Below are 144179 nucleotides of genomic sequence, written 5' to 3' on the forward strand. Positions count from 1 at the left end.
TTTCTGAGGGAAAAAAAAAAGAAGAAGAAAATATTGAACAAGATTGGTAAAAAATAATTACATTAATGTCCAAAATAGATAATTACATCTGATCCCAATTTTATTTATCTTCTCTGTCTTTGTGTATTACTTCGCCCATGTCGCTATATCACTATAAAAAATATGAATATTTTCTATACTATAAATCACTACAGTTAGATCAATACTATCTACTTCACTTAGATAATATTGATGCGAAAGCATAAGTTTTGATCATGGTTAAGCAACATTTGCTATGGTTTTTCTATCACCAAAATATTTGCTGCGTACAGTTTTTAACTGTAATAAATCTTTCGACCTCGTTTACAGAAATAATGCCTCATAGCAGTTGCGTAATCGTGATTAGTTGGAATTTGCCACGAGTTTTTACTTTTAAGTATGATAATTAACTATAGTGATTTTTTATTTTTTCTAATGCAGATATCTAGTTGTTTTTTTGCCTCTTTGCCACTGACAATTTTCACTAGAAATTAGGGCAGCATTAGTGAACTGACCATGGATGTGTTACACGAAGTCTGATTTAGAAAGTATTTCAGTCTGAAAATGGTTAAATTACACTAAAAGATATGAAGGGTACTTTTGAAATGTCATATCTAAACTTCGTCGCGATCCTACCAAATAGAGCTGCATGTAAGACGAAACAGATTAAACTCAATTCAAATAATTACGATTTTCAATATGATCCGGGTCGAAATTAGCGATCTCACGAGACGATCTCACTGCAGATAGTCCAACTCTTCCTAGATCAGATTTTGGGTTCCCTGAGAATAAAACACGAACCGTGAGCTCGTCGGGCACGTTCCCGACAATGACCCTCCGACGCTCAAGTTAGGTTGATCGAGAGAAATGTATGCGATCTTGAAGTTCTATCTCAATAAATGCGCAACAGTTACCTTAATAACGGCGTTTCGGGGTCTATTTATAGGCACAGCTGGATACTGTTGACTGGGCCACGTGGCCTTATCCTGCTGGCTTGCGTTCTGATCGAACGACTGTCATTGTCTGCGTCTTCGGTCGGTTTGTGCGATCCGGGTCGTGTCCTCCGTGACCCGCCCGTTACAAAAAGGCGCGGATCCTGATCGCGAAATGACTTTAATGCCCTTAATGAAGGTTAGTTTGGTCTTTTCGCGGGGGTTGCATGTGTATACCCATCATTACAATATAACCAAGATGTATTTATAATTACAGCAAACTTTAAATACTATGGATGTAATTGACCCTATTTGTTAAGCCCATATATCTGCCAGAAAAGATGAAACTGTTGACGTTGCCAATTAATAGTTAGGAGCCACAAAAAAAATGAATTATTTCTTATATTGAAATTGAGTAAGATTTTAAAATCATAGCACTTCCGAGGGTGAGACTTTGAATTCTATTGGCTATAAACAAAAAAATTGGTAAATAATTATTATTAACAATAATTAAATAAAATTGATACAAAAATTTAAATTATCAAAATTATTTTTAACATGATTATGAGTCATAACATATATTTTTGCTATAATTTATAGCTATGACAAATATTATAACCATATCAACAAAAATTACGACAAAGAGATCATAATCAATTATTATTTATCATTTTTATTTATTTTCAATCATGATAATGTGATTATTAAATGTCAAATTTGTTATAGTGAATTTGGGCTGCTGTAGATGACAATTGACAGTGGAGGATTCTCTCTGTTTCTTCGTTTATACTCAATTGACTCAAATCGTTGGCACTTTTCGCTGTTGACAATGAAAATACATACGACATGTTACATATTACCACCCTTTTATCTATGTCAAATCTTTCGGCCAAAACTTTTCTTTCTAGAAGATAAAATAAATATTTTGGTCGCAGTTCATTTATAATTTGAAGAGAGAGCAATCTTAAGTTTCATATTTTATATATATATAATTATTAATCAGTAAAAAAATCATACAATTAATCATACATTTTTAATGATAATTTTTGTCCTAGATCGTTTAATGACAACCTTTCTTTGTAATAAAATATTACTAATAATCATTTTCGCAAATAAATAATAAAATCCATTATTATGAAAAAAATATCACTAAAAATAAATAATTAATTAGTGATAGTATTAAAATTATCTTTTTTTACGCTAATCTTTTCTTTTTTTATTTACTACACCGGTTCATATATAAACCGTATGCGACTCACTCTTAGTTAAATTACAACTGAATTTATTTTATAAATTTTAATTTAAAAAAATATATATTTTATCATTCATATATTTAATATATAAGATAAAAATATGATAAAAAGATCCGTATATATCCCTAGCCCACAACATACAAGAAAGTGAAATAAAATGTGGTTTGTGTGGAAACTAAAGGGCAAGCCAGCAGCAAATCCGGCCTCCTGCCTCCACTTTCCTCCATGCATGCCACTCTTCTCATCAGGGCCCCTACCAATTATTTATGCATGTTTTCCTACACATAATGAGATAATAACCACATCATGTTCTGATATTAAAATCAACCTATAAATGTATCTATATCACTCGCTCTCATCTTAGGTTGTATATTTCTCACACAAGAATGTGCTGAATATGTGTCTGTTTTCACTATAAAACCTCCTCGTAAATCGATATCTTGACTTCAATTCTCAGGCAGATCGAAACTCATGGGAAACCACAGGTTCAGACTCTCAGACATGATGCCCAACGCCTGGTTTTACAAGCTGAGAGACATGAGCAAGTCCAGAGCCCAAAACCCCACCAAGAAAAAGTTGCCATCTCAGCCTCAAAACCATCGAAAATCCTTGTACCAAGAATCCGTCAGAATCGAGAAATTCTATGGTAGTTCTCCTAAGAACCCCAAATTCTTTGACACTCAGTTTCCAGCTCAGGATCCTCCGCGGAGATCGTTGAAGAAACGGGCCAAGAGAAAGACCATTTACATGCCGTCTCCAGGGCAAGTCGCCCCTTCTGTCTGCATTTTCCAGGAGCCTGGAAAAGTCGATTTCTTCGACAGCCCTACTTCTCCTGACGGGGATTTTCTGGAATCGGAGTCCGACTACGATGGCCCACATCATGATCAGTCCGTAAATGAAGGGCTAAGGTCGTGGTCGTCGAGCTCCTGCAGCTGTAAGCTGAGTTCTTCAGCCACTGATATCATCATCAACGTCGACGACAGTTCCTGTGGCTCCATCCACATCGACAGGGTAACCGAATTCAACATGATATCAGAACCAGACCTGCCTCCCATTCTGACCAAGCCCGTAAGTCGAAATCCACCGGAAGGATCTCCCAAGTCCAAGAATTACTCACCGACTGAATTTTCCAGGTCGAAAAACACGAGAAGGGCAAGAACCCGGAAATCGGTTTCCAGGTCCGGGGGAGTGAAGATCCGGGGCAAGAAAATCGAAACCCGAGGAAGGAGAAGTGTGAAAAGTGAGAAGAAAGGGTTGTTCTACTCCGACAGCTTTGCTATTGTGAAGGCATCTTTTGATCCTGAGAGGGATTTCAGGGACTCGATGATGGAAATGATTCTGGAGAACAATATCAGGGCGTCCAAGGACCTGGAAGAGCTTCTTGCTTGTTACCTTTCCCTGAATTCGAATCAGTATCATGGTTTGATTATCAAGGCCTTTGAGCAAATCTGGTTTAACATGCCTGAACCCAATTTCTAGTTATAAATATTTATTATTATAATTTTTTTGTTTCTATTTTTGAGTTTATAGTTATATATAATAATTTATCTCTGTAATTTTATAAATGTAATTACTTGTAGAATGAGAAAAGTTTAACCCACACTTATATTTTTCTCTGTGATGTCTTTTTTCATTATTTTCTCTCTCTCTCTCTCTCTCTCTCTCTCTCTCTCTCTCTCTCTCTCTTATATATATATATCTATATATGCTTAAATATTTTTTTAATTCTGTAATTTTGACATTTTGACAGTTTTATCCTTTATCTTTATAAAATTATAAAAGAGTCCCCTAATTTTTTGATATTTTGCAATTTTGGTCCTTTCCGTACTGGATTTTGCAAAATTCATCGGAATAATTATGTGTGCTTCACGTGGTTCACTTAAATTGTGGTTGTTGTTCTAATAGGTTCACTTTTACCAACATGGATGAAAGTTTTTTAAAAGAAAATATATAACGTAGCACACGATTTATTCCAGCAATTTGTGCAAAATCCACCATCGAAAGGACCAAAATCGTGAAATGTCAAGAAGTTATAGAACTTTTGCAATCCTAAAAAGATAAAAGATAAAAATACCAAAATGCTAAAATTACAAGATCAAAAATATATTTAAACATGTATATCTATATATATATATATTGTCTGTCCAGTGGACGTCTTATATTGCTAGTAAAAAAAAGTTCTATTTCAGTTAAATCTAATTATTTCAAATCAATCACAAAAGAAGTATTATTGTAATTTCACCAATACATGACGGACTGATACTATCAAAATATATATAATTTGGGTAATGAGTAATAATTTTATAGAATGTAAGAATGTAGCTTTAATAATGATTTCAGTACATGCTGCCCTTTTAGGTCCAAGTAATTCAAACCTCTGAGCATAATGCAAAACCCAACAGGCTTTTCCACTTCATTTTCTCACGGATTACCTTTTCTTTTTCTTTTCTTCTCTTCTGTCTGCAGAAATGAATAATTCATTCCAAAGAAGGGAATTTTCAGACCACTTCAGTTATTACATTCTATATTCTTTCTGACAGATCCGAAGATCCTGCAGGGAAGCAAAAACTGTTGTTCTTCTCTGTTATATATTCTTGCCTTCCTTTTTCTCTTTGTTCCTTGTTTTTTACTGTAAATGTTCTCGTCCCACATTGAAGATGAAACTAATTTTACTCAGGCTGAAACCGAAATAGTTAAATCTCTCCCAATAAATCTAACTATACAGTTTCAAATACATACGCCAAGAATCCAACTTGGGGTCTGGCTAGCTCGTTTATTACTGAACCAACAACTTGTTATTCTTGCCCTCTTGAAATCATTAATTTTTCAGTTTATTTATTTATTTTAGTGGTTGATATCATTCAGAACAAAGAGAGGGCCAGGATTTCTTGATAGTGCAAACACAAGTACTTTGCGGATAAGGCATGTAGGGCTAAGTACAGTAGAAAAGCCACTTTGTGGTGTTGTCCAAAGTAAAAGTATAATGATTCAGTTGAAGGGGCTTTAGCTGTTGATGCACAAAAAAGAATGGACCCCTTTTCTCTTTATATATAATTAATTGAAGAAATTTCATTTCTTGTAATTTATTGCACATAAATCCATCATATTACGCATGCCCAAAAATCACTAGTTCTTGTCCGATTGGGGCATGCAAGACATAGGATTATGAGGACAATAATACATATACACCAAATTCTTGAATACATACAAGAAAGATAATTACAAGAATTAATGTTTGTGTGGTTGGGATAGTTCTCCTGTTGTTACTTAATATTAGTTTCGTCTAAAATTATTCTCAATGAATTATGATAAAATATTACCCATTAATTATTTATATATACTAAGCCAACTACAAAATATTATAAAATTACAGCGTCAAAATACAAAAATTAGTCTCAAATTACGTGAGTAATTAAAGTTGCATTCAAATCATTATTAAACATTTATTCAAACCCGACTAATTATTTTCTATTAAATTATAAGCTCTTTAAACAAAATATAATTTGTTTTCCCTAATTCTACTCGATTTACTTATATTCCTATTTCTTAAACTTGTCCAAGGAAAAGTGAAAAATACTCACGAAATATTGCACAAAATATTGTTGTACACATACATAACTAATTAGGAATGAAATAACATTAAATAAAGTTGATTTAGGGAAAGCACATATAAAGGATGCAAAAAATCTGGCAATCAGGTTTAATTTAGTTGGCGAATTTGAGGCCTCATACCTTAGAGGTCATGAGTTTGAACCCACCAATGTGTGGGATGTTGTTTCACTACATAGTATGTATTGTCTTTTTATTGTAATAGTAGGTGTTATTTACATGTAATTTATCTGATATTGTTAATCAGGTATGATTATTGTAGTTGTTTTTATCAGATATAGATATTCGATATGAATGATTCTAATCGATTTATTTTAAATAGTTATAATTCATCGCTTTCATATCAAACAAAAAATAAAAAATACAAAGAATCTATTGTAAAATATGTAAGAAAAAGTACTGGTCATATATAGTTATGTGTTGAGAGATTGTTTAATATATATAAACGATCTTCAATCACATATTTATGCTATACATCGATATTATCTCACTATAACTATATTTTTAAATTATAATTTAATATTAATATAATTTTAATTCAAAAAAATACAGATTAATTATATATTAATATAATACAAAAATGTGATAGAAAAAATGACGTTGGAATGATAGAGTCAAAATCTTACGTAGGAATCCTCAAATTCTGGGATTGATTGAAGACCGCATGGAAGTATGACATAATTATATGACGATCTGCGCTGTTGTTAGGAGACTTTTTACAAACTTCATCACCGATTGCCGTTCTCGCATTAATTTGTCTTTTCATTTTTTTTTTATTTTTTTCTGGTGAGTTCTTCCAGAAAACATGCAATATATTCTGATTAATTTAAATTCTGACTCAATAATACATTAACGAAAGATTGTATTTTTTCATCCCATAATTTAAAATTTAGAGGGTGTTTGGCTAAATTTTTTTAAAATATTTTATAAGTTCCTACATTTTATAAGATATTTTTGGAGTTTATAAGATGTTGGATCTTATTTTAAAAATAAACGTGTTTGAATAAAATAAAATGTTAAAACTTATAAGATGTGAAAATATCTTATAAGGTGTTAGGGTGTTTCGGCATAATAAGGTCTTTTATTGGTAAAACGACTAAACTGGGCATGATACTATTAGAATCAAATAAGTTGTTATTTTTTGACATATTTTATTTTAAACAAATTTAAAATGCTTTTATAAATAGTACATATTAGTTTAGTTCCAAATAAAAATTTAAGAGATAATCTTTTTACAATAAAAAAATAATGAATTATGACCTAAACTTTTGAATAAAAATAATATATATGTACGTTTATACTAGTTGAATATTAATTTAGATATATAGTTTATATATTCTTTGTTAATTGAATAACTATTTCTAGTTGTATAATTTATAATGTCTTGGATTTATATTTTTCAGTAAATATAATTTCATATCAATCTTATTTTTATTTAACTATAATAATTTATTATTAAATAGTTGAGTACTATATCTTTTTTGAATGTTAGAAAAATTAAATAGTAAAAAAAAAAATTAATCTTGGAGAGAAAAAGAGTGTGTGTGTGTGTGTGTGTGTGTGTGTGTGAGAGAGAGAGAGAGAGAGAGAGAGAGAGAGAGAGAGGAGTGTGTGAATGGTGATAGTTTTGTCTTATGAAATATTAATTTTGTATAGCTTATAAGATCTTACAAGAAAAGTTAGGAAAATTAATTTTTTTTAAAAAGCTTATAAGATCAAAAACATCTTATTTTGAAATCTTATAAACTATTTAAAAAAATATTGCCAAACACTTTATTGGAGCTTATAAGCTCTCTAGCATCTTATAATATATTTTTAGAAGCTTATAAGCTTAGCCAAACGCCCTCTTAGTATTTCAATTCAATTGTTGACAAAAATTTCAAAAATAGTTTAACTTATAAAAATGTCTCATTTTTAATTATTCTATCAATTTTCAGCAGTTAATTAACGAAAAAAAAAATCAATTATAAGTCAAGTAGCTGTTATTTTTTCATAATTAAGAAAAAATGACCACATGACTTGCACATGATAATTTCCATTAGTTTCATAAAGGAAGCTGATAGAATGACTAAATTAAGAATTTTTTCAAGTATTGAAACTATATTCGAAAATCTAATAAACAACTAATTAAAAGTGTACAATGTCTAAATTATTAAGGAAATTAATGCAATTTTTGCATACATCGAAACTCAAAAAATGAAACATATTATGTATGTTATATTAAATTAACTATGACATTAGATTATATGTAATCAGGTACGACGTGTTTTTAATTAATATTGTATTTGATGCCGCAAGTGACCTGTCTATAATAAAAGGACTCATGCATATTTTATTATGTCCGAACATATTTTCAAATTCAATAAACTACTTTTTATACGTAATTTTACATAGATAGATAATAAAAGTTAATAAAAATTAGAATTTTATTATAATAACAGTAGCTTTTAAATATGTACGTCGTCTCTTTTCTCTTTTAATTTTGTTATGATATTTCATATATATTGCTTTCTTATTTTTATTAGTACTACGATTATTAATACAATAGTACCTTTGGCTAAAAGTTAGAACCACTCTTAGAGGTGTTTTTAGCGATTTTGTCTTTTCTGTAAATAACTCCAATTTTATTTCCAACTACTTTATCTTCACTATAATTATGTTAATCTAGATTTATCCTTTCTCAATTTATTTTTCAAATATTTACATCTAAAGTTGATATGAGTTCGTCAAATAATTTTAAAGATTTAATACTAATGTGGGCAAAAGCTGCACGTTCATGAAGCTCGTGGACGTTATATCTTTTGGGCCAAATTCTTTTATAAGTCTGAAACGGGACCTACAAAAGAAATATTAGAACTTCGATGCCCAAGTCAATATACGACTTTAGAGCAATAGAATTTGAAAAGAAAAATATAATAATGAGATAATGAGCTATGATATAAAGATAATTGAAGTAAAAACTTGTGCTAGAATGAGTTCTTGTGTAGGTAGGATAATCGTTACCTTTGACCTGAGGGGTAAGGATCAAACCTACTCTTATAGCTGAAGTCCCCAGCAAATGAGGAGTCATGTCCCCTAGGGAGTTGGGAGAGGTGGTTGTTGTAGATAGATCTCCTCAGAATTAGGCATGGGAGTCCGACCTAATTGCTGGAGATCAAGGCGGGACAGGGCCTTGTTGATCATATCCCGATTTTGTAGGGGTGGTTGACCACATGTGGGGCCTCATCGGGTCCTTGTTGTGCTCCACGTGTGCATCCTTGTCCTCTTCAAAATTTACTGCCACCTGGGCGAGCGTCCTTCTAGCAGACGTTGCATTTGGGCTCATGCCTTCTTGGGTCAACAGACTCCGCCTTTAGGTTTCGTCCCCATTGGACCTAGCTGAGTGGGTGCCTTCCTGGTCCTTTTCAGGCTTCTTGCTTCATTAGTTTGTGTTAGGCTCTTGTATGGGGGATGTGAATTGGGGTAATTATTCACTTAGTCCTATTTAGAGTAAAGATTTTTGGTAGGGATGCCTTTGTCTCGTTTTCGGAAAGTCTTTTGCGAGAGCGTCCTTCCTAGCGAAGGAAAAGGGAGACAACCCCATCAATTTTGGTAACTGTTATGTCAGATTCGATTTGATGGCTGAAGCTTAGCCTGATTTGGGGTGTGTGCTTTATTGGGTGTTAAGTGGTAATTGCCTCTCAAGTAACACACTTTCTGGGTGACTGCCTAAAATGAGGCAGTTACTTGGCATGAATGTGGGTAACTGCTTCCTCTTCTAATCACCTTCTTACTTAGCAGCATCTCTTTCTTGTTGGAGGAGCTAAATGACCACCCCCATGACTGTCAGGGTCTATTAGATGAGAGACTTCCCTCTCATTTCGGGTTAAACCCCAAAGCAGCCCCTTTGGAAGACCTCTTGTGTATTTAACATTGGCAAACTGAACTTTACCTTTTATGTGTGTCAATCATGTTGATTGAATTTATTTATTTTTTATTTTGTAGAAAAAATCATGTACAATAAACTGTTGAGAAATTATGCTTTGGGCAACCCAGGAAAGCGATCAACAGCTACCCCTTCCTCCCAGGCTTCTAGGGGGACTCCTGCTTCTAGTAATTCCCAGGGGAAATGCCAACATCTGCAACCCTACGGGGATCTTCGAAGAGGGCTTAAGGGAGCTCCTCACCATCCTTATCCTAGGGCCCCCTTATAAGTGTCCATGCAGTCTGCAACCATGCCTCCCTTTCTTCCTTTGCCTCCTCGGGATGCGGGCCACCCTCTCCCTCGCGCCAATATCTTACAAGCAACTGGGGCATTTATACGCGCCAGCCTCTTGTGATTGAGAGGGAATGAGGGCCGGGTATCATTGCTGAAATCTTGAAGGGGTGCCTACCTTTGGAGATAAACGTTCCTTATCCTCCCTTACCAAAGAAAATCTAGATAGATGTTGTCTTGCCGTGTTGCTAAGGTAAGATGATTTGTATTTTTTCCCATATTTTGAGGTTGGCTAAGCTTGTTTCTAACTCTTTTATTTTGTTTTTATAGAAGGGGTGATGCTAGGGGAAATCTTGTCTTGTTTGCAGGCAACACCTCCCCTCTTAGCGATTAGTTAGAGGAGGAACCTGGAAAACAGGGTGGAACTTTTGTTAACTAAAAATATCGAACTAAGGGAGGCAAACAAAGAAGACATGGGGAAGTGTTAGTATGCTTTTAAGTTACAGGAGCTCCTAGCCCTCACTAAGACATAATTAGAGGTACTGTTGAAAGCAGCTGAGCGAGCCCGGCTGGACTTCCCCAATTTTGGTGAGGGTTAGAGGTATCTGGAGTCATACTAACAAAGCTACTTCCCTGAATATAACAAGTCTGAAATTTTTAGGGAGAGGGCGAAGATAGCTGGGTCATTTATGATGTACAACTTCTAGGATTGCTAGGAACAGTTTGTAGCGCACGGGTATCTCCGAAGGAAGAGGAGGTATCCTTTCTAAGCTTTGAGGTGACCTTGGATAGAGCCCTCATCCCTTTATAGCCCCTCCGACTATGGATGTTGAGTCCCCCCCCTCCCCCCCGGAAGGATTTAGGTAATAAGGTTTCTTGACTTTCAACCATCTTAATTAGATTTTCCACTTGTTGAATGATATAGCTGGATTTTTTTATTTCGAATGATAATTTGAACCACCTCTTAGGACAGTCATAGCATAGGCGTGGACCCCTCCTCCTACCAACCTACCTTGAGCCATGGAGGTGGACGCCTCAGAAGAGGAGCCCCCAATCCCTACCTTCGACACTGCTCCCGCCTCTTAGAGGAACCAACGACTCCCCCTCTATCGGGGCAAGAGCTAACCAAGAGTGAAGAGAAGACCCCGTCTATAGAGCAAGAGAAATAATATACCACACTCCCCCTGAGTTTTTAGACAATCTTCTATGCATTTCATTTGTAATTTTGTATATTTGACTTGAAGGCTAGTTGCCTTTACCCTATTTTGTTATGCGCTTTTTTTATTTTTTTCATCCTTACGCTTTTTTACTTATCCTGTTGTGGGATGAAATGTTGGACAAATATTTACAAGAAGTAAGGCAGAGTTACATGTTCCTGCGTATTTTTTTCAATTTGAAGCATAACTCCCCTTTAATTGACCATCTACTATGGTGAGTGAAGATATTTAAAAGAGAGAAAGAATGTGGGTGCCTATTACAAACAAGGATTTGGTATGATAATCATGTCTGTTTAGGGCTTTTTTAAAGATAATGTGCCTGTTGCCTAGCAGCGCTTATTTTTCAAGCAATGCCTGTCAAGCGACAGGGTCTTAATTTGCTAGTATAGAAATAAGAAATTTTTTGTTCTAAGTGAAGAATCTTATGGAAACTATCTGTCTTACTCATTAAAGCTTTCCGGGGGGATTACTTTTGTAGGGCAATGTTTGTTTAGAAGGGAGCCTTTCTGAGACAAGCTTGTTCTTGTTAAACATTTGTTCTGGAGAGGTCCCCGTCTGGGAGGCAGGTTATTTCTAACAAGGATGCCTAATTGGGGGCAGGACTTATTTTTTGAGGAGGATGTGTGCCTGGTTCAATCGTAAAATCACTTGAGGTTATGTACGTTCCATGATCTAGACAGGGGGCATTATTCCCCATGTTCTAACTCATAAGCCTCGTGTCCCTCTACTTCAGTGACTTTATGTGGTCCTTCCAAATTAGGGTGTAATATTCCAATTGGTATCTGAGCATCCACCTTTCGAAGTACCAAATCTCGTATTTGGAAATTTTGGGATTTTACCCATTTTTTTGTGAGCATTGATTATCATACTTTTGTATCGTCGCATTTGAGAAAAATCCTTTTCTCGAAAGTTTTCAATAAGGTCTAAATTTTCCCTGAAAAGGTTAGTGTTACTCTCTTCCGAGTAGTGTATGATTCCGTGAGAGCGCATCCCTATTACTACAGGGATGATAGCTTCTATCCCATATACTAAGGTAAATGGCTTTCTGCCATGGAGGCCCTTGGGGTGGTTCCGTAAGCTCAAAAGATACTGGTTAACTTTTTTGCCCAATTATTTCCATCCTCCTCTTGATCTCTTGTATTAATATGCGATTGGTGACTTCTATTGCCCATTGGCTTGCAATTTAGCTAGAGAGGTGAATCTTTGCCTGATGTGTAAACTTTGCACCAATCTTATATTTTATGCCCTTGAAATGATCAACTATGGACTAAAATTATTTCTCGAGAGAACCCATAGCAAAAAATGATATTCTTTCATATAAATTTCATAACCTCCCGCTCAGTGTTTCATGCAAGGGGCTCTACTTCCTACCATTTTGTAAAATAATTAATGGCCACCAACAAAAAATTTCTCTAGCCTAGGGCCAAGTGAAAAGGTCCCACTAAGGCAAAATTAATATTTTAAACTTTTTGGTCAAAATAACAAAATGCAATATCAATGATAAAAATATCAAATGATAATTTTAAAGTTGCCGCTAAAAAGTATTTATTAACTAAGTACAATAATTTTTATCTTTCAAAAATTGAAATGTGCTACTTGTTTCAAATTATTATCCTCAAACATAAAATTCAAATCGGAGTGAACCAAAATTACCACCTCAAAATTATATGACGAAAGATGCAATTTTCCCTATTACTATTTATATATGATCATTTATGCCCAAAAGTATTGAACTACAAATTCTAGGTTGGACAAGGAAACAAAACAAAGTAAGAAAAGTGGAGACTTTAGTAAAAGGTTGCAAGAACATGATAATTGAGGTACGTAGGATCCACCTCAAAGTTTTCCAAGGACACAAGTTAGTGGACATGCAAAATTAGAATTATAATATGTCCACATATTACAAATTGACAAGCCATGCTTTAAAACATCATGGCCATGCATTAGTAATACATATATATATATATATATATATATATATATGTTAGCACTAGGAACACACTTGATGCGCGTACATAGTTTTAAATTTTATTTCATTTATTTAAGAATTAAATTGATAGCTGATTAAAATCGATAAAATAAATTTGATTTGAAGACGAAAAAAAGATTATTGATAAATCTAATCTTTTAAAGTGATGAATATTTTATAAAAAAATAATATACATGAGGGTAGTTTAATCCATTCACATTATGCCGATGGACCAAATTAATTCTAAGTAATTATGGGGTCTCCTCTTAATAAATAGTATAGATTTGTGTGCTGTGTTTGCATTATTCTCAATAATTACAAGTTTTATGACTTTGCTTAGTTTACTTATATCAGGCTTTAACATGATTTATTAAATTATTAAGCTATCATAATGTTTGGAGACTGAGTCCACTCTTTAATAATGAAGTGGAAAAAAATTAAACTAAGCCAATAATGACTGATTTTTCATCATATATTTTTGTTTCCAGCCAAACATACGTAAATTTCGAGAGTATTTACATTTTTAATAAAATATGCTCAGAAATATCTGAATTCTGCTCGCATTCTATTCATATGTATGACACTTGTTTGAACTCGATTTGATTAACAATCAAACCAAACTCGAACGCCATTCTTAATATTCAATGATAATTTTTAGTTTGAACAAAATTTATGTCAAATTTACTACTAAAGATTTGCAGACAAGTTGAAATAATTGACGTAGCAATAATCCGACATGCATGGAGCAAAAAACCCTACATATTTCGATGGTGTGGGCAGCTATCACACCTCAATTTCAATTCCTAAAAATGGACAGGAAAGAGTGGAAAAGGATCTCAATTATTATCATCGATCAAATCTCCATTTCCCACCGTCTGTTAATTAATGGATGATTGCCCTATTCACTGACAAGACAAGAATATTTTGGAAAGCTTCTTTGCTTCATGATTCGTCACCTTTGCCCAACCAAAATGCAATAACAAAGATCAATCTACAAATATTTTCTATTATTTATAAAATTATAATTATACTATTCACTATAAAAAAGATGATCAATAATTACAAAAAACTCAATATTATTTAATATATCTTTTAAATAGTTCGTCGCTAAATTCCCCTTGCTAAATTCATTAGTAAGTAAATTTCTTGGATTAGATAATAGTGATTAGTAACGAAAATTTTACTTACTAATTATTTCGACGCTATATTTTTTTTTTTTTTTGTTGCTATTGAATAATTCTCTTGTAGTGAGTAAAGTTGTATTTGTAATTACAAATAAATATTTTATTCAATTGCAAAAGTTTATATAAATAAAACATCCTTAAAGTGTTGTACCCATAATTTTGTAAAGGATTCTGTATGGACCTAATTTCAAGTAGAATTGTGAACATAATCTATCCAAAAAAGAAAGAAGAAGAAGAAGAGGAGGAGGAGGAGGAGGAAACACTGTTAGAACAGAGGTTATTTCCTTGTTAACATATCTTAGATACTTTAATTAATAAAATTTCAAGCAAAATCAATAAAAAAAAAAATTCGATCAGCTAATTGTCAAGTAAATATACTTTACAAGGAATTCCGCGTTGTTGCTGATGACATTATTTTTTGTAGTGGCCTTTGTCGCGACTCTCACGCCAAAATATTTTAATTTCCTTATCAGCTGAAGTAATAATAGATAATTGTTGTGCAGTTTTTGATGTACTTATATGTAAAATTTTATTATTAAATAAGGCGTATATTTATATTACACCTAAATATTAATATACGTACTTATAATTTTACAAACACTATAAAGTGTTTCTGTATTCGATCTAATTTTGAAAATGCCAATATAATATACCTGAAGAGAATTATTGATGATGATGGGAGCAATAAGGCGTTTCCAAATCAGGAAAAGGAGGGCAGCCCAATCCCTACGTTATAGGGGCAAGATGTATAGATTGATAGCCTGTCAAGTGTGTATGCATTCACCAGCAAAAGGTTTGAAAAGGGAAGATTCGTAGAAGCTATAACACTAGATCTAGACAAGAAACAATGGAATAAATAGGAATGGAAGCACGTGAAGAAACAAGAGGGGAAAATCAAAATGTAACAACATAGAAATTTTTTTGTGATTTTGGTGATGTTTTCTTATTCAAAATGATTTTGGGAGAATTATTTGAGGAAGTCGTTAGAATTAGGTGTTGAATAAAGTAATTTACTTTCCAATGAATTTCCACCAAAGAATTTGTAAGTATTTAAAAGAAAGAATTTTAATCTTGGCCAAACGTGTTGCAGAACCGGTTAATTTTTGGACTATTTTATAAAGCTGTAAAATTCAGTCCAAAATTATTCTAATATTCTAGCAATAATCTAGTAACATATCATGTCCAAATGACATTAATCACAAAAGAAAATATGAAAATTAACTAAGAAACTCTTGAATAGTAACCAAAATGATAAAATTTTGCAAAGAATGGTGGCCCTAGAGGTGGTAAATGGGTGGATTGGATTGGTCCAAACTGGATTCAAATGTATGAGTCAGATATGGGTCGGGTTGGAAATTGATTGGTTTGAGTATCCTTAGTTTCAATACAATTTTAGATTTATTTTTTTGATAAAATTTTGAACTTCCATCAAATCTCGTCTACTAATTTTTAACAAGTTTTGTTTCATTATTGTGATATTAAATATAACTATGCATTATATCCTAAGTTAGTAAACAACTTACTAATTGGTCAATTCACAACCAATCATAAATACAATCACAAATTAATATTTAGTACCTTAATCCCATGTGGAGAAGTAAACAAGCCCTTATTGGTCTTCTGTATACTATGTCGATACATTTAATTAGTAATATCGTAGACTGTGTTTGTTATACTTGTTAATTTTAAATAGGTCTAGGCTTGGATTTGAGTTAAATAAAATATAATGGGTAGAAATAAAATTTACCCCTTGTATTAATTAAAGAAAGAGGAACACAATCGTCATGTGAAAGAAAAAGTAACAATTTTTTACCTCTTTGTGTTCTTGAAAATGGAGCAAAAAATTCCCCTCAAGCGAGTTCATGTGCTTCATGCGCATTTTCTTATTTTTTTGTTTTTGTTTATTTTTAAATATAAAATTATATTTATAACCTTGTCTAAAAATTGTTGGATTTAATTTAAATCTAAGATAAAAATTTAATTAGTCGATCAATGTGTGGACTTTATTTACTTTAAATCAACGGTTTAAAATTTTTAAATATATAAATTAAAGTTAAAATTATATATGTAATATATATGTATATAAATACAATCCAGATACATTATATATATACCTATATATACATAGAGATAAGACGGCGATGACAGAGGTTGTGGTGAGGGGAGAGGGTGAGGTGGCAATTGTTGGAGAATGACTAATGGGTTTTTAGACTCCTAATTCCTAAGACTCCTAAATCATTTTTTTGATTTTAAAATATCAAAATAAATTCATTGAAGTTTTGTGGATGGGATAGAGTCTCATTTTTTCCAACTACTTAGGTATGGCTCTATAAATAGGGGTAAGCTCATTTCATTTTACACACCAAAATTTGAGAGTCTCTTCTCTTCTAGCTCATTTCTCTTCTTTCACTTCTGAGTTTTATATTTTGTTCGTTGTTCCAAGCTTTCTTCCACGAGTGCATGTGTAAGAAAGTAATAGCTATGTTAACCTTGGGATGCAATCGGTTTATACTATCTGCACCACGGTAGTACCGAAATTTTACTTTCAAGGCAATGATTTTCTACGGTACAGTCTTTTATTTTCCAACAACAATGACTAACGGGGAAGGGGGAGAGAGATCGACAGGGGGGGTGAGGGGATAGGCAAGGGCAAAACTAGAAGGAGGGAGAAAGTGCGACAGATCTGAAAAGGGGGAGGAGAGGCAGATCAGTCATCAGTGAGGGGAGGGGGAGGCCAAGTGGATCCACAAAGGGGCGGAGGAGGTGGAGTGGCGAAGGGATGCAGAGCTACGGCGGGTTGAGGAAGAAAAAGGGAAAAAAATATTATTTTATATATATGTGTATATATTTTATATATAAATTAATATTCATATATAAATAAATATGACATTTTATATATATAAATAATATTTTAAATGCTCAAAATCAAGTGAAAATAGCACGACAAGAGCGTGTATAGTACCACAATTTTTATGGGTTTCTTTTCACTCTATTTCTAAAAGACAAAAGGATAAATTATTATTTCTCTTATAGGGTCTTTTTTTCCTTGCACAGGAGGTAAATTACACATTATCCAAAATATAACATGGTCTGGCTGTCAGTATTACTTTTAAAGTTTTTTCCCCCTTGAATAGGATAATCCCTATTAAGCCACACTTTACTCTTTGTAAAACTATTAACAAATAGACACACTTTACTTTTTTGTACTTTACTCTTTGTAAAATTTACCCCCAATACTTTAAAAATGGAATAATTCAATTTTACTATCCTAACCATAACCCCACTTTAGCGTTGGTACCCAAAGTTTTAAAATTTTGATTTTGGTACCCAAAATTTTAAAATTTTGATTCTGGTAACTAAGCTCATCAATTAGTGACGCCTCTTAAAAAACAATAATTAGTCCATCCCCATGATATCTATTTGGCCCAATAAACTTTCGTAATAAAATACTTGTATAAAGTGAGATAAATACTCATATATACGGTGAGACTCAAACTTATTTATGGAGTTTCAATTTTACTTTAAAAAGGACAAAAAAAATTCAAATCCCCAACAAGGGGGAAAAAGAAAAGAAGAAAGAGAACGTGGATGTGCTAACCTAGGAATTTATAATATAACAAAGACAAAGTCATTGATCCCCACCAGGGTTTAATAGTAACTAATAATATTAAAAGCATGTCTTGTATTTGTTAATTAACAACCTAATTATTCCACCTTCACATACTATTTATTTATTTATTTAGAATAATTATATTTCCTTTTCATGAGATTTAATGTAATTACACGTACATTCCATGTGGTCTTGAAAAATTATATTTACCACCCCTGATGTTTACTCCCGTCTAATAAATAAGTCCGTTCGTCAGTCACAATTTACTAAATTTGCAAATATTAACAAAAAAAAAATTGAATGAAAATTTATATTTAACATTGATTTGACTTTCTCATGGCTAGTATTCTACCATGGACCTCGGTGGCATGTAGGCATCTCACTGCATTCCCTGGTATATCTCTCGGAACTAGTAACTTCGCAAGCATTCCTCTCTTTATTCTTCTGGAAAATTCCTTCTCTATATTTCCAACATTTGGAAATATTCCCTATTGCCAATGTAACTTGAACTTTCGTTCGATTTCATACTTTAAAAAATCTCCTCAATTAGAGATTAAAATATCAATATATAATATAAACAAATATTTTTTTAATAAACTTAGTCTCTTATACCATTTTAGATGAACAAGGTGTGAGTTATACACATAAAGTAACAGAAGGACTAAAATGAACTTTTTAAAGTCTCAAAAGGGTAAAAATTATCATAAATCCCTCCAAACTCCAACAAAAGACTAAGACTGATCATTGTCCGAAACTTGAGGTAATAAAAGCAAATTTTTTAAAATTGTAGTATCAAAACTGAAAAAATAGTACAATTTAGGTACAAAAACTGATGTTATCCCTCACCACATACATCATAGTAATCATTCTTGTATTTCAATTTTAATCAATTAACTTTGAAGAACATTGAAAATAAGCAATACCAATTTGTTTTCCCAATAAGGTTTAAAGCAATGTTTTCAGACCCAGATTGGAGATCGGAATGGTCAAATTATTGGATTACTAGGTCACTAGTCTCATCGGTTGGACCGAATTCAAAAAATCGATTGATTCATATTATAATTTATATACACATATATAACCCAATAAATCTCCCACCAATAATTTAATCAGAAATACACAAACTCAATCTAATTCAAGACAATTATAATATTTTACGAATTCATATTTATATAATTTTTATATAGCAATAATTGACACAATTTAATTAATAATTATAATTAATTCAATTAACTTTTCTACAATGATAACATTCTCCCTCCATTTGAAGAAGGTTGCACTCCATTTTTCCCTTCTTCATCTCTACTCAACTTTCAGTTATTTTTTTAAGTGAAAACCGATTTGGTCGAATTTTTGCCAATTTTGACCAATTTTAGCGGGTATTGATCGATTCACACTGGGTTTGATCGAGACGGGTTTTATCATATAAATCGAACTGGACGGATTTTGACGGGTTCTAAAGGGGAAAGATTGATTAGATTCCAAACCTATCAGAAGTCATATTCCCAAACATATCAGATGATTTGGAGTCACTTCAAAGACGAGCTGAAAGCGACCCCGACTAGTGAAAATATTCCTAGTCCTCATGTTTTGATCGGAGAATGAGGATCAATGTCATAACCTATATCCTGATATTAGACGACGTTTCACAAGAGCAATCTATATACATAGCTGGGGTTGAATGTAAGGGAGGAAGCTGAGCCACGAGTAGCGAAACCTAAAGATTCTGTTCCTATGCCAGAGCTTAGAACTAGACTTCAACTCACCCCACCTCCTTACCACACGGGTGTACTTGTAAAGGGCGTAATTTACACAATTTTTTATTCAGGAATGGTACAATTGTTATGAGACTCATACTTACGGTCCCTGGAGAGGAGCATTGCACACAACACTTTGCTGCGCAACCCATTTACTCATATTTACATCTGGAACTTGGGAATGCACCAAAATTTTACATTGTATTTGGATTGATGGATCAAATCCCAAAGAGACGAAAACACTAACCCCTTCTTGCTCTCTGGTCTTGCCGTTTAGGATGACTTGTTGATCTCACATAACAAGCACCATTCTTTCCCCGTGTGGTCTTACTGGAGACTTCATAGGGAGATTGAAACCCAATATTTTCTACAGCACCAACTGTGTTGAATAGTCGTCTTCTATTAACCTCCTCAACTAGCGAACGATGCAGCAATTGGCTTCGTGTATCTACCAGAGAACGGTTCCTTGTCAATCTCGGGATTTCAATCTTGCTCCTGTTTCTAGAAGTGGAACCTTCTCTTGGTTCTATCATATCCTTGCTTTGATGGTGGCAAAGTTTAGCAAGATGTTGTGCTGTGACTGAATTTTCTCCAGGATAGAATCTTGACGGGCTTAGAATATCTTCGTTAGCAGCCTGTCCATGTCTTTTTGGGCTCAGAGGGTCATGTTCATCTGCAGAGTAGTAAGTCCAGTTGGAATACTTCTCAGAATACAATGAGCTCTGCGAGCTGGTGTCATCAAACAAGTCACCTGGGGGGGGGGGGGAGGGGCTGTTCTTGATTAATATCTTGACCACATGTTTTGGAAAAAGTGCTTCACCATCAGAAAATATTGGCAAAATTGCTAAATTTGCAAGAAAATTACCTTGTACCCAATGACTGGTGTGAGGTCTTGTGTTGATCCTATGAGATGTGATTGAACCCAAGACTGACACTTGGGACGAGGAAGACGGAGAGAAAAGATTATGGTGATCGTCATCTTCTTGATAATTTAGTACATGGAAGTGAGACGACTGAGGGTTATCCGGCTTCCAATCTGGAACAAGGCCAGATATCTCCCCGTCAATCATATTCGCAATTTCAGATGGTCGCCAGTCTGTTATCTCCAGCTCCTTCACCATTTCGTTTGCAACATCAATGGGGGTATCACTGACAATATCAAAGGGAAAGAAAACATTTCTGACAGCACCTGGAAACAGAGATAAAATCATTAGCTGCAAGAATCTCTGGTAGCAGTTTCTTGGTTTTCCGCTCATGACCAGCATTGAAAATGAATGACATGATGAGTAACTCGAGGACATGACGACTAAGAGCTACCTTGTTTATCTGCTATTTGCACTTTCAGGAAAATGGTACCATCCTCAGGGTTTAATGTCCCTGTAATAGTCATATTAGTCCGAGGAACATCGTCATTGAACTGCAGACGCTCAAGTTCAATACAATCATTGAGCAAAGGCTTTTGGTTCTCGATATACGAATCTGGATGGTCATCCGAATGATCAATAGCAAGGAACGGATCATGCATTAGTTCTTTCGCGGATAATCTCTTCGACGCAGACTCTAAGCATTTTCCAATGAACCGTTGTGCATCCAAGTCTTGAACTTTGTAAAATGCCCTTGGTTTTTTACCCTTAAACAGAACGTTACGTAGCATGAAAATTCAGTTCTGATCAGTTTTTACATTATTTCATGGAAACTGTAATATGCGATCTTACTGATGTCACTTTCTTGTATATCTGAGCGGGGTTGGTGCATTCGCTGTAGGGATATTCAGAAGTAATCATCTCCAGAACACACATCCCGAATGAGTACACATCAACAAGTTCATCGTAGTTTTCTTCATACAACTCTGGCGCCATGAACTCTGGTGTGCCTATAAAATTTAAAACCAAAATATAATAGTTTCTGAAGACGACCAGATAGCTTATTCATGAAAAGATCAGTAGAAACTGTAAACTAGTTACTAACGGGCATGCCAGTAACGATCAGATTGTTTATTTATATTCATGGAATATATTGAATGATGAGCAACCATATAAAATATACCTATAACACTATGTGCTCTGTGAGACCCTCGTAGAATTGCTGCCAGACCAAGGTCACCAATCTTCACTTGCCCGTGGTGGCCGTTAACAAATATGTTATCGCACTTAAGGTCTCTATGTATCACTGGAGGATCATGACCATGCAGATACACAAGACCTTCAAGTATTTGGCGAGCCCATATCTTTATAGCTCGAATATTCACTCGCTTATACTTAGCTCTGTATCTGCATTAAATCATATCAAGAAGTATAAAATTTTGGATTAGATGTAACGGAAGTATATTATTTGCTTTTCTATATGTAAAGGAACTGCAACCAGACAAGTTGGTTCAGTAAATTTTGCCTTTCCAAACATCATGGGGATCTAAAAACCAAACCGACGGTGATTTCAATTCCACTAATATCGATCAACAGGGTCCGACTATTGAACTCTTTTGGAGCATGTCTATCATCATAGCTCATCTTTATTTAGCTTTCCAGTAGCTGCCCACAAAATAGATTTTTTCATGTTGACCAGATAATGTATCAAGTTCAATGAATATACAGAAAAGTACTATTCTTATAATATTTTTACAAGCTTAGGTATACCTAACTCAAATATCCCCTCAAGAATGACTTCTTCAACATTTTAAATTATAGACATCTGTACTCGAGATGGATATCCTCGTTAAGTAAATTTTTTAAGTCAACCTCGAACGTAAGGCAATATAACTCTAAACTACTCATACAGAGAAGCATGTAGACCATAGTAAGGTCTTGTTATCGAGATAGCAGTTGGGAGGGAGAATTTACTCTCTGAGAGTGCCGGAAGAGAACATTTCAGTAATAAAATTGAAAGTTCTGTTTTCTACGTCGATCCAAGAAGTATAGAACCGGATGATTGAGTTGTGATTGAGGGTGCTGAGGAGGTGAACCTCTGAGTAGAGCCGTTGCAAGTCGTCTGGAGATTGAAGCAAGTCGACTAGCCTCACTTGGTTCCATGCTACTTCTAGCCCAAGCACCTCATCGATCGCCTTGTATACCGTTTTCATCGCGCCCTTCCCCAGAACTTCCTCAAACTGTCAATCATTAGTATTAACAGAAAAACAACAACAGTTCTTTCATTATGTAATCAGAGCAAACAACCACCAACTTACTACTCAATTAACCAACTCAAGAAAACATTCATTTCAACAATGGAACATCCCTCAGGCCTATTCAGGTTGGCCAAAATCTACACACACACACACAAAATTCACATAAAACGTCTCCACTCCACCCCACCCCAACCCCCAAAAAATGGAAAAATTGAGGATAGAAGGCAGAACCCATAATTTCTTTTAATCTTTTTTCCCATTTCAAGAATCAGTCAATTACAAACTTGATTCCAAAGTGTTTAAATACTCAATTATTGAAACCAAGAGCCAGAGATGCATGCCATCATTCCAGAGCTCGTAAGATCAAACTTGACTATACATACATATCCATGGTTGTATATATCAAGAACTCAAAATATGAAAAAATGAAATGGAAAAAGAAACCCAAAAAAGTCAAGCAACAATCAACTTACTCGGCCATATCGACCGGTTGGGTCAGTTTCAACGTATCCAGCCTCCTCAGTCGATTCATCAAACACCTCCTCTCCAAACCTCACCTTATACATGTTTGCTTAAAAATTCTGCAGAAATGAACAGTTCCTTAAATTTATGCAATCATAGGAGCAGAGTATATACTCTGCACAACTGCAAGAACTTGGTTGAATATTTATTATATATATATATATATATATATATATCAAAAGCAGATATATTTATTTCATCTTAAAAACGAAAAGAAGAGAGAGAGAGAGATAGAGAGAGAGAGAGAGAGAGAGAGAGAGAGAGGCATCTAAGAAGCTGGATTTTCTTCATAGTTTCCATGAAGAAATATGCAAGAAAAAGTGACAAAAGAAGGTGGAACTGTCAATCAAATCCATGCCGCCCACAAACTTCAAGACTAGCTCAAAATCACAAGTCTTTGCAGCCCATTTGATTGATGAAAAGGGGCAGCCAGGATTTGATATAACCTATATTTATACAGTGGTAATAAGTTGTATGAGGAAGCTTCATTATTCTTATTGCTGCAAAAGAAAAAAAGATTCACCTGATATGTTGAGATGTTTCATGAGTTCTAAGTTCACATGCATCACAAAAATTAAAAAATAATGATATTATTTTCATTAATGCTCATCATATACATTATAATTAGAACGGATAATGTATATAAGAAAAAAAAAACATACCATAATCAAGAAAATTCAACTTTTGCTGTCGTGATCAAACAAGAAACTCGCTATAAGACTTGATTTTCATTACAAGAATTGCTGAACCGATCGTCCTTCGTCTCCTTAAGACAAGAAAGTGTGACACAGAACGAAATTAAGGTTGCTACTTGTGACAATCTCAAGTTTATTAGGGACAAGAATGTAATTTAAAGTGATGAAGGGAAGCAAAATGTGTGTGGAGATCAAAGAGAGGAATTGGAAAAGTTTGTGTGGGCGCATGATGATTGAACTATTTGTACAGTTGTGGGTACGTAACGGAGTTGGCGGCTTGTTGTCACTTGTGGGCAGTGTGACGGTAGTGTTTGAACTTTGAACTTTCCACGGCGTTATGCGGACAAACGGAACTTGGGATGGGGATCATTTGGTGAAGGAAGATGCCAAGTTTGAATTCTCTTCTTCAATTAATCATATTGTGGTTGGATAATTTGTCTGATTATCATCACCTTCTATTTGGTTTTATTATTTCTTCAAGTATAATTTGCATTCATGTAACAAAATTGATGTGAGATCCACCCACTTATCTGTCGAAAAGATGTCAATGCACTTCAAGAATTACATAAAATATTTCGGTCGAACATACAATTAAACGCCCTTAAAAAATTATAAAAAATGTTCACGTCAATTTGAACGATTGAATCGGGTGTTTCAACTGTACAGTTTCAATGCCCTTCACGAATTACAAAAAAATATTCACGTCGAGTTTGCATGATTAGATCGGGTGTTTTGGGCATACAATTTCGAAGTTTTTTAAGAATTGCAAAAAATATTCGTGTCAATTTTGCACAATCAGGTCAGGTCTTGTCTTTCGAGCATCCAATTTCAACGCCCTTCAGAAATTGTGGAAAATATTCACGTCATTTTACACGATCAGGTCGGGTACTTTGGGCATACAATGCATCCTAGGTCAAAAACTTACATTCATGTCGTTCTGATGTGGCTAGTTGTGGCGATATGGGTTCAAATCAATGATTTCAGCACAATCAATCTAATTTTAGATTGGATTGAGTTGCGTTTAAGATGCTTTAATTTGTGGTCTAAAGTGGATTGTGTTCAGTTCAATTTAATTAGATTATGGATCTTATATGAGTTCTAGAGAATTTTAAACAGGTGATCATACATGTTTACTTTATTTTAGTTCGTTCAAAGGTTGTTTTTAATAATATCATGACATTGATGAAGGGAAAAATCGTGTTTTGGTACCATTAAAAAAGGCCAGTTTTATTTTTGGTACCGCAAATTTTGCAAGTTCCGATTTTGGTACCATTAAACCAAAAAATAAGCATTTTTTATACCAACTTAACGGCACATGGGCCTTAACGGCCGTCAACTCCATAATTTTGGCTAGAAAAGTCATGTGAGTCTGAGAAAAAGGAGGAAAAATTGGTCTTCCAACATTCCATTGTGTTTCGGTATTATTAAACCTAAAAATAAGCCTTTTTGATCCCATAAAGTTATGTGCGGCGCAAAATAAGTAATGCAACACATTCCAAAATAAACGATAAAATCCATAAACATGAAGCAAAATATATTGGTTATAAACACGCAATTTGAGCTAATTGAAATCTGATTTGACAAAAATTTGCCAAAATCCACTTGACATTGCAATGCATAATTTTTCGCTAATTGAAACCTACCAAAAGACTTCAACCTATATATTTAGTATATGGCTTTGAAAATTTTAAATAAAGTGATAAAGGTATTGACTAACATATATAAAAATATATCAAATAAAATTTAGTTGAACAAATAGGTGTAAGAATTTGCAAAAGCGAGTTGAAGAATAACTACAATACAGACTCACGGTTTACTTGGATGGATTTTTAAAATTTGGCCATCCATAGAAAATTCTTATAAATTTTATATGTTACTCAAGGCTCATATTAGTTAATACAGAAAATAATATATCGTTGTAGAACTATTTAAAATTATCATATAATTTCAGAAAGAGTACGGTTCTTCAGAGAAGGGCACTACCGTATAGCATAATTCAAGGAACTTTATAAATTTATCCACACTTTCCAAAAAATTTGAAAATTAACAAGTATTATATATATCATGTAATAAAATTTTATAGAAAGTTTCATAATGAAAAGACATCTACAAATAGGTTAAATACTTGTATAGGTTGAAGTCTTTTGGCAGGTGTCAATTAGCGAAAAATTGTGCATTGCAATGCATATATTTTGCCAAGTGGGTTTTGTCAAATCAGGTTTCAATTAGCTCAAATCGTGTATTTATAATCAATATATTTTGCTTCATGTTTAGGGATTCTATCTTTTATTTTGGAATGTGTTGTATTATTTATTTTGCACCGTACATGACTTTACGGGACCAAAAAGGCTTATTTTTAGGTTTAATGGTACCAAAATATTATGGAATGTTGGAAGACCAATTTTTCCCCCTTTTTCTCAGATTCACGTGACTTTCCCTCCAAAATTATGGGGTTGAAGGCTGTTAAGGCCCATGTGCACGGCACATGAGCTCTGCCGTTAAGTTGGTACCAAAAGTGCTTATTTTTTAGTTATGGTACCAAAATTTGTAATACCAAAAACAAAACTAACCTTTTTTAATGGTACCAAAATATAATTTTGCCCCATTGATGAAAGATGTTACAATAAATAATAAGTTCAATGTGGTTTCGATTGATTATATATGAGTTGCATCATATTTATTTTGGACAAAATGCATAAACTACCCCTGTATTTTAAAAAGTCTGCAAAAAAATCCTCCTATTAAGAAAATAGGCTAAAAGCTCCCATGTGTTTTGTAAAACTCAGCTCAATCGCACCCTCTCTGTTAAATCCAACTAACGGTGTTAATTGTTTAGAAAATGACCGTTATACCCTTACTTAATATATATTATTCCTTATTATAATGACCGCTAGATCTTTTTTGATCAAATATTGGTCGTTAGATCTAATCAATTAATCCCAACCGTTAGATTTTAAAAAAATAAAAGGTCTAGATTCAACAAATTATTTAACTTATATTATATATAAATAATTTAAAAATTTTAAAATGTATTATTATATATAAATAATTTAAAAAATTTTAAATGTATTATTATTATATATAAAAAAAAAACTAACTACCCTACCCGACCCCCTTACTCCCCGCTGCCCCCCACCCCCTTACCCCCGGCTTCCCCCCCCCCCCCCACCATCCCGTCGTCGACGTCGCAATTTTGTTAAAATCCTCATATCTCTATAATTGTAAACCAAATTGAGTGAGGCCGATCTTGTTAGAATCTTCTTGAAAAGACGAGTCTGATGGTGGTCTTAGACTAAGATTCGACCCAATGGAAACGAATCGACGACAAACATGTTTGGTTATCGTGGCTTGAGCTCACTCTCTCTAATTGACGAAAACTCAAATTGAAGGTATGAAAATATTCGTCTTGAAGAGAGGATTCGAATGAGACCATTGGCTGTTGGGAATTCATCCAGACGGCTCCAAAAATTTAGAAACAAGTTTTCGACGAAAGAGGGGCGAAATCACAGTTTTTCTTTTTTTTTAAAAATTTTTAATTAATTTTAATTATATTAATTAAAATATATTTTAGTTAATTATGAATATTTTAAATAATTATAATAATTAAATATTTTGGCTAATTAATAATAATTATTGTAATTAAATATATATTTTAATTAATTAAAAATAATTTTAGATTTAATAATTAACAATTATAAAATTATTTGAATTTAAATATAATTTAATTTAATATTTAATATTAAATAAATTAAATATAATTTGATATTTCAATTTAAATTTAATATGGCAAAATTTAATACTTATAGAGAAATGGCAAAAGGAAGGCACAAAACAAGCCAAAAAATCCTTCATATGTTATATAGACCCATAGAGGGTACTTTAGTACAAAATATCATTAAATATGAACCTAAACCGTAGAAAATGACTACGAAACGCAGTAGACGCGCGTTTCCTCCACTTCTCATTAGTTGCTAACAGAAGGGGGATTTTTTGCTGACTAAAACAAAATAGGAGGGGTTTTAGCCTTTTCTGAAAACAAGGGGGTGTTGTTTGCATACTTTTTAGAACACAGGGGAATTTTATGCATTTTATCCAATATTAAATCATCTTGCTACATTTGGAATGAGAAGTGCGGGTATGTTTTTTTATAATTATGAAATTAGGCTAATTTTTTCAACAATTACAAAAATGAGTACTTATTATTTTGTGTATAGATTATGTCTAATGGTACGCCTCCTATACCATGTGGTCGTGGATGTGGTTGTGGTCGTGACCGTAGTCGTGGCCTGCCACTTCCACCCGTGTTGTCTGCTGCTTCCTAGGCTGGGAAAGCAGTTTTTCGACCACCCCCCACCACTTGACACGGCCAGACCGTCAGCCGTCTCGTAGACTTTAGATGATGCTGAACCATCTGGTGCGGCACCGGCAACTAAGGAGGCCGAACAGCCGTTTGGCACACCAGCGGCTGATCCTACCCGTCTATGGGTTATTCCACCACCAGCACCACCAACAGTCCCCCCACCATCAACTCCAGTATATCAGTTCGGTGATGCGAGGTAAATTTGTCTATAAATATTTTTTTACTATTATTGTATTTAAACAATCACTAATTAACATATCCTTTCAAGTCTGGCTGCAACTTTCAGGAGCGCATCAATGCGATGGTGCGAGAATACTTTCCCCACCTTTAGGCATGTTTGAGGTAGGTGTCGCCAGAGCACCAACATTTTTGGTATGAGAGCATGAAGAAAATGTACTTTAAATTAATTTGGTATTTTCAAATAATCTAAATTATTTAATGAATTTTACTAATATTTTCTTTAATTTTCTTAATGTGGATGACCTACTAGTGGGATTATGACGATGACTTCATATTCTAAGTCTTCCACATGTGGGTCGACAAATACATTCAGAAGAAGTTCCCCGTCGCTCGATTGAGTCTGGTCAAGCCACTTAGGCTGGCCACAACGTATAGCTCCAGCTCCAAGGGTACTGGGCCAGCGCGGACTTCCAGGAGGATCCATGAAGAATAAGACGAACCGAAAGAACAACCCTGTGGTATCCTCTATTGTGTACCGTGGGGGGAGCCTCCTTTTCGTCATGCACAAGAGAAAGATGGTAATTATATTATGTTATTTTTTAAGTTTTATCATTATTTTATAAATATTATGCTAATTATTTTATTCATCTATAAGAGGCAGAGTTCGGTCAACTGCCTAAGCAGATGAAATGGTTTGCCAGATGCTACAAGAAGAAGGGGGACGGTGGCTAGAGCGGCCCCAGGCGGCTGAGGTGGCAGTAAGTACTTTTGTAATTTTATTTTTTTTAAAAATAATTTTGAGATAAAGTACTAATAGTTTTGTTTGTCTTGCAAGAAACGTTTTAGAAGCTAATGGAGGATCATCACCCTCAGCCCACGACCGAGGACCTTGATACCCTGATTGAATTGGAGGCTTCATGACGATGACCGAGCACCAGCTGTGGTTAGCTGCAGTTGGGGGCAAGAACAAGGCTGTGTATTCGGTGTTCTGAGGCCCACGTCTCCATCTGGACCTACACATCAATGTCGCCATCGCCACCGCCACAACCAAACCCGGCTATGGAGGACCGCATCGGCCGACTGGAGACAATGATGGTCAATATGATGGCCATGATCAGGGAAATGCAGACCAACTCCTTGATTGTGGGACCGTCAAAGCCGACCGCTTCCACTACCGCTCAACACAACCTCCGACAAACCCCCTGGAGCCGAACGACGATGATATGGACGGCACTTATGAGGAGGGTTTAGATTATGTTTTAATTGTTTTTTAATTTTGTAATCGAATAATATCTTATATTAAAAATAATAGCTTTTTCTAATTATAAATGTTTCATACTATTTATTACATTCTATTATTTCATATTTATTCAATTAATTAAATTTATAAATATAAATAATTAAAAATCTATTAATTAATTTATTAAAATTTACTAAATATATAAATCAAATCATTTATTAAAATTTATTACATTGATGAAATTATTTTTTAAAATTTATTAAATATATAAATTAAATAATTCATAAAAAAATTATTATAAAATAAAATTTAGAAAGATTTTAGTAATAGTAAAAAAAATGTTACAAATCTAAACAAAAAATTATTTTTAATACAAATGCTAAAACAATTTTAAATACGTAGTTCTAAATAAAATTGACCATTCCTAGCTAAAACAGTTACAAGAGACTGTTCGAAACAAAGCCTAAAACTATTTCAAAAAATTGACAACCAAATAATTCCAAAGACTGTTCCTAAATACATCATCAATACAAATAAATACAGTTACAAAATTCAGACATCAGTATTACAAAAATCGTTCAAAAAATAACCCAAAATAAATTATATAGCCATTCCAAATATTATCCAATATGTTTCAATTAAATAAAAGAAATTTTTATATTCAAATACAATATTAGGAATGGTTAAAATCAATATGCTACAATGACCGTGTCAAATTGGGGTGGTCCTTCACCAACGTTCCTAAGTATTAGTAATATCGTCTGCAGTGATGGTTCATAAACTGTCTCAAAATCCAACTCAATAATTTTTTCAATTTCGGATCGTTCTAAATGACCAAAAATCATTTCTAAAATCGTCCAAAATCCCGTATTTCTTTTGTGTAGTATAAGAGACAAAAAGTTAGCTTGTTGTATCGATTACTTAAGCAACACCTAATGTGAAAGAAGTATGATTGAATGCGGAAAATGTAAGACCGGATATGGAACAAGAATAAATATTTCTAATTTCTTTAAATTGCTATTATCCGAAAAAATGAAAAAAAAACTCGTGCTGAATTTAATTCATATTATATTGTTGTTGATCCTAGTTTTTGGAAACAAATTAATGATATTAAATATTGCAATTAATTAAAGATAAAATCAAGAGGGAGTATTTGCTAAAAGGTGTGTGTCATCAACTAAATGGATAAAATTTTTCTAAAAAACAATATTCAAAATGAATGGTGGGTTTTAGAGTTGTGTATGGATCAACAATAATGATTGATTGGAATATATAGTTAGCAAAAGATGCAAAAAAAATTTCTTATTTCTATCTTTTTAAACAATCAGAAAAAAGTTTAAATATATTTTTAGTCCTGTAATTTCGGGCACTTTGGTACTTTTATTCTTTTTGTGTCGAATTCTACAAAAATAGCAGGAATAAATCATGTACATTTCACGTGGTTTACTGTATGTTGTATTTAATTTTCAATGATTATTATAGTAATTCAAAATTTTGGATGAACTTAATATTCAATTTTACTAATCAAATTCATTAATTATATACAATCAAAACTCGTTGCAACCTATATCACATATAATAAAAAGGTTTTTAGTACAAAGTTTTGCTCTACTACAACTTTTTACTCGTATAAAAATGTCCTTTCCTGGTATTCAGTTTTTAGTCCATCTTGTATTGCTCGCCGTCATGTCTCTGAAAACGCTAGAAAAGCAGATACTTGTAATTTTCTTTGACAGCAGCAGAGAGAACTACGTCTGTTTGGCATATATGTTGAGCTTCAGATGCTATGTAATGTGTGACTGAGCGCCTGCGTCGGTTACCAAGTTTATCGACTCTTCCTTAAAGCCATCTACGAAAGGAACTGTGTGGTAAGTGTAGACTGTGCTAAGCTAGTCGACGAGTATATATACCCCACAAAATTTGCAGCATCCCATTTCAGGTTTTGGTAAGATTTCAACAACTTTAGCCATTATCAAAACTATATAACAACAATATCCATTTAGCATACTTTGATGTACTAATTGATCCAATTCTAAGTTGGTTTTGCATGAAACATAGAATCATTGTATGCTGTCAGACAAACTCTTCTATCTTCTAACTATTCAATCCGGACATGCTTAAATTACATCAGAGAAAACATAACTTATAAGGGTAGTCTAAAGGAAAGAACTTAGCATACAAGTAAACTAACACGGAAGTTGAAGTACAACAACAACAACAACAAGGGGTGTAATTTTAAACACTTGCTGCAACGGCATTTAGTGCCTCAAAGTTGAGATATTCATCTATTTCTGCTTCCTCTTGGTTCTTTTCTTGTGCCGACGCTGCCTCAGTGGGTTGTCTATTCTTAAAGCACAGTGGCCGATCTTTACTAGTTTTCTGAAGGCCAAGATTTGGTGCCGTTTTCAGTCCTTCCTGTACCAGCTGTCCAGAGTTGCGAAGTTGCTGTTGGCAAAATTGATTGGGCCAAAGTTTCTGTAGATGTTGGAGACCATTTTGATAGAAGCCAAGACACGGAAATGGCTGTTTCTCGAATTGCTTGGAACTAGAATCTTGCTTATGTTGTGACCCAGAATTTGAATCTTCGTTGTTTTTGTTTGAAGTTTTCCCAAGATCTTTGAGCATACGTACCTCGACACGCTTCTGTTCAAGCTCAACTGCATGGATAAAGATGGTGTAAGAAGAAACAGTACTTTGTAATAAGTGAAGAAAAAGGAGTGCTTTCATCGTTACATTCACGGAGCTTGGCTTCATTCAAATGAAGCTGTACGAGATTTTGGAGTGAATCATTCTGCAGCAGCAGTTGCTTCCGCATCTCTTTGTAGCTTTCGATTTGTGGGGTGAGAACTGATATCAGTTCCTGCAAATCCAGAAAATAGAACTCCAAATTCCGTTGAGATAAACAAAAATCTCGGCCCACATGGAAAAATATATGTAATTATACCTCTAAATCAGTCACCATCTTTTCCATTTTATTAATATATTGAGCTTTCTTGATTCTAGATCTCTGGGCGGAGAGTCTGTTTGATATGGTTCTGGGAACAAAAGATTGACAAGTCATGGCGTTAGTCTGCTGCATGCATGTCCTAATTAAGACGCATCATGTGACAAACAAATGTAAGATTTTTGTTTTGTTTTCATCACCTCCTAAGCTTTTTCTTGTCCATGTTAGGGTCCAATCTGCGGCCGTGTTTTAGCTCATATTCGATTGCTTTATCAAGACTGAGATTGAATCTTGGAACATTAGCAGGGGGTGGGAATGCATATGGGATCTTCATTTTCATCTTTGCGTTCCAATCTGGTCTGGGAATAATGCTATTATTCTTGTGGAGAAACCTCGGACAAGAATCTGTAACATGATTGTCCCTGAAATCACCTGTCTTAGGAAAGTAAGGCTGGATTCTCAACTTGTCATCAGTTGCATTGGGATTTAAGAGCAAGCTGTTAATTCCTTCCATTCTTCAGCAGCACTGGAAAAAGAAGAGGAAACAAACATGTCAGTGGAAGAAAACCCTGGAAAGGAAACAAAAATTACACCTTAAAAAAGAAAGAGGAGAGAATTCTGTACATGAGGAACAAACCCTTAATGGTATACATATAGAAAGACAATGTAGTGCCCTTACTACCATATATATATATATACACACATACCATAACTGCAACACTGGACTGGTGTCATTGTGGTTGCCAGCCATGTTTGTCCTCATGTCATCATTCACTTGTTAAAATTTAAAATTTGGAATATGGTTAATGACAGAGCTAATTTAGGTCAAAATTACTGGAATATCCCTTTGTGGGCCATCCTTCCTAGAGCAAATGTTTTGTTATATTAGTGATTGAAATATACTCCATTGAAATATATTTGATATATAAGTATGTATAACTTAAAGTTCTATTATATTTTTTGTTTAATTAAATTTCCTGTATAAAATAAAAAGAAGCAAATCACTCCCCCTATCTAAACCATTGACAGTGGGGTAATTTGCTTCATTTTTTGAAACACGTAAGGTAATTTGTTAATTCTTTTTTCACAAAAAGATATTTGCTCATTTTAGACAATATTGGAAGATAAATTGCATTTAAACCCCATTTTTTATAAATAGAGTTATATATAATTTTTACCTGCAATAACCACTTTTATACACACCAAATAGTTAAATATTATATACTAACAGTGGATTCATATTAATGCTAACTATATAGTATAATTTTCATTATTTAATATTATACACTCAGTATAGATAAATACTTTCCATGGGCAAAAGGTTGTTAATGTTGTATATCTTCAAAGCTTATCCCTAATTAACAACTACAGGTGTTCCACAATAAATGAAACATTCATTATGTAATTGCAATGAACAAGCTGTCAATTGAAAATTTAATAAAGAATACATCCCATATATGCGTGACTATGGCAAATAGAGGTTAGTTGTATACAAGTATAGGAAAATTATGGATAGTCTACATCAATTATCTACATCTATACTACAAATAAACATGTCAATTCTGCATATATGTATTCCTATCATTTGGGGGGGGGGGGGGGGGGGAATGCGTAAGTTAGGGGTGGTAATTACCCTTTTCAAATTTAAATTTGTAATTTCATCCTATAATTTTAAGAATCTAGAAATTTTAGTCCTTTACGGCCAATTTGGCAAAAAAATTTCACGTCATCAGTCATGTTGGTATCTAAATTGGGGCTTCCAGTGAATTTGATGACGTGCAACAGACCAAGTTGCAAGTTTTAATTGTAATTTTGGTCGTATATATATCTTTAAGGGATTGGTAATTTTGATTTTCTAACTTTTGATATGGTGTTTTTAGTTCTCTATATTTCAAAATAGTAGTGATTTTGGTCTTTAAGCCTAATTAGTTACCATTTTGCTCTTTTATGATAAAAACTCAATAGTCCATCAGATACTTTTAATCAGGTCTAACATAATTCCAAAATAAAATTAAGCCTCTATAAACTTCATATATTGGTTTGACTGCCTTGCCACCGATTCGCCCCTTCCGGGATCCAATTTGGTCGTATGTATTCGTCCTTGTTATGGAACTACTTCATGCCATTACTAAGTATCAAGTTTCATTAGCAAAAGGTTTTCAATATCACTGGAGGTGTAAGGAGATTAACCTCTTCATGCTAGCTTTTGCTGACGATTTGCTCCTTTTTTGTAAAGCTATAAAACCCTCTATTACACCGATGAAGGAAGCATTCCACAAATTCTCCTCATTATCGGGGTTAAGGGCTAGTGTCGAGAAAAGCAATATTATTCTCTCCAAATCTGCTGCCGGCATTTCACAACAACTGCAAGAGGTGGTTGCGTATCCAATGGCTACTCTCCCTATCAAGTATCTGGGGGTGCCTTTGGTGGCTTCCAAACTTAAGATTTCGGATTGCATGCCACTATTAGATAAAGTTGACGGAAGATTACTGGCATGGAGCTCGAAACACTTCTCCTATGCCGGAAGGTTCAATTGATTAAATCGGTCTTGGTGTCGCTGAGTGTTTACTGGTCCACCATGTTTGTGTTACCATCCAGTGTTACCAACTAAATAGAACAGAAAATTCTAAGGTTCTTATGTGCTCATGCTGGGGAACGTTACAAGGCCAAAATTTCATGGAATACGTCCTGTCAACCTTTGAAGGCAGGTCAACTAGGGATAAAATCTCTTACAAGTGCGAATAAGGGCATTGCAGTGCAGGCACTTATGGGACACTACCTCATCCTCTGGTTCATGGCAATGGAAGAAGATCCTTAAGCTTAGAGACTTCATGAGGCCTGCTGTTCGATTTCGAATTAGCACAGGTTAACGAATTTGGTTTTGGAAGGACCTTGGCACCCTTTGGGCTTCCTGATACATAGGCATCCTTGTGGGCCATTAGTTTCATGCTTGGCTGCAGACTCCAAGGTTTCGAAAGTTATTGCTAAGGGCAATTGGTGTTGGCCTGAGTCTACGCCAGAAATCTTATTGGAGATCCAACATGATCTCCCATCTTTGCAAGTAAATGGAGATGAGGTGCGAAGGAGAGATGCTTCTGGAACGTACAATGCAGCGGATGCTTATTAATTATTCAATCTTACTACCCCTTCGGTTGTTTGGTGTTCACTTTTGATAGATCCTCATAAGATAACTCGCAATATTTTCATGAAAAATACTCAACTTTGAATAAACTGTGGATCTTTCAAGCTGGCACCATATGTACCTTGTGTAATGAACAGACTCTTGAAACACAAGATTATTTATTTTATAGTTGCATTATGCTTTGGCATGCATTCGGAGTAATCAATATGAGGTTGGGTGGAGTTGGCCTCGGATTGGTTGGTAGCAAGGGGTACAGTACGGCCAGTAAGTGGAGAGGTTCACATTTGGTCAATGTAGCAAATCGTGCCACACTAGCTTCACTTATTTATCATATTTGGGCAGAGAGAAATATGAGGACTTTCCAACAAGACGGTAGGGATCAATAAACTATAGCGAGATTAGTGATAGAACAAGTTCGACTTAAATTGTTAGCTCATTATAGGCCATATTCTATAGAAATTGTTGTAGCTTATACAATTTGGAGAATTGCTTGGCGGACATAAAGAGGTTGGGGCTCATTTGTTGTATTTACTTTTTTTTATTAATGTAATTTACCTTCAATCAAAAAAAAAAAAAAAAGAAAAAAAATTCCCCCTTTCCCAATATCTTTAAATAGTTATCCTATTCTTTTTAATCTTCATTTATTTTCTTGTCACTATTTTTTATGAATTTAATATTAATTTAATTATTTTATATATATTTAATTTTAAATGATATTATTAGTACATAAACTCTAGGCATTTCTATGTGATCAACCCCTAGTTAAGAAAAAAGAAAAAAGACCAGTTAAAAAACAAAAGAAAGAAAAAGATAGCAACAAAGCGTAAAATTATAAGACCATAATGCTCGTTCCTCACTCTCTCTCGAAATAATTTTGCTGCTGCATCGTTAGTCTGTGAGCTAAGGGAGTAAAAGAATGGATCAGCAAGACGCAAAGCAGGGTGCAAGTATACTGAAGCTGAATATAAAGTTCAGCGGCCGATCTATACCGGTTGAGATCGGCGCAGACTCGACCATCAAGGACCTCAAATCTCTACTGCAACCGCTCACCAATGTCCTCCCTCGGGGCCAAAAGCTCATCTTCAAAGGTGTTTCTCTTGACATGTTTTTTTTCATTTACTTTCTTGTATTAGTTTAATACTTTGTTTAGGATGTGTGGGTTCTAATTTGCTGGTTAAGTTGCACAATTTTAAGGGAAAGTTCTGTCCGACGACCTCAGATTGGCGTCCTCGGAGATTAGTGATGGGTCCAAGATTATGCTCATGGCTTCCCAGGGTCTCCACCAAGGGGCATGTATCTTTTGTTTGTTGGTTTTTTTTTTTGTATAAATTGATACTTCCAGTTTCGTCCTTTTTGTTTAAGAGCTTAACGAAATTCTTGTGAAGAATGAATGTATTTTTATTTCTTCGTCCTACAAGCACACAGAGGAAGGATCTAGCGCATAGCATTTTAAATAGTTCAATTAAAACTTTGGGGGAATTTGAAATATTCTAAAATTACTTGGTTTGAGCTTCACAGTGGACTTTGTTAATTGAGGGTCTGTTTTGGATATTTTGGAACAGGATGGTCCAGTGAAAAACGAGGCAGTGATGTTGCCTAGTGTACGGAGAGTGAATGATATCACAAGAGGAAAGAAAGAGAGGTCTGAGGGTTCTGTCACAAAGAGCCAACTTGAACGTTGGAAAGCCACAGGGGTGATAGCGTTGTCTGATTGTGGTCTCACGGTACCTAAAGTTATCTTGAGCATGGAATTCGAGGAATCTAGGGTTTTTATGTTATTTTCTGCAAACTTAGTGTCATTTTATGCATTCAATGAATTACATTGCCTGTTTGCCTGCTTCTCTTTGATCAGAACTTCTCTAGCTGCATGCAGTTGAATAAAAAATGTGTAATGACACATAATCATGATTGGTAGAAATGAACCTTTTTCAAGGAGGATCTATTAGGTTTTCTCCATTATAGAACTGAGTAGCAGAATCTCGAGAAAATTATGTCAGTGTAACCTTCTGTGGGAAAACATAACTGAATATTTGCGGTCTCTTCGGATTTAAAACTTTGGGGCAATCTATCTAATGACGGAATTCATTTAAACAATGTTGATCAGTTCCAATATTGTCAGTTAAATTGAAGTATATATTATCTCTTATCAATTAGAAGATAGCAAAGGCTTGGTTGAGGAGTTCTCAATTAGAAGACCAATTTTGGCTGAAGCCTGTGGTTCCGGTGTCATTACCTCGTGATAGGCAGTTTGATGTTATTTAGAAGTAACATTTAAGGCTAGAATAGGAAAACGTATATACCCATTATTTTGGTGTAATACTTACGTTAATTATCACCATGAAATTTGTGGGATGAGGTAAAAATTTGGTTGATCTTTTAACCAAAGGCCTTGTGTATCTTTCATATATCATCATATGTGACGGATTCACAACTTAATACTTGAAACATAAAGCTTGAGTTCAATGGCTTAAGTACTACTTTTCTGTTTGGAAGTGGTCGGCTATAAATAATACAACTTACTACTTCTGCTTACATGTAAAATAGAACTCAATTTCCCACACTTTATTGTAAAAGTTGCATTCCTTCAAGTTAATGGGCATTGTTAATGAGTCAACCTAAGAGAACCTGAAGTTGCTGCTATCTTAAGCTTGGTTTTGAACTCTAAAATTCGCTTTCTACAAGTATGTGTTTAATGTCTCTACATTAGAATGATAAAAAGAGCATAATGATTTAGTAGGGAAACTGAATTGAAGTTCTGTGTTAACCAACATAGAGTTAGTAGTTCATGTCCAGCATGCCTTTTTGATTAGCTTCACTAAGTAGAAATTCAAGTGTTGAGAGACGTGTATTTATACACGTTAAGGTTGGAGAATTCAAATTTATTTTGCCAAACCGAAACAAATGATGAAAGCATTGGAGAAGTTAGAAAATTTGGCTACTGGGGTTAATAAGTAGTCAGGTTAAAACATTTTATGTTTATTAATTGAGCTATTATAATGACATCCAATCAAATATTATTTTTTGATTGATAAAGAAGTTAAAGATGGTACACACATCTTATCAACTTCAGTGACATGATTATTTATCAACATTTTAGTAGTTTCTCTTTCTCATCTATTCTGAAAATATGTCTGTTCAGTAACCCTTGTTTAACTGATAAAATTTAAATCTCTTGAAATAGACAAGAAAATAAGGTTTACAGTTAAATTCTTTCTGTTGAAAAGTATCAACAAGGGATGCAATGCAAATAGAATGATGAACTTGATTGGAAAATGGAAATGAAGAACAACTAATCAGCATGCTCTCTCTAATATTTTGCTCTCTCAAATGTGTTTCTAGGAGGATTCATTATGTAAATAATGTGAAGCAAATAAAATTTCATTGTCTTTACCCCTTAACTTAGATTTGAAAATTATTTGGGGTCAATTGTCCAATTTACTATCATAAGATTTATCGTACATTTGTAATAGAAGGGTTCAATTGACTCCCTAATGATATGTTATCTCTTCTCTGGATGAAAGAAAATAGTTAACGATCTCTGAACGGAAGTGTACATAAAGTAATTAATTCCTATTTACGAAATTGAAGTGCTTGAATTCTAGTTTAGGAACGAAAATTGTTGATTTTGTTGTCCAAAAGGCTAGTAGACCTACTTGTCCGTATACATTTGCACCATCCAAACTTGACTAAAGTACATTGTCATGTGATGCAATTGATGTGGTTTGTAGGTCTCTCATGACACATTTTAAGGTGTACAGCAATTTAGCACATCGCCCACTTGCATGTTTGATCTATCTAGATAGTTGATTTATTTAAAATTCTAATGGAGATCATATGGTCATGAAGTAATCTAAGTAACTATAAGATTATCTGCTCTTAGGAGATTAGGTAGTTAAAATTTGTCTTCGAGGTTTTGTTAAGTTGGTAAATTAAAACACAGTACAAAAATTCAGTTAGTTGGTCATCTCACCAAGCAATCAAATGGTTTTAAATGGTTGAGATTCCTGATAGCTACAAAAAGAATGAGCAAAGAATCCAACTAAAACATTTTGTATGGTTAAGATCTTATCGAGTTTGAAAGACTTGCAGTAAGAGCGTAGAAAGACTTCCAATTATTCCATATAGATAAGATAAACTAGAAGTATAAAGCAACTCCACTGTTTGTGAACTGCTATTAGTAGGTGAAGTACACGGATACCCCTGATCATAGACATGTATGGTCTTTGCATCGCAAATATTTTCCCTGTTATTTGCAATCAAAGTGGCAAAAGATATTGTGGCCAGAGCTCATCACATGTATGTTGAAGCATTTGAAGCACTGAGATCTGGGAAGTAGGAAATCAAAGGGTTGGACTAGAGACATAACCACCTCATTTTGCGTCTATTGTGGCTCCTCTCATTTTTCCCTTTTCATTGTAAGAATATAGTATATTAGATAACATCACTGAAAAACTTGATAGAATGAGTTGTCTTCCTGCAATGTGGGCCAACTTTGTTTATCAGTTACCAGTTATAATGGATGAAAGCATATAGTTCTTTTTTCTATGTATCACAGTTACATAAAGTAGTCAGCTCGTGTCGCTATACTCATCTTAGGCATCAGCAACTTGCCTTTTCTGATTCAGAAATTTTGTTGGAGAAAATAACGTGTCTTTGTGTGTTAGACACACACTTAATGAAGGCGTGGACATCTCTGTGCCAACATGTGCTGGACACTGAGGGCACACGTTTTAACCATGTTAGTACTTTCCAGCATCTTGCACTCGGATATCACACTTGAATATCTTTTTAAGATCTGGGTGAGGTGCTTGTTGTTGAAGCATCATTAATATAACCAAAAGTTGGTAATGTTTTGTGAGATCGCTCTGTTTCACCTTTGAGAATGCTCACACTTCTACGTTGGGATGTGCAAGACTATACCTGAAGAAGTCTGGACTTGTGGACCTTCTGCTCGTGTACTTGATGTAAGCCAAAATTCTCTACTTGAGGTGCCAGCTGCAGTTGGCTGCTTGAGCTCCATGCAGGTCCACAAACTGTATTTGCTTTCACTGTAAAATATCTATACCTTTATAAGTGGTCAAGGATTGTTCACACATTGCCTCATTCTCTTTATAATGCTTCTGTAGAAATTGCTTCTTAACGGCAATGATCTATTGGACAAATCCATTGGTTGGGAAGGATTAACATCTTTGAAGTTACTTACGGTTCTATCGCTGAACCAAAATAAGTATGTGTATTCATACTCCTGCAGCTTCTCGTTTGCCAATTGTGGTCTAAATAGTTCACGCTTACTTCTTATCTACTATAACTGTAATAATGAATACTATATGTTTTTCTGTGCTGATATCTGCAGCTTCCTATTTTTCCTTTCCTTCCTGTGTTATCTCCATGGCCCTGCCTCTGATCCTTCTTTCCTAAGTCCATGGCCCTTTCCTTTCCTTCCTGTGTTCTCTTAACAATAGCGTCAAGAGAATTTTGTTGTATGATATGGTAGCGAGCAGAGTTGGCTAAACACTTTGGTAAGGACTAAGCAGACCATAAAGCTGGTTTTAGCATTCCAAGGAAAAAATTTCACTTGTATACTTGCACATGAACAAAAGGGTAACAGCTAGAGAGAAAATGGGGAGAGTTAAAAGAGCTCAGCTTGAAGGTGGAGCTTACTAGCTGTAGTTAACTGACTACATCAAAGCCAAGGGAAAAGTACTCTGTTGCTTGTGTGATTTGATGACTTAGAGATTATATAGTTATTGGGGTTTAAAGTGCTTGGTTTCTCTACTTAGAATTTCAGACATTCTTGTGACTGATGCAGTGATCTGAAAGATACTTTCCTTTTCCAATTGAAGAAAAATTAGGCCTGAGAGTGTTCTTCATGAGATCGCTAGAGGTTTAGCTGTCAATGTTCTTTGTGATTAGTTAATTACATTATGTTAGGAATTGCATTAGGTTCTTCACTTTCATCCCACAGGCAATTGTGACAGTGTTTAAAATGAATCATCAAAAGTGTCTCCAAGTTTTGCTGTATTAGAGCTGTATTTATATTTTTCATTTGTATTCATAGTCAATGGCCTTTGTTAACTGGCAGATTGTTCAGATTTTGAGTAAAATAGCAATTTGGACACCACCAGGTCCACCTAAAACCATAAAGCCTTCCATCGGACAAATTGTTCCAGTTTGTTTCACTTATCTGTTATGCAAATGAATAGCTTGCAATATTAAAACTTCTTCTTTTCCTGTTCAATTCCATTCTACATGTGCTTAAAGCTTTACTCTTTCTTCTCCTTGACAGTTTGACCACATTGCCTTCTGCTGTTGGTGCCTTTACATGCCTGAAACAACTTCACATTTCAAACAACAAGCTAACGTGTATCCCCACTGAAATAGGTTCTCTAACGGAGCTTGAGGTTCTAAAAGCCCAGAATAACAGGTTTGCTGACCAAAAAATATATTATCAGAAAAAATTATATGCATATACTGCTTGCTAGCAGTTTTTTTTCTTCTGGAAGGATTGGGTAGAGGTTTTATTTGATCATATTTTTCTTATGCTTCTTTAACTGATTGTATTTGCATATCATGAACTTCATTTCTTTGAGAGTCTACTCTGTTATTGTATTAGAGATATGCAGTGGGAATCACATTCCAATTTCCCCACTGTGGCTGTGCTTTGTTTACAGGCACTGGTGGTTAAATCATACCAGATTTAGATTAATGGCACTTTTGATCTTCTTCTTTTGAAATTAATGATGCTTTAATCATCGCTTGATGTGTCTTGCTGAATGCAGGCTAAAAACTATTCCTACAAGTATAGGAGGATGCGTTTCTCTTGTTGAGGTACAACTCTATTCTTCTCTTCTTTCTATAATAATTATTATGGGATAAATGTATAAATCACTTTATATTTTCGCAAAATTGCAAAAGAAATCTGTATTAAAGAAATGACCTAAAAACCCCCTTGTATTATATTTAGCATAAAACCCTCATTCCCTTAAATTTTGATAGAATTGTGACCACATGTTGCGTGAAAATTATTGATTTTTACCCCTTTCCACTTTGTGGCTTGTGAAAATGACTATTTTTACCCCCTTTTGTAATTGCTGACTTAGGAATACAATTAAAATATTATCTTTTAAAGAGAAACATACAAAAACTAATCCTTACATTTAAATTTTCAAAAAATAAAATATATTCATATCGAATCAAATATGAAAATTTAAAAATTAAACTAAAATCATATTCTAAAGATTAAAATACTAAAAAAACTAATTTTTCAAATTCAAATATTTATATCTATATATACAAATATAATTCAATTATGATATATTAATATACTATATTTTTATCTATTATATATTATAAAACTATGGAGTTATCAACTTAGAAAACTTAATATAAAATATTGAGCCTTAATCTTTAGGAATTTTTGGTCCAATGGTTGCTATAATATTCATAATTTATTTCATATAATCTATATGTATAATACATTCATATATAAGAATTAAGTATAAAATTCGAAAAAACATAAATTATGACACTTCATCTGTAAGATTTCGTGATTCAATGGTTGATATATGTTTATATCTATTTATTATATTCTTTTAATAACACATATATACGTATATACAAGTATAATAATAAGTAAAAAAATTCTTGGAACACGGACCATTCGTCTTTATGAATTTGAGGTTCAATGGTTGTTAACAGTTGATCACATCCATTAGCTCTCATTTATCAATGAAAAGGGTTATTGAAAATAGAGGTAATAAATGGTAAGCAAGGGCATGAAGCACCATTTAGGAAAAAAATTAATGGTGTTAAAGTTTATTGATGGAACGAGCATATGTGCAGCATTTTAGAAATTATAATGGGGCGTTGAAGCTATTTCATTATTAGAGGCAGTGCTTTTACAAATTTGGTGCAACATTTTTGAAATTACAATGGGGTGTTTAAGCTATTTCATTCATATAAGTTCTTTTTTTTTTTTAAACAATTTCATGAAAATACGGGGTGATTTTGTGCATTTAATCCTAGTAACTAATTACCTTCATGTAATAGGTATTATCAACTCTTTTCCTCCTCTTAATCACAAAACCTTTTAAGTTACCTCATTTATTAAACTTCACATGCTGTTAGGGGTTTAGATGGGAAAGGATGACATGAATAAATTTTTAGTGAACTCTCTATTTTACCTCTAACCCAGCTATTTGGAAAACTACCTTAAGTGAAATTTAAAGTGTAGGGGTGTAAATAATAATTTTATATATGAAAGGGAGAAATGTAACCACACTAATTCCATAACATAAGCGTTACATGAAAGTGGTTATTTATTTAAGACAAAAATTAGTTGTTGTTGGTTGTTTTCAAGGTTATCATTTCTCAAGGATATAGTAGACTAACAATCATTCCTACACTTGTCTAAGAAAAAATATTTGGTCAAGCCCTTTCTTGTGTTTCAAGATTGAGATGCAAAAAAGAGAGGCTGCTTTAAAAGTAATTAGGCTTAATCTTATGCAGGAGATACGGAAACATCTTCCTTTGTAGTTTACCTTTTCCTCTCATTTCTTATTGGATAATTATATTTACAATCTCTGATTTATGGTTTATTTACACAAACCACCAATTTCTTTTGCGTAATTATAGAAGACAACCAAAAAGTAAAAAGTAGGGGTAGTTTGTGTAATGCTGTTGACGCTTCTAGGGTCTATGTAATTTTCCAAAAAATGGGGTGGTTTGTGTAAATGATGTTGATGTTTTTAATGGTTGTATGCTTAATTTTTCAAAATGTTGGGTTGATTTGTGTAAATAAACCAAAGGTCAGAGGGTGTAGATGTAATTATACTTTTTTTATTTCCTCAACTTTTATCTTTTTCAGCGGTTACTTTCTTTCATCTTGAGGGAGGTGATGATGTATATGTCAAAAAGTTAAGTGATAATGTGAAGGGTGGTTAACATCGTATATTAAGTATAATAACATTGATAAATAGAATATTGACAAAAAACTAGTATTTTGTAGAGTATCTTCCTTAACAACTAGTACATATGTATGATTTTGGTGAAAACAAATGATCACTAATAGTTTGTGACTCAATTTGTCATGATACATGTGCAACCTCCATTCCACTAGTATACTTGTGAAAACCATTAGTATGACAAAATACAGTTTCATGTTGCTTAAGATATGTAGTTAGTGACAATTTTTACATTGTCATTTGGTACACTGTCATTAATATTACTTTTTCCCTTGTGCTAAAAGATAAGGGGGAGAGAGGTGACAACCAGGGAGAAGTGAAAGGAAGGAGGGGAATACTACGGTAGGAAAGGTTGGGCAGCAGAAGGGAGAGGCAGAGAGAGGGAATGAACGGATGAGAGGATAAGTGAAGAAGAGAGGTAGGATGTGACAGGAAAAAAAGGGAGGAAGGCGATGATTTGGAGAAAAGAGTAAGAGGAGAGAGAAGGGGATGGGTGAGTTTTAGAAGAGAGAAAGCTGAGACAATGATAGTCAGAGAGGGGTGAAAGAGAGAAGAGAGAATAAGACTTGAGAGGGGAGGGGTGGGTGGGCATGCTTCATAGGCATAAGCATTTTTAAACTGTGTCAAAGCAACATAATATTGTGATTGACATATTTTAAGCGCTAATTCCAAGACTCAACACTTTATTAATAATTAGAGAACGAGAATGCAATTAGCATTTAAGATTTTATGATTCTTAGAGTAATGAAAATTAATATGGATATATTATAGAGACACCCTTTGCCTATATAAACATTATAAATAGACTCCTTCCAAACTGTTTATACACTATGAAGACACCCAGGCCAGAAAGGTCATATTAATTTTTTGATTTATAATTCAAAGCAAATAGTCAATATGAGTTCCCGGGGTATCTGAACTAGCAAATTTAGATTTTAGGTTTCTGCAGAGGGTGGAATTGGTAAGTGTAACTATTTTAGATGGGAGGTAATTGTCGTTCACACCAGCAACAAATTTCGAATGCACTTTGTTAGTTTTTTGAGATACTAGTCGTAATGTCTGGGATCATAATTATCAATGTGGATCACAAATTCTGCTCCTAATCTCATCAATATAACTTCATTCACCAGGCTTAATTTTCTGCAGGTTGATCTTTCATGTAATCTCCTGGCTGAGTTGCCACAGACCTTAGGCAATTTAAAAAGCTTGAAGGTAAATCATTCATCTCGTGAGCTTTCATTAAATTCTTTTCTGTCCATGCTGACCTTTATTACCAACAAGCCACCAGGAAACTTTACAGTGAAAAACCATTTTATTGAAGTTCAATTTTTTCAATGCTAGGCGCTATATCTCAGTAATAATGGCCTGAAATCCCTGCCCAATACCCTATTTAAGATGTGCTTACAGCTTTCAATTCTGGATCTTCATGGCACAGAAATAACACTGGATCTTCTCCGCCAGGTACACATCCTTAGCCATTTATAACATTTTGTTCAGTTGGTTGTTAGGGATAATCACATTGTCCCCTAGGTTTGCCTGTCTATAGGGATACTGCTTGAAGTTAACTAGTCATAATTACACAGACATCTCCTCGCAGTAAGGCTGCCATACTTAATATTCTGGCATGAGCCAAAGGCAGTAGGAATCCATTTTTCCCCCTCTGTGGAAAATTACCTTCTTCAGTTTAGTATCCAATGGTATGTGTCAGAAATTTCTTTGAGAACATCCCTTTATATGTAAAAATGTACAGTTAACTGTACTTGTGCAAGTTTTGTACTCGAATCTTGTATGATACTATAGATGAAATTTTAGTAGCCTGCTCCCTTTTGAAGTTTGACAGAGAGCTACTTATAAGATCTCCCCCCATATTCCCAGCATAGCCATGAATACAGGGAATCCATTTCAAAATTCTCTATGAAGTCGATCCACGGCTCCTCAAATACCACGACTACCCTTCTACAACCTCTTCTCAAATCCTGTGGTATCGGTAGTGGGGGGTTGGGGCAAAGTGAAGGGAAGCTGGACTCTAGGGTATTTCTTTTCTTTTTTCTTTGTAATATCTTTTCAAGTGTATCCAAGGACGAATAAGTCATCTTGGTCAGCATGTCGATTATTTTCGCTTAATATTACTGACGTTTGAAGTAAGTCATCTTATTGAGCAGAGGTGTGCCAAGAACAGTGACAAATGGCATGGGTGATTGATCTAATCAACTAATGGGTGTAATAAGTTCATGCCTTTATTGCACGTAAGTTGTAACCATAACTCTCATTTGCAGTTTGAAGGATGGGAGAGTTTCGATGAGCGTCGTCGCTTAAAGCATCAAAAACAACTTGATTTTCGAGTCACTGGATCTTCTGAATTTGATGAAGGTGCTGATAGAAACTGGTAATGACTTATGTTAACCTTCAGTCAGTGAAACTGATCATCAAAAGGTGCTGTCAGGATATGTTGGCATCATAGGTTGAATAACCAAATTGATCCTTCAAAACTCTTAATGAGCTTATATATATAAGTTTCATGATAGCTTGGATTCTTTAGTAATATCGTATTACTTCTGGATTTCCAATTTTCCTTTGCTTTCAGAGTCCAAATACTCCAGAATAGGAAAGGGGATTTAAGTACTAGCGGTGCAGCTTTAGGCTCAAATCTTTACTGTGCATCAGTGTTTTCAAAGAAAACTGGAAAAAGAAATAAAAGTGTTTCAGTGATATGGGATAGCTACATGAAACTCTATGAAAGTATTGGCTTTCTAAAAGTAAATCCACCTCCCTTAATATTTTTTGTTGTGATGCATGTATAACACGAATATGAAATGGCATGGATATTGCGATACAGAAAATTTCCGAAATTGTGAGTCAACATGGTACCGACACGATTATAACATTTATTTTATTATATATATTCTCATAAAATTGAATTATGTAATATCTGATACAATAAAGTAAAGAACGGAACTTGACATTAAAATAATATGAACATATCTTAAAGTCTAAGTTCATTTTTGTAAGTAAATGGAGCTTGAAATATATACCCGAATTTATCTTTTATTGAGTTTTCCCAATGAAATATAGGTAATAGAGCAAAAGATTGACAAAAGAGAGGAATAAAACTGATAGAAAGAAAAAAAAAATGTGTTTATACTATCTTAAGGAGTGAGAACTTAAATTGAGTATTTTCTTTTTAACCACCATACTTCTTAAAATTATAAAACAAGCCATAACCGTATTCTAATCCGTGTCAAACACGTTAAATAACTTTCTGAAAAATCCGACAAGGTTTTAGGCCTACTGTAAATTGATCAAACCTAACCTTCATTCGGCCCTCGTAAATCTACTCTGCCCAACTTAGAGACACCCAAGGCTGGCAAATACCCCACCAAGCCATTTTAATCAACCCGCCATGCATGGCGCCCAGTCACATACTTCTACTGTTAATTCCCTAGCTACTTGACATTCTTAGCCAACCTGCAGACTGTACCAGGCTGACCCATGCTGAAACTAACCTTGTCCCTGTCCATATCTCTTTTAACATTGGTGCTCCACCCACCATAGGTACCTTGAAGGTGTCACCGGCTCATCCTAGTTGTCGAAGAGGTGGTGGGTTGCGGAAACGAAAGAGAGGTCCTTCACAAATTGAGCTACTGTTGGAAAAATCTCAGACCCTCTACTACTATTGCCACACTTGTTTGAACAGTGGGCTCAGTTGCAGCCCTGTCGAACGCTATGGTTGCAATAGTGTAGAATTGTCAAGGTTTAGGGGCTAGTTAATAAGCTCGGTGACTATGTCCAACAGTATAAAGTCTGTCTGATTTTTTTGATGGAAATGAAGTTTAAAGTGAAGCAGCTTGATGATAGCACATGGCAAATGCTTGGTTTCTTTGGATTCTATGTTCGTATAACGGGTAGCGCTGGCGGTCTCACATTATTGTGGAGTATTGATACAACCGTTCAACTTCGATCATAGTCACAAAATCACATTGATGTTGATATTAGTCCCTTAGATAGAGTTGTTAACTAGTGGTTTACAGGGTTTCATGGTGAGCCAGATGCATCAAAGTGTAAAGTTGTTTTCACTAAATTGGTTCAGCTTAATGAACAATTTAATGCACCGTAAATTTGTGCCCGAGATTATGATGAAAATTGAGTCATTCAGTAGCAGCAACAACACTGCTTCATAATTTTTGCTTCTTACTTATTATTAGCGGTTTTGCACCTTCCTTGTAGCTGGCAGATACCGTGTAGTTGTAGTAGGAGGTAGTCAGTTGGTTCTCTCCCTTTCCTCCCTATGTGTACCTATTTAAAGAGATTTTCGCTCACAAAGCTGAATAACAGTATTATTTTTGCAAATTTATAGTTTAGTGCACAAGGCATTGCTTGTATATTTTATCATGAGTTTGTTCTCTGATTCTGAAATGGTATTAGAGCCATCATATTGATGGTATCTGCATGTCGTAGCAATTGATTTATGTTTTTCTTATTTTCAAACACTAACAATTGGCGAGTTCTTCCAACGCGACTCCAGATGCTTTGGCTATTGGTATTGGATCTGGAAACGAGATTTGAATATGACGATTCAAATGTGGACATTCATGTATGGTGATGATCTCACCTCCATTGAATTGAAACAACTGGTTATGAATATTTTAGCATCAAAAGATAGCAAGATATCACTAAAATTATAATAAAAATACATTCCTATCAAACATCACAACACTTTACCCTTTGCTCGTCGAGCAAAATTAAGATCAAACAACTCAAGGTTTCTTTTCAACTTCATGATATCAAAACAAAGGTGCCCAAGCAAAAAACTAGTTAAATGTTCAAAGAATGATGCATCTCATGATAACAACTACTTAACATGCTTCAAATAAGTTCTCACCCAATGATTTTTATCAAAAGCCAACACAAGAAATTATTGGACTATTCTCGTAATGCCTTCCAATCTCTCAAGTCTGTATGGCTACTTGTTTCGCTTAGTACTTTCTATGGAAATGTTTGACCATAGGCTTGTTTATACACCGTATATCCACCACTTGCAAATATGCACACACTTGAATCAAGAGGTTTTTGATTTTAGTTGTAATGGGACTTTGGTTTAGGGGTAGGAATTTTCAGAAAAAATGAGGTAAAAATCCAAAAAACTAAAATAGAGCACCAAGCAATAGATATAAAAATTCGAGACTCTTAAAATTAATTCATCTAATGCTCTAATTTCATGTCCTACTTTTCATGACTTGAACTACGCTTTGCTTTAGAGAGAATATTTTTTTTTTCTTTTTCTTGCTTTCCTTGAATCTTTTTTCTTTGTCATGTTTCTTTCCCTTTCTTTCCATTCTTTCTTTTTTGCAGGCATTGTTTTCATTTTTTGCCATGTTCTTCTCTACTCCTTTGTCTTTCTTGCAGCAAGGTGCCAACAAGGTAACCATATGACCTATTAGCTCTCATAATTGTTTCCCAATACTTATGTTAAAACCCATACTTAAAATGCATCCTCTTTCTCTTGATGTCCTTGGAAGGGTCAAGTAGGGAGAATAAAAAGAAAAAATATTTTCCTCATAATTAAGGTTGCATGACAAGAAAATAAGACTTATAAGGCTCAAATGAGTTTACTAATGAAAAATGCATGTGGATGGTCTTTTTAAGCCAAAAGTGTTTTTTTTTTTTTTTTTGTATCTTAATGCCTTTATCATTTTAGAGGCATGCACATTGATGTGGTTTCAACATGGTTCAAAGCAAGTTATAGGAAGACAAAATCATAGAAGTACTATCTCTCAAGAGAAAAAAATAATATTTCATTAGAGTATGGGCTTAAAATTTCTCTCAAGTTAGGTAATATCCACTAAATTCACATGTAATGCTTTTGAATCAAATCATCTTTGTAAAAATAAAATTTCCACTATAAATTGTTCTAAGCATGAAGCACATATTCTCATCACATATCACCTAATTGATTGTTTTCACACGCCATATCGTCAATCATGAAGTGAAAAATTCAAAATAATTCAAAACTTTTCATCAATTTATTAGCAACACCTAACCATTTAGTCAATCCAATCAAACATCAACAACATAGCAAGATTTATCCTCCCCCCACCCCAACACACACTTAAAATACACATTGTCCTCAGTGTGAAAATTAATGTGAAAATGGGACACAATTTGAAGCACAAATCTGAGGAGGAAAAATAAGAGAAGCTTTCCTGAGTGTGCATTAGATAAATGTGCCCTCAAGTGCGTAGTAAGAGTGAGGAGTTGAGGTGGGCATGTTATTCTTGTGCTGCAAAAGAGAGAAAGAGATTAGTGCAGGAATTGAATTTTTTTTGGATTTTTGGATTTTTTTTTTGTAAAAATATAAGTAAAAAGGAAAAGAAAAGAAAAAAAAAAGTGTGAGTGTGTGTTTTGCTGACAGATTAGATTGAGGAGTTAGGCATGAGCACGCCGAATTGAATGTTCTTTTGATAGATTAGATTGTTGAATTAGGCATGGGAACGCCAGACTGAAGGTGACAAATCTATCAAAAACAGATTAGAATGTTGAGTTAAGCGTGGGCACCCCTAGCTGTGATATTTTTTTGTGCTCATCTCAATCTTAAAAAATTTAATATTAGTGATACCACAATACTCATGAGAAATAAATGAGAAAAAAATATGAGAAAGAAAAGTGAAAAGAAGCAATCGCCTCCTAAGAAGCGCCTTTCTTTGATGTCTTTGGCTAGACGTTATTGTGCCTCAACTTAAATAAGTTGGACACTCTAAATTCACTTCTTCTTGTAAGTTCTTGGACTTGAGGTGAGGCTTTTATTGCTTGTCATCTTAAATGCACCCTTGCCATTGAAAATAACATTTTCTTGCACTAAATGATCAATAAAATTTGTGACAAAAAATAGAAAGCACATCATTAGAATTCTGCATTGCACCACCAATGCTAAAACTCATAACCTCATTATGAAATTCCATAGATAGAATTCAGGCATTAACATCAATTTTGATTTGAGAGGTTTTAAGAAATGGTCTTCCTAGCAAGATGGATGTAGAATTGAGAGAATTATCCCTCGTCATATCAAGCACATAAAAATCAGCAAGAAAAATCAATTCATTTACTTGCACAAATACATCCTCAAGAACTTCTTTGGGATAAACCACAGAGCGAGAGACAAGTTGCTTCACAACACCCGTTTCTTTCAATGGGCCAACATTCAAAGACTCATAGATAGTCAAAGGCATAACATTGATTGAAGCACCCAAATCACATAAGGTTTTTTCTATTCCAATCTTCCTAATTTTGCAAGGGATAAAAAACGTACCCAGATCTTTCCATTTAGGAGGTAGTTTTATTTGAAGAATAGCGGATACATTTTCTCCCATACTTACCCTTTCAGTACCTCTCAATTTGAATTTGTTGGTGCGCAACTTCTTGAAAAACTTTGCATAGCGAGGTATTTGTTTAATGTATCGAGCAAAGGAATATTTACCTCAACTTTACAAAGAATTTCAAGAATTTTCTTCTCATCTTCCTCCTTTTTGGGCTTGGCAAATCTCTCCAGAAAAGGGGATTTTGGGACAAACACCTTGGGATGCTCTTTGTTGGTTAGGTCGGGTTTCTCAGCTTGCTTTTGAGGCATCTCAAATTTTATGTTGTATTTTGCCCTACTTTGCATGCCCTCACCTATTGAATTTTCTTCCTCCGTTTTAGCCTATTGTGCATGCTCAGTGCTATTTTTAGATTGTAGCTCTTTTCCATTGCACAAGATAATAGCACTAATGTTTTGTTTAGAATTAACAATAGTTTGAGAGATAACTTACCTTGGGACTCCAACCGACTGTACTATGAAGCAGTTGATTCACTTAGAACTTCAAATTTTGAATGCTTGCTCGAGTCTCTTATTGGAATTTGTGAGTCTCTAGTTGGAGTTGTTGGATACTCATGGCAAGTGTTTTCACGATATCCTCAAGAGGCATTGTTGAATTGGAGTTAGATTGATTAGGTGGTCAATTTTGAGGTTGGTAACCATAGCTAAGGCTAGTAATCCCTCCATCCCGATTGTACGTGTTGGAACAGAGGTCATATCTCCTTTGTGATGGTTGGAGAATCTTCCTACAACAATGGCATGCACGTGAGTTCTTCTTGGAGCGTGAGATAAGCATCGGTGGCGTGACCCGAGGAGGTGCATATACCACAAACTTTGACTTACTGAGTGTCTCCCACTATAAATCTTTTGAGAAAAGAAGTAAGTTAATCTAAACATTCATCAATAGAACTTTTTACCTCATTAATAATCCTCCTTAGTAGGTTGTCGTTTCTACTGCCTAATTGTTGGGCATTGGACGCCATAGTTGTGATTAGCTTGCATGCTTTCGTTAGGGTTTTGTCTAACAAAGCACCTCCACTTATTGCATCTATCAAGCTTTTGTTCGTCTTAGATGATCCTTCATAGAATTATTGAATCAAGAGGTGATCCAGAATTTGGTGAAGATGACAACTCTCTACTAAGTTCTTGAATCTTTCCCAATACTCATGGAAATGTTTTCCGAAAAAGTAACGTATTCCACTTATTTTCTTCCGGATAGTTGTAGTTCGTGAGTCGGGAAAGTAGTTTTTGAGGAATTACTTTTTAAGCTTGTTCCAACTAACGATGGATCCCAAAGGTAGAAAATAGAGTCAATTCTTTGCTTTATTGCCTAAAGAGAATGGAAAAGCTCGTAATTTGACTTGCTCTTCGGTGATCCCTTGGGGTCTCATGCTAGAACATACTACATTAAATTCCTTGAGAAGTTTGTGTAGATCTTCAACTGCAAGGCCACAAAAAGTAGTAAGTGAATAAGGTCAAATTTAAGATCAAAATCAACATCTAAAGTTGGATATTCAATGCAAAGAGGTTGTTGATTTAAATCAAGATAAGTCTTCTCATTAATTGATCGTTCCAATTTTCCAGCCATGACTTCGTTTGCAGAGTCGCTAGAAGTGGGCACGTTTAATGCTAGACCTGTCTAGGTCTCAAAAGAGGTAAAGGCTTCTTCAGTGCGTTGCTTGTTTTTTTTTTCAAGTTTCCATGCCGTCATCATGATCTAATTCAAGTTCACCTATACGAGAAGATCATGACATTAAAAATCAAGTAACAAGAACAAGTAACAAAAGAAAATTAATTTTTAAAAGATCAATCTCCACCAAAGACGCCAAAATTTGATAGGTGTTGAATCCACAAAAAATATTATCCTACTAAAACTTGCAAAATTATTGAGTAGGATTGAATCCACAGAAATTGGTTTAAAATTAATTTCTTAAGGGTGGAAGTAAAAGGGGCGGGGGGGGGGGGGGAGGTTGTTTGTTTAAAATCTAAATCTAAAACTAAAAAGATAAAAGCACTTAAAGAGAGAGTAAATATGAGAGAAACATTCCAATTAAAGACAGGATCATGCTAAATTTCATAATTGATCATAGATGCAAAAATGACAATTATTCATAATTGATAAATTGGTTATGGTTATTAGTACGACCTAACGATCTCACCTTTTCTTACCTTGTCGTTAGTCATGAAACATCCGTTGACTAATTATCTAATCAGTAAACAACCCTGAGAACGTACTCAAGGTTTAATTTACTAAAACATTAAGAATTAGAAAAGCTCAATTCCAATCAATAAATTTCTACGAGGATTTATTTATGTTAAATTGTGCATTCCCCACAACATAATCAACCACTACAATATGATAAACTATGTTGTGTTACCACTAGTTATTGAACTAAACAAACAATTACAGATTTGCCAGTTTAATTGGCCTGGTAAATAATTTTGACAATGACTAATGCGCTCTATCAGTCATGAATCATATTATTTGTAATAAAAGCACAACGAATAACACAAATACCAATATGAATGAAAGTATAAACTATAAATTAGATCTTACAACTTATTGAAATTAAGCTTCACATAATCTTTAATCGGAATAAAGGAACTAGCCTAGCATACTCATAGAAGAACACATAAAGAGAAAAGAGAAATATTATAGAAAAACGCAGAGTATATCCAAAGATGAGAGATGAGGTGTCTTGAATTACATCTCCTATTTATACTAACTAGTTATCTATTATTACTAGAACTAAAAAGGTAGATTTCAAATAAAACTAAAAGAACTAAGAAGTTGATACTATTAATCCTAAAGAGTTTCCTTAAGCAAGGAGATCTTCCACTCAGCCAAAAATCTCTCTAGCAGCCATGAATCCTCCAGAAAATGGCATCTTAAATTTTCTTCTTTTGCCGGTTTTCTGCAGGGTTAGGCGTGCCTAACCGGATGTACCAAGTTGTCATGTTAATTGTCATAGTTTCTTTGTTCCTTTTTCATTCCACCAACCTCTTATAAGCAAACTCTGCAATATACCACTTGATTAGGAGTATTTTAGCATAAAAAAATAGCAAGAAATCACTGAAATTATAATACAAATGCACTCCTTCCACTTTCGTCTTTTCTTTTGTTCATAAATGCCACAAATGCTAAATTTTAATGACGTATTTAAATTTTCGATGTCTATGTAATATTTTGGAAAAGACAGAGTCGATCTTATCAGTTTAAATGTGAATTTTTAAGATATAGAATGAACTCGTCTTCACTGAGTTTGCATTTCAAGTATTGTAACTGCTAGAAACTTCGGTATTTTCCTATTGAGAGTTTACGTGAGTACATCAGTAGAATAGTAAATATAACTTTTGACAACGTTTATCATTACTTATGACATATTATTATATTGATAAAATAAAATTTATCTTATTCGATTACAATGAAAACTTCTAAAAGAACGGGCTAGGATTAAGGAATGTGTACAGTAATTAACAATAGTAAACCATAGTGTTCTAGGGGGTACTACAGTTCTAGTCCTCAACAAGTGCGGGACGCTTCAGGCAGTCAGCGCTCATCGCCTCTAAGTCTTCGAAAAGGCTTTTTAACTTATGGAATAACCAGCACAATGGGGTGTTTAATAATGGGACACAGCCAATGTACTTGGGAGAAGCTTCGCTCGGTCATCAATGATTTTAATGTTTTTAAATTTGTTAGGCTTTCTAATGATGGATTTGTGAACATGCTTGCTGTGGAGTCTGCAACGGTATATCTCGTCATTATTTTCTTCTTAATTTTTCTTTGTAAGTTCTCCTCTATTGCTGCTTTAACTTTTTATGCCCACTTCTTTTGTAGGTTAATACTTTGGCAGTCACAAGCGCTTTGAGAAGTATCAAAGTCAGGTAAGTCGCTTGTCCTTAGCTTTGGCGGAGGCCAACAAAGCCAAAGAATGTTTGGAGGGGGAGATAGCGGACTCCATTACTTTGGGGAAACTTAAGGACCCACTGCCAAGCTCCAAGTTTCTTAAGTCTATGGTAGGGAAGATTCATCTGGAATGTGTGAAGGCTGACTTAGTTTAGAATTTTGGTGAGTTCGGGCGGGCAAACTTTTTGAAGGCTGAGGACCTATATGATGAAATCATCAACGATTGTTGGGTTATCTTTCGTTCTTGTGGGCGTTCCCCAAGGGAGGATTTTATGTTTATGATCCATTAGTGATAGATTTGAGAGGACCTAAAGAGGGAGGTGAAGCCACTATTACTCTGCCTCTGAGTAGTGAAGTTGTTGTTTCGCAGGCTGCCTCTAAATAGGAGGTTCTACCTGTTGGAGCGGGCGTAAGGTCTTATGTTTTTTTTAGAACCTTGTCTCATACTTTTTTATCTTTGTATGGATGTTATATTAACTCCTTTATATTTATAAGGGGTTAAATTCATTTTGACCCCTGTGATATAATAAAATATCAAAAAACCCCTTATAAACTTTTTAATGTCAAAAATCACCCCTATGTTACGAATAAATAATCACACCGCCCCCTGATCAATTTGAGTCTATTTTTTTAGAAACAATGACTAAAATATTCCTTCTAATCAACCGGTCAACTAGGCTTATTAATATATAATTATTTTAATTTATAATAGATCTAATGTATAATTATTAAAAGTATTTTTATAATACATATAATTATAATTTATAAAAAAAATTTAAAAATAACAATTATACCAACCCAGCCCCAACCCCACCCCATCTTCTTCCCCACCCATTTTCTTCCCCCCTCCCCTTCCCCTTTCACCTGCAAATTCCCCCCCCCCCCCCACCTTCCCTCCCCTCCTCCCCTTTCCTCCCTTCGACCTTCCCTCCCCCCTCCCCTTCCCTCCCCCAGCTGCTCAAATCTGGGCGACGAGGTCGCCCTTGCTGGCCGTCGCCCAGGGTGAGGAGGGTGCCGGTCCTCCTCTTCAGCAGCGGCGGCGTCAGCGTCGCTGCTGTTTTCTTTTTTTTAATTATATATAGAATTAATTTAAATTTAATTAAAATAATATTTTATTACATAAATAATTAAGTAATTATAATATAAAAGAATATTTTATTATTAATAGAAATATATAATATTTTAATTAAATAATTATTATATAAAATAATATTTAATTATTAAATACATATATAATATTATATATTAAATGTGAGAGAAGGGCAAAAATATCAAAAAACAAGGTACTTTATAGAAAAATCATAGTCAAAGCGCGTAGCAAGAGGTTTGGTTTTAGTCAGAATAAATTTTAACATGAATAAAAAAATCGCAGAAAGGAATGATATTACCAGGCGATAGTGGCTCTGATACCACTGTAAGGTATCAACCTCCAGAATCGAACCAAGCTCAAAGAACAACAACAGGCCTATATATCAACTATTACAGATTTTGATAAGGTGTGAAAAAAAAACCCATTATACAATAATTTTACAAAGTAAAAATTACAGATCTATACAAGTACAAAACTAAAAATACAGTAAATATTAAAACGATAGAGAAAGAAAAGGATATCACAACGGTTTACAGGAATAAGTTTCAGAGGGCCAGACTAGTCAATGCAAATCCAAATGCCACTAAAGCCACAACCAACACTCACGATTACTTGGAACCATAGAGCCACAAGGCACCAAAACTGCCACAAAGGCTAGTATATTAATTCAGGGCCACAAAGGCTTAAATCCACATAAGATCTGTCAACCACTAAGGCTTGTTCACAAGAACTTTAAGAAACACAGGAGGAGATTAAAGAGAGGAGACTGGTTTCAAGTTCTAATCTCAAACTAGATTGAACCCATCTATATATAAAGGAACAACCCATTTAATACCAAAAGAAGATAGAGAATAAATGGAGGTGAAGAGAGAAAAAGGAATCGGTGGAGGGAGACCCAACACTAGACATAAGAAGAGAGAAAGAAGATAAGGAGAATCGATGCTCCCAAAAAGGGATTAGGGTTATGAGAGAGAGAGAGAGATAAAACATTTAAAGAGGGGGAAGCGGGTTGACGTAGTACCGGGTCATGGGATGGGCCAGGGCCAAAAGAACTGGGCCAAGCAGCATGAGGTGGACCAATCACAGCCATCCAACAAGATGGGTTGGGCCAAAAGGATTTGGGCCACAAATTATCAACAGAGATCATTTGGTGAAAGAAGTTTAAGATCCGACCAACAATCATCAAGATCTATTTATGCGGATCGATCAAGGAAGAGACACAGAGTCTGCTATGCTTCTTTCTATAACGATGTTTTTATTAGAATGTTTAGCAACTTTTCTTTTTCTCTCTTTCTCTCTTAGGCGTGTTTTTTACTCATAAAGGCGTATTAACGTTTCTTCTTCTTCTTCACAACGCCTGCTGTTGTTGACCAAGGTATTAACACTACTTCAGCCGCCAGTGCAGCACCAACTTGATCGTTTAGTTAGTTTAGGTAGTTGTGTTCTGTTTAGAGCAGCTATTTAGCAAACCCTTGTAATTGAGCCTTATAAATGCTGTAGCTTGATTCTGTAAAGACAGTGAATGATCAACAAGAGAAATTCTAACTTTCAGTACATATTGAATCCTTTAATGGCTGTTGTGGTTTGTACATCCGCTTATGTACAAAAAGATTTATAAAATTGGTATTTTACTGTCCACATCAATGTGTTTGATGTGCATACTTTAACAAAGTTTGCCTACACACATTATGTGAATCAAAATAATAATCCACCTACAAATACTAAGACCATACCACACGGAAAGAAATAATATTGATGCATGCACCAAACATTAAAATCATGATCTTATCATCCATTATATTGAATATGACATGCATGAATTTTTTCATACGCTAGCCACTTAACTTGATGGGGTAAATGTTTTTATATTCCCATAAAATACGGACAGATTTTTTTTTTTACCATGACTATGGCCGGTGACGCTTTTAATCCCATAAAACAAAAAAATGTGAAATCAAAATGCTTTTTAATTCTAAATAACTCCTTTTTAGTCGCAAAATCACAACACACGTAATTTTTTGAGACTAAAAATACGTAACTATGAATTTTATAGAATTAAAAACAACACCTATCATATTATAATACCAAAATAAATTTTATTCTTTTTTTTTATGGGATTAAAAAGTATTTTGTCCTTAAGTCAATATATACTTGTACTTTTCAATTGAGGATGTAGGTGGCCTCCTAATAAACCCCTATTGCCGACATATTGCATCATAGTTACTGTCCGGATAATATATCCGTCATCGTAACTCCACCAAAATGTTCGTGCTACTAAACTCCTAGCTCCAAGTAGGGTAACTGCTTCTTTCAACTATTATTGCTTGTGAATCCAAGTAATCATAGTCAGACCAGCTATGAACATACCTCTAAATTATAAATAGTAAGAAAATAAAATTGTAAATAGAAATCAAAAGTACGTAATCCAAGACAGGAATATGTTTAAGTCAATTTATACAGTTGCACGACAAATAAAGTATAATTATTATATAACTCATATCATAAGTAGATGTGGTTGAATAATTAAAATCGAATGTTATTATAATATAAATTCAAATTTTTGGCACTTTATTTGGTGGGGCTAAATCCATATATGTCCTAATCAGTGTGTTAGGAATTCCACGTGGTTATGTTTTGGTTCTTGTGGACCCAACTCAGTTATAGGAACATTGGCCGACACGTATAGTGAGATTCAACGCATGTCCTAACCAATGCGTATATTAGTCCCACATTATTATGTTTTGATTTTTGGGGTCAATTATGGGTATCCTAGCTGGTACATATAGTGTTGTGGAAAATATTGAGGGATGTGAGGGAGTTGTGTGTTATAAACTCGAGACAAGAGTTAGACTCTTTATTTTTAAAATAATTGTAGCTCGAGTCTGGTGCTAATGAAAATGAAAAGTTATTTTTCAAGATATAATGACTCACAATCTCAAATTAGTAGCACTACAAATTTTGAGAAACAGTGAACCAAACAATATTTTGAAACTCCGTTAATAAAAGACAGCATACTTTTATTGCTAATACATTGAAATGCTGTAAAATGCCTTCTAACTTGAATGACTGAACTTATTAAAATGAAGCAAATAGGGAGACCTATTTATAGATGTTGAAAAGGTGACATCCAATGGAGATGTCTAATCAAAAAAGATGTTTTGAAAATTTAACCTTTTATCAGAATATGGACTCATCATTTCACCCATTGAACATACAATTTCACTCAAATGGACGTTTTTTTTTTCATCTATAGGGTTTGACCCAATGGACACAACATTTCAACCAGATGGCATACCTATTCAGTTGATTAGATACGGTTGGATAATGATTGGGCACCACCATCTACGTATCACGAACTTTTATGAGTCACACATCCTAACCAATCACTTGTTACGATTTAATCTGATTGAAATATAATTCATGTGAAACTAGACGTATGCATGCAATAACTTTTGTGTTGATGATTCCTATAAAGTTATGCTTGGTTCTTGGGGAACGTAAGTCAGTTTTAAAAATCTTAATAGGCAGATATAGTATAAATGCAATCCTCTTTTGGAGTCTATGACATGTCATCCCTAATTTTTCATTTTCTATATCAAATATAGGGTAAATTGTATTTTTGGTTGCATAAGTAAATTTATTTTCAATTTTAGTCCAATACTCTAGATGATCCACACATTGCATCCTATATGTGTATTTTTTTTTCAATTTCAAGACACAAGATGGGCAGCCATTAAGTTGCTAACAACGGATGCTCTTTCCATTAGGCAGGTGCAAATTTGGAGGGAAATGTACCAATAAATGAAAATTTGGTGGGAAAAGTTATTCTTTCTTCTTCCTCATATAAGTAATTGATTTGTTTTCTTCTCTCTTCCATTTAGTAGGAAAAAGGTGTAAAACATAGATGCAACAAAGAAGTTTTTTGTCACTGTGGAAAGATAGTAAGTTTGAGAATCTCATTGACCGACGACAACCCAAGTATGAGGTTTTTTTGGGTGTTTGTGAAAAAAAAAAAAAGTGGGTATGATTTTTTTTGCTTGAAAAAATCCGCCGATAGGTGACAAAATAACCACATCTGCTTCTTTTTTTCGAACACTCAAAAAATCTTTAGTTCTTTAATTAAATATTAAAAAAAAAATTGCAAATCTGCCGCAAAAGTGGTAGAATTGCAAATTGTCGTTAGTGCTACTATCGAATTCCAAAATTTTGTTTCTTCAAAAAAAAACTTGGCATGTCGTTAATAGAATTTTGTTAAATATATATATATATATATAATTTTTTTCGTTAATTGTATAGGTATTGATATTATTTATATAAGTAGGATATATGATAATTAATTCATTGATAAATATTTAATTTTTTTATAATATTTTGAATTTGTATAAAAATTTACAACATTAAAATATATTAATGATAAAGAATACGTTGATACTCAATTAATTTTTAACAGCATAATAAAATTTAAAAATTACATACAAATAAAAGAATACATTGAAGTATTACATCAATTAATTTGACATGTGCAACCCTGTATTGACACATTATTTTGTTGGGATGGAGTTTGACTTTGTCGAATTTACTGTCTTGCACGTGCTTGCGGCCAGTCCATCTCATTAGCGATTTTAGTAAACTGCTATCGGCCCAGACGAATAGAGGTGTGTATAGTGGTATCATGGACCAATTGAAATTCTGGGACATCCTAATACTCTTTCGATATTATAAGTTGGAAAGGCATAGAATATGTCATTCTGTAAAGCATTAAATTATAATATTGCTTAACTATTGCCACGACATTAAGCTTATATGCAGCGGATACCTTTGAGCATGAGAACAAGGGATTCTAAATTGACTCCATTTGCCACATGAACACTCACATGGAGCAATTTTGACAACATGAGTGTTATATCCTTGTCCATGATATAGTCTTGTAATCATTGAGGCGGATTGTTCAAACCAATTAAAATCTGGTTACCGCATGCTCTACAGAATGCTCGAACCAATATTGGAATAACTTATATGCATAGTCTATCCACGGTTGATTGTTGCTTATCATGACATTACTTTTCTTCATTCTCTCATTAAAATAATAGGCAGTACGATCAAAAGCCATTTCGACAATTGTTGTCACGCGTAGGCGGCGTGCTCCTTTTAAACCATTAATGCATTCTAACATACTGATTGTCAGAATACTACACCTCCAGCTGCCATCATGAAAAGCTGTCCACTTTTCTTTCTCAATTCGGTCTAGATAGTCGCATGCTTCTGAATTTATATTTTGTATCTCGTCCATAATGCGATTAAATTTTCTAATTTGATATTCCAACTCAGCACTCCAACAAAGTTCCTTCAGATGTACGTTTTTCAAACTCTTGTTGCAGTTTGAACACATGTGCCGCAAGCAAAATCAATGCATATCGTGAGAAGAAACAAAGTCAGGAATGTCATCTATTGCTCCCATGAGCCCCGCATGTCGGTCAAGAATAAGACACATTTCGGGCACCCTCTCACAATATATTTTGCTCACCATCTGTAAAAGACCATTTCCATGATAGATATGATTCTTTATCAACAACAGCAAATGCAAGAGGAAGTACCTGTTAATTCCCAGCTATCACTGCCGCAATCAGCATTTTATGTTTGTATTTAGTATACAAGTGAGTTCCATCTACAATGATGATTTTTTGACAAAATTGGATCCCTTCAAGACATGGTTTCGATGCCCAACATACGTATTTGATTACTTATGCTCCGCTTGAACGCCTGGAATGTTTTGTACTCATTCAACTACTATTCCTTCATTCCATTTCTGAAGAGCACCCAAGTAACTGGGTAGACTTCTTAGAAAGCTCTCCTATGTGTCATAAACTTTTTTTGAGTCATCTTCAAATTGTACCACGCCTTTGCGTATGATATATTAAACCCTAACTGGTCTTCACATTATTGGGGAAACTGCAGCCGAAATAACGTCATGCCCAGTTTTTTTACAAAAAAATAAAACGAAACAATTTTGGAAACTAACGGATTTCATTAAATTTGTAATTCTACCGCTTTTACAGTAGATTGGCAATTTTTTTTATAATATTTAATTAAATAATTCAAAAAAACCCTCCTACTTGGATTGTCATCGATCTATGAAGTTTTCAAACTTGCAATCCTTCAACGGTGACAATAAATTTCTCCATTTGCAGCCATGCTCTACACTTTTTTCGTACAAAATGGAAGAGAGAATAAAACAAATTAGCTATTTATATAAGGAAGAAGAAGAAACAAACCTATCCCACCAAATTTTTATTTGGCAAAATTTCACTTTTGGTCCCACTAAATAGGGTCATTCTCACTTTTGGTCCCGCGCTTTAGGTGCTCAACACTTATAGTCCCAAAACCCTAATTTTTTAACACTTTTAGTCCCACACCGTTAAAAACTAACGGAAACGGCACGTGACACGTCACGTGCCGTTAGTCAGCTGGTATGGTCAATGTTGGTCAACGGTAAAATATCACTTTTGGTCCCACTAGATAGCGTTATTCTCACTTTTGGTCCCACTAGATGTTGGTCAACAGCATAATATTTTTTATAATTAAAATTATTATTTAATATGATATATAGAATTTTATGTTATATTTTAATATATATTTGTATTACGTTAATATTTTTTAATTGACAAGTAATTCACTTATGATTCTTTATTATTTATAAATTTATGTCAAATTTGGTAATTCTTATGAATTAATCTAAAAATCATAATAATAATAATAATAATAATAATAACAAAAATAATAATAATGATGATGATGATGGTTGAACAATTCTAATTATTATTTTTATTAGATATATAATGAGATTAAAAAGTTTAATCAATTATTCGATATCTTAAAATTTGGTCACCTGATTTATACGAAATTTAAATATATACAAGATTGTGTCTATTAGATCATATCAGACGGTATGATTTAAAATAACATGGCCTGATTCAACGATACACCGTCTTGAATGATTACTCTTATGTTTCGATATCAGATGGTTTGGGTGTGTTTTTAGCATCTTATTTAATTTTTTTTCTTGGGTTTGGGTGTGTTTTTAGGGGACAATGATTTTCTTATTTCTTCTTGTTGTTGTTTGGTTTTATAAAAGAGTTATAATGTTGTATGGAAGACCATTATCGATTAGCAAAATTTTTGAAAAATTTTGTATGTAATGTTGTAAAATTCCTCTACTTCCCACCTCTATTCTTCTGCAATTTCTGGAACAAAATCGAGCTCGAGCTTGAGCTCGAGAACTCGAAAATAATGTATTGAGCTCGAGCTCAAGCTCAACCTCGGTGAGCTCGTCGAGCTCGAGCTCAAACAAAGAACCCTATCACACTCAGTTTCTTTTTCCTTCCCAGCCTCATTCATGGGGGCTCTTAGGCCTCTCTGTCTCTCTGCATTTTACCATACCAATAATATTTGTCTGAGAAGTTGCAAGATTTGGTCCAGAGGATGACTCAATGAACACAGTCCAAACAAAGAACCCTCTCACACTCAATTTCTTTTTCCTTCCCAGCCTCATTCATGGCGGCTCTTAGGCCTCTCTGTCTCTCTGCATTTGCATTCTTCTCACTCTCACTCACTCTGCTTCAGATGATGAGTTGCTTTTGATGAAAATTAAGCTTTCACTGTAAGGAACCGCTGAGAACTTGCTGTTGTTGTCCTGGAATGTCTCAGTCCCACTCTCCATTAGGATTTTGGTACTACAAGTGTTGAAAACGTAAAGCGTGGGACCAAAAGTGAGAATGACCGTATCTAGTGGGACCAAAAGTGATATTTTGCCGTTGACCAACATGTACCATACCAGTTGACTAACGGCACGTGCAAGTCACGTGCTGTTTCCGTCAGTTTTTAACGGCGCGGGACTAAAAGTGTTAAAAAATTAGGATTTTGGGACTACAAGTGTTGAGCACCTAAAGCGCGGGACCAAAAGTGAGAATGGCCCTATTTAGTGGGACCAAAAGTGAAATTTTGCCTTTTTATTTATTGGTATATTTCCCCTCCAAATTTGCACCCACCTAACGAAAAAATCTTATGTCATTAGCGACTTAACGGTTGGCTCTCTTGTGTCCAGAAATTGAAAAAAAATGCACATATTGGATGTAATGCGCAAATCATCTATAATATGGAACCAAAATTGAAAACAGATTCACTTATCGAATTAAAAATAAAATCTACCCTCAAATATATATATATATATATATAAATACATGTATAACTTAACGAGAACGAATAATAAGATGAAGAGTATAAAAAATAATTTCGATCTAATTAATTAGATTTTATCAAAAAACAAGTATGTTGCCTCCAAAAAGCAAGGATTTATCATAGTAAATTGATCTATTATTGCAAAGGAAATGACAGGAAATAAAATAAAATATTTTTTTTCACTACATTATTGGGGAGAAAGGAAGACGAAGCAAAGAGTGAAAGGAGAAGCGGAGGGTCCGCCGTGCTGTTCAATAGTAAACCTGTCATATCCCGATGGGGCCACCACGTGAATACACTACCAATCTTCCCTTCTCCATGTCCACCCCCCCCCCCCCCTCTCTCTTGAATTCTCTTGTCTTTCTCTCTCTACGACTATTACTATACTGCATTACAGTTAAACGCAAAAGTCTCCTTCATTTTTCCATTTACGTTCTCTCTTTTTACGTCCAATTATCTCTCCACTCCTCTTACCCTTTCCTCCTCTTGCTTTCTCCCTTTCTCCCTTTCACACAGCATCCTAATCACCAAGATCCTACTGCCAAAGATCTTCCCCACCATCACTGTATTATACAAAACCCTATTCAAGAACAGCTCCAGGTACTTGATCCAGCAGCGATCATTGAATCATTCGAGTCTCCACACCATGGATTCGGCATCTGGGCCGGGGGGCGCCGACCCGACAGCAGCCGAGGGTCCGTCGTCGACAACGGCAACCAGCAGCGAGGGAGGCGTCGTAGGCGGGTCAACGGAGTCCAGTATGCCACCGCCGAGCCGCTACGAGTCGCAGAAACGGCGAGACTGGAACACTTTCCAGCAGTACCTGAAAAACCACAAGCCACCGCTGACGCTGGGCCGCTGCAGCGGAGCTCACGTGATCGAGTTCTTGAAGTACCTAGACCAGTTTGGGAAGACGAAGGTGCACGTAGCTGGTTGCCCCTACTTCGGGCAGCCCAACCCTCCGGCGCCATGCGCCTGCCCGTTAAAACAGGCGTGGGGCAGCCTGGATGCCCTCATCGGGCGGCTGAGAGCCGCCTATGAGGAGAACGGCGGCCGGCCGGAGTCCAACCCTTTCGGAGCAAAGGCGGTGAGGATATATCTGAGAGAAGTAAGAGAAAGTCAGGCAAAGGCCAGAGGAGTACCCTATGAGAAGAAGAAGCGTAAGAGACCCTCTTCTTCTTCCAACACAACAACAGTAGCTGATGTCGGAGGTAGTAGCGCCGCCGAAGGTGGCAGCGGCGGCGGAGACGGAAGTTGATGGCGGAGATGGTACCCTGGTCAGGTTACTGTGCCCGCAACAGCTAGCGTATATACTAGTTCGTAGTTATTAATTACCTCATAATCCAATTCTTTATAATATTTCAACTTTTAAAATATTTATCTCAATTGTGAATTATGGATTAATTATATATATATCTCTGCAATCTTCATATTTATATACCTCAAATTGAAAATTTCCCATCTTTCCTAACTTGAGTTCAAATGAAAGTCCCATAAACTGTTCCCTTCTCTACCATTTTAACTTTTCAAACGACGGTACGTTAATTTTCCTTTTATAACATTTTAAATTTTTAGATAAAATAAAATTTAAGTTAGGCCAAATAAAAGATCCCGAATTCATAATAAACGATTCCAACAGTTTAAATTTTTAAATAAAAACGGGATCATATAATCAGACTGACGAATGATTTTCATACAATTTATGCATCGATGCATCCCCTCTATATCACATAAATAATATGTAATTGTAAGCTCATCATTCTATACATTCAATATTGTATTTTGTGTTTATAAATCATAAATAAGCTGATCGAGTAAAGTTTGGAGCAGGATGAAATTGAGGTTCATCCCTAATTATTTGCTCGATGTAGTATGAACTAAGAGTAGTGTGTAGGAGTACTGTGGATTCTGGTCCCCGTTGGAATCCGTGGCTTACCAACTGGGGGGCATACAACTCAGCTGCTGCTAAACCCACACGTGCTCATCCTTCTGCATTTTCCCTTGTCTTGCTATCACTTTTATTTATTATCACTTTGATTTTATTTTCACGTGTTTTTTTTTTTTCAAATATTAACATTAAATGATTTTCGTAGCTAATAGATTAAATTTTTAGATGGAGCGTTGGTTTAATATGTACTAAAATTAGGCAAAATAAAAGGTTTTAGGTTCGAATTTCATTAATTATGATTCGATTCTATCTGACAATTTAAATTTTTATCACTAATTCTTTCTAGTTATAGTTTTCAAAATATAATCATCACTGTTAAAATTTTTAAAATTCATTATTATGACAAAAAAGTAAGTTCTTGTCACTAAATATATATAATTATTGAAAATATTAAATTATCACTAAGTTTTTAATTTTATTGCTAATTTTCTATTTTTTGTAGTAATATATCGTTAGATATTTCTCTTATAAAAAAATTAATTACATATTGTTGATTATAATTTTAAAAACATGATCAATCAATCAATCAATCAAATAGCGTTTTCAATGCACATCCACGTCTGGAAAAAAAGAAAAAAATAAAATAATAAATTACAATAAATTTTTATAAAACAACACAAATGCCTAAAAAATTGGTGAAAGACTCGAATTCATGATCAGCTCTTGCGTGTCGTGCAGCCTCAATGAGTCTTAATCTTAAGTATGTTAATATATTAAACATTAAATAATTATTTTTTTAACCGTTTAAATATAATAAATGATTCTCCTAATATATCTTATGATTTTAAGGGGCTTGGATTTGACTGATCAATGTGATTATATAGGGGAATATCAGGACCAGTTTTTGTGGTCAATGATAAATTGTAAATTGAATAAGTTGACAGAAATTCATGATGAATGATCAATTATTTAATAATCATGATATATATATATATATATATTTGTTTGTAATTAATTGGATGCAGAACTCTTGTAAAATTTATAAAAATTATAATTTTAATCCTGTAAGTATGGAATAAAAATTTTAATTCTGCACAAATTAATTTTGATAATTTTATTATGTAAATTTAAAAATTTGAAAAGTTAAGAATAAAAGTGGTCAGAATCTGCTTAAATGATTGGAATAATGCATTCAATTAAGCGAATTAAATATACTTTTTTGGCCAATTTTATCCTCAATATGCGAGATTTAGAAATATAGAACAAAATCATCAAAGTAAATTCGTATACAACTAAAATTACGACGCCACAAATTCACAAGACTAAAATTTTATTTTTTTTCCCTGTAAATTTCATTAAAAACAAATAGTTATAATTTGTTTTAAAATAAAGGGTCTTACATTCCAAGAAATCATGATAAGTTGCAGTATCGTTGTATCCCCATGACTTACTGCTACAAAACAAGACCACAATATTAAATAAATAAATAAACAATATTGTTGTACCAATGGGAATATTAAATTTGAATGATGTTTGCTATGATACTAATAATTGCAATCCCCACTCTCTGTGGTTGGGCCCGAAACAGATATCTTTTTTTTTCCATTAAGAATGTCCTTTGCTTCAATTAACATCCACAAAGAAAAGATGGAGTCTGCAAAGTGACAGGGGCAGGCATTCATCACAACAATTTTTTAAATAAAACCCTATTGATTCTTTTTTATTCAGATCATATGTCGTTGGTTATCTCACGTTCTCTGAATAGTTTTGGGATTTGAGAAAATGGTAGATTTTTAGGCTTGATGAGAGGCTCTCAACTAAGAACCTCTGACGTCTAAGTCGGTAAAAGGGTTCGAGATAGAAAAAAATGATCTCAAAGTATTTAGTGTGGAGTTTAGGTGTAATAAATGTCTTTTCCCAAATGAAGTATAAATAGTGTATTTATAGAGTTTGAAAGAGTCCATTTGCTTGCGCCACGTGTCGTGATCTCGCCTTATATGTTGTCAGGTGAATCAATGGCTTTCAATAGCGGGTCATCGGAGTTGGATCGCTTGAGCGACTTGGGTCGTGATCGAGATGGAGCGGATCTTTAGCATAACTCTGTAATAGACACCAACTTTTAGGAGTATTTATGTCATTTTTTAGGCAGGTATGGTATGGCCCTATCAGTTTTTCTAATTTATTTGGTTTTTATTGCAATGTTGATCCTTTAATTATAAGTGTTTCGCATTTTAATTTTTCTAAACATATATAAAGCAGTAATTCGATCCATTTTTTTTTCTAGAAATTTAAAAATTAACCAAAAAATCTCATATGTGTTATTAAATTTAAGTCGGCACATAACTCGAACGTGCCAATTTCTGAAAATTTTAGAACATTTTCAAAAAGATGTCCTCAAGTCGCAAAATTTATGAAAATAATGTACCAAATAGCAAGTTCTATTTCTTAAAGGATGAAAATATCAAATACCTATAATTCTTGAACCCAAACTTGCAAAAAAACCTAATTATTTTATAGAGGAATAACATACCACCTCACTAGGAAAGTGACCAGCAGCCAACTCTGTCTAGTCCCACTCTATAATCTATTATACTAGGAAATATATATAGAGAATTTTCATATTTTCTTCTTGTGTATTTAATCATTTAAATAGGCTAATATTTTGTGCTACAGCTTTAAAATATTAGGTCATTAGTATGGGAATATTATGGAACCACCAGTTGCATTCACACTGATTATTCTATAGGCGTGCAATACAATACAGTACAATACAATACAATTATGTTGTATGGACCAATAATATTACATCCCTATGTATCACAAATCTTCATGCACACATTCCTACAACCAAATTAATACAATCGTCAAAATTTTTTATTCAAATCAGATTTTAAAATAATTATTCGATCAGTGTAATATATATTTATTAGGGTAAAATATTTTTTTAATTCCATAAAATAAGGCAGAATTTATTTTGGTACCACAACGATGTTAGGTGTTGCTTTTAGTCCCGTAAAATTCATAATCACGTATTTCTAGTCCTAGAAAATCATGTGCGTTGTTGTTTTGGGACTGAAAATGCATTGTTTGGACTAAAAAGACGTTATGATTTTGGGACTAAAAATATATGATTTTAAATTTACGGGACTAAAAACATCACATACTATAATTGTGGTACCAAAAATAATTTTGCTCTTATTTTATGGAATTAAAAAAATATTTTGCCCCTGAAATAAGTGATTGATTATTTCACAAACTATACACTTATTATATAATAAATATTATTACGTTTATTATGTAATTAATTCATATATTGCGAAATCAAATTTGTGCTGGAATTTCCCTTAATGGATCCTTTTCGTTTCCATACGATTGCTTTCTTGCGTGCAGCCATGTTTTTGCAGATCCTTATCTCATTTGTTTGAATAAATCGATCAAAACCAATGAACACTATAAAAAATATATATATCCTTTAGTCATAGTTAATTGTTATGATTAAAAATAAATAATTATAATAAATAATTATTGATGATCGTTATTTATTATTTATTGATCATAATTTTTATAAGTGTAGCTAAAATATTTGTCTTGACTGAGAGCCATGACAAATATATTTAGCATTGTGATAAGCTAAACTTTTACATCAATTTAATTTAACCATGATATTAATAATAGTAATTTCCGGGCTCTTAGTGACTGATTTTGGTATAATTGAATTCCAAAATATAATTGTGACGTTTAAATTCATAATTTTATAATTGATTATACAGGTATAAGGAAAATCTCATATTTGATAGCATAACTTAAGCTCTTTCTGTTTTTGGTCCCAATGATTATGAAAATCTCACTTTGAAAATAATATCTTATATTTTGTCTCACTTTTAGTCCCGTCATTAAATAATTAACCAAAATGACTACCTTAGACTGTGGCCATTAAGTGTACATTTGGAGGAAAAAGAGACATGTGCATCTCACAGAAAAATCTTATTTTTGGTCCCATAACTTAGCTCTTGTTCACTTTCTGTCCCAATAATTACGAGATTCTCATTTTATGAATAATTACTTACTATTTTTCTCATTTTTATGGAGACAACCACGTGATACTCACTTGGCCATTAAGTTAGAGCGTGTTGGAGGAAATTCTAGCATGTGAGAGGCACATGGTTCGTCTTTAAAGGAATTATAACTGCAATTTTTGACAAGAGAGGGGAAATAATAAAATCAAGGCTGGCACCATTAGGGTCCTTCCAAGCTCAAGAGAATTGAGAATTTCAGACTAAAAATATGATTTCAACTATTATAAAATTAAGTATCACGTGTTATTGAGGTAAAAGCATGTATGAGGAAAGTGAGAATTTTGGCAAACGAGATTCTCACTTTAAAGTGGTCCTTAAAAATCTAATTTAAGAACCAAAAAGAGACTTTTTGGCTCCAGTCTTCATGACATTGTTACTCCTTGGAATCGTGAGCCAGATTAAGACTATAAATGGCGATGGAGGAATTTTTTGTAGTTGAAATCAGAGTGGAGAATGATTACAAGAATTTTATTTTTGATACTCACATAGCCATTAAATAATTGATAGAAGTGCGCGTTTTGGAGGCAAATTATGGCCTTCTTGGTCATCATGGACAATTCTTCTTATATTTTGTCCAACTTGCTAAGGAGCTCAATTATCACCTTCTTTTCAGACTCGAGCTTGTCGATGAGGTTCTCATACATGCTTTCACACCACAGTAACACATGATACTTGATTTTGTAGCAGCTGAATCACTTGTTAAGTAATATTTTTAGCCTAAAAAGTTTAATTCTCATGAGTTTGAAAAGACAATTAGAGTGCGTCCGAATATTATTATTTTTCTTCTTCTTGTCAAAAGTTGTAGTTATATCCCACAAAAAATAAAGTATGTGTCTCTTACATGCCAAATTCCCTCCAACACGCGTCAAATAAAAGGCCACGTCAGTATCACGTGGCAGTTCCCATCAAATATTTAATGACAGGACAAAAAGTGAGAAAAAATTCATAAATTATTGTCCTAAAAGTGAGAATTACGTAATCATTAGAGCAAAAAATGAACAAGTGCTAATCAAATTATGAGGCCAAATAGAAAATTTTTCTATGAGATGTGCATTCATCTTTTCTCTCCAAATCGCAAACTTAACAGCCACGTGAGCCTCACGTGGCTCTTCCCGTCAATTACATAATAATGGAACAAAATGTAAGATACTATCTTTAAAGTGATATTTTCATAATTGTTGGAACAAAAAGTACACAAAATCTAAATTATGGAACCAAACGTGCAATTTTTTTTATAAATATATATTGCAACTAAGTTTCAAAACTAACTTTATTTTTAAGAGTAATGAAAGAATTTAAATATTATTTCATATTGAAAATAACAAGAAATCAGATGAAAATAATTGTGGCGTGATTCGAAGCTACAAATCGTGGCTTTTATCAAACATAATTTTAATAAAATTTAATAAAAAAAAAGTAATAATTGAAAAATCAACTAAACATCAAAAAAATAATTACATTTTTCCTTGAAATACAAATTTAATTTACTGAAATATTGCAGGATGAAATGAAAACTTTAAAGTATATATCTAAGAACAAACTATTAAATGAGATGATGTCAAAAGTGTCGGCACATGTTTCCCACGGTTTTTGAATGTGAATGGTCTGGATGGTCGTACTGGTTGTGAATGAGGCTCATCGCTATTGGAACGGTGGTCGCTGGACTATGTGAGAACATCAAAGCTTGGTTTTACCATTGATCTTTGACCCAACCAGTTTCTTAAAGTCACTGAGGAATTAAATGATAGGGGCAAATAGCATTTTTTTGTCCGGATAATTACACTTTTTTTTTTTTAGATTTTGCGTAGGTATATATAAATTTTTTTATGATTTGAAAAATTATATTTAGTATCTTTAATATTTGATTATGTTTAATAAATAGATTTCTCTGTCGATGAGGCCTAGTTCAATTGTCCTTTTTGTTAGTCAAACTCCACCTGATTTGCAGATATTAACGAAATAGTTGATTGAAAATCTATATTTATCTCGGATTGACTTATTATTGACTTATTGCAAGTCAAAAAATATATTTTACCAAACTATTATTATACATCTTCACACGCTAATACATGTAATTAAAGATTTTATTTTGACCTGTACTAAGAAGGGTGGGACTAAATAATACTTACCTACATTGTCATAAGAATGATTAAAACAAATGCCATAACTCTAAATAGCATCTAGTAATAGAGAATGAGAAAAAAAATTGATGAAAGGTACTTGACGGTGTAGTGGTTGAAGTTACTATTTTCCATCTTTTTGATCTGGGTTCAAAATTTATGGGATGCAACAATACACGCCTCCTCCCAACACTTGAGGACTCGAGCCTTATGCTCGAGGTGGGTGCGAGGAAGCCTCGAGCACAGCACCTCCAGCTCGAGGCACTGTCTCGAATTGGGCTCCAACCTTGAGCTAGACCCAAGCTCGAGCCCACCAGGCACGGACTTAAACACTCCAACTAGTAGTTGTTCACCACCACCCTCTCCCAACCGTCCGATCCAACGGCTTGGGCCACCTTCAATAACAATATTGGGCTTGGTCATAAATGTTGGTCTTATTAACTAGTTCAATATTGAGATAAAAAATTGTTCAAACTACGGCAAGACCCTAAATACTTATTGCATCTTCTTACGAACAAAATACTACACCAGCATTAGATATTTTATCCGAGAGCGGGGGGCTATATGATGTATATATATTGTTAATACACATTTAGTTACATGGAACATAAAAATAATATTTATATATATAATCCATACAATAAATACATAACCATACTACCTAAATTCCAACATCACTATAAATACGAAAAATATAATTTTTTAGAGGCATCTACTATTCATTGATTCTGACCCCTCACACATACCAAGAAACCCCCCTCGTAAACCATATTTTCATCTGGTGTACAATTGTATCGTAGATAAAACTCGTGTTTCATCCTTTCGTTAAAACACTCATCACTCATAATATTCAACATTACATCGAATAAGATCATTAAAGAATAGGCTGTGGCAACGAAGAAGCAAGGTGCACTAGTTAGATGACTGGGAAAGAAACACTGCATACTCATGCGTCTGCCACCTCTCCACAAAGCAGATAATAGATTGCAAAACTTAAGAATGAGAAGGGGGGATACTGTAGTGATCTGGAGACTGTACGGGCTCTATTGGTGGAGTAATCTTGGAGCATCTTCTCTAGTGGAATTCCTGTTGATTATTGACGAGCCTGTTAACACTGTCCAACCAAAAGTCACGATCGAGATGAATGAACACCGCCATTGGCACATTGGAGGTAAAAGAAAAAATAACCTTTTCATATGTTTCCTCTTAGGTCTCTCACACCTGTTGTTATCTCGACGTTATTTTCTAAAATTTTTGGGTCAAATGTGGTCAGAATGTGTCCTTCACATGTTGAATGAGGATCTTTCACACATAAAATGAACTTTACATATATTATCTTGATCCCAAAATATGAAACCCAAGAAACTATCCCGCAATTTCGCCCCATAAACTTGTGTAATGTCATAGTCAAAATTGCATCAAAATGTGTGGTTAATCGCCTTAAACCTATTTTATATAGCATTATTTCCCTGGCTCAATCTACGTTCATACATCGACTTTTAAATACTGATAGTACTCTTGTTGCCTTTGAACTGAATGACTTTATGAAAAAAGAACATACATAAAGAGGGATACTTCACTCCGAAATCTGACATAAGTAAGGCATATGATAGAGTGGAGTGAAATTTCCTGAGGTTAGTTCTTAGCAGATTAGAGATACACTAGCATTTTGTGAGTATCATTATGACATAGTTTACGTCTGTATCACGTCGTCTAATGCTAAATGGATAGAATTTGGATATTTCTTGCCACATTGGGAAATTTGCCAATGCGATCCATTGTCACCATATTCATTCATGTTTATTGCAGAAGTCTTTAGTTGTATGTTGTTGCATGTCGAGCGCTAATGAGAAATCCAAAGGCATAGCCGATCAATCGGTCAGAGCCCCTTACTCGCACCTATTCTTTGTGGATGACACCTTCATTTTTGGACAAATTAACGAGAAATTACAAAATGCCCTCGGCTCTTCCCATAATTACAAAATGGGTCAAGATTTTGCATTTTCTTTATGGGGGTCATTTTGGCCCTACCCCAGCCTAACTTAAATCTAGGTACGTATGGGCACAATAATAACCATCTGATCATTTCTAGATTTATGGTTTAAATGAAATTGTACAACTTAAAAAATCTATAGATACTAGCCTTCATGTTCAGGTACAACTTTTGCTACCTACACTACTTGCGACCTTTACCATCTCTCTTGTACGACCTCGCTAAATTTGGCCTCGGAGGTCTATAATCAAGACTTTTTCAATGTAATTCTTATTTTTTCTTTCTTTACAGGTCACATATTGGAGAGGGTAGACTCACCTAAGCGTATTTGAATTTTTCCATACTCGGATCTAACTAGAACAAATATTTCTGTTTCTGATACACATCAATAGGTAAACAATGTCGAGTGAACTTTTGGTGCTAATGACATCCATCAATTTTTTAAATGAAATATTTGCTACGTATTCGCAATTTTTTGAGCTTTTGTTAAAATGCCTACATCTATTAAACTACGATGTAACAAAATATAGGGTAGATTACAACAACCTTCCCCAGAATTAAGCATAATTACGAATATCCCCTCATTGTTCGAAAAGTTACCAATACCATCCTAATTTTAACAATTGTCGAACAATAGCCCAATCCGTTATGTTTTTTCATCTATATTTTATGGTGAACTAATCAAAATATCCTTGCAGATTAAAAATTATAATTTTACTTATTTTTAAAAAAAATTATTTTTTTACGAATTAAGTGGATAATTTTTTTATAATTGTTTTAAAAAAATTTCATCCATAAAAAAAAGTTTTGCAAAATGTCCTTGTGGATTAAGTGGATAATTTTTTTATAATTTTTTAAAAAAGTATATAAATCTTAATTCTTTTCTTTTAAAAAAAATATAGTAATGGTAAAGTTGACAATTCATACATCCATCCAAACATTATATAATTTCATCATATAACATGAGTACTCATAATTATGCCAAATTTTAAAAAATATCATTGTAATTTACCCCAAATACATTTGGAGCACCAAAACATATATTTATAAGTATAATCGAATTGTATGACTTTACGTGACCAAATGATACAATTTTGGTTGGATGGTTATAATGATATGGTTGAATTTGGGTAGATACGATCCGATTGAACTTAATGAAAGATGTAAATAATATTGTAAAAAATAACCTTTAAATATTTAATAGTTAACTTGACGATGAAATATGATTAGCACAATTGTATAATTTTACAATAGAAGTACAGATACCACGCATATGTTCAATTAGATCAATATAATATTAACAATAGTTAAACAAATAATCAATTTAAAATCATTCAACATCAATAAATTCAAAATTAAATTACTAGAAATAAAATATACAGGGATAATGTTACAAAAATAAAATAGTAATTAAAACAAAAGCAATAATATAGATTAAAAAACCTTAAAGAAAAAACGACTTATCTTATTAAATTGAAATTTCTTATACAAAATAAAACATAAGTGATTTTGACCTGTCAAACTTTTTATTAATATTTGATGATTTTTTGTACATAACTAATTAATAGGTAATGCATTGATGTTAAAATATATATTTTTAGACATGCATCACTCATAATTTGTAGAAACGGAATGAGGATTCCCAACCTCATTTTTAAATAATATTTGGTATAAACTGATATTAGGAATGACCATTGCTACTAAAATGCTTATTCCTACAAGTATGGAATTATTCATTATTTATCCTTTTATCAAATAGATTAAAATTTATATCTACAAGATATTATAATCACAAGATTATATACTAGTTTAAATATGTTAATTATAATAAATATTAATAATAAAAACATTAAATATTTATTATAAGTATATAATATGAAAAGTTTAAATTTGTAAATATTTTATTGAATATAATATCAAGACTGTTATATACTTATCTACACTTTACAAAATATTTATCATAAGTATAAAATATTATACACGAATATATGAAATATTCATTGATATTTATTCTATATCTTTAATACGTATGATATTTTTGTAAATAATAAGTATAAAACATTCAAAAATATATATTATAAATTTATAATTAATTTAATTTTTAAAATATATTTCTTTTGTAACAAAACTTGTGTGTATATGTTTTCTTTTCTTAAAATTTCATTACTATTCAACAAACGAATAAACAAGTTCTGAAAAAAAAATTTATTCAATTCCTACTCTTATTCCTTCATTGTACCAAATATAGGAACATTATACTAAAACCTTACATAGCGTTTGATTTTATTTTTGGAGTATTTTGTTGTGTTTTGTGAAAATAAAGAAAAAAAAAATAAAGATAAAGAAGTATGTATTAAAAATAATGTGTATGTTCAAATTTATTTTTGAAAAAAACTTAATATAGTTTGAATTTTTGCACTATTCATTATCAAATTATATTTCTTTTATATGTATTTGTAATTGTATATATATATACACACATACATATTATTTAGTTTGTAGACGGATTGATTTATATTTATATATTATATTGTATAATATATCTTGAAAAACAAAATTCACTGTTTATTGTCAAATCATATATTTTTCGAGATGGGCGAAAACAAATACAAATATAGTGAAATATGACTAACATAATTAATGGAAGAACTGAAGCCATTTCCACTTATCTCTTGATACCTAAAAGTACCGAACTACTTGCTCGTACCAGTATGTAATCAATCACTCATTTTTGCCAAGTATCAAGTTACCCAACCCCCAAATACAAGATCAGGCGAGTTCGAAGCAGAAGTGGCCAGAAAGGTTCGGTAAGAAGTACACTGCACATTCCGGAAAAGAGAGTAAACGTAGTTACAAAGTGAGATGAAATTCTGCAAGTTCAAATGGATATTCTGGAAAGTTCAAAGTAATGCACTGAACCCTGTTCCAATTTTGTGTATCCTGAGTTCTTTAGAGAAAAATAATCACTATATTTGTTTTCATTTCCAAATTATTTTCAAGACAAGTCACAACATACCCAATTTTTGCCATCACTGTTTTAGCATAAATACATACATATATATATACACACACACATATACATAAATATATATATAAAAAACATAATTTGACAACGAATAGTAATTTTTGTCTCCCAAAACACAATATTAAACGTATAATACTTATTTTAAATGATCTCCAAAAACAAATCCAAACATACATACTATCTCTAACACACACTTATTTATCTTTGTTTTTTTCTCTCTATCTCCACAAAGCACAACAAAACACTCAGAAAATGAATCCAAACATTATGAATGATTTTTATGTAACTTGATCGACTCAGATGCATATGCAGCCTTAATCACACTTGAAAACCAATTATAGACCTCAACCAACCAATGTGGTGCAGGTAAACCCAAATATAACTTGTCCCTTCAGTCTCAAATTTGCACTCGCAGTTTACCTATGTTATGTGCTGTCTTTGGACATCATATGGACCAGGAGGCGCATAAGCCACTGCACCGAGAACATAATTGTGATTGGTATCAAAGTTTCCCTGTTCCACAAATAATAACTTATCAAAACTTTATTTCAGTTAGAGATTGCAAGAAACTTGTGATTGAGACAGAAAAAAAGCAGCAACAGCCACAAGTGACCTGCCATGAGAAGATACGAAATATGCCAGTTCAACAAGATTTATGAAGAAACAGCCTCTATTAGCAAGAGACCCTAATGTAGCTATGAATTGAAGAAGACAGCAACGCTGCCTGGGCATACTTCTGACAACCTTAGACGTATAGGATGTACAAATTTAAAGGCATAGTTTAAATCACATATCCTAATAAGCAGAATCTCCTGGTGGTTGACAATTAAAACCACTGGCAACTACACCAAAAAATTGGAAAACATAAAGCTCACATTCACATTCAGTCAACAGATTAAAAGATCAATTTAGTAACCATAAAATAATGGGATAATTACACTCCCCTACCCTAAGGCTTGGTGTAATTACACGTAGAGTCGTAGACCCCTTGTTGTTTGGGGAATTACATCTAGTACCACTAAAGTTTGCTTCTGTCCAACAAATAGTTCCGTTGTTAGTCAAAATTCCTCAAATTTGTTGATACTAACAAAAAAATTTGAAAAAAAAAATTATATTTAGCCCCAATTGACTTATTACTGACTTATAACAGGTCAAATAATTTTTTTTATAACCAAATTATCCTCATAGATCTTCGCGCATTAATGCATGCGAGGAGATATACCTTCATCGTTATAAAGGTAGTTTAGTCCGAAAAAAATTATGTGACCTGCAATAAGTCAATCGAGGGTAAATGTCAATTTTCATTCAATTTTTTTGTTAATATTCAATGAATTTTGATCAAATGTGAGACTTATTGTTAGATGGAAGCAAACCTCAGGGGTGCTAGGTGGAATTTCTCAAACTATAGGGAGTCTATGAGTAATTACACCAAGTCTCATGGGAGGAGAGTATAATTATCCCAATAATGGGATAATTACACCAAACCTCAGCAAATTTTGTTGAAAATTTAGAAAAACAAAACTAATAAATAGAAAAGAGAAATACATTTTGCAGCAATAATTTAAGAATAGTAACACTAGTCGAAGTTACAAAAGGAAAAGTTAATATTAGATTAAAAGAAAGAGATACAAATAAAAAGACCGATTTTATTCAATTGAAATTTTTGCGGAATTCAAACAATGGACTCTTACTAATTGACTTTTTAATATTACATAATCATTATGCACATTGTTACTTTTACTCTTATGTCAATTATTTTTTCATTTAATACCATGGGCGTACAGTGATAGCAAATATAACGTGAAAAGTAAGTTGTAAATATTGAATCAAAAATAGATAAAATATCGATTAGAATCATACGAATAAAACTAAAAAGTCAACTAAAACTATGAAATCAAAAAATTGCAATAGAAACGCAACAGATAACATCTACATACAATAATATTTCAAAGTGCGAAATTAAAAGAATAATAACATTGTAACAAGTATAAGCTTAAAATATATTTAAAACACTTGACAGTGAAATATGACTAACATAATTATAGAACCTCACAATAAAAGTATAGCTACTACAAATATGTTCAATTAGATCATTTTTTTATTAACAATAGTTAATAAATAATTAGTATGTCAATATCAATGAATTTAAAAATTAAAGACATTTAAAAATATATTAGTAAAAGAAATATAATGTAGAGGGCCATAAGAAAAAATGAAACAGTAGTTAAAAGAAAATAGCAATAGATATAAAGAAAAACCTACAAATGAAAAATGACTAATCCTATTACATTGGAATTACTATAAAAATATCCAAAATAAGGGACGTTGGCAAATTAGGGCCTGTTTGTTTATATTTGGCAAATTTCAAAACCTCAAACTGAAAATGAAAACATACACAAATTGTTGTTAAGATCGAAATAAATGTTTGTGCATCACTAATAAGTAATGCATTCACCTCTAAATGCATGGTTTTACACGTGCATTGCACGTGATTCTTTCTAGTTAATATAAAATGATGATTATTGTTATCCCTACATTAAGAAGAAGCCTTTACACGAAATAAATTTATGTGGAGGATCATTAATCATGTTCGACACCGTCAACAAGTTCTACCCTTGACAGAATACAGGTTTCACAAGGAAGTATGATAAAAGGGCACACTTTCCCTCAATTTTAATAAGAGTGGGAGTACTAAAATCAAATATTTAATGGCTATTTTCAAGGAAGATGCAAGATCAAAAAGAGAACAATAGAGAGTGAACAGCATCTGAGACATGCTTTCTACTGTTTGTACTCATTAAACAAGGTTTTAGCACTAGTACATTTGTTGCTGTCCCAGACCCCTATTTGATAAAGTAGTATTACCCCATTACGCAACTCACATAAAGGAAAAAAGGATAGTAACTCATTCAGAATTATAAAGAGGTGGTAGGTTGAACCTGATGAACAGCATAAGGATCAGACAATAAATTTCCGCTATATCCAGATTCAACATTTTTCTGGTGTATAGCATATCCAGGACCTGATAAGACACAATAGAACAATATGCCCTCATGCTTTTGGTCATGTGTGGAAAACAATAATATTTACATAGAATCATGTTCCTGTATCAGTTACCTGGATTGGCAGCTGCTGCAGCAGCCATTGCCCTCTTCTCCACATTTGCAAGTTCAACACGTAATTTTTCTGCTTCATGAGCCAAAAAAACCATGTGATTCTCCATCACTTCACTTAACTCAAAGTTTCTCAACTGCATCTGTCTTTCATAATCAACTGCAGCCCTTTTTGCATTAACAACCAGAAAAATGCATTGAGTTATCACCACCAATATAAATGAACTTTTGATAATAATTTAATCTAAGTTTCACGCATACAAATACAGGAATATGGATACAACATGATACGAACATTCACCCGTTGGTTTACAAAAATTAAGGATACTTTAGTCCAGGATACAATGACTTTTTAAATAAATAAACAAAGATATGAAAAGTTTCATCAATAATTTAAAAATATTCAAAAACCATGTTATAGTAGCAACAATGTATTTGATATCTCATATGTGTTATATATTTTGGAATCAAACTAAAATCTAATACAACCACTCGGACTGACGTTTCTTATATTTAATTAACCCAACCTACTGCTAGAGTCTGCCAGTAGGTCCACACAAACATCAAATATTAAACCAGAGCGCCTTCTCATCCCATAATCCAGAACTAGTGTACTTAGCTATCTTGCCGCTGATTGAATCTCATAGCATTGTCCGCTTCACTGCTCCCCTTTGGCTTCCATTGTCTCCTTGAAGAATGAAGAACTCCAAGCATAGAAGAAAAATAAGTTGGGAACTGCAGGTAATTGATAATTTTGGTTTTTTATTCTAGTTCACCTGCTGGACAACCTCATGAAACTTTGATTTCCCATGTCCATATAGTATCTAACTTTTCTGTTTTATTTTTGGATCCTGGATACAGCAGAAGTGTGTCTAATACGTATGACAAGTCTATCCACCCAGCATATGCATCCAATACTATCAGATACTGCATGCTACTATGTCTAATTGTATCTGCCAAGTGTAACTATCCAGTACTACTGAATATTGGCACCATTGTTTCTAAGCATTTTAGTTCATTCTAGCTTACAATCTTATGGATGAATATAAGCACTGTAGAAGATCAAAACTAGGTCAGTTAGTTATAAGTATATTTTTATTAGACAATCTCAAAACAACTGTAAGATTCAAGATGAGCACCCACGTACTATCTGTTGTTAACGGATTATTGATCATGAGTTCAGCAAAATAAAAGCTGTAACAACATACAGTAATGGGATTAGAATTGACAGCCCAAACACAAAATACAACAGACTGCTTCGGAGAATAATGAATTACCTACACTGGCAAAAGAAAATAAGATGAATTGTGAAATGGACACTTATCCTACAGTACACATTTGGAGGATGTTTATTGAGCTTATAAACTTTTTAAAATATCTTATAAAATGTTTGAAAATTCATATGATGGTTTAGACTTTAGAGTGTTGTTTTATTGAGCTTATCCAGAAAATAAGACGTAAGAAACTTATAAACACCTTTAAGAAGAGAAAAGAGTTCCTAAAAGATTTTCTTAGCAAGCCTCTTCAATTTTAGTCAATATTATATACCAGTACTAACATTTTATATGCCTCAAAATTTCAGTTTATTCAAAAATTTCATGAGGTTATTTTTTAAAATAAAATCTAATGTAATCTTCTGAAACATCTTATAAAATATATGAAGATTTTTCAATGTCTTACAAGGTTCTTCAAATAAGCTTAGTCAAACACCCTCTTAGATTATTCCAGCCATTTAGCTTTTGCAGTTGAGTTCTTATTCCACTTCCAGACTAAAGACCATATTTTGTGTAAATTTCTTTAAGTCATTTTTCACAAGCAAAGACTTAAGGCCTTGAAGTTTTAACTAGAAGTACTTCCAACTCATGTTTGAAAAGAATTTTAGTTTCAGGACACTAAGCATCCAACACAAAGTTCATATATCACTTTCCAAGTTATCCATCGGAAGCGTATCAGCAGGGTTAATATATTTCAACTGATTCAAGGTCATAAAAGCAACGAATTATCCCACATTCAAACCATGTAAAAATGAACATTTAGTACCTATGAACCAACACATCTCACATCAGGCAAATTCGAAATAGAAAACATGCATTTCCTAATACCTTCCTCGTTGGATTTCCCTGCGCATAGTTCCGATCTCAGCCTTGAGGTCAGGCAGTTGCTGCAACTCTGAACGAGTAATCGCAATATCGCCATTAACATCCTTCAGCTGCTCCGCCAACTCCTTACGTTCGTCTCGGAGTTCCTTAATGTCGACCCGAAGCCGGTCCAGCTCGGCCTGGAGCCCATCATTGCACCGGGCCTCGACTTCCAATTTGACGGAGCGCTCGTAGACCTCGCGTACCTGGGCATCCCTCTCGGCCTTGACAGAGGAGGCGGTAGCGGAGAGTCGGCGGAGGTCCTGTCGAGCCGCCGCCACATCCTGCTTGAGCACCACATGGGTGGCGGCCAGCCGCTGATTGTCGAGGAGGAGCGTTCGGATCTCACGGCTCTGGGCGGCTATGCGGTCCTCAATTAGATGGACCTCAGGCGGAGGAAGGCGTCGTTGGAGGTGGAGAAGGGGGGTTCCATCGAGAGGATGGTAGTCCGGGCGGAGGTTTAAGCCCGTCACCGGGATGTGATTTCGCCCAGCCATGATTAAGGTAGAATTGGGACTGGAAACCCTCAAAATCAAGAATTGGGACTGAAAATAAGCAAAATTATTGTAATTCATTCCTCTTATATTCGAAGAAATGTAGTTTATTAAAATTCAGGGATAATTACAGTCTCATTTGATAAAGTTTGATATAATTATACGTAAATTTACTATAATTTAAAAAATTATATATAGTATTTCTGAAGTTCATTTTCGTTTAATAAATAAATTTTTTTATTTAATTAAAATTCACTAAATTTACTGATATTTTATTTAATTAGACTTTATTTGTAAATTTGTGACCATCATACTAAGCATACTAGTTTATTTTATTTATTTAATTAGACTTTTATCAAAATACCTATTAGGTCCTTCCTAAATTTTCTTAATTAATATAAGTTGCCCCCAAATATTATAACTTCAATTTAATCCGTTCAAGTTTTATTATATTTCAATTATAACCCATAATTTATTTACCAATTAAAATTTCATAAAAATTTTACCAATTAATCCCTCAATTATAAATTATAATTTTTTGGGCGTCACATTTTCTTATGTCAGATGTTCCATTAAATTCTAATGGCTTGAGCCCTACAATTATTAGAGAACTCATCCGTCATGATTCCTTTTGTAAAGGGCATGCCATGCTGCTCCTCCAGGGGCACTCCCATGACTTAGTATTGAATATCCTGGAGCCCTTTCTGAAGGTACTCCAGACGAGCGAGATACTGCAGAGGAAGTCCTTCATGGGGCTATCCTTGCACCCTGAGAGCCAATGGCCCTTGGGCTTGGGGTACTTCTTCCTTTTTTGGTGTATCCTCAACCATCAGGGCAATCAGTTGTGCTGGTGCCTCAGCTAACATTTATTCCCACACGGCTAAAGTGATTGTCCATTATATGGTCTCTAGTTATCGAGGAGTTAATCCTCCTAATGAAGTGTTTGAGGAAGTGTTATTCTGTAGGGTTTCATTTAGCGAGTACACATGCTTGGAGAATCCTGTTAATGGTTGGTCCTGTAGTGGGGGCTAGGGGTGTGCCAGCCACCAACTGGAGAGCTTGAGCATTTCCAAAAGACTCCGCAACTTTCTAAATGTTCGAAAAGCTATTAGGTGTTTTCATTGTTCCTGACATCTTAGTTCTGTATTTTCTATAGACGAAGCCACTTGATGCGTGCAAAAAATGCACTAGTACAATCGAGTATGGAATCAAGCTCTTTGGTTGGACTTGGTATTAGGTTCAACTTTTAGACGTCAACTTGTAACCACAATAAATGTAATACTTATCTGCTATAATTAAATATTTAGACAATATTATTCTTATATTAATATATATTTGTACTTCAAAGGGTTTCTTAAACATGTTGCATTTTAAATTCAATTAAAATTTTCTTAATTGTAAAAAGTATATTTTCATTACAATAATTATAATATTATTAGTGAGCTAAAAAGTTGAAATTCTTAAATTTTACATACTCAAAGTTAAGTAATAAATGAGTATAATAAATATATAAAACAACTTTCATGTAATTTTTTTTATTTAATTTGCTAATAAAGTTAAGTAATTACTATTTAATTTTTTAGATAAAAAAGAGTAATTAGATATTTGAAATATATTTTCTTTGAAAATATAACAAATTATACTTATTTATTTTTTTAAATGTGTTTAACTTTTAATTAAATATATATTGGTGGATACGACCCAAAAGCATTTAGCCTAAGAAGAGATCTCAAGCCCAATCAAGTCCACCAGCCTATGATGAGGATAACCCGTTGAAAAATTATACTTAGCCCAAGAAGGAAACCTAGTACTGCACACATAATCCAAGAGGGAAGCCCAGTGCACTAGCAAGCCTAGCTCGGCTAAAGAAGGAGGCTTGGTATAAGGCCTGTTAGACCTTAAACCTACCTTCCAAACCCAGCCCAGGAAAAGGGAGGCGCCCTAAAAAAGTCGGACTCCTCGGAGCAAGCAGTTCTCATGTAAAGGAAGTCTTCGTCCAACCAAAGATGTGCTATTTAAGTCAAGAAGGAGATAGGATCGTATTGCTTTTACTTCTCAAAAGTGATTTAGGTGAAAGTTTTTTTGTCCCATTCAATACTTAATTTTGAGCAAGTAATATAAAATTTAAGCTATTATATATATATATATGTATATATAAATGTATTGCTTTACTTTTCAAAAGTGATTAAGATGAAAGTTTTTTTGACCCATTCAATACTTAATTTTGAGTATGTAATATAATAAAATTTAAATTATTTAACCTATTAATTATATTTTAATTAAAAACATATTTTTTCAATTAAGAGAAAATTAAATGAATTTAAAATGCAAAGTGTTAGAAAAATATTATTTGAACTGCAAATATATTTAATATAAAGTAAACATTATTCAAATATTTAGTTGTAGAGAATAGAGATAAGAATTATATTTACTTGTTTAGGGGATAAATACTTCCTTCGAAATAATTGAGGGGCAAAATGTATTTAACCTTAGAAATTGTTCTGGCGGCACTTTCAGCAGCCAATTGATATTGCGGTTGCTATTCATCCGCAGTTAACACAGTAACCAAATATTTACTGCAAAACCCCTAATTGTTTGGAACCCTAGTTTGAACTTTCCACTTTTAATCTGCCTGCCATTGGAATCTTCCATATTACACTCCTTTTCCTAGTTGACATCTACCAATTTTTCTTATGTTGTTCAATCCCAATCCATATATGTGACTCCTTGTATGGCGATAACCCTTCCCACCATAACACAAATTTTGAACCCTAGCTCGCTTCCCATCTTCCATGGCAACCGACGCCTCCCCGAAATTCAAAAAAGCGGAGCTGATTCCGGTGCCGCAGCAACCTGAATACCATCCGGATATTGCCGCGGCGGAGCACGACGGACTTCACTTCTGGCAATTCATGGTCGCCGGCTCAATCGCGGGCATGGTGGAGCACATGGCAATGTTTCCCGTTGACACTATCAAAACCCAAATGCAGGCCCTAGGTTCATGTCCCATTAAATCCGCCAGCGTCAAGCAAGCCCTTGGGTCTATTCTGAGATCCGATGGCCCCAAAGGTCTGTATCGTGGAATCGGCGCTATGGGACTTGGTGCTGGCCCTGCACATGCGGTTTATTTCTCCGTCTATGAGTTCTGTAAGAAGAGTTTCTCTGGGGGGAATCCTGATAACCATGCGGCCCATGCTGTTTCTGGAGTTTGCGCCACGGTTGCCAGTGATGCGGTGCTTACCCCGATGGATATGGTGAAGCAGCGACTGCAATTGGGTAGTAGCCCGTATAAAGGGGTGTTCGACTGCGTGAGGAGAGTGCTGAGTGAGGAGGGGTTTCAAGCCTTTTATGCGTCATACCGGACCACCGTGCTGATGAATGCACCTTTCACCGCAGTGCATTTTGCGACCTATGAGGCAGCGAAAAGAGGTTTGATGGAGGTTTCACCAGAGAGTGTGAGCGATGAGAGGTTGGTGGTTCATGCCACGGCTGGTGCAGCAGCTGGCGCACTGGCTGCTGCCTTGACCACTCCTCTTGATGTGGTGAAGACTCAACTGCAGTGCCAGGTATTTGGATTCCAGTTTGATTTCTTGTGTAAATGAACTGTCTTTTGGTGTATTTTGGCTTGTGAAAGTAAAAGAGATCATTAGCATTTTGAGATATAGAGTTTGGATGTGCTCTGGTTTATTGTCTTGAATCGATGTGATGTTGACTGGTATGTTAGGGTATTCTTCTTGTTTCATCTGCAAGTTCTAATCTAGTCTTTCAAGATTCAAGATGGGTACCAAATTGCATTGGATGGCTAATGCTGTATTAGCCATTGTACTTATGAGGAAAGAGACTATAACTGGGATTCATATTAAAGTTAGTTAGCTCATTGCATGTTTTGATACAACTGTTCTTATTACTCAATATTTACTTCAGAACTACTTTTGTGATTACATCTCAGTCCTTATTACTCTCCTCAATGGCATTTACTGATCATCATGGAATACATATATTGATAAGCTACCAATACCTCTAGAAGTGGAGGTGCAAGGGAGTAGAGGTGCCGCATTACTAGCTAATCTAAGACCCAACCCTAAATATTGCTTCCAAATAAAATCCAATATGGTGCTACTTTACCTCTAATATTGCTCTTATTCTCTCTGCTTGTATTATGTTGAAAACAGTATCAAGGGTGTTGCTCTGTTGCTTTAGATAGCTAGCTGGTGGGTCGGGAGGGGGTAAATCGTCATGGTTGGAAAGGTAGTGGGTGTAGTGGGAAGAGGATTCTGTAGGCAATGACTACATATGCTGGTCGCCAGTCTATCAATATGTGGACAGTTTGCTGTGGGCGTGATGGAAGAGGTTATAAATGAGGCTGACTTTCGTAGAGTATGATTTTTGGCCGAGGGTGGTGAATACTGTTGAGACCATTTTCTCTTTAGACTGATTCTTGAAGGGGATTCTTCTCATTAAGTTTTCTGTAGTCAATGTGGACATGACTGAAACAAACTACCGCCTGAACATGTTCCCATCAATTTTGAAACGCAAGTAAATTTAATAGTGTAGCATTCCTATGTGAGGGGAGTCAAATTATCCACCACTGTATATCTGCAAAATAGTTAATTTTACCTTCTGATTGAGATAATGCTACTGCAGTTCTAAAATGTGATTATTTGGATATAAAATTTCTCATTTTCTATGAACAAGGCAATTCATACATTTGCACCTAGTATCTCATTTTGAAGGGATGCGAAAGGAGTTAAAGTGCCCGCCACGGTGTATCTGCGAAACACTTAGTTTTACTTTCTGATTGAAATAATGCTACTGCAGTGCTAAAATGGATTATTTGGATATGATATTTTTTGATGAACAAGGCAATTCATAGTATCTCATTTTGAATATGTTGATTTCTGCATGGTATAAGTTCATGTCAGATCACGTGTTTATTAGAGTTCTATCAGATAAAAGTTCTGGTGTTGGAGAGACCAGGAGCAATGCCTTTCAAGAATTTTATTAATTTTAATTTTGAAATATGTTGCAGTGAAAACAATGACAAACTCTATACAAGATAGCATCAAATTTTGTGTTATCTAGTCCATGTGCTCCTTGAGTAATATATCAAGTATGAGCGGGAAGGAGTGGCTCCTGTGAGAGGTTGAAAAAAGATAGAATCTTTAATCTTCTAGATAGCCACCTTATGTGCTTCTGAAGCTCTTCTTTTTTAATTTTTTGGCATTTCACTGAACTAGATAGCTAGGGCAAGCTTACAAGTCTTAACATTCTTGACCATAGTTGTTAAAGGTGCACGGCGCACCACGGTGCAAAGGTGCCCTAGAGCCATGGCACACGCATTTTTAAAGTACGGCGGAACCCTAGCCTGGCGCAGCCTTCGCCAGCAAACCCCACCGCTGTAGCCACCCCCTGCCACTACTGCGTCTTTGAAAAAAAGTTGGGTTTGCCCAGATGCTTGCAGAAGGCGCGCTGCGCCTCGCAAAAAGGCGCGCTAAGCCGCCATGACAAAGCCCAGCACCATTTTCTGAGAATTGCGCTGGGCTTGCACCATGGCGCGCCATTAATAACTATGTTCTTGACATAATTGGAGCTGGAAGCAAAGTAGCTGATGGGGAATTTGGAGTCATTGTTAGATGTTTCTCTAATCTCCTAGAAATTAGATGGTATCACGTGTAATTTGCAATTTTTTAGCCATATTTCTTACTTGAGCCGAAGGCTTACTATAACTAGGTTCAAGTTTCAGTAATTTTCTTAGTCAAATTCCTTGTTGTGTAATTAAAGAATTTTGTTATTCATTTTCATTTAGAAACCTCATAAACTACAAGGGCAAGGGGCTATCATGAAAGAGTTTTTAAATTAGAGGCAAAAGTATGCTAAAGAAGATGCAGTTTGATAAGCAACCCTGAGCTTTCAGAAATGGATATTGATTTTTGTTTCTTCTCAGTTATGTCTTGGCCTTGTCTTTCTTTATTTCCTTTTCTTTCTTCTTACATATTACAATTTTCCTTCATAAAAACTTGGTTTAGTTGTATGTTTTTTATTTTTTGTTCTTCTCAGCCATGTCTTGGTTGTGTCTTATTGTATTTCCATTTATCTTGTATTCAAGTTACATACCACCACTTTTCCTTCGCAGATAACTTGGTTCAGATTTTTTTTCTTTTCTGTTATTTTCTATTGGCAAAAATATTATATTATGTACGTTGATCCTGAAGTTTTGTTTTTAAATAATCCAAAAAATATGCGCATATCAGAATATGTAGACCGTAGATCTGTTAACACAATAGGTTTCATCTAGAAACCACAAGGTGTTGGCATCATATTTTCTTTTCTCTGTGTTGCTCAGTTCTGGATCTGTGAGATATTTTCGCTTAAGGTTCTATACAGGTTTTTGGAATATGGGTTTGAATTACAACTTCATGCTGCCATCTTAATCTTTGAGCTTTTGCAGGGTGTTTGTGGATGTGATAGATTTGTCAGTGGTTCAATTCGGGATGTTGTTCGAACAATCATAAGGAAAGATGGATACAGAGGTCTTATGAGAGGATGGATGCCTAGAATGCTCTTCCACGCTCCTGCCGCTGCGATTTGCTGGTCTACGTATGAAGCTGCCAAAAGCTTCTTCCAAGAATTAAATGATAGCAACAGCAGTGGCAAAGTGACCTGAGAAAGAAAGCAGATAGGATATACTTTTTTCTCTGTTTGTTGTATTTGCAGAATCCCTGTATGATTCAGGCGCGCAGATGGGTGAGATATTCAGGTAGGCACCTTTCGCTACATTATTTTGGTTTATAGTGATAGGAGGCAGGCAACCTTGTATTCAGGAGCATTTTATTTATATGTAAACTAAAAGTGTGATCCCTTTGCAATAATCTGATCACATTAGGATCCTTTTCGCCAATCATTTTGCGGATAACATTACATGAAAGCCAAATTTATACAGTTTTGTATTAAAAATCAAGACTTTGTTGGGCTGGAAAATCTATGCAGCTCTGTTACACCTGAAAATTTTGATTATGGGATGGTAACACGAAGCATTGTTACTTCACATGTTAGGATTGCTTTGTGTGATTGTTTTTCAATTCCAGCAATTCTTCGATTTGTATGGCTCCTTCTACTCTCCCGGCAAGGCAGCTGTGAGCAACCTAATGTTCAGCTCACGTTCGTGTATATGTTCAACTCAATTTCTTTTCTTCAACCTGCTGGTCTTTGTTACAGCAAGCAGTTCTGAATTTGGTTTGGGTTGGTTGATCTTAATGTTGTTTTCATTTGTTGATTGTTGGATGCAATTACTTATCATTCCTGCGGATAAGCTATTGATATCTTGGTCTCAGTCGATCTCTTGCCATGTGGTACATTATCATAAAACCTGTTTTTAATCTCCAAGTACAGATAATATTAGTTACATTAACCTAAGGGATTGTTGTGAGAGAGTTTTGGAAAAGTGTTTTTCAATTTCTGACATAAAAAAAAGTACTTTTGATGTAGTTGAGATATTAATTTTTATTTTTGAAATTGTTACAAAAGAACGTTTAAGTCTAAAGCCAGAAGGGTACTTGTTTTGAAGAACTTAAGGGGTACTTTTAGCTGTTTTGGTTTTTTTGTAGATAAATTTAATTTTTTATTTGGACTACTTATGCTTTATTCTGATAATCTTGATTCAAGTTTACCATTTTTATTTATTTTCAAAAAAAATTTCATCTAAAACTGATGTTAGAATTTTCAAATAATTTAAAATATTTTAACACTATTAAAATTTATAATTTCACGTATTTAATATTTAATATCTAATACTTTATGATTTTATATTTTATTTTCGCTATCATCGGATATTATTCTAATATCATAGAAAAATATCAATTAAATTGCTATGATTAACTAATATGTATTTTTTTGCAATCATGCAAGTTTGGTTATTGTGTATGAATGAACAATCATATTATTTAGTGGGAGCATTATTGAATTAAATATTTCATTTGTTAATAGTATTCAATATTTAAATAATATAAATTTATTTATAAAAAATTGAACATGAGATATATTAATTAAAATAAATTTATTATTTTCTGAGATAATTAATTATTATTAATAAAAAGATAAGTACAAATATAATATAAAAATAAGTATCTTCTTAATGGTCCGGTCGATGCCAACCGAGTGGATGGGCACCCAACTCCATCGTGAGCTGACATGTGGTTGGCACAGCTTATTACTCTTTTATTTTTAATTTTTTTTTAAAAAAACTGATTTTTTATTGACTTAGGATTCACTTGTTTTTACTTTTTATTTTTATTTATTTATCATACGTTTATTTTCACCCATCAAACAAATTTTCACTTCATTCCGAGAGTGATCTATATTTCCAAGTATTATTGAAGTGTTCGAATTTTGTATTTCTATTTTTATTGGAAAAAGTATTTTTGTTCTAACACTTGAAAGTAATATTATTAAAAAAGAAAATGTTTGTACACTATAATCTAACTTATACAATAATAGAAATCAATGGCATGTGAATTTATATATTTAGGGGATAGAAACAAAGAACAAATTAATTACCTTTTTAATTTTTTTAAAGTAAAAAAAATTAATTGAAATAAATCGATTATAATTACAATAATTCATGTCCACGTCAATACATAATAAAGTCTATTACAATAATGATATCCTGCTCAACAACATTTACTATTACAGTAGACAACATCCCACGCACAGCGGGATTGAAACCTTTGACCTTTAAGATCATGAGGCCTCAGTTTCGCCAACTGAACTAGACTTCATTGATAATTTTCTTTTTATATTAAGATGAATATATTAGTTATTATTTTCTTTACACTGAAGCGATGAAATATTTTATAGCCAAACCCCACAAAACTTATTTTGACAAATCACACTTAAAAAAGCATTCAAGCTCATATGCTAAATTAAAATATTATTAAAGCCCTTAAGCTCTCTCTCACAACACTAACACTGCATCATCTCTCCACAACAGAGATTTCATCCTTTTAGTTGGGGTTTTGCAGCGAGGAAGCAAAAAAAAAAAAAAAAAAAAAAAAAAATGGTGTGGGAACGTGGGTGATTATGACAAGAGACTATAGTTGGTAGTTTGTGAATTTGATATGAGAACTACCCATAAGAGCTTAAATTTTCATTTTTGTTATTCACAAATAATTAATTTCATTTTATACAAAAAAATCAATAAATGTATCTATATTTTATATATATAAAAAAAGCAAAGAACAAATTTTGTAAAAATTCAAAAATAACTATCATTGTAGACATAATTCAAGCTTTTCGGCTTCGTCTCTCGTATGAGAGTTAGGGCTCGCATGAGCAGTGTTTCTCGTATGAGGGTTTGTCTCTTCTATAGAGTGGTATTAGTAATAGGATAGTGTGTGTGTGTTAGATAGAGAGTCTTCTAATAGGTTCGCTGAATCATTCCAGCGGAAAGAGGAAAATATTGTGGCAAGCATTGTTTTTGGTTTCTCTATTCGATCTTGCTTTGTTGCCTTCAGGTTGCTCTTTTTTATTTGTTTCTTTAGGTTTTCTTTCAAGTGAATGGGTGACAGCGGTCGAGTATCTTCCGATTGTGAGGGGTGTGTTGTGTTTGGTTGGTTCTGGGGTTTTGCTCGATGGAGGAGACGGTGGCTCGGCTTGGTAAGGTTTGGTCCTAACAGAAGAGGAGGTTGGACTCACTCTGTCGCAGGGGACTTGGAATGGGAAGAAAGAAAAAGAGGGGTTCTATCTAATGGGTTATATGTTAGTATCAAAGGCTTACAATTTCGAATTTGTGAAAACTACACTCATGGCGACCATGAATCCTGGGAAAGGCATGAAAATATAAGAGATTGGGAATGGTCAATTCCTATTCAAATTCCATCATGTACTGGATAAGAATCGTGTTTGGGAAAGAGCCCCTGGATGTTTGATAAGAATCTGGTGGTGCTGAATGTCGGAGAAGATGACGACAATCCCTTCACAGTGCCGTTGGATTGGAGTACTTTTAATGTCCACGTACACGACTTATCTATCTGACAGATGACAAGGGAGATGGCAGAGGCGATTGGGAATTGGCTAGGCCGGTATGATGATTCTGCGGATAGTTGTCAATTCATGTGGGATCATCTATGAGATTGAAGGTTGCATTAGATGTTCGACAACCGTTAAAATATTTTTACGACTGCGCACAATGACGGGGGAAGGATCGATAGTGTCTTTTACGTACGAGTAGCTCCCCACTTTTTGCTATGTATGTGGTAAGTTGGGTCATATAGATTGTAATTGTGAATGCCGGTATGAGGAAGGATTTGTGGATCCAGGAGAAAAGACTCAGTATGGGGAATGGTTCTGTGCTCCGGTACACAAGGCTTCAATCAGAGGAGATGGGCGGATATCTACCTATTGGCGGGTTCCCGAATATGGGACAAGTGGGCATCAGCGTGGGTGGAAGCGTGTCAGTTCACTACCGGGGAACCGCCATCTTTGAGCCTCATCCTCTAAGGCGCGAATCTCAGCAACAAATGTGGGGACTAGAGTATCATATCCCTCCCGCCTTCATCATCTACGCCCCCTACCCTAGGAGTCGTGCTCACCTTCCCCCTCCTAACTGCTTATATTTTTTCTTGGCTCAGTTAAAATTCCTTCTTCTACTTTGATGTGGCTCGTCTTTTTGGTGTCCCCTTGAATCAGTTGGTTCCCAACTCCTTCAAGCTTTTGGCCAGTTTTTTTATGATCTTTCGCTTTTATCAATTCCCAGTTTGTACTAATATCTTTGCACAGTGTTATTGCCTAAAATGGGCAGACTCTTTGTGTTTATTCCGCGTCCTAGTGTTTCCTTCTTACCTTCTCCAAATCTCCCAAAAAATTGGAAGAGAAATTTCTTCTTTGTTTTACCCGCTCGTCATTGGTCCTTTCCTGATCGCTGTATTCAGGAGGCTCCTCCACTACTTCAAGTTGGGGAGAGAACTATTGCTCTGACTTCTCTGCTGGATATCTTAAACGAAAGCCCCTACGATTGACGGTCCCTCATCGATGAAAGACTACTAGGCCATTTTGGCTTAAGTCCACCGGTGGAACCCTTGGGGGATTCCCTAGGTATTCTATTTTTTCTCCTGCTCTTCATTTTGTTGTGTTTGTCACGGACTATCACTTGGGTTGTTTTTTCTTGGATCAGATAACATCATGTTTAGCAAGTTGAATGTGGGATCATGCTTCGGGGGCTCGACCTGGAGGGACTCCTCTTGGAGGAAGCCTCTTCCCATACTTCCTTTCTATTTTCTCCCCAGCTTTCCTTTTTGGCAGCCTGGGAGTCCTCCATGTTGATTTATTTAGCTGGACGAGCTAAGAGTATCAAACTTAGAAACAAATTTTTTTGGCTAGGGACTTGAAGAAGTCCCCATCCAAGAGTCTTTGCGAGAAAGCGCTGGCCTTCACCTCTTGCGTGGCAGAGAGCACCTCTAATATAACAACATTGAACCGTGCAAGTACTCCTTCAGTAGTTCGTTATCTTTCGGGCGTACAGCGAAAAGACTGAATTCCGTCTTTCGGAGCTTGCGGCTGTTGGAAAACTGGTCTAAGAAAAGGGATCGAAATTCTTGAAAACTTCCTATCACTCCTATGGTCAGTTGATTGAACTACTGTTGTAAGGTGGTAACAAATACGCGTCATTTAATTCCATCCGTGTATCTATGTAAGAGGGTATCATTCTCAAAATGTTAAAGATGCCTTTGAGGGTCAGTCATGCCATCATATTCAGCAATAGCAGGGGTACGACAATTTGCTGGAAGTTCGTCTACTATCACTGCTTCAGTGAAGGGGATGCCCTTATGATCGTCTTCTGGGGCTCCCGCAATCTGATATTGAACATCAAGGAGACTCTTTTGGAGGCATTACAGGTATGCCAGCCATTGTTGAGGGACTTCTTGGGGGACCGCTGGAGAAGGATTTTGTTCTCCGATCGGTTGGGTCTTGGGCCAAGGGGCATCTCCCTCTATCGGGCCTTTTTCTATCCCTCCTTCAAGTATGACCGCATCCCTCATAGGAGCTTGACGAGCGGGTATTAACACTACCATCTGCTCCTGAATTGCAGTCGCGACTACTTGTTGGATAGCACCCAACAGAGTTGGGGAGATTTCTCCAGAGGTAGTGTCAGAGGAGGTACTCCGTCTTAGATGATCAGCCATGGGATCCGCCATCCTAGGAGGCGGCCTAGGCATGAGAAAGACTGGGGTTGACTCTCCACCAATTGGAGTGAGAGAGGATCCTATGATGACCTGCAGAGGTTGGTTGTTGCCAGAGGTTTCCACAACCTTCTGTTTATTTGCAGCATTATTCGGGGTTTTCATGGTAATTCACGTCTTTAACTCAAATTTTCCACAGACGAAGCCACTTGATGCGTGCGATTTTAGCATAGGTCCAATGGATTCGAACTTGAGCGATAGGCCGGGATTGATTAAGAAAGAATATGGGAGATAAGGACCTTCAAAACAAAACGTTATCACTCCAATGCCCAAATTAATACTGGATTTGAAAAACAATAATTTGAATGAAACATATTAAAAGAATAAAGCATGATTATGAAAAAACAGAAGTAAAATTGCATGTGATAGTGCAATGCAGGTGCACCAGAATAATAGCCGGATTCCAGTCTATTGAAGGTATCCCTCGCCTAGGGATAGGATCTCTATTTATAGAGGAGTGTCATCTTCATCAAGAAACTAATCGTGCTTCCTATTCCCGCGGTGGACGGATAAAGTTAGTTGAGATAAGACATGATCGTGCCCTATTTTTTAGTGATTTTGCCGTTAGAGTTATTATTTAGGTGTGGAAGAGAATCCATGGTTGAGGAGGACTCCTAGCCCGCAACGAGTCTGATGGACTCAAAAGTCCAAGCCACAACAAGCGTACTCCATGCTGGCAGTAGGGCATACGTGGAGGGTCCAAGTGCATGCCACGTAGTCTTTAGAGAGAAACGTGTAACTGGAGGCTAGGCCGGTTGTCAATATTTGGGCTAGAATATTGAGCTATGTTGAGCGGGCCTCCTCCACCAGACGACCGAGTTTAGGGAAGGAGGTCTTAGGCCTCCTAGCTCGTTCTTGGACCGTAATTTGTTGGGCCACACCCATTAAAACTAATTATTAAAAATATGTAATATCAATGCTGGTGAAAAAAAATATAAAAAATTTCTACCTCAATGATATACTTTAATAGTTTGTGTATTGAGGAGAATATACCAGTACTACATTCTTATTTCAAATTTTTTATTACTTCAAGAAATTTATTACTCCAAATGTAAAGTCTAACGAATGAATTTTCAACACATTACTATAGTGCATTTAACTAATAATTACAATTTTTTTCAACTTTCACTATTTAAATATTTTGTATTCAAATTTTTTTCTACTTGAATGAAAAATTTGAGAAATTTAAAAATTGAGAACAGTATACCAATAACACATACTTAATTCAAATATTTATTATTTGAATTTTGTATATTATACTTTTTTACTCCAAAATATAAAGTCTAACAAAATCATTTTGAAGACAATACTACAATGTATTTAATTATTCATTAAATTTGTAATTATTATTTAAAATGTAAAAGAAATCCTCAACCAAGAAAATTACTTAACATAAATATATATACTATATTTCACAAACAAACAACTACTATTTATATACACACTTATATTAATAAATATATATAAAATAGATATATTTAACAATGAACAATAATCTTTGTCTCCCAAATCCCAACATCAAACATATGCCACTTATTTTAAACTATTTTATATTTTATCAAAATACAAATCCAAACATAATATCTATCTCTATTTTTACTCTCTATCTCCTAAACACCACAACAAAATACTCAAAACACAAGTACAAATACTATGAAAGTGGTCTCAGGCATGTGAGATGTAGGATCGCAGGGACTAAGGAGCTGATTAGTAAGAAACAGTAGGGAATAATGATGGTTACACAACGACGGGAGGTTCAGGCATTGGAACAAAAACTGGAGGTCCTATGTTCAGAAGAGGAATTGCTTTGGATGCAACGGTGCAAGGCTTATTCGCTAACAGAGAGGGACCAAAACTCAAAGCAACCACTATGGCTCAAGGATGCCGAGGGAGTTTGGAGAAGTAAAGAGGAGGAAGTGCAAAATATACTTACGGATAATTTTGGGGGAATATTTACAAGTCGAGCACCACCGAACGAAGCTCTAGAAGCGACACTAAATGTAGTACATCCTAAAGTCACGGTGGAGATGAACGAACGTCTTCTTCAACTGTTCACTGAAGTTGAGGTTCGTACTGCTCTTTTTAGCATTCCCCACTTAAATCCCACGGACCCAACAGTATGCCCCCGCTCTTCTTTCAAAAATTCTGGCGCATTGTTGGCCCCGATATTAGTTGTAGTGTTCTTAGTATTTTGAATGATGGTTGCTTGCTTCATAAAATGAGCTTCACCTATATTGTATTGTTAGCTAAACGTGAAAAGCCCATTTTTGTCCGATCAACTTGTGCAACACTATAGTTAAAATAGCCTCGAAATGTGCAGCTAATTGTCTCAAAAGTATCCTTGACTATGTTCTTTCGCCCTCTCAGTCAACTTTTATTCCCAACAGACTAATTACTGAGAGTGTGTTGATTGAATTTGAGCTTAATCACTTTGTTAAGAACAGAACATGAGCCGGCAGGGGTGCTTCGCTCTCAAACTAAATATGAGTACGGCGTATGATCGGGTCGGACGTCAATTCTTACGGGAGGTATTATCTAGAATAGGGACATACGAGCATTTTGTGAGCTTAATCATTTGTTGGTTACTTCAGTATCTTATTCCCTTATGTTGCATGGTTTATAGTTCGGATATCTAAAGCCGGGTAGAGGGCTCCGTCAAAGAGATCCTCTATCCCCATACCTGTTTCTCTTTGTGGCAGAAGTGTTTAGCTCTATGGTGCAGGGGGCTACGGAGTGAAGGGAACTAGAGGGATAGCCATTTAAAGTGGAGCCCCTCGGATATCCCATTTATTGTTTGTTGATGATACAATTATCTACAGAGCAGCAACAGACGAGGATGTGGACGCTGAAAAGGGTGTTAGACATTTATGTGGCAGCATCAGGTCAAGAAATTAATTTTGGGAAGTCAAGTGTAGGGATAAGCCGGTGGTGGCAGAGTTAATTGATCATAATCTACGAAGCTGGAACACGGATTTAATCACTCAAATATATTGAGGCAGAGGATGTGAAAGCAATTCTAAACACTCCTATTGGGGGTGCAAGAACCGGTAGAATGGTCGCTTTACGGTGAGTCAGCTTACTACCTGGCACTCGAAAGGCATTCTCAACGGTAGCTGGTACTTCGGGCAGTTGGGTGGATAGTCATCAACGATCGCGATACATCCAATGGGAGAAGGTGTGGCACAGTCGTACTCCTCCCAAGGTTCGGATGTTTATATGGAAGGCAAGAGACAGAACACTAACTCCTTACAATTGGTTCGAAGGCTTATGCGTTTTCAGGAGGAATATATCGACGCCTTAGACGCTGTTAGGATTAGGGAAAGCAATATGGAAATTAGCTAGAAAGATGGTTTGGTAATGGTGTGTGCATTCAGTACATTGTTTCTGTAATGATCTTTTATTATTAATACAATTCACCGTTTCCCTCATAAAGAAAAAAAAATTTGCAAGCTTTTCTTTATAAATAGTGTAGAGGTATAGATACAGGGATAAAATAGTCTTTAATTAATTTGTTTCAAAAGTGATTTCTCCCCTAAACACTCAGTAACTTTAATCTTCTAGTCCTGTCTTTTTTTTCAAAACACTCCCTAAAATGCGTTCTAAAAGCAGCGTTACGATCTGCAACTCCCAGTTTAGGATCATCAGTTAAGATATGAATTTTTGTTTTCTACTATAAGGAAATACTCTTCTTACATTTCCATTACATGAGCAGAGCAAGAATGCCAGTTTTTGCTCTTTTCTCCTCCTTCCAGAGGGAAAACAAATATGGCTTCATCCGTACTTGACTCCTTCGACTTCATGTAGGTACAAAATAAAGAGGGAACAAAAAATCAACGGCCAACATAATCAGGAGACTGTATAACTTGAGAACCTTCATAGTCCAGTGAGAGCAGGTTCAATGCAGATGGTCTGTCCGACGTCTATATGAAGCCGTTAACCTATAATCAGACTGATCAAGGTACTATGAGCTCAAAGAGCTTGTCACCTGCCCAACGATTACAGTAATATCATCGAGCTTCCCACCTGTCAAATGTAGACACAGAAACAGTTGTTAGGATCATTACTGATGGAAACTAGGAAAGTACACCAGCAGCGGTGACACGTCCTGCCTGTTAACTTCATCCCCATAATTTTCTTCCACCACGGGACATCAAAACCCTGCTCAAGAAAATCAGAATTTTTAGCGTTTAGCACGCAAAAGGGTTTAAGTACAGCAATGGAGATGGCGCCAGTTGGATTACACACCTGGGATCGAGCTTCTTGTGAATATGGGGAGTCGAAACTGGAATCTTTTGAGTGGTTATGAGCCAGATTAGCTAGTGCCTTTGCTAGCATCCGAAACATACCAGTCAGGGTACAGAATAACCAAGATGCTAACAACATCTTAACATTTTACTAGAATCAGCATACCGGCATCAGAAACATTATCACATGAGCTGACAACAGAAACAATTTCTCGGTCAAAAACATTATCAAAGAGCCCATCAGAGCCCATCACAACCGTGTCCTCTTCCATTAATTCCACAGTGGTCACCTGCATTTCAGCAGAAACAGCTGACTGTATTCGCAATGTGAACAGCATTTGGAAATTTACTATTGGATGCAAATTCCACTACACCCAGAAATCGTAGTGGTTGCATTCTCTTTAACAAATATGTTATGATGTATTAAATTGGATACCGTGGCATCAAGGAACGTCTGACCAACAGCCTCTGAGCTTAACTGGTATGGGCAGTCAAAATAATGTTCTTGTGGAGATGTAGAAAATGCTACTTGCCCTGTAATTAGCGGCTAACAATCTTAAATGATCGCTCCAAACCCAGAAACAAAACACAAAGTGGAAACTGAAAATTGCATAGAAATGGCAAAGCAGGGAAATGCGGAAATCCATGGCACTACCTTTGCGTATGACCTTCACCCCACAGTCTCCTACGCTGGCAATCTTCAATATCCCATTCATTTCCAGCATCGCAACAACTCTAAGACGCACACGGATGTTTAAAGAAGTGTATTTTCCAAAAAGACAAGGAATAACAACGATTACAAATAACATTTTAAAGAACCTACACCGTGGCAGACCCAATAGAGGAGGTAGCAGCATGTGCTTTCCTTATCAGACTCCGTGGATCATAGTTAACCTATAAATCAGTTACATAAGTCATTTTTACACAGTTTCATATAAAATAGATTATGTACTATGCATTCACTAGAAAAACAATACAAGAAAGAAAGCCAAGGACACGAACCAAACATCGACGCTACTTTAACTAATTGCATATACCAGTCTGCACAAAATATAAGAAAGAACACCTCTTCATCTTCCACAAAGCTAGAGGCATTAGCCATTAGCTCGCGCGAGAACAGAGCAGGATTGACATCTTTTTCAGCCCAACTGCCAAAAATCATTAAACATTCCTTATAACGCCAAGTTCTAAAGCTACCTAGCATTCCTCATCACATCATACAGCTACCTAGGAAAGAATATTACCCGGAAACCCCATCAGCCACCCCAAGAACTCCACCACTGTGACTGCTAATGAAAAATGCATCTTCCCCACCTTTCTCCACCTGCAGAAGCAATAACCATCTCATCCTAACCTCAATTATTCAGAAACGGGAAACAGAAGTGACCGAGTTTGGCTTGTATACCTTGTCGGGATGCGGAATAAAGTGGGTTCCAACGCTTAAGCGCACCCCTACTTCAGAACTACAAGATATCAACAAAAACGGCTTTAATCACACAGAATCTGAAATGGGACTAAGTGATGAACACCCAGCGCAAGAAAAATGAAACTTGTTGAAGAAAAGAGAGCGAAAGGGCTTACCCAACATGATTGGAAACAGATGGAGTTGCACAACAGACCAACCTCTTGGGTTTGTGAACAGAGCAGAGTGTGGGTGAATCAGTAGAGGAAATGAGCTGCAAATCTCTGCTTGTGCTGTAAGCAATACTGGTAAATGGCCTCAGAACTGGAATTGCCATCTCACTCTTCCAATCCTACCACCTCAACAACAATCACTTGATGGCTGTTTCTCTTCCAGTGATCAATAATCCAGGGACGTAGGCTTCTCATTGTTCCACGTCAACGAAGCGAGATGAATAAAAACATCGGGCGCTCTTCCAAGCAAGCACCAGTGGTCTAGTGGTAGAATAGTACCCTGCCACGGTACAGACCCGGGTTCGATTCCCGGCTGGTGCAAATTTAGTTTATGTTTTTCTGTTTCCTTTTGTGGGAGGTTCTCAGTTTATATGATAATGATGATGAAGAGAAGAGGAAACAAAGAAGGCCACAACATTTGCACTTTTCCTCTTTTATTATGTTAATATTAATAATTGATCATATCTTATTTGATGTGTTTGCCAGATATCAAAAAAATATAATATTTAAATAATTGAATTTAATAATACATTTATGAAGAAAAATATTTATACCTTTTACCTTTATCTGTACAATATAAAAATTTAAAAAATCTACACTCACAAACGACAGTTAATTATACAATCACACCAATTTTTAAATAATTAGATAATTTTAAAAATTAATCATAATTTTTATTAAAAAAGTGACTGTACATCAGTTTAATATACATTGACTTTTTTATTGGACCGATAATACCTTAAATTGTAGTTTGTTAGTTTCTATATTTAAAACGTGAAAGATTAATTTATTATATGCACATAAGAACGACGTATCACGACAACCAATATAATTAAAAAACACCCTTTTGGTGTTTCTAAGTTTTTGGTATTTTTAATTTTTTTAATTATTTTCTGTCTCTTCTCGACTTGTCATTTCTCTCTCTTTTTTTTTCTTATCCCACTCTTTTTACAATATTTTCTCATAATTATATTCTATTTATTTATCTAATTAATATAAAAATAATTATTTTTAAATTTAAAATTAATTATACTAATTAAAGTATTTGTACTTCAAATTTAAGTGTTGATTGTTAACTGCCACTGTATGTATAGTTTCAGTACCAATTCCATTAGTTGTCCCATCAAGAAAGGAAAAAAGTAAAGAAAAGTACCAACTCCATACACCATTACTTTTTCTAACAGATGTTTTTCATGTTCAACAACAAAAAAAAAAAGAAATGTACAATTTTGGTTCTATAACTTAAAAAGATGTTCAATTTTAATCTAATTATTAAATAAAAATATTAAAAAATAACATATTGATTAATAAAAAAAGTCATAAAATAACTTAAAAGCAAATCTTTAAACCAATCATAAGCTTTTAATATTTCATAAACATAAATAAAATTTTTACAATAATATATATAATTTACAAATTCTTTCAAATTTGTCATTACTAAACATCGTATAAGCTCGAGAACTTTATGTTATCAAAACACTTCATAAAATTAGTTTTAAAACAAAATTTAACATTCTATAAGCTTTCAGAAAAAAAACATCTTATAAGATGTAGAGATTTATAAAATCTTTTAAATAACCTTAGCCAAACACCCGCTAAGTACATAACTTTTTGGATATTCGCATGCCAACTTCGGAGAATACATGGTTGATTATGAGTTGAAATCAAGACTTATTTCCAATATCACAACGGGCAATCGTATACAACTCGAAAAAGATCAAAGTTTTGAAGCTACAAAGTCGAAATAATAAGAGTTGGTCACCCTCCATAGTACAGTACAGAGCTTTTTCTGTGGTTTTGTTCCAAGATGAGAGTTCGAAAAACATGTAGGGGAAACATCGTTGCTCGTAGTAATACGTACCTTCTTATCAACAGTGCAGTTCCACCTTCTCTTGGTTGTTTTGATCATCATTCCATTAGGATTCTCATCAATAACTAATAAACTACGTTTAACAATCGTGTAATAATTCTACGCATGATAAACTCGTATCAACTTACACAAATATAGAGATTTCTAGTGGGATTTGAATCCAATACTTCAGACCAAGATCGTCAATCTCGGTGTGTTAGCTTAGAAGCTCAAGCTTATAAGCTTCATAGGCAAAGACCAAGTATCAGATAAAGATCAAGCCACAATGCACATAACCTAATTCATGTGTGCATCAAGGAAACAGATAACTATAAGATTCCACTATCAGGAAGCATGATATATAATTTTTGCATACATACGGTTTCTGCTGTAGGTGAACTCCAGCGGTCGTGAGTCGATTGAAGCCCTCTAGTCTTTTTCCTTACGGTGTCATTTTCAAGGTTGAAACGGAATTGTGTGTGGCCAGAACGCCCAAAACTTGAGGTCATTCTGTTAAGACTGGATGCTGTCGACATTCAATGCAAAAGAAGCTCCAATAGAACACTGAATTCTCCCTGTTAACAGTCAAAACTACTTTTCTTAGAAACAAGAAGCAAAAATTATTTTCTATATGCAGAAAACATGGGCAACTTAGTCGAAGAAAATTGTTATACTAATAAGGTTTGACCATAGACCCCATAGGACTTCATAAATAGAGGTTCAAGAGGTACCAGGCTCATTTAGCAACATGGCATCAACATTGATGGACCTTGAGGTATTTATCATAATTCTACGAGGGCATAATAGACAATTTATTTTAGAACATATCTACAATTATTGTATGCAATTCACCACAATCTAATACTACGCAACTCCTATATAACCCAAAATCATTTCCAACAGCAATCAGACTCTCCTGATTTGGCAAAACATAAGTTTTGCATCCTTGAAATTGGAGTAGAGAGAATCCCTTCAAGCATCTCTGCTCGGACTAGGAGAAGATTAGCTTGGAGTCGCACATGTTGAAGGCGGGAGCCACATTCAAATATTGTGATGATTTAAGGAACAAGCAGAGAATCACTAAATACCACATCAAATATCGACATCCTTCGTAATGCTTTTTCAGTAGTCGTCATCCACCTCTCATCTAATCAGTTCGTTTTTCTCTAGTTTACAAGACAATTGCTTTTCAATTTAAGTAATAATGCTTTTCTTATTTACTACAGTCTAATAATGCTTGTACCTTTGTGTATACGGATATCGGAGGTTAATAACTATAATGTTCTTTAATAGACGAAAAATTATTTTCTCCAGAAGCTTCAACTATTACGTTCTACAAGTCTTACATGCTCTAAAAGATGGAGTAGAGTTTAGTGACTTAAAATATGTATTGCATATGGTCAATATTGGAAATGCAAGAGGAAGAAAAGATGATTGTAAAAAAGAATCTAAATGAAAATATTACTTGGTATTTACTATTTCAACGGTACAAGCAAAGTGCGATTTAGTTAACCTGGAAGCCTCTGGTGCAGTTTATGTATAATCAACTACTTGGAGTTCACTGTATCCATCTCTTTTACTTCTGATTGCCCTTGCTCTGCCGTCTCTTATTTCTAGAACCTGGTGAAAATAGACAGTACAGTTATCCCGAGAATCAATCTTTTTAGCTATTCCAAATAAACTACAAGGTATTAGGCGTGATGCACGTGAAGAGACATGTATTAGGAACTAAATATATTACTTATTTACTTACAAAAAAGATAATTGATGCTTATTTTAATATGTTTTTCTATTCTTTAATATTTTTTAGGTTAATATTTTACATATTATTCATATGCAGTTAATGTAGAAGTCATTGTAAAACATATCACACATCCCCTAGTAAATTATAAATGCTTCTCCTCAATATCTTTTTTTATTATTTGAAGTCAATCACTATATTGTCCGCGCTAGTAACTTAAAATTTCCTTGAGACATTTCAAATCTCTTCTAATAAATTAATCTCACTGAATTATACTCTTCATTGTTTCTTTTGTTTGAGATGAAAACATTGTTCATTTCAAACTGGATCTAGGTACTTCAGAGGAATTAGAATTACTAAATAAATTCCTTCTGTATCAGCACTTATATTTTTCATAACTAATTCTTTTTTAATAATAAAAAGAATAGATAAGTAATGTTACAAGTGTCTTTCCATAATAGGAACACTTGTGATTTCATACTCCTATATATAGTATAAATATATATAGATTATTCAATGTTGAAGCTCGAAAAGATGTCTCTGGTTAACCTAGTGATCCTTCGTAAATGTAAAAGCACAAAACATTGACCAAAGTAGACTTATAAATGAAAGAAGCAGGTGGTCAGCAGTTTTCATGGCTAAATAAATCTTCGACAACAAATTATTTACTGAATAGCATTAAAAATAGCCCTGTGTCCAGCATAGTGAGGAGTGAGGAAACAACTTCCTATTGATCTTTATTTTTGTGCATTTGTGTCTTATTCTTTATTAGTTAAACTTTCTTCTTTCTGGGATACACGAGGGGCAATAGCATCAACAAAATTGTACTGCTGTTAAAAGCTGTGGAATTGAGTGAAACAGTGATCTACCTCGGGTCTTGAATCAAGAACTCCGCTAGACATCCCCACGTCAATGCGCCAAATCCTACAGTTGAACTCACTGCAGCATAACCGAACTCACTAGGCTCAAATACAGAAGGAGAAATGCCCAAGTATAAAAAGAGAAACAGTAGGATCATTGCATTAATCGACAATCCTAGATGATTGTCATGCAGGGTGTACGCATTAAATTTTTAAATCTACAGTTTTCATAAATATAAACCATAGAGCAACTAAAAGTTTAATCTTAAATTCTTTCCAAGAGCTATTTTTCACCTAAAAGTTTTAACGATGACATGAAAGGTAACGCCATGCATATAGTAGCGCAAATTAGTAGCAGGACAAGATTTGCATAATATATGCAATGATAAAGAAGCTCAATTAAGAATATATTGGTTCAGAGTAATTAATGTTAATTATTTGATTTATTAAATTTGTCTACTCTTAATTTAATTAAGAGTAATTAAATTGTATAAACACCCGCTGAATGGAGATTAATCATTTCATGAAAGATTAAAACTGTAGAAACTTAGTTGACATTTAGTTGTTAAACCCTTTCTACTTCTTCCCTGTTTAAGATTACAAACATTTAGAAAATCAGGAATCACATTATTTTCTTTGCATTTAGTTAATAGTTAACTTGTCCTTATCTTATACAGAAAATTTTTCATGAGATGATCAAACAAGAGGGCTGAATCAGGTCAAATTGTGTATATAGTGATACAAGTTTGCATGAAATAATGGGTCAAAAACGTGTTCAAGTTTGTACCAATTTACTCCTGTAGCTTGCGGAGTATGTCCTACCACCATTCCCTTGGCACCCAATGCTTGAAGTGTCTCTTGAAGAATAGATTGGATCTGATAAGAAGCAAAATTCAGGATTCTTAACTGTATCAAATTCAAAACAAGAACACAGATAGCCATGTTTCAATAGCTGATAGAAATAATTAGCAAAGTCAATAAAAATAGTCTGCCATATGAAGTGTCGAGAGCAACATATAACTCGAGGAAGTTTCGGTTAAACTTTGTTTGACACAAAAGTCTATAAGTCCGAGAAAAATGTTAAATGAGTTCAAATTAAGAGGACTATGAGGAGTTCCTGACTTGAATATGTAGCCTATTGTTGTGTGTTCGATTTAACGTGCTTAGCCTATTCTTGTGTGTTCGATTTAATGTGCTTAGCCTATTGTTGTGAGTTCGATTTAATGTTCTTAGCCTATTGTTGTGAGTTCAATTTAATGTGAATAGCCTATTGTTGAGGGATCAAACAAATGGGTTTAAAGATATACAGCAACCCTTCTACTTGAGGAAAGATCTCTACCAAACCCGACACGGGTACTCAAAAAAGATGCAAAGCATCGAGTTTCCGCCCACAAGATTTGGCTTTGGCCATCAGGCCACAAAACAGCACAGCAATATCAACTACATGAACAATATAATAAACAACCTGATTGATCTGATAATCTTGCAGATCCTCTGTGTCTCTCGAGTATAAACGACTCCAAACTACACTGTTATAGCCCTTGGTGGCTATAAAAGGGATTTCTGGATAATCATCTTCCATGCTAAGGCCTTTCATCCAATAAGATACTTCTCTGTTTATCCTCTCTATGCCATATTCAACTGCAGCAGAGCAAATGATCCTGTAGTTTTGTTACTGAAATTAACTATTAACATCACAGAGATTAGGAGTAAAATGATTACCATGATGAGGAAGAAGACCACCATGACAGAATACCCACTCATTAACTTTGAGAACAACTGCATGACGTGCCAATTCAGATGCCAATGGACCTCCTGGTCTTAGGAGAATTGATCTAGCAATGACCCCTTTCTGTCGCTGTCCTAATAGTCATGACTAAATCAGAAAGGAAATACAACATCTAGTAACCTAGAAAACTGGATAATTTCTAGTTTCTTGTGCATAAATGCATTACAAAAATATGAAACATTTACTGATTCGCATTATGCCACATTAACTCTGTACTTACAGTTGACGCTAAGTAGGTTATGTTTTACAATATAACATACCTTCACCACATTCCAGGGATCCCAATGATTTTGTACCAGCTTACGCTCTTCTTTCCATCTTTTAGATACACCAACCCAACCAATAAATGCTTCTTCCCAGTTATGGTTACAGATTTCCAAGTGTTCCAGGAAGTCAGCACACTCATCAAAGGCACCCGAATCAACATATCTAAAATCTCCTTCCACATTCATGGTTTCGTGATTTCCATTAACCTAGAAATATGAGAAAGAAAGGTAAGTACATCATTGTATTCGTGGAACTCCTGAAAATTTGGAGTCATGCTTTTAACCACAGCATGGTGAGTAACCTGGTTGAAGTTACTGATCTTATGAAATCTTAAACAGTCAAAGGAGGATATTAGGAATTGATTTTGCAATTTGCTATTTGAAATAACAGCTGGTCCAGATTAAACATGCATGAAGCGAGCAGAAAACCGACCTGGAAAACTGCACCTCCATTAGCTTTTGCCTGGATATCTAACGACTTCAACAAGGATAAAATTGCAATTTCATTCTCACCCCTGTCAAGTATATCTCCAAGTTGAACTAACACCTGATCAAGAATATAAAGTTTCAGTAACAAGGTTCACTGTGTTCCTCAACAGCCATCTAACTTTGGAGTAGCATCCAGACAGAGAAAACTAGTATTATCAATTTCCTCCAGAATAGAGTTGCCTAAGCTTTTCAACTAGTAATAAAAATGCATACCGTTTGTCCACCAACCCATAAGTCTCGGCCATCAGAACTCAAGACACCAGCCATCTGAAGAGCACATCTAGCTTTAGCAAGATCTCCATGCAAATCCCCAACTAATAGCCATTACAATTTATAACAGAATAAGTAGCACGATAAACAATTAGGATAGATGAAAATTTTTGTTCATTACCTACTAGTCATTCAGTAAGAAGGTTTCCCAGCAGAACTTAAGTTAGTAGTCGATATTCATTAAGCACAAACATTTCGGTCCTCGTTGCTCATCAATCAGAGCAAAGAATTTCTTTAGATCGTAATGACAATGAATCATCTAAATTTGACTTCAATCATTATACTAAAGATGGAATCAAACTGTGCAAATGATTATTTGGATTAGGTAAGATCCATATGATAGTTTATCACCATTTTGATGCTTTAACATCAGCAGTTGTTTAGAAAATAATAGCCAAACAGGGTCTTCAGATCATCATGCAAGAGGATCAAGCATTCTGTACTTGTGTCTCTTAAACACAACATATTATAAAGATAAAATTTAACAATTTCCACATAGGTCTGTATAGTTTTCTAAATCCACCTCCAGTTAGATATACCAGTGTGTATTATACTTAACCTCACTGACTAGCATCAAAGAGAAAATTAATTTCATGCAAATTTGCAAGAAGCTGCTTTTACACGACTTCCAGCTGGAGACAAATCAAAAACACATCCAGACGTTCCCCGATCAACAGCATGAATTCAAGTAACTGCCAGTAAGCAATTAGCGCTTATGTTTCGTTGTATCTAAAATTCAGTACATTTCCACTCATTGGCATACCCCTCCAACACTTTCCAAGTACTTCAGAAGTTCCAGCTATAGAATTTTAAGCCATAATTTGCACCAGAACATATTGGATGACAGAGCACCAAATACACTACTGCTTGACACAGTGGACCGAGTTAATACTGAACCCAAGAGGGATGCAGTGTTATCAAGCTATAGTCCACCAAAAAAAAATCAAAATTTCAAGACTATGATTAGGCAAACTCTATTCACCTTTTGGAAACAACCCATGTATGCTTAATGCAACAATTAAGCAAAAGGGCAGACAATCATAAAACCCATTCAAACATGCTGTAGATACACAGACAAGAAACTAATCAAAGCTATCATAGACTTAAGAAGCTCATATAAACTGTTTATTAACTGGCTAAACCAAGAAGTGGGCACCCATACTTGCGACTATTCGGCATCCGGGGGCAGTGACAAAAGTGGGCGGATCGCCATGCACAACGATTGGCTTTAAGCCTTCTCCTGGGGTCTCAGTGCTGGCTCTTTTACTGAGGCTGTGTGAAGTTGAAGCCGTAGAAGCACAGCAACATATGGCATCAAAGGTTTTGTGCTGGCGAGAGGACAAATATAGTGTTCGCAGAGGCAACGAACAGCCGAGAGGGACGGAAGCCATCAGTCTGTTTTGCGCTTCACTCCATGGCTCTCCAGTCTCCAATTTCTCAAAGATTCAAAAAACAGAGTATCCACATGTTCTGCCACGGGTCTCCCTTTGAAGCATGAGGAGATTTTCCCACCACTTATTTGTTGGTAGTCTTTGTTCCACTATTAGTTTACTGTTTGGCCTTATCTCTCTCAAGCTTTTCTTCTTTTAATCAATAAACAATTACACCAACATTTGGGGGGAGAAAAGTATAATTATATAAACTATCCAAGTTAATTGCAATCGTAGTCCAATAGCATATGGTATTTTACAAAATAATCACATGCTTTTTAGGAATAATTTGCACACCCCTCCTATGAGATTCTGTGTAGTTATACATAAACCCATGTGGTTTGAGAAATTATATCTAGCACCCTTAAGGTTTGCTTCTATCTAACAAATAAGTCCATCCATTAGTTAAACTTTATCGAATTTGCTGATATTAACAAAAAAACTAAAAACTAAAAACTATATCTATCTATAATTGACTTATTATTAATTTATTGCAGGTCAAATAAATATTTTTTTCACACGTTAATGAATGTGAGGAGGCATATTTTCACCGGTATAAGAGTAGTTTAGTTTAAAAAATATCATGTGACTTGTAATAAGCCAATAATAAATCAATCGAGGGTAAATATCAATTTTCATTCAATTTTTTTATTAATATCAGCAAATTTGATAAATTTTGACTAACGAATGGACTTATTTGTTAGACGAAAGCTAACTCAGGAGTGCTAGACATAATTTTTCAAACTACACATGGGGTCTACATGTAATTACATCAAATCTTAGAGAAAGAAAGTGTAATTATCCTTACTTTTTATAATCGTCAATTTTAATCTCGCAACTCAATAGCGATGTGCAAAAGACGTCCCACCATTAAATTTTTAATAATTGTGCACAAGGCATTAATATACAACTAGTTAAATATTGGTCCCACACTATAGTGCATTTTGCAATATTGATCCCATGTTTATTAAAATCGTCAAAATTAGTCCGTTAGCTTTTACGGATATGTGCAAATACGCTGTTGAATTCTGAACGAAAAATACGCACAAGCTATTAACTCCAACGAGAACGGATGTAAATTCTCGACAAAAGATTTTTGGAGGGAACTTACATATTAACTCACCATTTCTTGTTGTTTGTGTTTGAATTTCAATGTCATTTTTCTTATTCATCATTTATTATTTCCGTTATTTTCTAAAATATCGCATCAATTTGATGCATGGACTTTATCAATTTTATTTGAAAATTCAAACCAATCAAAATTAAGTGAGTTAATTGATATTTTACTTTTGATTTTCGTCTTTAACATCCTTTCATTGTCTTAGTCACAATATTTTCTTTATTCAGTTATATCTTTTTTAGTAGTATGAATTTGATATATACTCGTCAAAATCACCAAAAAGATTAACATAATATAATTTCTCATTGGAATTCTACTAAAATTTATGTGCTGCTTTTTTTTTTTCTAAATATTTTTTGAACCTTTTATCTTATGCAGTACAACTATAAATACTAAATACCAAATTATCGAGACATAATATTCAATTTCTGTCTGCATGTTCACACCGTATTAATAACAATATTTTTGTTCTCACCAGCATGTTGGACTATCTGCCTCGTGGGATATGCCAAATCTCAGGATAAGTACATTTTCTATCCTTAAATATAATTATTAATATAATTTTGGTTCTAAAATAATTTACGGTTGTAATTTTGGCTCTCAAACTTTAATTTTTTTTTTTTTTATACTTTTAGTTCTTCCGTTTACATAACAAAAATTTCATTTAATGTGGTATAAATCACTATTCTCCTTCTATTTTGTGATGTTTTTCAAGTTGTAATCCAATATACTAATTTTTTTTAGTTTTTTTTTAACTTCAAAAGAGAATAAATAAAAAAAAAAAATTATGCGACAAATTTTCTAAAATTTATTGACAATTTTTTGTTAAGATTATTTAAAAAATTTGTTGCTTGAATTTATTTATTTTTTTGTTTATTCTCTTTTGAAGTTTGAAGAAAAATAAGAAAAATGAATGCATTGGATTACAACTTGAAAAACACTACAAAAAGGGAGGAAAATAACAATTTTTTTCACTTTAAATGAAATTTCTATTAAGTTTAGCGGTAAACCAAAAGTGTTGAAAAAGTTAAAATTTGAGAACCAAAATTACAATATTAAATTGTTTAAAAACCAAAATTGCATTTATCCCCCAAAACTCTTTTCAAAATGTCTGTTCCAATCTGCAAAGTTATCAACAAATAACTGGAAAAATTAGTGGAAATCTGATGGAATTTGGAAAACCCCACATCAGAAATAGCTCTGGATTTTATGAAGACTTAAAATTGAATTTGACATATACTTGTACAAGGAAAAACAGACAGTAACCATCTATGTTGTCCAAACCTACTTGAATACTATCGATCTTTTTCAGACAGCCTTAGGAGGCAATAACCTTGACCAACTGTGCATTCCTTCCTCGATTTTTGCCTCATAAAAGGTGGATAGAAACACAGAATAGAAGCATTCTCAATCAATATCTATGGAGCAGAAACAGAATCAGCTACCACAGTTGCATATAGTGCATCTTCAGCTGTTCATCCTTTAACTCAATGACTGTTTGTGCTCCCACTTATAGTGAAATATGATGCAGCAGAGAATAAGTTTACTCCTGAGTGTCTGGACGTGCAAAATGCCAATGTCAAGAGGTGAAATATAGCTCAAGAATTGCTATACCGCCTAATAACTAGGCTATCCGTTCATTCAAAATTTTCTTTTGAAACTTTTCTTCTGTATCTGTATTCTATAAAAGGATGCCAAGTTATTCGTCAGAAAGCCAAAACATAATGTTGCTATTACATAATACTTGTATATTATCTTAAATAACATAATCAAATCCAGTTTGAATCTAGCAACAAAATATTGAAACACACAACTTCTCACTTTGTATAACCCTTCGCTCTATATAACTGTCACAATATTCAGATAATAGAGTTTCTTTCAATTGATAACATAACAGAGGATGTATTGGTAGAAGTCAAAGAATCATGAAGGAAAAAAGTCAGGAAAATTGGGAGAACATAAATCCAAAGTTATACACAGGTGGCAAGTGACTGTTTAGACAAGACTTTCAATATAATAATAAGACTTACTTTCTATTCCCTATAAAAATTGTAATGGTTGCACTGCATTCGATAATACACTTTTACCATAGTCTCTTCATCAATTTTGAGTATATTACTTCTACAGCAACACAACTACTTATGCTGTTGGTAAATGAATTAGCAATTACTGATCAAATTAATTAACTTTAAATTGTGTTGAAGGTATTGTTGGAAACGAAAAATCAAACATTGAAACCAATTTCAGGTTATATATACATCAATAATCCAATTCAATTAATCAAATAAATACCAGATTTCAAGAGATGGTAAACATCATCAGATGATCATTAATAACATAATATTCAATTGTCTCACATATTAGTTAATACCATGTTGTACAATAAGTATTACTGAATTTTCCTGCATATTTCCTTTCCCTGTGACTATAGCCTACTCTGCTTGATATTTGTGCTTTCTATGTAAAAGCTAATGATTCTGAATCTGCTGTCGTTTGCTCACAAAAAATGATTTTCCTATATTATAGGTTTAATCCAGAAACTTATAAATGAGAAGTAATATCTTCTTGTTAGCACCTACACTCACAACTTGAGAACCTTTTTCCACATGCAGTTGTCATATATTATTATGTAAAAGAATCAAAGATGTCAGCCAAGACAGAATATAAAAGGGAGCATGACTCTGCTTTATCACAAGTACATGCATTTTGGAGAAAAGTATAGCATCCAGAAAATATCTAATGCATGGTTCATAACACAATCTCCTCTGCTTAACGCTGAATACTACAAGTTATTTCACAGTAATTTATTGTTAACCTCTGCCATCATCTCACATAGTAAACATTATTTCTTTTCTTAGTTGATGGATGCATTTCCATAAAGATTATCTCATGGAATTTTGGCCATGATACTGTGTGACAAATAGAGAACTAAGAGTCAATTCTTCTAACAAGCATTCCCTCTGTATAGTCATATTTAAATCCTTCTTTTACACAATCTTAGTAAGAAATTGGCGAAGAACATCACAACTTTGACGAGTCCATGAATGAGGCACAATCCTAGAGAAGCATGCAAACACATGACATATAATTCACAATACTGTACGCATCAAACCAATAACAATTCAGCATAAAGGTTACAGAATTCTCAGCATAAGCATAGCATCAACCAGTTAAATCAAAGCAATCTCATGGAGAAGGAAGAAGAAAAGAGCTTACAGCCAAGTAATGCTTATTACAATATCATCAGATAATTCGGGGACTTGTTAAATTGTACAAAGTCATGTTGCGGGCTTCAACAAGAATCTCAGAGAGTTTCTCTAGATTGATTTAGCAGAGAATGAATGGCAAGAAAACGAAGAATCGCGAAGGATCAGAATAATGGGAGAAGAGGAAATAAAAAATTCATGTAGGCGAAAAGTCACTTGTTTAGAAAAGACTTTTAATAAAATATTCTAAGTGTAGGGGTAATTTAGGCAAATAAAAAAAAGAGAAACCTATATAGCTAATCATGCTTTTATATAGATATAGATAAATTAGAGAGAGAGAGAGAACAAATATTGGATATTTTATGTCAGACTGTGAATATATGCTCGCGATGTGGATATCTTAGTATTCAAAAGCTTGCGATGAGAGTCCCTAAATATTGATGCAGCAGTAACTGCGGAAACATTTTACTGCTTTATCTCTACAAACAAGAAATAAAATGGCATACCATTTATCTCCTCATGGTTGACAAAAGTAAACCCTGTAGTGAAGTACATGATGGTGGATATAGACTGTTGGCCAGCTCCAGAACTCGAACGATTTCGAGTATTTGAGATGAAAACATGTAAATTTCATCGGCTTGATTCTTTCTCACCCAGTCTTCCAGTGTCCTATGTGATATCGAAGCCACAGCCACAAGAGTTGACAAAGTAAGATAAAACATGCAAAAGGTATCAGGTATACAACATAAAAGCAATCAGAAAAACGTGATCATCTGCAATCATTTGCAGACATTGTTGGCTTCTGCTAATCCCTAAAAGAGAGTCCTCGTAAATGAAGAAGCAAAGGTAAATCCTGATAATTTCTTTCTTATGCGACATAAATGAGGAAGCAAAGATAATCCATGCTACATCGATTAGGATGGGAAGACGGAAATGACATTTCAATTTATGTATGTGTTCTTATTCCGACAATGATTGGACTTCTCAATCCCTGGCATGCTTTCATGCATACAACACAAAATAGGCAGCATGAGCAAGTCAACTGCCACACCAACTAGTATAACTGAAAGAACAAAAGAAAGTTGCAGTCAACTTTCAAAAAATTTTCTGGAACTTAGGTATAGTGAAGATTAAACAGGGATTACATATTTAAACCATTAAATGGGTAGTAGATTCTGTTAATATTGAATCTATCAGAATATAACCAAAAAGTAGATCAAAGAGGAAAATATCACCAAAGTTCGCATACTAATGATTCATGAAACAGAGAGAGCAACAAAATTTACAAGGTTTGGCCATTTACCATTTCAAATCTTCTGCATTCTCCAATCATCAGACCAGTTGAATTGAATCACAAGTTATTGAAGAAATCAACAGAACCTGAAAGCATAATTCTGAACTCCCATACCACCCCCAAAGGAAAAAGCGTCAAAAGAAATAGCATACCTTGAATCAAATTCCTTGCCATGACCAGGGGCAGAAAAAAGAACTTTGATATTGGGATGCACAAATAACTTAGTGGCTGGTTCAGCAGGGCACAAACTGCCAGAACAGCCCCATGAATTTGGATTCAGGAGAATAATCTGCAGTACTGGAGATTTAGTTCGCATGTCCCGAACTACAGTCCGAAATGATAATTCATCTTCTGCACTTTCCAGCAACTGACTAGCAAACAATCTCTCGAGGGTGTAATTCCTATATGGAGGTGAAATTGATGCATCACTAACTAATCAAAAATCAATAAGCCAATATTTTAACACACACACTCAAAAAAATAAAAACAAAAGAAAAGAATTAAAGAAGAAAACGCAAAAGAATTAAATGTCAAGTCCTATTGCCTTCTCTCTTTCCGAATAAAAAAGTTCAATAGAAAAGAGTCTTATATCTTATGAACTAGACAAACTCCTATTGCATTTCATCCTTGTTTTAGCATTTAGCAAATTTCTCATATTTGTTTCTTTTCCAAAGGAAAACATATAATGATTCAACTATTCTATCACCTTTATCTTATTCGTATGTTCTGTTTTTACCTTGCTTTTTTTCACCTTCATGATAATTTCACCTAATTCGAGAAAGATATTCCTGAAGCTCGCTGGTGCACATAAGAGCACCATTCTGTTGTGTTCTTATTACCCTGACAGGTTACTCAGTGATGATTCTTGAGTTCACCGTCATTTTATGAAGCAAACACATACTAAATCAAAAGATACATCCCTCTATAAGTTTGTACTACTGGAGAAATAATTAGAGCCTAAAACAGTAGTGTCATGAAAACCCAACAATAGAAAAGGAGCAGAAGCTAGAGTCACAATTATCTTAGTAAAAATCTCATTGATTAACATTTAAATATTTAAGAAGCATAATAGCAATACATGCTTCCATGTAACTCAAAGGAAGCCAAGACAAACTTTGAAATATATGTTGGACTTTTACTTAAAAAAAAGATGACAAATACGATTATACAATGAAGGAAAAAAATAACAAGGTGAAGAAAATATAGAGCTCACCCAAATACATCTGCTCCACTGGAAGGCAAGCAAGTTGAAATGTAGCATTTGAATAGACGAACTCCACCATCTATTGGTACATTATCACCAAAGCATGGATATGCTCCAACAAGACAAGAGCATCCCGGACATAAATATTCGATCCACCGGATATCTCTCGAAAGGCCAGAAGACCTAACCATGAAACCATTCCCGAGATAACCATCCAGAAATACTTTCTGATTTTCAAGAAGTTCACCATTTGCTCCACTCATTCGTACATTTGGAGAGGTTCCCAGCATATTTGGAGTACAAAATTCAGTGTGGCAGCATCCAGTTTGAATTTTTCCATTCATCAATGCTTCGCTTTCCTCAATTTGCAATGAAGGAAAGGTCCTTGATAAACTATCACCATCAACTACATTTGCCGAAGTATTACATTCCATATTGGCTGCAATGCTAACTTCAGCACAAGGGGAGTTTACAATTCTATGGACATCTTCATTATGATTCCCGCAAGAGGTGGCCTGTATTAGTTTACATACCTCATCTTGCGAATCTTCACTCGAACATTTATCTCTGAGTGATTGTTCATCAGACTCATAATTTTGCCTGATCGTCACATCAGAGAATTGACATCCCAAAAGATCATTTTCGCATAAAAGAACAGATGTTGTATTCAAGAGGCATAAACCTGGTGAACATGTATAGGATTTTGCATATTTTGCAACCAGCTTCTCACTTACACCACCAAATGAGCAACAACAATTCCCAAACCAATTGTCAGCAACATCTCGCCAGTTAACTGATGGCATTTCCTCAAAACATCTGTACAGATAATTGGCAACTTAGGATTCTAGCTTGAGAATAATAAACACCTAACAAAAAGCAACAATAAAGCATGTAAAAGCTCTGCAAAAAGGGAGGCAGCCAAGTTTCAGAAGTCACAGTCAGGCAGATCTTAGCTTATACATCATTCACCCATCAGATTACAGACAAAAACCAAAAGTTCCATCTTTCATGAGCCCAACGTACAGAGCCGTAGCCGCCTGATTTGAGTATAATCGACCAAAAATGCAGCAGCTTTTACCAAGATTCTCTGAAATGATATGGTGATCCTGACATACCTCCTACTGATATGTTAACATTGACTCAATCAAAAATGGTTATCCAGTCCAAACAATACTTTTCTGATTAAGTATATCCCCATACAGGAGAAGTCATAGTGAAAACAAGCTTCAAAAGATAATGAATAAAGGAAATCAAGTATCTAACCATGAGACCTTGATGAAAAAATCAAATAACTGAACAATCATAAAAGAGAGAAATGAAATATCTACCTGAGACCCTTTGTCAACTTAGACGAGCAATTTCTGCAGTAGAAGTGCACCTCCTTCATACTAGATAATTTCTTCAAATCTAAAAAAAGAAAAAAAATTACGCATAAGATAATTTTAACTAAAATTAAATATCAGAACAAGTTAAAAGTATATTAAAAGCAAATGCGAAATATGCTTGTTAAGTAAAAAGAATCCCTACATTCTTCACACCCCCTGAATTAACAAACAGCTTAATACTACTTGACAGAGAATCCAGAAAAGAAAAGTATTTAGTATCCACCTTCTCCAAAAGCGTAAGCTTTAAAATCAAAGATATAATTTAGTCCCTAACAAGAATTAACGAACCAAGACCAATATTCACTTACCAGAATCAATTGAAAGAGGAAGAAGCTCGTCTTTATTTTCCTCAGAATTAAGAACTGAATCAAAATCCGAAACCAGAGGATGGTCGACCGGAAGCAACAGAACGAGTTTAACTTCAATGTGGTCATCGAATGCCCTGACTTGGCGCGGAGCCTCCGGGTCAACCAAGACCCGAGGGACCGGGACCCGAAAAGAGGTCTCTATTTGGGCATCGCCATCCGAAAATGACACGGTAAGCAAAGATTGTTCGGAGAGAAAGCTGAGTTTGAGGTCTCTGCATTGAGCTGAGGGCTTTATGTTCGGGTTGAAAAGGAGTAAGCGGAGTATTGGGGCGTGCGACTGGGCTTCCCATGTGAACCGCCACCAACTAGATTTCTGGGCGGCGGCCGCCGGAGGTTTATCTGCTGATGATGGTGGTGACATTTTCTTTTTCCGCCTGAAACTTCTTGGGCTCAATGGTGAATTTGGCGGGCAAAATTACTCCGCAAAGGGGAACGAAAGAAAACTATGTTGGCCGAACTTCTTAAGCCCACTTACCTGATGGGCCAACATCATTGTCATTACCCAATCTAAATGGCATAGTTCCAAATTTATTTGGATAAATCAAAATTTAAAGAATTTCAATTCTTTAATTTTAATGTTTGAACTATTTTTGTTGAATATTGATTGGTGTCAGACTATTTTCAAATGGAGTTATTTGAAATTCTTATATCAAATACAAATTCATCGATCCAAATGCATCTTAACATATTTTTATGATGAATGAAACAAATATTTAAAAAAAAAGAAATTCAAATATAATACGCTATCATTGTAGCTCAACGCCTTCATTAATTACAAATACATATGTTTAAATTACGTACTTTGGTCAATTTTAATATAAAACTTAATTTAGGTCAAAGTTTAGAAGATCATTAACCATATATTTTTAATTATATAATCTAAAATAATATTATAGAAAAGAATTAAGTAAATGCTCTCCTGAGTCCCAAGGAGGTTGGACTCTTCCATCCTCGCCATGTAAAAAATTATCTTGTTGAGACTTGCACATGAGAAACCTCGCTCAAGCATATTTTCTCTTATTTTATTACTTATTTTTACTTTTTTTATTTTAGAATTATCATTTTTATGATTGTTTGCTGATTTGAGCGTCGAAATGCTAACGCATATTTTGTAAATTTTCTCTTTTAGGCTTGCAATAATCCAAGCCCAAATTCTTGAGTTGGACTTGTTGAAAGGAGCAACCTTTTGCTAACATCAATGCTAAACTTGAGGAGGGTTGGTTTTGATTTACCCTTCACCGTAAGCACAATTTATCTCAACTTCATATGACAAATGTACAAGTGACTATAATAGAGATAACCTGATGTTCCATTTTGGGAATAATTAAAATTAATGGAGAAAGACGATACATTAAAGGGATAATTGCATTGCCATCTTCTGAGGTTTCGGTGTAATTACATGTAAACTCTTTTTATGCTTTGATCAATTACATTTAGTACATCTGACATTTGTTTTCGTCCAGCAAATAGATACATCGACCCGTAAATCAAAATTCACGGAATTTGTTAATATCAACAAAGAAATTGAATGAAAATCCATATTTATCTCTAACCGACTCATTACTGACTTATTGCACGCCAAACAAATATTTTCTGATCAAACTATCATTGTACATCTTCACATGCTAATGCATGTCAGGAGGTACATCTTTACTCTTGTATGGATAGTTTGATCACAAAAATCTATTTGACCTACAGTAAGTCAGTAATGAGTCAATGTGAGATGACTACAAATTTTTGTTAACTTGTTTTGCTAATACCAGTAAATTCCATAACTTTTGACTAACGGATAAATCTATTTATAGGACAATAGAGAACTAAATTTAATTTTTCAAAAATCATAAAGAGTTTACGTATAATTACATCAAACATCGAAAAACAGTGCAATTATCCCTACATTCAATGCATATATAACTTCTTCTAACGTATATGAAAGTTGTGTGTCCTGGATCAATTCCCATGACTTAATAGTTAATACTAGTTGATCAGGTTTATTCGTCAAATTGCTGACTCTATCAACTCGTTTACCTTTTCGAGAACAAAAGTTGTTGTTCAGATCCTTCGATCTCTCCAATCGGCCATTTTGCATACCATGTCCGGTCAGACCGACAGGCCGGCCAGCAGTGTGGGGGATTCATGACACCATTTTATTTTCCACCTTTGAAAGAAAAAGAATGACGAGATGAGAAGGTGACTTGAAAGAGCATTTATAAGGTGACGAGGTTTTGTATCAAATTTACATAATCAGTCTTAAAATAATAGCTGTTGAGTTAATTTCATATGACATGAACTTATAAAAATTTCATTCAGGAAATCCAAAGTTTTGTTTTGAGATGTTGAAAAATAAATAACCAAAATAAATTGGAGATAATGGAAAACTATAAATACACATATATATATCATATAAATATATATATACATATACGTATGCATGTATCACTGAAAATTTTCATCACAAATTGAGATGAAATTTGTGAGGAGTTTTTAGGATAGATGATTAACACGCACAAAACGATGTCCAAAACAATGACGAACATTTCCTAAAAAGCTTTTAAAAATGTACTCGCACCCTTTTCAAAGATTATGCGTCTATAATTTTACCTCTTTTGGTTTGAGCAGAAAATGCTGACAGTAACAAAAATTCATAAACTCTCAATTTTACCCCTCATTTGACATTCCGTATAAATTATATATTGGCAAAAATGCCTGAGTAATTTTTTATATTTATAAGAGGAAAAATGTAATATATATAAAATCAAAAGGGTATAAATGTAGTATAATTATTTTTGAATTGTAGTCGTTAGATAAAATGTAGACGTTGATTAATCGAAAAACTAGACATTTTTGGGTATTTTTTTTTAGTTACTATATATATTTGAAAGGTTAATTACACTCTCCTCTCCTGAGGTATGGTGTAGTTACACCTAAACCTCCTGTGGTTTGAAAAATTACATCTAACACCCCTGAGATTTGCTTCTATCTAATAAATAAGTCCACCCATTAGTCAAAAGTCACCAAATTTGCTGATATTGATAAAAAAAAGGGATCATTCATCAAAGAACTTGTGTTTATAGTCCCCAACAAAATGACATTGTTGAAAGAAAACATCAACATTTATTACAAGTAGCAAGATCACTTATGTTCTATGCTAAGTCACCACCAAGATTTTGAGTTGAAGTTTTACTTACAGCAGCCTATTTAATAAATAGGATGCCCACCCAAACTTTAAAATGAAAAACACCCTATGAGGTACTATATAATAAGGTCCCTAAATATAATCACCGTGGGATTTTTTGTTGTCTTTGTTTTGCAACTAATGTTACGCCTTTTAAAAGAAAATTTGACCCTAGAGCCATAAAATATGTATTTTTAGGATACGCTCAAGGAAAGGGGGATATAGAGTTATGGACTTAAACACAAATGAAATGTTTATCGCTAGGGATGTCATTTTCCATGAGGGAACTTTCTTTTTCCATAATGTAGAATCTGACAATAGTGTTTGCCCTCTACCTACAAGTAACTATGAAGAAGAGGATATAGGACAAGAAAACAATGAGCAGAGACCACTTATTGAGGAACAACCTGAACAACTTAGGAGGTCAAGTAGAGTTAAAAATAAGCCTGTGTGGATGATGATTTTGTGTGCAGTAATATCTCTTTACTTCTTGAAATATCACTAACCTCAAAATGTAGTAGCTGTGTGGAAGATTTGAGCTCATTCCAGGAACCTAAGACCTATAATGAGGCTTAGCAACTGCAACAATGGAGGGATGCCATGCAACAAGAAATCAATGCTTTAGAAAGTAACAACACTTGGGAATTGACTTCATTGCCACAAGGGAAAACTGCCATTAGATGTAGATGGCTTATAAAACTAAGATGAGGCTTGATGGTTCCATGAAAGGCACAAAGCTAGGTTAGTGGCTAAGGGTTTCAATCAAGTGGAAGGAGTGAACTACAATGACTGTTTTGCACCAATAGCCAAAACTATCACTGTAAGGCTCTTGTTGGCTATTGCAGCAGCAAAGGGGTGGATGTTGCATCATTTAGATATCAACAACGTGTTCGTTCATGGAACCTTGGATGAAGTAATTTATATGCATCCTCCAGAGGGTTATGAAGTACCAAGAGGGATGGTATGCAAGCTCAAAAAAGTCACTTTATGGCTTGAAGCAGGCTTCAAGACAATGGAACCAGGAATTTACAAAAACGATAAAGGCTATGGGCTTCATTCATTCCAAATTTGATTACTATTTATTTACAAAAGGAGGTAATTCTCACTTTGTTGCACTTCTTGTATGTGTAGATGACATTCTAGTAACTGCAGCTACAAAGGAATGTGTAGAAGAAGTGAAGATATACTTGAATCAGCTGTTTACTATCAAAGATCTAGGTGAAGCAAGGTACTTTTTAGGACTTGAGCTCATAAGATCAGCACAAAGACTTCTTGTCTCAAAAAACAAATGTACAATGGACATTATAAAGGATGTAAGGCTTCAAAAGGGGAAGCCTGTATCCACTCTCTTCCAGCCGGTCTTAAATTCACTTTAGAACTTGGTGCAGCCTTAGAAGACCCTTCAAGGTACAGAAGGCTTGTGGGGAGATTGTTGTATCTTGGCTTTACAAGGCCAGACCTCTGCCACGCCATACAGAAACTCAGTCAACACATACAACATCATGCCAAGAACACTGGATTGCAGCTATGTACCTCATCAAATACCTCAAAGGAAAACCACCTTCAGGTTTACTCTTACCTGTCAATAATAATTTTGATCTTAAGGCTTATTTGATGCAGATTGGGCGGCTTGTCAAACAATAAGAAGATCGTTGAATGGATATTGTATATTCTTGGGAGCTAGTCTTGTTTCTTGGAAAACAAAGAAACATAACAACGTCTCAAGGTCATCAACGGAGGCGGAATATAGAAGTATAGCAGCTACTGTTTGCGAGATTATCTGGATCAACAACTTACTTGAGGACTTAGGCATCAAGATTAACACCCCAGTGCCCTTTTACTGTGATAACAAAGCTGCCATACACATAACAAAGAATCCCGTATTCCATGAGAGGACTAAACATGTTGAAATCGATTTGTATATAGTGAGGGATAAGTATAAAGAGGGGCTGATTTCACCATTGTTTGTAAGTTCAAATCAGCAGCTTGCAGACCTCTTTACAAAGCCACTGCCTTACAGCTCCTTCAGTTTTCTATTCTCCAAGTTGGACTTGGTCACGCAAAACGCAAGTCCAACTTGCAGGGGGGGCTGTTGGCATTGTTCGTGAAGAAGAGGTTGGAACAACTCAACAGCAGCTTAGTACAATGCACAACCAGAGTTCTTCAAACGAAGAAGAAGAATGAACAGGGGCCTTGTCTTTTTTGCTTATTGCTATTGTCGCATTTTCACTTATAAAAGCGCTTTCCTTCTAAACACAATTTCTTGTAGCCCCTAGCTGGTTTCTTGATTTCTTGGTTAGTTAAGTTGGTTAATTTCACTAACCTCTCTTCTAGTAGTGTATAAGTTCTTGGCTTACCTCTGTATATTTTCCTGTAACGTTTTTCTCTCATTTTGAATGAAATAAGAAGTTATGTGGTTCTTGTTAATTTCTCTCCATGGATTTGTTGCTTCCCTGTGTCTGATTCCAACAAAGATAACTTACCTAACTTAGGGTATATTCAGTGGTTGACGATGTTGTGATTAGTGACGAGCTGTGTGTTGTCATCAATTACGAGTTCTGTGTTGTATGATATGATGGATGATGTAATATTATACGAGTTGTATGCTGTGTGATATGCTTGACGATGGGATATCATTTGAGCTATGTGTTGTGTTGATTGACAATGGGATATCATATAAGCTGTGTATACTGTGATATCAAGAGAAAAAAATGAGATGATGATAGCTGACAAAATCATTGAATATACTCCAACTAAGCTAAGCAGGGCCTTAAGAAAATTAATAAGTATAATGATGTATGTATTATGTTTGGATGGTGCTTAATTCTGATATTGGTTTCGCATGATTATTGGTATTATTACTTCGTAATTCCGTGAAATTGTGTAACAAATATTGCTTGATTGGTTTCATTGAAATTGGTATTTCGTGATTACATAACGAATAGTGGATGATTGTTGTCGTTGAATGAAATTGGTCTTCTGTTAAACGTGCCCATATGTGTGTATATATAGGCTAATTAGCTATGCTTACTAAGTTGGCAACTCATCCTTTGCCATGTACTTTTTCAGAAGATAGATCGCAGTGACTCATCTAGCCAGATAGTACGTCAATTGTCAGCCTAATAGGTGGGTCAGTAGTGCCGTCTTGAAGCGGGAGCTCAAGCTAAATATTTGTAAGAATATGAATTGAACTGTGACTCAATTGGTATCTTAAGTTTTGTAATAGTTAGAAACTCCAATTTTCTCATTTTCACATATTATAATAAAGAATATTATATCAAGACTTTGATAGAGAGGGGTGGCGATACGGGAGGGAGGCGACGATGCTAGAGGGAGGGGGAGGGACTTGCGACCTGAGATGAAAGTGGAGGAGGTGCAGGGACAAGGGAGGGGAGATAGGTGGGCGCCGCGGCGGGGAGGGGAGAACGGAGGCCGCGGAGATGGGGAAGGATATAGGGAGGGGGAGTTGCATGCAAGGAAGCAGAGGGAAGGGGAGGAGGCGGGGACGGGTAAGAGAGGAGACTGCTGCGGGCGGGTGCGTATAGAGATGAAGTTTTTATTTTTTATATATATTATTTTAAATATTAATATATATATAAATATTAAGATATATATTATTATTAATTATATATAAATAACAATATATAATTATATATAAAAATAGTATTTTATTCTTGAAATCAATCAAAAAACGCAATAAAGACGCATATATTGCACTCTCTCTTGTAAGGAGGTAATTTATTTTATTTTAACAAATATAGGGAGGTAATATTCTTTTTTAACAGGGGGTATGTTATACATATGCTATAACACATGGAGGTTCGTTGCATTTTTTTTTTCATATTTGTCAACAAGCTTTTTAAAAAAAATAGATTAATTATGGATTGGGGCGAGTCTCCATGGACTCGAGACTTGCCGCGGATCCGGGTGGGTCTTAAACATTAAGACCCTAGACCCACCCTGAATCCCATTGTTTTAAACCTGAGCCCGCCCCATTAGGGGCAGGTTTGGGATGGGTTTTCACATGTCAGGGTTCAATTGCCAACCTTAGGATGTCGCAAGGTGTGACACCATATTTTTTATGAATGCAAAACTTCTCGAACTGGTTTTCAACATTTCTTTCGGTCGTCTCTACCCATTAGTAATTCCATTGCAAATGATGGACCTTTTGCGATGGAGCTACATCATTGTGGGACACTATTTGTGATGGGAATAAAACTTTTCTGATAGCATCGTACATTTTCTTCGGCCATCTATTACCTGTTGGTAATGCCATTTTCAAAACTAGACATTTAAAAATTTCAAATATTTTTTCAATTAAATATCCCTTTTTTTAATATACAACAGACAATTTTGAAAAAGCCATCACAACATTCATCAAAATTTTATTAGTTTTGTGCAAAATATCAAAATATTGGAAGAGAAATGAAATTCATAATCCCATCTCAAATGTTGTCATCAATTTTGTCTAAAAAATTAACCTTATTCTCCAGATATGATATCTCTACATATGTTAACCAGATATGTATGGAACTTCAAGGCAACTAAGATATTAGAAGTTTAAGCATATTTAACAGTTAGATTTAAAATAGGATGCTTCACTTGAATGATGCAGTACAATGACAAATTACCACATCAACAAACTTACACATGAACATACCGAAGAAACTGGGCTTGAGGTTTCATCTTCAGCAAACTAAGTCCAAGAGACTAGTTGTTGATCACTGTAGATGGGGGTCAACATAGCGGTTGGATCTTTGGGATGGGCTCAAAGTCACAATCCTCGACTGCAGAACCATCGCAAAGGATAGTGTCACCGGCACTGGCATAAAACACGGAGACCATTGGACTGAAGCTACGGATGCAACAGATGCAGGAGATGATGCGCCGCATCATCACCTATTTGGGTATCCCAATACTAGAGCCCCCCGATACTCCATCCGACAATACTGTAGGAGGCCCACCAATCGAGAGCAAATGACATTTCACACCTTATTGATGAGGATCAGGAGAACTTTGATCAGATTAGAATTTTTTTATTTATGTTTTTTCTCAATTTTAAAATAAGTTGTAGCGAACTTTGTTTCAATTTTTATTAGTTTTAGTTTTAGTATATTAATTTATTCTATATTTTAATTGCATTTCATTAATATATTTTAAAAATATTATAAAATTTAGCAACGGATTCAACACTGGCGTCGCAAGAATGACAACAACAAAAATTGTCCCAAACTTGCAAAGTGTAGGAAAAATGATTGTCATAAACCGTTGCAACAATGACCATCATAAATTACGTTGCAAAATTTGCGACGGCCAATTTGGTCACAATAGCTCGTCCCATATAAAGTAATATAGTAGCTGGCACCCATCCCAAATTCACCTGAAATATCATCACAATTTACTAAATAAATATTTTGTCACAATGAGTGACCGTTAGTGTGTGCACAATGACTGACCTTTGCGATAGACTATTTGGAACTGTGTGCAATATTTTCAACGGTGTGTGTTTTTCAGTTAAAATTTTTTTCCGTCGTGCTCCATTATGACAATTATTTTTCCATCACAAAATCTATCGAAAAAAAGGTTGTGTGTTTTTCTTAGAAAAGATGATTTTTAATCCTGGTAATAAAAAATATTATTAAGATATTTTTATCCATATATAATTTATACAAAATATTCATGAGGAGTAAAAAAAAATTGTCCATGTCAACATTTTCTCCAAACCGTAATGAAAAGAATACCTGATGAGTGTAAGTATTAAATGATTAAAAATATCCTTATTTTTAAAGGATTTTACTGTGTATGCTAGGATCCGCGTATGTATATTCGGGTCGGCCCGAGTCCACAAAATCAACCCATTTATTCAGCTATTGGATTACATGACGTCAAGGCCACCAGATGACGCCACGTGTCACACGCCATGCAATACCGTACAACTATATATACTCACATTTATGAATATTATTGCAAGGCATTTATTGCTTTTTTCTTGATTTCATTCGACCTGATTTGATCATTTCGACTCACATTTCTAACTTAGGCATCGGAGGGCCTTCGCTGAGGGCTACCCAGTTAGTCTCACGTTTGTTTTGTTCTCATGATTCACTTTTAGGTAACTCGAAGAAGGATTTTAGCGACCCAATCCAGGGTACTAGATTTAGTGACTCGATCCCAAAATTGTGCGACCTACATCAATGCCGTTGCAAACAAAATATTTTTTTTTAAGGAATGCAAGTGCAATTTCACATCTTTAAAGACCAAATACACATAATTAATTGTAAGAAACACTGATACTGATATGTATTAAAAAAACGAAGAAAAGAGAGAAAAACAACCATCTATATGAACCTCAAATCTTGGACAAGACAACACAATAATGAATGCAAACAAACATGCCGATGCGACAAACTCTGAACTAAAACAAGCTTTTGTATCACTATTTCCCATTTGGTCCACCCAACATAAACAACAATATTACCTTTTTGGAGTGAACTGCAATAATATTATGAAACCTAAATTATTACGTATGTCTTCACTTCAGTTCCATACAATTAATATTTTAAACAATGTTTATTACAAAACCAAAATTTTGTTTACATTATTATTTTTGTAAAACTGAAATTTGAGATTAATTAAATAGCGAGTTATGTTATTCTTTGAAGGGATTAATTACATTTTATCTCTCATATATAAATATTAACAAACACAAAATTTCTCCAAACTAAAAAGAAAATACGAATCCCGTAAAAATATTAATAAACACAAAATCTTCCTGGAAAAAAAAAAAAAGCAACAAAACCCTTAATATTAAAAATAAGCTCCTATTATTTTCCTTATCAAGCGATCGCATTGGCCTTTTTTTTTTCTTTCAAATGAATTTTTCGCCTTTTAGTATTTTCTGTATTTAACCGTTTTAATGGGGAAAATTTTCATATTAAGAAAAACTTTAATTTATTTTGGAATGTCTTAGAAAAATAAAAGAGTGACATTTAGGACAATGATAGTATTTAATTAAGCTTTGAGTGGTGGAGAAAATAAGAATATTTGTGTTCAGACGCATTGACAAAGTCCATAATTAAGTTTTTAGCAGCAACTACAATGGGAAAATAATCATAAAAAAGCCCCAAATTTAATATTCAAAATATAAGGGCACCCAACATATAGAGAAATTTATAATCCTGTAGACAGCAAGGTAATAATTTTGGTCATGTATAAATTTATATTGATAATTTTATTATATAGTTTTAAAAATTTCGTGCTTTAAGGACAAAGACGATTTTTTTTTTGAAAAAAAAAGTACATTAAATTTAGCTGGTTATGAGCATGTCACGTATACTTTTTGATCATTTTAGCGGAATTTGGTCGTTTTTGTCTTCAATATACGATTTTTTTAAAATTACAAGACAAATTACCAAAATGAATTCGTGCAGAACTAAAATTATCGGATTTAATGCAATTTACTTCCCTGTGATATTGTAAATGAACAAATCACCTATTATAAAAGAAATAGCAATTTAAAAATACAGGAAAGTAAATTACTTTTTCTTTTTATTTTTTAAAATGACTTAATTTGCTCATTTATAATATCACAAGAAAATTACTTGTATTTTTTTTCTTAAAACTCTCATTTCTCGTACTTATAGGACTAAAATGACAAAATTTGGGACACGCCAACATATACGTACGTACTTGTTGATTTCAACAAATGTCAATATATCATCAAACAGGTACCCCAAATCCCATTTCATATTTTACTTGGTCCATTCCTTTTCTTGTCCAGCTTCCACCCTCCTATATATACCCTATTACTTTCCTCTCATTCTTGACAAAGAAAAAAACACAGAACAGAAATGAAAACCCTATCTATCTCTTTCTCTTTCTCATGATATATATACATATACATATATATATATATATATATATCTACGTTCATACGACTCGAATTTGAAAGATCTGTGAAGCTCAGGAGGGATAGCGCCACGGCCTCGATCGACTGGTTTCAGGTACGTACCGTCGTTGGTTTTCAACTTAATTTGCAGTCAAGTGGCGCTATCCATCCTGAGTTCCATGGCTCCTTCTTGCTTATCATTCCGTCCGTCCGCGCGCTTACAGCAGATCCCCGCAAACTAGAGTGTTTTACAAGTTGAGTTTTTTGCTCGATCTCCATGTTTTTTGCTACTGTTTTTCGTGGTAGTAATTGACTGATTTCTTCTATTAACTCAAGAACCATCATGTTAAAATATAAAGGGAAAATGCAAAGAACCCCCTTGCGATATTACAAATGAGCAAATTAACCCCTTATAAAAAAACTACCAATTTACCTCCCTGTATTTTATAAAATACAACAATTTACTCCCTGTGATTTTTAAAATGAAGTAATTTACCTCCTTATATAAGGAGGTAAATTGCTTCATTTTAAAAAATACAGGGGAGTAAATTGCTATATTTTTTTCATAAAGGGATAATGTGCTCATTTTCAATATCAAAGAGGGATAAATTGCTATTCACCCAAATATTAAATGATATTTTTTTAAAAATTTAAGTTTTTAGGTGAAGTGATCGTTTGACAGCTAGCGTTGTTAAAGATATTCATATTAAATTATTCTCTTCTCTAACATTAAATTTTTGGAGTATTTAGTCGTTTAATATGGTATAAGATCCGGGCCGAATAAGAGGTTTTATATATACGTGGGCTGGGAGAAGACGTACGTGTGAAGATATTAATAATAAATATATTTATTTTAGTACTTGAACTTTGAGATGAAATAGTTGTTTTGTTTAGCAAGCGGCAGTGCCTGCGGGGGATTGTAATTATATTGTTGGATAACCATGGCCCCTTTCTTTAATTTGTTTGTTTGAGGGTCTGTTGTCTTTGAGTTAGGCTACAGATACTCTATGCTAATTCTTTTACTTCAACACACACACACACGCTAGCATGCATTAAGAGAGAGAGAGAGAGACCGAAGAACCAGCTTCAAGAGGGTATTTCTAAATGAAATTCTAGATTACATAACAGGGGAATAGCAATTTATCCGGTATGATATTGAAAATGAGCATATTACCCCCAATGAAAAAGATATAATAATTTACCTCCTATACCTTTTCAAATAATGCAATTTACCTCCTTATACAGGGAGGTAAATTACTTCAATTTAAAAAACATGGGGAGGTAAATTGTTGTATTTTAAAAAATATAGGGAGGTAAATTGCTATTTGTTTTTTATAAAGGGGTATTTGCTCATTTGTGATATCACAAGGGGATGCTTGCGTTTTTCCCTTATATAATATATTGTCAAAGTAGAAAAAGATAAATCTAAAGTTTATCTAAATTTAATTCAGGTTGCGGTTGGAAAAGTGGATTTGAGAAATCAGGTAAAATTTTCAAATCCACGAATTTGAATTTCTTTGATTTTAAATTTATATATATATATATATATATGGAAAAATGCAAACAACTCTCTTGTAATATCCCAAATGAGCAAATTACTCCCTTATGAAAAAATAAATAGCGATTTACCTCATATTTTTTAAAATAGAATAATTTACTTCCTTATAAAGGGAGGTAAATTGCTTCATTTTAAAAATCATAGGAGGGTAAATTGCTATATTTTTTTCATAGGGAGGTAATGTACTCATTTTCAATATCGCAGGGGGATAAATTATTATTCACCCTATATATATATACTTAAAATTTCTTATTTGGATATGTAAAGAATTCACAGAAAGTATTTCAAAATCATTTGACTAAAAATTCTAAAATATTGCAAAAAGTTTTAAAATGACTCAATTACATAGAGTGGATTTAAAATCCATGGTAACATGGCTTATCTAATAAATTCAATGAAAATTTTAAATTTTTCATTAATTTATTTTATGAGCCAAATAAGTTAAATTAGTTTAAATATGAATTTCACATTCATTAAACTGAAATCCATCGATTCAAATGCACACTTAAATTATATTTGAATTAATAAATTTAAATTTGAAGGAGAATTTGCACAAATGATTTCAAATGTCTCCATTTAAAAGAAAAATTGAAATCCATGGACATTTTATAAGATATAGTTCAATATTAGAATGGTATGATTTAAAATTAACCAAATAGTTCAACGAAAATAATTTAAAAATTTAAAATTCATAACTTCAAATTTATCAATTCAAATGCAAGTACAATCTTGCATTCTATTTTTTGTTAAGCCCTCACGCCATATGATCGACAAGCCTTGAAAAATATTTCTCAAACACTATGATAGAAATGGTCAGTATTCTTCATAAAACAGCTACCTAAATATAATTACATGCATGATTAGTAGTGGTTCTGACGATAAATTCAAATGATTAACCTCTTCTGCACATGATATATATGTCTCACGTAAAAAATTAAGGTCAATTTATTACACCCCCACCCCATACTAAAAGAAATAAAAAAACCCAAGCAAAAAGGAAAAAAGAAATAGAGAAAGTTGCCTGAAATGCACGTTTTAGTTATACAACCGTGGATAAGTAGCTGACCGAGATGATCGTTGATGTGGCGTGCAATTTGTTTGGTGTCCCATTATTTGAATTATTATTCATTTGGATTTTGTAAGAATCTTACAATTTGGTCTTAAAAGACATCTTCTTAGAAAAAAGAGGACTTGGGCGTATAAATCACAAACTTTTTATCAACAATTGATGCGTAACGTGTGCTTACATCATTGGCTCTCATACGAGGAGTCTGAGACGGACATATGACCTTGAACCCTCAAAAGCGGCCAAAAAAAATTGATGGGATAAATGGTCAGGAAGCAATTTAATTCACTCGAAGACGTGCCAAGTCACAAGTGATAGTATATTTTTCTTTTTATTCACTCAAAAATCCCCTTTTACAATGCCTTGGAGGCCATTTCAATACAAGAAAATAGGGTTTTTAAGACGGATTTAAAACTCATCTCTTAAGCTTATAAATCCGTCTCTAAGAATATAAGAGACGGATTTTCACCAATAGATTTCACAAAATTATCTGTTACTAAATCTGTCCGAGTTCAGAAAAATTTAATCCAAAACCATCTCTGAATCCGTCTGTAACATTATAATATATTTTATATATCCACCTCTATTTCCATCTTGTGATTCTATGGCTATTTCAATGACTAAATCCGTCTCCAATTGGTAGCTAAATACAAAATTTTTTGGCCTCCTTAACATATTACTGATTTGTCCCTACATCCAAAAACTACAGTGCATATTCTCAAAGACAGAAGCTAGTAGTTTCTGTCTTTAAGTTTCAAACAATTGCAGACAACATAAATAATAAAAACTCAGTACATGAATCGTCTTAAAACGAACACAGAAGTTGAGGCTCATCGCCTCTCGGAGACACCGACAGTCTTGCCCCTACGACCAGTACCGTTAGTATGTTGTCCATGCACAAGAAGGCCCCAGCAGCGACAGAGACCACGATGGCCGACGTTCCTAAGAGTGGCACACAAAGAATATAAATATGCCAAGGCTGTAGTCATCAAGACCAAATCCTGGGAAGTGCAAAATATTCAAACCTGTATCTTCTTCAAGAACATCCCTAAGATTCATGTCCAGGGCATTCGGACAAGAAGAGTACTTGAAGAAAACAAAAAATGCCCATCATAGAGAAAAGCCTCGACAAATAATTAATTAAATTAAAATTTGTACAAGAATTGGAAAAATTATCAAAATCCTGATAGAAACAAAGGACTGATTATGTCTCTACTTTACTGTACCCTACCAAAGAATTACTACTCGCTACAAAAACGTCGAGAAATTAATTAAAATTATTAATTCCTTTCCATTTGTCGAAATTTCAAAGACTAATTCGTCGTATATATGTAATAATAATATATATCTTGATCACATGAAATATATATATAATTGTTGAAAATTTCGAATACGAGATCACATGATATGTAAAAATGAATTTAAGGAAACATATATAATAAATTACGAAATGAAATAAAAGTAGGAATGAATTAATCAGGAAATGTTTATTCCATTTTTAACCTATTCTCTTAATTCAATTTTGGTGCATAATATTTTTTAATTATATTAATATTTAAATAAATTGAGTAATATATCAGTTTAAATTAATTCATTAATATACCTAAAAAAGAAATAAAAAATGTATCATAATATGTTCACATAAAATAGAGTAAGTATTACACAGAATAAATTATAAAACTCACATAAAGATACATAAATTTTAGAAATGCCCATAATTAAATATAGAGCAGCACGTGGATGTTGACTCCTTCCCAAGAACTCCGTTTGGGTCACGGCGTCTTAATTACCTTTCATGAACATCAATTTTATTACTTCATCGTATTAAATTAATGTTGATATCTTCATATTCTATATATATCCTTCGTCTTTATAGACTTCATCGCTTGGACCAACAAAATTCATAGGGTAAATTAAAACAAAATTTTCTGAATATGTTATAATTATAAATACATTTTAATTATTGTAAAAATTACAAATATCTCTTAAAATTAATAATCGTTTAGTAAATACTCCCTACAATGGGCTGTCACGAAAAAATATTAATTAGATGATCATTAACTTTAGAAGAATATTTATAAATTTTTAAATAATAACATATATTTATAATTATAACCTAAAAGAGCTATTGTAATTTACCCAAATTTCCTTATCCAAATCTGAGTGATGGTCAAGCTAACTAGTTAGTTACTCTTTCATCAATTTGTCTATATTATTCCAAACACAAATATATTCTTTTTCGAATGTAAAAGTTTAAGTAAAGTAATATACTTGATGTGAGCAAAATGTTGATTGTTCCGATCTAATTTGACTTGGGATCTTTAGACCTGGTCTTTTACAAATACAGGAACTTGCAAAAATTACATTAGGATTTCGATGCTCAAGTCAATAAGCAGTTCAATAAGAATGGCGTAAAGAAGAAAGCGATGTAAAGCAATAGAGCAATAATTGATCGTAAAAGAGTGAGTGTAACGTGCGTATGTATGCTACAAAAAATCACTACCCCATTACCGGAGGGGAGAGGCTTGCTTTATATTCACAGTCCCTGCCGCTTGAAGAAGCATAGCCCCCTTGGGACTCGGGCCGACAGTTATTTTGGATAAATCTCTAGAATTCGGGAGAAACATTGAAGATTATACCTGTTGAGTACTCCTAATCGGATGAGCTTTCTCGCTGGATGTGCCCTAAATTTCTAGGGGATGGTTGGAGTACATCCTAGATCCTTGGGCCCTATCATAGGTTACGAGGCTGTCATGCCTCCAGATGGTGAATAGCCCTTTGCCAATTGCATATGCAGATACCTTAGAGCTCCGATGGGTGTCAAGTCATCCTCCCCTATGGTCTTGTGGGCCTTTGATATAACCTATCCCACCCAAGTGGGAGGCTTCCTCGAGGAGGAGGAGGAGGGACGAGGGGAGAGAGAGGCTCCTCACCAAGGGGCTAGTGAGACGGAGGAGCCGCCAATAGTAGGTAGTAAGGGAGTAAAGGCCATCTATCCCATTCTAGTTAATATGGTGCCTTCATCTTTTAGGAATGCATATGGCCATCGGTTGAAAGAAGACTACGAGACCTTGGAATATTCTGCTATACTTCTCCACCACCCTAATATCCAACCTGAACTTCCTCCTTTCAATTGTCTAAGTTTCTTTACCAACCAATTTCGGGTAAGTCCACATGTTCCTATTTTTCCCTTTTATTTTGATGTTTCTGGTATCTGTGGGGTTCTTCTCGAACCAATTTGCTCCCAACTCTTTTTGTCTTCTTGTTGGTTTTGCAATAGTATTCAATTATAATAGTGTCTCCCCCATACACAAGAACTGTATGCCTGTTTTCAGTTAAAAATAGTCAAAGCCGGGCATTTTCCATTTCCCCCCATCACGGGGTTTATTTCCTTCCTACTCCCAATGCCCCCAAGCATTGGAGAGGAAGGTTTTTTATGTGTTCCATTTGATTGGTTTGTTTCCTCCCACTTCTACCTACTTTCGTGAAAACTAATTAAGTTAATTACACCCCTTAAGATCTTATATTCAGGTGATCCTCACAAGAAGTAATCATATTGTTGTGGTTAATTATGATGCTTAATTACTTAGTTACACCAATAGGAAACTTCACCTTTCATTACCATTCCATGTTTTAAACATGCAAATACATAACCAACATATTAAATTAAATCAAATTAAGGAAAAATTGCATAAAAACTCCCTGTGTTATGAAAACTCGGCAAAAACCTCCCGTGTTATGTTTATATACAAAAAAGACCCTCTGTAATTGTAAATATTTCTTACTTGCCCAATTCCATCTCTGCCAGCTAGTGGAGTTAATTTTTTTCCTAATTTTCCATTATGCCCTTATTACTTATTACTGCAGTAAAAAAAAGGGGGGGTGTGCAGTTTTTCTTCCTTCAAACGCGAAGTTGGAAAAGAGGGGGAGAGACGACGACACGATAGGTTAGGGCTTGTAATTTTGGGTTTAAATCTTGAAAAATTCCCCATTGTTTGTACAAGTTTAGAAGTTTTAACTTTAAAATCGAGTGTTGTGACTGTTGTGAAACTATTGATTGAGACGAAGTAAAAATCGAGGTTCACAGGGTCGGGCACGGTGGGTTCGCGAATTTGGGTTTCCTGCAAAATTCTCCTTTGTTTGCACAAGTACTATTGTACCATACCTCACTAAGTGCTGCTTGATTTTTGTAGATAGAGCAAACTACTGAGCTTTCAAGACGTGAAAGATATACTATTGTACCATACCTCACTAAGTGTTGCTTTATTGTTTGTTGATATTGAATTTGTAAAAATGATTTGAAAGATATCCTTTCTTCGACTCTATGCATCTATTCTCTTGGTAGTATGACATGATATACTTATGTTTTATTTTTGTCTTCTGTATGTGGGAAGTTTTATGACAAATCATAAATTTATTTGTGTGACAAATCATAGGTTAAAAATCGAGTGTCGGTGAGTGTTGTGAAGCTTTTGATTAGGTACCCAAAGTCAAAATCAACAATAAGAATGTTTTTTGATTTTCTACCTAATTTCTTTTTAAATTTTTTGGCTTTTTTTGCTATGCGAGAAGGAATCTAACGATTTTTTTTTTTTTTTTTGTATTTGGCTTTGAAAGAGCTGTTGAACAACATGTTTAGAGGCATAACAGTGTGAAAAAAGTATGTTTTCCTACCTCTTTGATCGAATAGTTATTGAAAATTTGCATCGAATGCTTGGAAAAGTGGATTCTTCCATTGTTGATCCCCATACCCTAACCCCATTTGCCTGAAAAAATGTATGTTATATCTGTTCTTTGTCTTTATTTTCGTGTAAATTATTTGATAGTTGTTTGCTTTGTTGTATTTATATTTATTTAAATATTTGATAGTTGTCTACAACATTTGATAATGTGTTTTTTGGTCCCCACATCCCTTTAATTAATAGTTTTTGTCTTGATAGTTGTCTACAAAGTATGAATTTTGTTGTTTTTATGCTCATTTAATTAACTATTTGCAAAAGGGTTGTGTCCCCACTTGTATGGATTGGTTGCTGAGTTTTTTATTTGTATATTTAACTGCAGAATGGTGTTGGCTGATTATGCTGATTTTAATATATGGCTTGGTAGTGTAATTGAATGGGTGCCTATAGTTGAATATGTAGGTGGTAGTGGAGTATGATTTCCAAATGTGATAAGGAGAGATTGTATTATGGGAACTTACTAGAAATGTATGATAAGGCAGGGGGTAAGGGGCTAAATGTGGTTGTTATTATTGCCTACCTAGACACACTTTAGATAATGGACTTAGGATGTTGAATAGGGATGAGGGTATTAGAGAACTGTTGAGACATGATAAGGGGTTGAGTGTGATTCCTATATATTTTGAAGAAAAATAGGTCCACTAGTAGTTATTGATACTCAGGGTAATATCATTTCTACACAAGAACAAATACCCTTACTCTCTTTTCATGATGATTTTGAGCTCTTAAACCCAGAAGTTGAAATTAATGCCCCTGTTCTTGATGAAACCATAAATGTCCATGAATTTGACTTTGATACCTCTGAACATACAAATAACACAAACTCTCTATACAATTCTGAATCTATACACCATCCCGATAATACTTCACATTTGTTTGAGAATATACAAACTAACATAAGTGAATAGGTTGAGAGGAAACATGGAATTAATGGTGGTGAAGGGGAACATGTTTGTGGTGAAGAGGGTGATGGGGAATAGAGAGTTGAAGGAGGTGAGGGGGAACAGGTTGGTGAAGAGGGGGATGGGAATGGTTCTAGTTCTTAGGGGTCAACAGCATCTGATTGTCCGTCTTGGATGCTGGAATATCTAGAGGGTCCTCTAGATGATATATTTTAAAAAAGACCACCTGACCATGCAAAAAAAAATATTCAGAACAGTAAGAGCATTTGTGAGAGAACAAAAAAAAAAAAAAAAAGAAAAGGGCAGTGGAGTAACAGAGGCAGGAGGATGAGAAGAAATATGGGGGCTGATGGTTGGTTTACTGATGCATCAGAGGGGGATGAGTTAGTTTCACTTAGGGGTTCAGATAACGAGGGACCTAATACCCAGTGTGGAATGAGAGGATAGACTTGGGGAATGAGGATTTAACAGTTGGAATGAAGTTTTCAACTAGAGAAAAATACAGGAAGATGTTGAGGGATTGGAATTTAAAATTCTAACATAATAAGACAAAAGATAACAGCCACTTGCAAGCGTGGATGTGATTGGAGGATCCATGCATCTGAAGTGATGAAAACAGACACATTTAAGATAAAATCAATCAAAGGCAAACACACTTGTGTAGACCTGACTTAAAACAAGCAGACAAACTACAAGTACTTGGATAAGAGGATTGAGAATATCATTCGTGACAATCCTAAAAATACACACATATGGGATATGCCTCAAAACAGGATATAATAAAAGAAGCTGCACCAACCCCCCCATCGAAACTCAAAAGAAACACAAGTATTGTAACTTTATATACTAATATAATACATAATTTTATAGTAATTTCTAACAGTTTTTCTGTCTTTTTTCAACATCCACATGTTCCAACAGATGGAGCTGGAACATCACATGCAGCAGAAATGACACAATCAAGTTAAGGGATTAACCTAAATGAGATATATTTTAAATATGACTTTACACATAAATTATGATAATTTTAACTTAAACATATCTTATGCAGATTCCTACTCCTAATAGTTATAACCAATTTTCACAGTCCGAGCCACTGTTTCCTTCAGAAGAGGTACTTTTCAACAATCTTCAATTTGAACTTTGACAATCTAGAATTGATTTAAACTTATATATATCTTCTGCAGCTTGCACAGTCACAAACTGAACCACTATTTTCCCTTCATGAGGTATGTATGCATGTAAATAATACTTTCATTATGCACTAAATGTTATGGAAATTCATTTCCTATAGATACCACAAGCATCTAAGGTGCCAACATCAACTCAAGCTTAACAATCAAGGACAAATGAGGTAGATTTGTTACAATTTTCATATCTTGAAAAATAAAGGATGCATGGAGTTTTTCAAAGGTTAAGAGGGCCAACTTTTGTGCCACCAAGGTCTACACAATTCACTTCACCATTTGAGGTAAGCAGATTTATAGAACTTGGACTTTGTTTTTATTCACAATAATATTTTACCTGTAAATTAATTAAAATATTATTGGTTTAGATGCCCCCAGAACCTGAACAAAGACCTGCAACTAGCCAACCACCATCCAACAACAATGTGCTAGTGTCTAATGCTCCAAGAAGGAGAAAACAACCAGCCCCGATATCTACATCAGCAAAAATACAAAAAAGATCTGAAGGTTCAAGTACGAGTACCGGTTTTCGGAGAGAGTGTTGTCGATCCAACATGCCAACTTTGACTAATCAGTTGAAATGCCTTTCTGCCTCGTATAGATCAAGCACTGGGTCAAGCTCATCCAATGGGCAGGATGCATCTAGGAAGAAAGATTGAAATGGCCGCAGAATTGTATGCACATCATGCAAGTGTTTTGGTATGAATGGAGGAATTTAAGTCTTTTCTTATGTACCTGCAAAGTCTTCAATTTGTGCAAAATTGACCTACAAAGAGTCTGTTGGTTGTGTTGGCAGCTGCCCCTTCATCAATCTTAATAGCTCACTGACTTGTTTCATAGCCTTACCAAGCTCACTTGGACTTGTTCCCCCATTCTTGCCTTCTCCAACGGTTGCACTGAAGCCCTTTGCTGGTCCTTCATCTTCGTTTTGTATCCTTCAAAGTTCTATACCAGTCAGTATGCCATATATTTTGAAGTAGGTGACTTTGTTGTGGCCTGATTTTCCACAATTGGAGCATGTAAGTGATCTCTTGTCCGTTGGTACTCTACCTTTATAGCCACCTCTGTTTGTATTCTGCAAGTCTGACCTCTGTCCCAAAGCTATTCTGCTATCATTCCATTTAGTATGCAAAGCGATGTTGTCATTGTAGTCGTTTGTCTTCATATTTATCAACCTCTGTCTCTCAACTCGAAGGACCATGGTATATGCCTTGTTAATGCTTGGAAATGGATCTATAACTAGTATCTGATCTCTTATGTCGCCGTAGCTATCATATAATCCCACAAAGAATTGTATAAGCTTAGTAAAGTTGTCCTCTTCAGCTGTGATTTTTGTAAATCCACATGTGCACAAAACCACTCTTACAATTATTTCACTTTCATCCCCCCGCCCCCGCCCACCGCCAAAGCTAAACTAATTATTTATAAAATTGCAAATTCTAATAGTTAACTTAATGGCTTTTTCAGATATTATTACACTATGAAGACTTTATCATACAAAATGCTATAACATCTTATAAGCTCTAACCTCTTATTTATTCAAATACTTTAAAAACTTATTTCTAGTTAAAATAAAATTCAATATCTTTAAGTTCTACAAATATTTTATAAGACGTAGGAACTTAGAAGATATTTCAAATAAATTTACCTAAACACCCTTTAAGTCATTCTGCAATTTGTTTGGACGGCAAAAATGCATGAGACACATATACTATGTTTGTTTTTATTTTCATACCCAATATTTGTCATCATACAAAAACATCTTATCTGGTTGTTTTTAACTGTTTTAGCATAAATATATACATATATATACACACACACATATATATAAATATATATAAAAAAAATATGATTTGACAATGAGCAGTTTTTTGTCTCCCAAAACAAAACATTAAACATATAATACTTATTTTAGATTATCTCTAAAAACAAACCCAAATATACTTACTATCTCTAACACATACTTATTTATTTTTATTTTTCTCTCTCTACCTGCATAAAACACAACAAAACACTCCGAAAACTGTGATAAAGTGTTCACATGAAGAATCATTCAAGGAATTTTCCCAGACAAGGTGTCACGGGCTGCCCATTCACTAGGCCCCGTGACGCGCACTTCGGCCACTCAACCGTTCTACATGGCCGACCACTCAGCCTTCATCGACAGACGCTGGACAACCAACTAGTCTTAGAGTCCTAGGTGTAGGCCTTTTATTGCTTTGTTACTGCTTTGTTATTTGCTTTATGTTGTTTAGATTCCTCAAGGGGACGTTACGCCTCTTGAGTTGCAAATTTCAGCTTTTCTAGTGTCTAGTGTAGACGATAGGATTTATTTTTTTAAGCCTATTATAGGGGGGAATGAGTTCAAGAAGCTTGGTTTAGTGACGTGTTGGAGTCCCCCTCAAGGCGAACCCCTTGCTCTAGCATCGTTGATCATTGTATACGCATTTCCAGTTCAATGCAATTTGGTTTTCTGAATCCGCGTGCGCAATTTACTGTTTTGTGATTTGTTCCTCCCGACTCTGATATATTCGGCGCGCTGCATTAGTGCCGAGCGGAGGTATTGGCGGACGTAGTCAGCGGACTACTAGCCATACGACGCGCTGTGTGATAGGCGCCTCGTGAGAGGTGGTATCAGAGCCTCGTTGCCGATATGGCTCCGAGGCGCACCGCTACTGCTGCGAAGGCATCGGGGCAAGATCCGGAAAGCCCGCGACATGCCGCAACTTCATCCAGCGAGAGAGCTGAGAACCCGGAGGACGGACACTCCCGGTTGGTGGAATTGGAGACGAAGGTCTCTTCCCTAGAATCTGAGATCACGGTGCTGAATTCGGAGTTGGACGAATGTCGGCAGGTGATTCAGGAGATGGCTGGCGTCTTCGGAAACGACAGCATTGCCGATATGCGGCGTGACATGGAGCAGATGTCCATTCAGATTGGATTGCTCCAGCGTGCAGTGGGTAGCACGCCTATGGTTGCTCACGACCCCGGTGCTAGGCTTCGAATACCAGAACCGAAGGCCTATAGCGGTGAGCGTGATGCGAAGGAGGTCGAGAACTTCCTCTTCGATATGGAACAGTACTTCCTTGCGGTAGACGTGCGGGACGAGGCAAGGAAGGTTGCGACTGCGGCCATGTACCTGACTGGTGACGCAAAGCTGTGGTGGCGGACCAAGTTTGTGGAAATCCAGGCTCATCAAATACAGCTCGACACGTGGGCTCTTCTACGGGAGGTGATCAGAGAGCAGTTCTTCCCCGAGAATGTGGAGTACAATGCCAGGAGGGCATTGCGAAAGCTTGAACATACAGGTTCCGTGCGGGAATATGTCAAAGCTTTCTCAGCGCTGATGCTGAACATCCGAGACATGTCGGAGGTAGACAAGCTGTTCACTTTCATGGAAGGCTTGAAACAGTGGGCGAGAAACGAGTTGCAGAGGCAACGAGTGACTGATTTGAGTTCGACTATCATCGCGGCCGAACGCCTGGCCGATTTCAACCTAGAGACTCAGAAGGATAGGCAGGCGACGCCTAGTCCTGAGCGGGATAAGTCGAATGGGACGAGATGGTTCAGGAATAACTTCAACAGAGGTGGGGGAGACCAGAGGCCCCATGCTCAGAATGGTTCACAGGGCGGTTCGGACAGGAACAGGCCCCAGGAGAACAGGCAGGGAGCACCCGAGAGGAGGAGAGGGTGTTTGATCTGCGATGGTCCGCATATGTATCGGGATTGCCCGAAGAGACAGGTGTTGAATGCATTGGCAACGACCTTTACCGACAAGGCGTCGTCCTCAAAGAGTGTGGAGCCACAAGCAGAGGCAGGTGGTGAGAATGACACGGAGGAGGATGAGGACAACTTGGGGGCCGTGAACCAATGGTGCAACACATTCTCTACGGTGGCGGCGAAGAGAGTTGTGCCACCCCTTGCGAAAAAGACCGTCCCGGC

General features: G+C 34.6%; 11 protein-coding genes, 1 long non-coding RNA gene and 1 other non-coding gene across 22 annotated transcripts in view; 7 read left to right on the forward strand and 6 right to left on the reverse strand.

The window, feature by feature from the left end:
- The first annotated feature begins 2370 nt into the window (after positions 1-2370).
- On the forward strand, positions 2371-3819 carry LOC105163903 (transcription repressor OFP1). The gene has a single exon (XM_011082428.3). It carries the CDS (start codon positions 2675-2677, stop codon positions 3680-3682), a length of 1008 nt encoding a protein of 335 aa, XP_011080730.1. The 5' UTR covers positions 2371-2674; the 3' UTR covers positions 3683-3819.
- A 15957-nt stretch (positions 3820-19776) lies between these two features.
- Positions 19777-24290, reverse strand: WNK4 (WNK family serine/threonine-protein kinase 4). 5 transcript variants are annotated; one of them, XM_088881669.1, is made up of 8 exons: positions 24050-24290; positions 23339-23887; positions 22582-22847; positions 21791-22014; positions 21460-21617; positions 21062-21374; positions 20610-20933; positions 19777-20417 (listed from the first exon to the last, which is right to left on the reverse strand). In XM_088881669.1, exons 2-8 carry the CDS (start codon positions 23429-23431, stop codon positions 19987-19989), a joined length of 1809 nt encoding a protein of 602 aa, XP_088737795.1. In that variant the 5' UTR covers positions 23432-23887; positions 24050-24290; the 3' UTR covers positions 19777-19986. The 5 variants fall into 5 exon arrangements, with proteins under 5 accessions (XP_088737795.1, XP_088737794.1, XP_088737793.1 ...); XM_088881668.1 differs by having other exon boundaries at positions 19777-20495; positions 23339-23446; positions 24050-24289; XM_088881667.1 differs by having other exon boundaries at positions 19777-20495; positions 23339-23833; positions 24050-24289.
- Positions 24291-31919: 7629 nt separating this feature from the next.
- LOC105163901 (uncharacterized) lies at positions 31920-33329 on the reverse strand. Its single transcript, XM_011082424.2, has 4 exons — positions 33007-33329; positions 32807-32897; positions 32596-32722; positions 31920-32519 (listed from the first exon to the last, which is right to left on the reverse strand). The coding sequence occupies exons 1-4, from the start codon at positions 33318-33320 to the stop codon at positions 32098-32100; spliced, it is 954 nt and encodes a 317-aa protein (XP_011080726.1). The 5' UTR covers positions 33321-33329; the 3' UTR covers positions 31920-32097.
- A 3412-nt stretch (positions 33330-36741) lies between these two features.
- On the forward strand, positions 36742-47436 carry LOC105163900 (LRR/ubiquitin-like domain protein). Its single transcript, XM_011082420.3, has 10 exons — positions 36742-37037; positions 37144-37238; positions 37512-37673; positions 40863-40973; positions 41076-41176; positions 42236-42373; positions 42729-42777; positions 46059-46124; positions 46254-46373; positions 47189-47436. The coding sequence occupies exons 1-10, from the start codon at positions 36866-36868 to the stop codon at positions 47300-47302; spliced, it is 1128 nt and encodes a 375-aa protein (XP_011080722.1). The 5' UTR covers positions 36742-36865; the 3' UTR covers positions 47303-47436.
- Positions 47437-65885: 18449 nt separating this feature from the next.
- LSH6 (LIGHT-DEPENDENT SHORT HYPOCOTYLS-like protein (DUF640)) lies at positions 65886-66928 on the forward strand. Its single transcript, XM_011082418.3, has one exon. It carries the CDS (start codon positions 66139-66141, stop codon positions 66748-66750), a length of 612 nt encoding a protein of 203 aa, XP_011080720.3. The 5' UTR covers positions 65886-66138; the 3' UTR covers positions 66751-66928.
- Positions 66929-78111: 11183 nt separating this feature from the next.
- On the reverse strand, positions 78112-84410 carry LOC105163898 (protein FLX-like 1). The gene is made up of 5 exons (XM_011082417.3): positions 83810-84410; positions 81712-81875; positions 81534-81616; positions 79015-79107; positions 78112-78388 (listed from the first exon to the last, which is right to left on the reverse strand). Exons 1-4 carry the CDS (start codon positions 84340-84342, stop codon positions 79015-79017), a joined length of 873 nt encoding a protein of 290 aa, XP_011080719.3. The 5' UTR covers positions 84343-84410; the 3' UTR covers positions 78112-78388.
- Positions 84411-86877: 2467 nt separating this feature from the next.
- LOC105163896 (uncharacterized) lies at positions 86878-91297 on the forward strand. The gene is made up of 2 exons (XM_011082416.3): positions 86878-87905; positions 90788-91297. Exons 1-2 carry the CDS (start codon positions 87132-87134, stop codon positions 91001-91003), a joined length of 990 nt encoding a protein of 329 aa, XP_011080718.1. The 5' UTR covers positions 86878-87131; the 3' UTR covers positions 91004-91297.
- An 8920-nt stretch (positions 91298-100217) lies between these two features.
- PBCP (Protein phosphatase 2C family protein) lies at positions 100218-102630 on the reverse strand. Of its 5 annotated transcripts, none has more exons than XM_011082414.3 (11): positions 102398-102628; positions 102222-102279; positions 102061-102140; positions 101883-101964; positions 101640-101710; positions 101472-101551; positions 101253-101350; positions 100983-101106; positions 100818-100900; positions 100682-100730; positions 100218-100595 (listed from the first exon to the last, which is right to left on the reverse strand). In XM_011082414.3, exons 1-11 carry the CDS (start codon positions 102553-102555, stop codon positions 100534-100536), a joined length of 945 nt encoding a protein of 314 aa, XP_011080716.1. In that variant the 5' UTR covers positions 102556-102628; the 3' UTR covers positions 100218-100533. The 5 variants fall into 5 exon arrangements, 3 of the variants coding, with proteins under 3 accessions (XP_011080716.1, XP_088737288.1, XP_088737289.1); XR_002287219.2 differs by having other exon boundaries at positions 100574-100595; positions 100818-100895; positions 102398-102629; XM_088881162.1 differs by having other exon boundaries at positions 100682-100900; positions 102398-102630.
- Positions 102631-102701: 71 nt separating this feature from the next.
- TRNAG-GCC (transfer RNA glycine (anticodon GCC)) lies at positions 102702-102772 on the forward strand. Its single transcript has one exon. It is a non-coding gene; the product is annotated as a tRNA-Gly (tRNA).
- A 1330-nt stretch (positions 102773-104102) lies between these two features.
- On the reverse strand, positions 104103-111224 carry SLP1 (Calcineurin-like metallo-phosphoesterase superfamily protein). Its single transcript, XM_011082413.3, has 10 exons — positions 110878-111224; positions 109659-109759; positions 109390-109503; positions 108951-109163; positions 108624-108759; positions 108367-108542; positions 107689-107777; positions 106911-106980; positions 105814-105920; positions 104103-104875 (listed from the first exon to the last, which is right to left on the reverse strand). Exons 1-9 carry the CDS (start codon positions 111104-111106, stop codon positions 105834-105836), a joined length of 1215 nt encoding a protein of 404 aa, XP_011080715.1. The 5' UTR covers positions 111107-111224; the 3' UTR covers positions 104103-104875; positions 105814-105833.
- Positions 111225-113453: 2229 nt separating this feature from the next.
- LOC105163990 (HECT-like ubiquitin-conjugating enzyme (E2)-binding protein) lies at positions 113454-120164 on the reverse strand. Of its 2 annotated transcripts, none has more exons than XM_011082528.3 (6): positions 119663-120164; positions 119298-119376; positions 117979-118785; positions 116918-117166; positions 115978-116140; positions 113454-113822 (listed from the first exon to the last, which is right to left on the reverse strand). In XM_011082528.3, the coding sequence occupies exons 1-5, from the start codon at positions 120081-120083 to the stop codon at positions 115981-115983; spliced, it is 1716 nt and encodes a 571-aa protein (XP_011080830.2). In that variant the 5' UTR covers positions 120084-120164; the 3' UTR covers positions 113454-113822; positions 115978-115980. The 2 variants fall into 2 exon arrangements, with proteins under 2 accessions (XP_011080830.2, XP_088738276.1); XM_088882150.1 differs by having other exon boundaries at positions 113454-113946.
- Positions 120165-135761: 15597 nt separating this feature from the next.
- LOC148787907 (uncharacterized) lies at positions 135762-141294 on the forward strand. The gene is made up of 6 exons (XR_016066147.1): positions 135762-136573; positions 139972-140013; positions 140102-140164; positions 140238-140279; positions 140443-140521; positions 140606-141294. It is a non-coding gene; the product is annotated as an uncharacterized LOC148787907 (long non-coding RNA).
- A 1596-nt stretch (positions 141295-142890) lies between these two features.
- Positions 142891-144179, forward strand: part of LOC148787908 (uncharacterized) — a 6293-nt gene continuing 5004 nt past the window's right edge. Inside the window, exon 1 of the mRNA XM_088881437.1 lies at positions 142891-144179. This exon is cut by the window's right edge and continues 2161 nt beyond it. Within this exon, the coding sequence (XP_088737563.1) occupies positions 142891-144179 (1289 nt within the window).

Source organism: Sesamum indicum, linkage group LG6 (assembly GCF_026168435.1).
Source record: "Sesamum indicum cultivar Baizhima isolate 11 linkage group LG6, ASM2616843v1, whole genome shotgun sequence".
NCBI classification, from domain to species: Eukaryota; Viridiplantae; Streptophyta; class Magnoliopsida; order Lamiales; family Pedaliaceae; genus Sesamum; species Sesamum indicum.

Coding starts and splice junctions, on each gene's coding strand:
- LOC105163903 (XM_011082428.3), top strand. CDS start 2,675: ATGGGAAACCACAGGTTCAGACTCTCAGACATGATGCCCAACGCCTGG.
- WNK4 (XM_088881668.1), bottom strand. CDS start 23,431: ATGTATAAGGTGAGGTTTGGAGAGGAGGTGTTTGATGAATCGACTGAG. Junction 22,015..22,581: donor TCTTCCGGCACTCTCAGAGA/GTAAATTCTCCC, acceptor GATTTAATGCAG/ATACAGAGCTAAGTATAAGC. Junction 21,618..21,790: donor CAGAGCACATAGTGTTATAG/GTATATTTTATA, acceptor TAAATTTTATAG/GCACACCAGAGTTCATGGCG.
- LOC105163901 (XM_011082424.2), bottom strand. CDS start 33,320: ATGGAAGGAATTAACAGCTTGCTCTTAAATCCCAATGCAACTGATGAC. Junction 32,898..33,006: donor GACAAGAAAAAGCTTAGGAG/GTGATGAAAACA, acceptor TTTTGTTCCCAG/AACCATATCAAACAGACTCT. Junction 32,723..32,806: donor AGATGGTGACTGATTTAGAG/GTATAATTACAT, acceptor CTGGATTTGCAG/GAACTGATATCAGTTCTCAC.
- LOC105163900 (XM_011082420.3), top strand. CDS start 36,866: ATGGATCAGCAAGACGCAAAGCAGGGTGCAAGTATACTGAAGCTGAAT. Junction 37,239..37,511: donor CCCAGGGTCTCCACCAAGGG/GCATGTATCTTT, acceptor ATTTTGGAACAG/GATGGTCCAGTGAAAAACGA. Junction 37,674..40,862: donor TGTCTGATTGTGGTCTCACG/GTACCTAAAGTT, acceptor GGGATGTGCAAG/ACTATACCTGAAGAAGTCTG.
- LSH6 (XM_011082418.3), top strand. CDS start 66,139: ATGGATTCGGCATCTGGGCCGGGGGGCGCCGACCCGACAGCAGCCGAG.
- LOC105163898 (XM_011082417.3), bottom strand. CDS start 84,342: ATGGCTGGGCGAAATCACATCCCGGTGACGGGCTTAAACCTCCGCCCG. Junction 81,876..83,809: donor AGGGAAATCCAACGAGGAAG/GTATTAGGAAAT, acceptor TAATGCAAAAAG/GGCTGCAGTTGATTATGAAA. Junction 79,108..81,533: donor ATCCTTATGCTGTTCATCAG/GTTCAACCTACC, acceptor TTTGTGGAACAG/GGAAACTTTGATACCAATCA.
- LOC105163896 (XM_011082416.3), top strand. CDS start 87,132: ATGGCAACCGACGCCTCCCCGAAATTCAAAAAAGCGGAGCTGATTCCG. Junction 87,906..90,787: donor AGACTCAACTGCAGTGCCAG/GTATTTGGATTC, acceptor GAGCTTTTGCAG/GGTGTTTGTGGATGTGATAG.
- PBCP (XM_088881162.1), bottom strand. CDS start 102,555: ATGGCAATTCCAGTTCTGAGGCCATTTACCAGTATTGCTTACAGCACA. Junction 101,711..101,882: donor GCTTTGTGGAAGATGAAGAG/GTGTTCTTTCTT, acceptor ACTGATTTATAG/GTTAACTATGATCCACGGAG. Junction 101,351..101,471: donor GGTGAAGGTCATACGCAAAG/GTAGTGCCATGG, acceptor CGCTAATTACAG/GGCAAGTAGCATTTTCTACA.
- SLP1 (XM_011082413.3), bottom strand. CDS start 111,106: ATGGCTTCCGTCCCTCTCGGCTGTTCGTTGCCTCTGCGAACACTATAT. Junction 109,760..110,877: donor CGGATGCCGAATAGTCGCAA/GTATGGGTGCCC, acceptor AATGGCTATTAG/TTGGGGATTTGCATGGAGAT. Junction 108,760..108,950: donor ATCCCTGGAATGTGGTGAAG/GTATGTTATATT, acceptor CTATTAGGACAG/CGACAGAAAGGGGTCATTGC.
- LOC105163990 (XM_011082528.3), bottom strand. CDS start 120,083: ATGTCACCACCATCATCAGCAGATAAACCTCCGGCGGCCGCCGCCCAG. Junction 117,167..117,978: donor AGTGGAGCAGATGTATTTGG/GTGAGCTCTATA, acceptor ACCTCCATATAG/GAATTACACCCTCGAGAGAT. Junction 116,141..116,917: donor GGCAAGGAATTTGATTCAAG/GTATGCTATTTC, acceptor GATATCACATAG/GACACTGGAAGACTGGGTGA.